The following is a 107309-nucleotide window of genomic DNA, read 5'->3' on the forward strand; positions in this document are numbered from 1 at the left end:
GCAGGAGAAAGAGGTTGGAAATGGAAAGATGGAGACAATTACTAAAGGCTTACCTTCCCAAGTCATTTCTGAGATACAGCTGTGAACCACAGTCAGGATTAGGACAAACTGATATGACAGCTACCATTAGGAATGAATTGGATTAGACAGGTTCTCTCAGCCCTGAGGGGAGGCTCTAATTTAGCACCAGAACCAGCCATCTCATTATTTTCACATTTTCTTCTACTAGATCATTTTTGGCATTGCTCAAAACCCTTCATGAGCTGGAATCAATTTGCATCCAGAAACAGACCCTACCATTTGTAGCATGTAACTGCAGCTGTCCCATACTGTCAGCAAGCACCAGCTCCCTGAGCAATTTACTACCTGGACAGAACATTTCAGAAGCTTATCTGTTCTCAACTGTCATCCAATATCCTAGTGGATTCCTCTCTATAAAACTTTAACTACCCAAACAAGTTCTTATTCCAAGTTTCTTATAGTGGCTAAGAGTGTCTTTGTTCCCATTTTTTGTGACTGCACCCACCTTCATTTGGGTCTCATGCCAAGGCTTCTAATGTCCTTTGGTCAAAGTCCAAGTGAAGGCAAAACTATGTTGAAAAAGAAGACATCATCAAAATGGCAGCTAGAAAGCTCCAAGCTTTCATCTCCCCACAGAAATATTTTCTAAAAGCAGAAACTAAACCAATCTTACTGGATCTCTGGAAACACTCAAAGGTTTACAGCCACCGACCAAACACCTAATAATAATAATAATAATAATAATAATAATAATAATAATAAAAAGTGATCTTCAAACAGTAGGGAAGTTTTGTGGCATTTTTACTCACCCTTAGTCTACCCCTCCCCAGCATGGCAGTGGTTTTGGCCTTGAAGTGGTGGTAGCCTAGTTCCCAGCACTATCACTCAAACTGGAAGGAGCAGGGAAGACCTTATTTGCAAATTAGTGTGTATATCTGTTCGAAATTGTCTGGTGGATACCTAAAGGACTGAGGTAAGGAGCTTGTCTCTGTTATGTCTAACTCGGAAATCATACAGGAAAAGCAGTGGACACTACTCATAAATTTGCAAGATGACTACAGACCCACAGACTTCTGGGGCAAGAGATTACAAGTGGAAACACAACAGACTATTTAAGGCACAGAGGAAAACCTGGGACGCAACTGGGAAATTAAGGGGAAATTAATATATGGGAGAATTTAGGAAGCCACATGCATATCCAAGCAAGATGCATGTTCAGAAAAAGTCTGAGAAGATCTTAAGCTTTCACCTTGAGCAGACTGCTAGCCTCAGAACAAGCCTACCTAAGTGCTGAAGGAATGCCCTAGCATAAAATCAATCTACAAACACTGGAAGAGCTCTGGGCATTTAAGGAAATCTCTATAAAAACAAGTGCCAAATGTCAGCTAAAGGCACAGAGACTTCAGTGATCATATGCAGAGGATTGGCCTCTGCAAAAATAGTTGGGAAAACACTAAAAAACTACAGACTACTACAGACTTCAACAACACACACACACACACACACACACACACAATCAAACCCTGGGGAAGGGGGAGAAATGTGATCTCCAGAGGTTACTATATTATAATAGCTAAATTCCAATTTTCAGCAACAAATCACTAGGTATAGATAAAAACAGAAAAATATATCTTATTCAAAGAAACAAAATAAATTCACAGAAACCATTCCTGAAAGACCCAGACATCAGACTTACTAGAGGAAACTTAAATATGCTCAGAGACCTAAAGGAAAACATGGATAAAGAACTAAAGAAAACCAGGGAAATGATGTACAAACAAAATAATAACAGCAACAAAGACATAAATTTTAAAAAAGAAGTGAACAGAAATTCTGGAGCTGAAAATTACAACATTTGAAATGAAAAATTCACTAGAGAGATCCAACAGCAAACTTGAACAAACAGAAGAAAGAATTAGGAAACCTGAGAACCAGACAATTGAAATTATGGAGTCTGAGGAGCAGAAACAAAAAGAATGAAGAAAAGTGAACAGAATCTAAGGGACCTGTGGGATACTATGAAACATGCCAACACCACATTATGTGAGTCCTAGAAGAGAAAAGAGAAAGGGGAAAAGACTATTCGAAGCAATAATGTAAAACATCCTAAATTTGATGAAGTACATGAATCTACAAGTCCAAGAATACATAAATTTTATGACTCCAAGAAGCCCAATGAATTCCAAGTAGGGTAAACTCAAAAAGATCCAGTTGAGACACATTATAAGCAAACTCTCCAAAGCTAAAGAAAGAATCTTGAAAGTGGCAAGAGGAAAGTGAACCATCACCAAGTATTAGGGATCCTCAATAAGAATATCAATCAATTTCTCACAAGAAACCTTGGAGGCCAGAGGAATGTAGAATGAAATGTTTAAAGTGATGAAGAATAAAAACTGTCAACCAAGAGTTCAATAGCCACCAAAACTTTCCTGGAAAAATAAAGGAGAAATTAAGACATTCCGAGGTAAACAGAAATTCAGGGTATTCACTATCATTCGGTAATGCCTTACAAGAAATTCTTCAAGTTAAGATGAAAGGATGCTAGACAGTAACTTGAAGCTCTATGAAGACATAAAGATCTCTGATAAAGGAATTAAGAGAAAAAATGCATAAAATAATTACAAATCTGTTATTGGGCACTGTTTGGGGTCAAATTATGTCCCCCTCAAAATTAATATGTTGAAGTCTTAACCTTCTGTACCTCAGAATATGACTTTGTTTTTGTATAAGGTCATTGCAGATAAAATTAGTTCAGATGAGGTCACAATGTAGTATGGTGGGCCCTAATCCAATATGACTGATGTAATTATAAAAAGGGGAAATTTAGAGACAGGCCCACAGAAAGAATGCCATATGACCATGAAGGCAGAGACTGGGATGATGTTTCTGTAAGTGAAAGAACACCAAAGATTGTTAGAAAACCACCAGAATGTAGGTAAGAGGCATGGAACAGATTGTCTCTCACAGCCTCAGAAGGAAGCAGTCCTGCTGACATGTTGATCTTGGACTTCTAGCTGCCAGAACTGTAAGATAACAAATTTCTACTGTTTAAACCACCCAATATGTGGTAACTTGTTAGAGTAGCACTAGGAAACTAATATAGGTACATAATATATAAAAATGTGACTTGTTACATCAGTAACATAAAGTTGGGTGGGGAGGGGGATACAGCTGTAGAGAAGTGGAGGTTTTGTATGCAATTGAAATTAAGTTATCAATTCAAATTAGGTTGCTATAACTTTAGGATATTTTATGCAATTATCATTGTAGTCACAAAAATATAACTATTGAATACAAACAAAAGGAAATAAGAGAATCACAATATGTCACTACAAAAAAATCAACAAAACACAAAAGAAAGCAGTAATGGAGTAAATGAAAAACAAAAAACTATAGGACATATAAAAACGAAATAGCAAAATGATAAATGTAAGTTCTTTATTATCAGTAATTATTTTATTTTTTTCTTCCAAGTTTTTTATTTAAATTCCAGTTAGTTAACATATAGTGTGATATTAGTTTCAGGTATAGGATTTAGTAATTCATCACTTATCAGTAATTACTTTAGACGTAAATGGATTAAACTCTCCAATCAAAAGGTGTAGACTAGCAGAACTGATTTAAAAATATGATCCAACTATATACTGTCTAACAGAGACTCACTTTAGATCCAAAGACACATAAAGGGACTGAAAATGGAAGGGTGGAAAAAGATATTCCATGCAAACAATAATCAAAAGAGCACTAGGATGACTATACTAATATCAGACAAAGTAGAAATAAAGTTAAAGTCTGTTACAAGAGAAAAATAAGTATTGAGGAGGGCACCTGTTGGGATGAGCACTGGGTGTTGTATGGGAACCAATTTGACAATAAATTTCATAATAAAAAAAAAAGGAGATAAATAAGGACATTATATATTGACAGAAGATTCAATTCATCAAAAAGATTAAGTATAAGCATGTATGCACTAATCAGCATATATACATATATATATATATATATATATATGCATTCATACATATATTCAAAACAATTCTGAATAAATTTTAAAAAATTGATATCATGCATCTTTAGGATTATTTATTTAATTTGAGAAAGAGAGAGTGCACAAGCAGGGGAGTGGCAGAGAGAGAGAATCTCAAGCAGGCTTCATGCTGTCATCACTGTCAGAGCAGAGCCCAATACAGGGCTCAAACTCACAAACCATGAGATCATGACCTGACCTGAAACCAAGAGTCAGATGCTTAACCAACTGAGCCACCCAGGTGCCCCCAATGCATCATCTTAGCAAAATAGAATGAAACTAGAAATCAAAAATAGAAGGGACGTTTAAAAAATCAAAAATATGTGGAAATTAAAGAACATAGTCTTAAACAATCAATGAGTTGGAGGAGAACTCACAAGTGAAATTAGATAATACATTGGTAAAAATTAAAATGAAAATAAAACATATCAAAATTTATGGAATGTAGCAAAAGTAGTTCTAATAGGGACATTTACAAGGGTAAAAACTTACATTAAAAAGAGGAAGGGAGAGGGAGAAGCAGAAAAGGAAGAAGAAGGAGGGAAGAGGAAGAAAAAAGAAGGAGGAAAAGAGGAAGAGGAGGAGGGGGAGGTAGAGGAGGGAGGAAGGGAGGGAAAAGAAAAAATATGGAAGGAAGGAAAGGTATCCACATGGGGGGGGGGGATAAAAAGGTAAAATTACCTGTGTTCACAGTCAACATGATCTTATATGTAGAAACCTTAAAGATTCTACACACACACACACACACACACACACACACACACACAACACACATACACACAAACACTGTTAAAACTAATAAAAAATTCAGAAAACTTACAGGATACAAAAATCAACAGTCAAAAAGAGTGCATATTTCTATATTGCTATTTCTATATAATAGCAATAAACAATCTAAAATGAAAATTCCATTTACAATAGCACCAAAAAGAATAAAGTGTTTAGAAACAAACTTAACCAAGGAGGCAAAATAAGTGTGCACTTACAACTATAAAATGTGGCTGAAAAAAATTAAAGACAGAAATAAATGGTAAGACATCCCACGTTTATGGATTGGAGACTTAATAATATTAAGATATCAATACTATCAAAAAGCAATCTACAGATTCAATGATAGTTCTATCAGAATCCCAATGACATTTTTTGCAGAAATAGAAAAATCCATTCTAAAATTCACACAGAATCTCAAGGGACCCCAAACAGCCAAAACTATATTAAAAAGAAAAATAAAGTTGAAGGACTCACACTTCTTGATTACAAAACTTACTATAAAGCCACAGTAATCAAAACAGCATGGTACTGGTATAAGTATAAACATATAGAATAGAGACCCAAGAAATAAAGTCTAATTTTGTGGTCAAATGATTTTCAAGAGGGGTGCCAAGACTATTTAATGGAGAAAGGGTAGTCTTTCAACAAATGGTGTTGGGAAAGTTGGATATCCATATGCAAAAGAATGAAACCGGACACTTAACTTAGCATCGTATGTAAAAATTAACTCAGACTGGATCAAAGACCTAAACATAAGAGCTGAAACTATAAAACTGTTAGAAGGCAATATAGAAAAAAACTCTTAACATTGGATTTTGGCAATGATTTCTTGGATATGACATTAAAAACAAATAGATGACAACAATAAAAAGTAGATAAATTGGACCAAATTAAAATTAAAACTTTTGTTACTCAAAGGACACTATCAAGAGAGTGAAACGATAACACACCAAAAGAGAGAAAATACTTGCTGATCATATATCTTATATCCAGAATATATAGAATTCCTACAACTCAACAACAACAAAAAACAAACCAATATAAAAAGAGGAAAAAGAGGGGCGCCTGGGTGGCGCAGTCGGTTAAGCGTCCGACTTCAGCCAGGTCACGATCTCGCGGTCCGTGAGTTCGAGCCCCGCGTCAGGCTCTGGACTGATGGCTCAGAGCCTGGAGCCTGTTTCCGATTCTGTGTCTCCCTCTCTCTCTGCCCCTCCCCCGTTCATGCTCTGTCTCTCTCTGTCCCAAAAATAAATAAACGTTGAAAAAAAAAAAATTTATAAAAAAATAAAAAAAAAAAGAGGAAAAAGACTTGAAAAGGCATTTATCCAAAAAAGATATACAATTGGTGAACAAGCAAATGTAAAGGTGCTCCACATCACTAGCCATTTGGGAGATGCAACTTGAAACCACAAGGAGATACTAGTTCATGCTCAAAAGCATAGAAAGGAAGGGAGGGAGGGAAGGAGGAAGGAAGGAAGGAAGGAAGGAAGGAAGGAAGGAAGGAAGGAAGGAAGGAAGGAAGGAAGAGGGAGGAAGGGAGGGAGTAAAAAGGAAGTGTTGGTGAAGATGTGAGAAACTGGAACCTTTTTCAGCCATTTGCCTCATCGCATCCAAGCAAACAAGATGGATCACCAGCAGCTCTACTGGAGCCATTCGAGGAAATGTGGCCAGCATTCTCATTTCTTGCTGCATCTGCTCAAACCAGCACGCTCTGAACTGGAAATACAGCCTCAATATGTGCTGCTGGTGTTTCTGTCAGGACACGAACGATATAGGCTTCATTAAGTTGGATAAACTGAACTTCCTTGAATGGGTCAACCAAGATACCTACCTTAACTGCAGATATCCAAGATACCTACCTAGTGTCAACTCATTGTACATAAAATAAAAATACTTCAATTATGAAAAAAAAAGAGTTGGAACTCTTGTTCACTGCTGGTGGGAATGTAAAATGCAGCCACTTTGGAAAACAGGTGTTGTGGTCCCTCACAAGGGTAAACATAAACTATACTACCATAGGATTCAGCACTTCCACTTCTAGGCTTATATTCAAAAGAATTTAAACCAGGGACTCAAACAGATACTTGTATACCAATATTCATAGCAAGACACTCCAAGTGTCCATCAACAGATAATGGACAAACAGAATGTAGTATACATATACAATGGAATGTTTTCTAGCCTTAAAAACAAATCAAATTCTGGTACATGCTACAACATGAACAAACCTTGAAAACAGTATGCTAAGTGAAATAAACCAGATAAAAAAAGGACAGATATTACATGATTCCACTTTATGAGTTACCAAGAATAGGCAAATTCACAGAAACAGAAAGTAGAATAGAGGTTTCTAAGGACTGTGGGAAGGGTAGAATGGGAGTTATCGTTTAATGTACACAGAGTTTCTGTTTGGGATAACGAAAGTGTTCTGGAAAGGATTAGTGGTAACGTTTGCACCACAATTCGAATGTACTTAATGTCCCTGAATTATACACTTAAAAATGGTTAAAATGGGGGGCTCCTGGGGGGCTCAGTTGGTTATGCGTTCGACTTCAGCTCAGGTCACAATCTCATGGCTTGTGGGTTCGAGCCCCATGTCGGGCTCTGTGCTGACAACTCTGAGCCTGGAGCCTGCTTTGGATTCTGTGTCCCCCTCTTTCTCTGTTCCTCCCCCACTTGCATTGTCTGTCTCTCTCCCAAAAACAAATAAATATTTTTTTTAAATGGTGAAAATGGTAAATTTTCTGTTATGTGTATTTTACCACAATAAAAAAACTTAACTATACTGGGGATGAAATGTGTTTTCATAGCCCTCCCAAACCACTCATTAAGTGTCATTTAATCTTTTTCCCTTTATTTAACCAAAATTTATTGAAAGCTAACCAATTGTCAGCTCTCTGGCAGGTTCTCAGCTTTCAAAGATACACAAAAAAATAGTCTTTGTCATAAAGGACTTTATAATGTGCTTGGAAAAACATAAAGTAAAATTAACAGATAAAACCATGTGATAAGTATCATGGTATTGGTTAAGTATACAGAAGTTATGAAGCACATAGGTAGGAGCATTTAGCTCAAGCAGGAAATATCTGGAAACATCCTTTCTAAAGGATATTAGTGACTAAGCTGAGTCTCAACATATATGAGTTAGCCAGAGGAAAGGGGAAAAGGGTTTCTCAGGCAAGAGACGTGATACATAAAAAGACACAGACAGTTGGGGCGCCTGGGTGGCGCAGTCGGTTAAGCATCCAACTTCAGCCAGGTCACGATCTCGCGGTCCGGGAGTTCGAGCCCCGCGTCAGGCTCTGGGCTGATGGCTCAGAGCCTGGAGCCTGTTTCCGATTCTGTGTCTCCCTCTCTCTCTGCCCCTCCCCTGTTCATGCTCTGTCTCTCTCTGTCTCAAAATAAATAAACGTTAAAAAAAGAAAAAAAAATTAAAAAAAAAAAAAAAAGACAGACAGTAAAGAGAATATAAACAGATTGGGAAAATATGCAGATTGGGAAATATAAGCAGAATATAAGCAGATTGGGAAAATATGATAACATGAAATTGGTGATGGTAAGGTGATGAGAGGAAGATAAATATTGGAGAGTAGACAAGGCTCAGAAAATAGATATCTTACATTATATGGGAGTTTGAACTGTATCCTAAGGGCAATGAGTAAAACATTGTACAAGCTTTTAGAAAGAGAAATCATGTGATCAGCTCTGTATCCCTGGCTACACTGTGGAGAATGGACAGAAGAGGGGCTCATCTCACCAGTCTTACACATGAGAACTGGTGAAGGGCCTGAACTAAGGTGCTGGTAATGGCCATGGAGACCGGCAGAAAGAATTAACAAATATTCATGATAACAACTCAGGAGACTAGTTACTGGTTGGGTATGGGTGATGGGAAGACTACGGTTTCTACCTTGGGAAATTTGGTGAATGGTAATACGATTCACTGAAATGAGAAACTCAAAGGAAGAAATAGGTCCAGGGCAAGACAAATCATTTTTCTCTGGAAATGTTGCATGTGAAATGACCGTGGGGCAGGAACAGATGGCTATTTGTTGTGGAGTTCAGGAAAAATGCTTGATGTACAGATATATATTGGTGAGCCCACTAAATAAAAAGGAGACTTTGCCTTAAATTCAAGGAATTGACATCTAAATATAAAATCCCATTGTAGAAGCAAATATACTCCTTCCAACACAGGGTAATTTAAGGAATGGAGCAGCTCCTCCACATGACATCAAAATCGAACCATAGGAGCAGTTGCCCTCTCAACTTTGAATGCAATAAACTTATGATAATAAACCAATTATTGGTAAACCTGGAAGCTTTCCAAATTGGTTCTCATTTTGAAGCAAGGAGGGACTTCTTCTATATACCTTGCCTATGGCAACTCAAATCCTAAATCTCCTTTTACATTTGAGATAAATCCTTTGGAAATTTTGTCAACAACCAGAAAAGAATAACTAACAAAGAAAAACAAAATGAAATAAAAATAAAACAAGTGTTAGTGTGCTGTATTTTTTTATGGATATTCATCAGTTTTTCCCATACCTGTTCTTCCTTCCTTGTACTGCCAACAGAAATTCTTCTTCCTAACAAGTGCATTTTATTTGTAGAAGAGTCCTAAAAGCAGAAGAAAGGGATGAAATAAATACAGACACATGCAACAACATGACTGAGCTGTGAAAACAGGCTAAGTGAAAGAAGTCAGGCACAAAAGAGTACATACTGTATTATTCCATTTATATTAAATGTCCACAACAGGCAAATCCATAGATAAAGAAAAATTTTTGCTTGCCAGGCTCTGTGGGTGGGGAGAACAAAAGGGTGACCGCTAGGGTGTACAGGGTGTCTTTTGGGGATGATGAAAAATGTTCTATATTGGTTGTTGTGAAGAACAATTCCATGGATACACTAAAACTATGGGAGTGTACACTTTAAAACAGGTGAATTGTATGGTATGTGAATTAGATCTTCAATAAAACTGTTACTAAAAAATAGTGGAAGAGGGAAACACAAGATTGGGCCAGAGTAACATGTGATGATGGGAAAAGGGTCAGAAAGTTGCTGACTTTGCAGATGGAAAAAGGAGACCAGGAGCCAAGGAATGCAGGTGGCCTCTGGAAGGTGGAAAAGACAAGATGGATTCTCCCCTTGAGCTTCCAGAAAGGGACAGCCCTGCCTACACCTTGCTTATAACCCAGCAGGACCTGTGTCAAGGCCCATAGAACTAGAAGGCAATACATTGTGTTGTGTTATGCCACTAAATGTGTGGTAATTATTGTTATGGTGGTCATCAGTTATGAGTGAGAGTAGGAAAAGAGGTATTGGGGGTTTGACAGAAGAGATGTTAGGAAATAGTCATCTAGGAAAATAAAAGAACTGACTAGCAAAATGTAGTACGAGTACAAGCCCGCATTAGGAAAACACTTAAGGGAATTGGGAACACCTTTCCCCCCATCCAGATGGCTACTATGGGAATTCTATTTTTGTAATACCTATCACTGGACAGCATTGCATTGATCTAAAGATGACCATCTGTCACAGCTTTGGTAAATCGCCATCTTACACTCCTTACCACAAATGCCTTCTAGATTGGGTTATTAACAAACTCACTGTCCCCCAAAATGAAAACAATAGGCAGCTAACTAAAGTCTTAAAGAAGTACTGACAAAACAAAAACAAAAACCCTCAATCCTTGCATAGGGTGCTGTGATTATTGCTTAACCCTTAAGACAAGCCACAGTCCAAATGTATATGCCAACAAAAAGTACACCCTAAAATAGTCGAGTCCTCCCTCTTCAGAGGAATCTCCCTAAGCTCTTTCTCAGGGATGGCCCTGTGAGATATAAACATGGGAAATTCTCCCAGAAGACAGAACCTGGGGCACACATACTGAAATTATTCCTTACTAAGGGGGTGAGTTAACAAATGAATGTCTATGAGATCTGCTGGTCCTATGATCTCCTTCACTCAACTCTTCAGCAAGATAGGAGATAAAATCTGTAGCTGTGACCAGTGTATGTCGCTTTCTCTTTTCTTCTTTCTAAAGGTTTTTAAGTTATAAATATCCTGTTTGTCTTTCATCACTTTACGTTTGTATTCTAGAACAACATACACACATTTAATTCATATGAATTCAAGTGGGCCTGAGAGAAAGAGGCATCAGATCATTTCACTCAGCAAGTGACTGTTCAGGGTAAGCATGAGAGAGAAGACATAAATGTGTCAATTCCTCAGCTGGTCTCAGCTTCCTACCTGGTGCAGTGTGGACACCTAGCAATCTGAGTGCACATCTAGAGTCCCTAAATAGAAACCAACAACTTCCTCTGGTGCTCAGTTGAAGAAAGAGCAATCTGTTCCAACACAGGAGGAAAAATCCACTGTGTTGGACTTTACTTAGAGGCAGCATGGCAGCCTCCAATATGGCTCGTAAACATTACACATTTTGCTTTACGGTGATTTAAGAGATTTTCAAAGGTAATTTTAACTATACGTGATTTTTAAATTTGTAATATGCATTTGTTGTATTAAGAATTTTCAGGGCGGGGCACCTGGGTGGCTCAGTTGGTTAAGCATCCGACTTTGGTTCAGGTTGTGATCTCATGGTTCATGAGTTCAAGCCCCACATTGGGCTCTGTGCTGACGGCTCAGAGCCTGGAGCCTGCTTCAGATTCTGTCTCTCTCTCTCTCTCAAAAATAAACATTTTTTTTAAACTAAAAAACAAAAAAGAATTTTGGGGGCACCTGGCTGGCTCAGTCAGAAGAGCATGCAGCTCTTGATCGCAGAATTGTGAATTCAAACTCCATGTTGGGTGTAGAGATCACTTTAAATAAATAAACAAATAAACAAACAAATAAATAAAACTTTTAAAAAAGACTTTTTAATTCTGTTATAGAAAATAAGAAAAATAAAAAATAAGGAGGCTAGATGAAACAGTACAGAAGCAAATGGCATGAGGGGTATATTGGAGAGATATAAAAATAAGTAGATCATACATGTTCTGAACTACAAAGTGAAAGAAGAACCAAGATGTACCAAATATTCACAATTCACTAAAGATGCATGAGGTACTTTAAGTGTTCAACATTTATGAGGTCTTAAATCAGCCATCCATAGATGATACTATTCTGGCCTCACTTGTCCTCTGCCCAAGAAATGTGGAATAAATCCACAGCTACTCACCAGGCTAATTTGTGAAATACAGCTATTGACTAGGTATACTTGCCTTTGCAATCTTTCTAATAGACAAGTGTGTCTGTTGGCTCCATGTAGCTTCAGTCTGTTGGACCCCTGCTCAAACTCAATTCTGATCCTCATTACCTCACCATAGGTGAGGAAAGCTGACACAGGAAGGGAAAAAAAGGATTAGGAACATTGTATGGCCTATATTTGGGTAGTATGGGTCTTTCAGCCCACTTCTACCTTATCCACAGTATGTTAATCTCCCTCACCTCTTTCCCCTTACTTCTCACTACCAGTACCCCAAGGTAATTTCTCACATGGCAGGAGCTGATTTTAGACCCTTTGCGAAGGTTGTGACTCTACTGTTTTGAGGATCATTAAATTTGTCATTTAGCCCATAGATTGCAAAATTGTGTACAACCATATCCAGACTTGATTCTGTTCATTCTGGGAATCAGATAAATGTAGCAGCTGGGATGTCTTTGAATAGTTTCTCAGTAAGAGGTGTCAAGCTATCTGTTGTTCTGTGTGATGAAATTACATTATAGCAGACAAGGGAGTTTATGAAACTGGATATATGGGAAGAAATATGTGTGTACTCTACTATGAGATTGTCTGCCTGGCATGCCCCATTCTCCTGGAAACTGTCCTCAGCATCCACATATCTGGCATGAAAGCCTCATGTTCTTATCATGCCCATTGTCTTGAATTAGGTGAGTGGTTCAGGGATGAGTACCTGACCTGAGCTAAACCAATAAGCCCCTTGGTTGGGATTTTTGAATTTAGGATTCAAAAAATTAAGGCCAGTTCCTCTCCAATGTAGACATTTGCGTAGTGTATTCCTACAAATTGCAGTACATTAGGATTTGAACCTGATGCCTTGGGTTCTAGAGCTAGATTGTTTAGATTTGAATCCTGACTCTGACATTTACTATCTACATGAGCTTGGGCAAATGGCTTAAATCTCTCTTTAGCTTCCTTAACTGTTGAAGTAGAGATAATTATAGTATCTACTTCATATGGTTGTAGTGAATATTAGAAGAACTTAGAATGGTACTTTGCACTCAAAAAATGTTACATATATTTGCTCTTTAAAAATAGAGACAAAGTATTTTATTTTTCCCAAATCTGACTTCAATTCAATGTTGTTCAATTCAGCATTTATTATTTGTGCACATACTATATTCCAAGCATTAAGTTAAGCTTAGGGAAAAAATATTGTGCCCAAAGAGACATGGTCCCTGCCTTCATGGAACTTAATAGTTCAGTGGCAGGGGCAAATATTAAAGAAATAGTCACATAAATACAACTACGAGAAGTGCTATGAAGGATAAGTAGAAGGTGATATGAGAGGTTATAATTGGAATACCAGTCTCAACTTCCTTACGAAAGCAATTTAAAAGTTAGTATGGAAAGAGGAAGTTGGAGACAGTTTTCCAGACAGAGGGGTCATGCACAAAGGCCCTGAAATGGGGAAGACCTTGAAGATTTAGGAAATTTAAAAAATGGTCAGTGTGGCTCAGATATAGTAAGAAAAGGAGCTAGAAAGAGGTATAAAATGGGGTGCCTGGTGGCTCAGTTGGTTAGGTGACCTACTTCGGCACAGGTCATGATCTCATAGTTTGTGAGTTCCAGCCCCGCGTCAGGCTATGTGCTGACAGTTCAGAGCCTGGAGCCTACTTCAGATTCTGTGTCTCCCCTCTCTCTACCCCTTCCCTGCTCATGCTCTGTGTCTCTCTGTCTCTTAATAATAAGTAAAAAAAACCTTAAAAAATTAAAAAAAAAAAAAGGAAAGAGGTATAAAATGAGGTTGGAGAAATAGGCAGGGAGCAGATCATTCAGGACCTTGTAAGAGGAGTAGGATAACAAAGATTCAAGATCTTGGAAGTTAGGTTAAGAATTTTTTATCAGGATGGTAGTAGTTGAAAATGAGAGTAGATGGGGTTAAGAGATATTTAGTAAAAAGGGAAAGAAGCAAGTATCTATCCTGCTGTCTTATATAAATTAAACCACTAAGTAATCCAATAATTGAAGAGGGGTAACTTCCCTCTGTAGAAACATTGCAGCTAATATGTGAAGAATGATAGAATTATATCCCCATTTAAAACTCCTAATGAATGAATTTCTCCAGGCATTACTCAACAGCAGTTACAAAGGAGATTACATTAGAAGAAAGATAAGCACACACTGTATGTCTTCTAATGGAAAAACACACCACCACCTATGAAAACACCTTGTTAAAAAATTAAACCTGAATCTAATAAAACATCTAGATCTTACTACCAATTTATAAAAAATACAGAGGACAAAGGAACATGTTAAGTATACCATGGGGATGCAACTGACAAAATTCAGATTGTGACCAAAACTACAGGGCAAACAACTTACTTCCTTAAATAAAAATAAAATATTACTAGGAAAACAGAGACAAAAATATAGAAGATTATTTTTTTAAAAATAGAGGATTGGGGTGCCTTGGTGGTGCAGTCGGTTAAGCATCCGACTTCAGTTCAGGTCATGATCTCAGGGTTCGTGAGTTTGAGCCCCATATCAGGCTCTGTGCTGACAGCTCAGAGCCTGGAACTTGCTTCGGATTCTGTTTCCTTTCTCTCTGCTCCTCCCCTGCTTGCACTCTCTCTCTCTCTCTGTCAATAATAAATAAATGTTAAAAAAAAAAATTCTGTTAAATACAGAAGATTTAAAAGATACAGCAACAGGGGTGCCTGGGTGGCTCATTTGGTTAAGAGTCCGACTTCCAGGGGCGCCTGGGTGGCTCAGTTGGTTAAGGTCCGACTTCGGCTGGGTCCTGATCTCACAACCCATGAGTTCGAGCCCCGTGTCCAGCTCTATGCTGACTACTTGGAGTCTGGAGCCTGCTTTGGATTCTGTGTCTCCCTCTCTCTCTCTGCCCCTCCCCTGCTCTCTCTCTCTCTCTCTCAAAAATAAACATAAAAAAATTTTTTTAAAAAAGTCCAACTTTGGCTCAGGTCATGATCTGGAGATTGTTGAGTGTAAGCCCCTGGGGCTCTGTGCTGACAGCTAGAAGCCTGGAGCCTGCTTCAGATTCTGTGTCTCCCTCTCTCTCTGCCCCTTCCCTACTCATACTGTCTCTTTCTTTCAAAAAATTAAAATAAATGGGGGAGCCTGGGTGGCTCAGTCGGTTAAGTGTCCAACTTCAGCTCAGGTCGTGATCTAATGGTTTGTGAGTTGGAGCCCTGCATCGGGCTTTGTGCTGACAGCTCAGAGCCTGGAGCTTGCTTTGGAGTCTGTCTCCCTCTTTCTCTCTGCCCCTCCCCTGATCACACTCTGCCTCTCTCTCAAAAATAAATAAACATAAAAAAAATTAGCAAAAAAAAGTTAAAAGAAAAACATATTAAAAAATTAAAAAAAGATACACCAACCAAAATCAGCCAGTTCCTCTCTGAAACAAATTATACATATATATAGTAATATTTATGAGTCTATTGGAAATGTAAATAATTTATATTATAAAATAATTGCTATTTTTAAATTATAATGGCATTGTGGCATTTTTTCTATCTTTTGTAGAGATATAGACTCAAATATTTACATACGGTATCTGCAATTTGCTTCAAAATAATATGGGAAGGGGAAAATAGCTGGGGGTATGGAGGAAGCAACATTGGCCACTGGTTGGATTTGGGGGCTTGGGTGATAGGTACACACTTATATATTTTTTATGTTTTTTTAACTCTTCTATATTTTATACGTGTAAAATTCTTCACTGCAAAGAAGTTATTTTTCTTTAATTTGGAAAGCAAAATTGACATAAGTGAATAAACAACTGGATATCCTGCAAGGATGTGTATGATGGAGGTGTCAGGGATGATTCTGGGTTTCTGAGTTTTATTTCTAGATGTGAAGTGGTACCCTTCAGTGACTTAGAAAACAATGAGCGAGAACTATGTTTACAGAAGGCCATTACTCTATTTTGGACTGGACATGTTGAGTCTGAGGTGTCTCTGAGACAACCAAGCAAAGTAGAACTAATAGGCAGTTAGATAGGCAGACAGGGAACTGGGTAGGCAGAACTGGGCTAGTGGTATACATTTAAGCATCAATAGTTGCCTGGGCATTGGTTTCCAGACTTGAGCATTGATCCGAAATACTTGGGAGAGTTCATACAAACACAGATGACTGGGCCCTAACCCCAGAACTTCTGATTCATAGGCCTAGGGATGATTTAAGAATTTACATTTCTCAATGAGAAAGAATGAATCATGCCATTTGCAGCAACATGGATGGAACTGGAAGGTATTATGCTGAGTGAAATAAGTCATTCAGAGAAGGACAAATATATGTTTTCACTCATATGTGGATCTTGAGACATTTAACAGAAGACCAGGGGGGAAGGGAAGGTGAAAAAAATAGTTACAGAGAGGGAGGGAGGCAAACCACAAGAGACTCTAAATACAGAAGGCAAATTGAGGGTGGAGAGGGCAAAGGGGTGATGGGCATTGAGGAGGGCACTTGTTGGGATGAGCACTGGGTGTTGTATATAAGCCAATTTGACAATAAATTGTATTTTTAAAAAATAATAAAAAAAGAATTTAAATTTCTAACAATTTGACAGATGACACTGATGCTGTATGTAGGCCTGAGTACCTCATTTTAAGAATCACTGGCCAAGGAATATAGTATGAACACTGGTTCTCAACCTTGGATACACAGTGGGAATATCAGTAAAGACAAGGAAGAGAGTGTTCAAGTTGGAAAGAATGGTCAACAAGACCAAATGCTGCTCCAAAGTCCAGTAAAATAACAGTGAAAAATGACCTTTGGATTAGCAACATCAAAATAACTGGTGATTTTAAGAAGATTTTAGTGGAGTGAAGGGAAAATAAAATTAGAGGGGTTGAGAAGTAATGAAGAAAGTTCAAAAATGAAGAACAGTGAGTATAGATAATTCTTTTGAGAAGTTTGGTTGAGAGTCATGTGAAAGAGAAAAATAGTATTGTGTCTGGTGGGGAGGTGGGACTAACAACAGACATAAGCATTAAGATTAAATCACTGCCCACTTCCTTGAATTAAAAAATTAAAATTAAACCATAAATTCCCTTTCTGAAGATGAGTTGTGTTCCAATAGTTGTATCCTAAAGACCAGAAGAATCTTCAAAAAATAAAAAGGATGAAATCTAATCTTGGGTATTCTGGCATCTTAGGGAGGAATGGGTACATTTATTGAAACACAAGCTTTTTCCCTGACATTGTAGGTCTTGGGAAGCTGCCATTCTACCAGGTGATAAAATTGGCTTCCACATTCATGTATTTCATCATCAACTTGTTCATCCATTAAACGTTTATCAAATACCTATTATGTGCTAGACACTGTGCTAGGTTCTGGGATTACAGTGTTCAATGACGAGTCATTAGAATTCCAGTGGTAATCACTGCTAATGAGTGTACGAGTTTCTTCTTGGGGTAAGGAGAATGTTCAAAAATTGATTGTGGTGATGGCTTCACAATTCTGTGAATACACTAAAATCCACTGAATTATACACTTTAAGTGGGTAAACTCCACGGCATGTGAATTACACCTCAATAAAGTTCATATATAAATGAGATCTGAATATTGAGAGGAATTAGCTAATGAATGAAAGTATTTCTACACAGAGGGAATAATGTGTGCATTGGCGGAAAAAGTGTGGCATTTTAGAAGATGTGGGGGAAAAATTCTCTGACTGGCATGTTCCTTGACAGAGTATAACAACAGATGAAGCTGAAGATACTGACATAGCCCAGATTGTACTGTCATAAACCCTAAAGGTTTGGGGACTTTATCCTAAGAACACTAGGAAGCCAATTGTTGTGCAATATGATCCTTATGCATTCTTATACTGCCAACCATGTAGAGAATGAAGGGAAGAAAGAGGGTATTTGAAAAACCAAATAAGTGATATTATAATTCTCCAGGCACAAACTATTGGTATTTTATTTTTTATTTTATTTTTTTGTTATTTTTGAGAGACAGAAATGAGCGGGAAAGGGGCAGAGAGGAGGGGGAGGGGCAGAGAGAGGAAGACACAGAATCTGAAGCAGGCTTCAGGCTCAGAGCCGTCAGCACAGAGCCCCAGGGGCTTGAACTCAAGAATCTCGAGATCATGACCTGAGCCAAAGTTGGACGCTTAACCAACTGAGCCACTCAGGTGCCCCCAAACTACTGGTATTTTAGATTAGGATGGTGGCAACAGGAATGGACAAATTCAAGACTTGTTAATGGATTGGAATCACGATGTAGTGGTGGTAGCTGACATGACTTGTTCTGTTACAGAACCTGGTCTGGATCACCTGGGGAAGGAACCAAGTGGCACTCGGAGATCTTGGAAGGCAGGAGGCTTATTTCACACCAGGGGCTCAGAGGAGATCACTCTCCAGGGGTCTGAGTCCTGAGCATAAGCAGAAGGAACAATTTATAGTCTGTTACTTCTGTATTAGTGACAATTTGGCGCACGCATGGCAAGTGGGGCAGGAAGAAGAACCCAGAAGAGCCTTCCCTCTGGGACTGGAATTTCCCTATCAGTCCTGTTGGCCATCTTATAACAGATTTCTCCCTATCAGTTCAATTAGGTGGATGATGAAATGAAAATACAAGAGGTGCAAAGTTTGGGGTGGGGAGCAAGTTATTTTTAATATAGTTGGGATGATCTAATAAGAGAACAAGGATGATTTGTGCAGTAATAAGCTCTCCTCCACTGGGATTATCCAAGTCAGACTAGAGATCTTTCTGTTGAGTTGAAAGCATTCTAGCTCTAAAATAAATTGGGGACTAAAAAACTAAATACCCATTCAGTTGCCATTTGTGCCAAAATTTGGTCCCCAAAACATCTCATGGCTGAAATGAGCTGTCTCCCTGGAACTTGATTTCCTCAGAATCATCTATACCAGGTTAATAATTAAAGTTCCTCATGGGGTTTTCATTTGTTTCACCTGTGAGCAGGATTCTGGTTTCATAAAATCCTGCAGCAGTATTATTTAACCTACTGTCAAAGAAAGGCCTACTTATTCCACCAACCCAAAGGCAAGTCTCTTCTCGCCCAGGAAGAAAAAGGTGGGAGGCTGCAGTAGCCACAGAAACTGACCCTGCCCAAAGCCAAAACATAGAGAGGGCTCCTACAAAGTTAATCTCGTATTTTTTCTCACACCCTCTCCAAGTATCTAGCACTGTGCCCTTAGGGCCCAACAGCCTTTTGTTGGTTAACTGATCCTCCACACCTGGGGTGAAGGTGGGGCGAGAGATGATCGAGTTTTTAAATATAGAATTCAAAAGCACAAAAGGAAGAGAAAAGGAGAGGTGAGAATAACCTCAGGAAAGATTTTTGTGTGTGTCAACACCACTCCTCTAGCCTTTGAAGGAGCTGCCACCTGGGTCCCTTAAGACACAGTCAAGGTTTACCTAATGAGTTTTACTGACTGACTTATCAAATGCCCTAGGTAGATAGATGGGATTTGTTTCACTCCTTTATTCCCACCCTGACTCTTCTCCGGTTTTTACCTTCTGCTCACACTCTAACACAAACCCCACCAGGGCCTCAAGCTCCTGCCCCTTCCAGATCCTTGCTGTTGCTGCCATCCCTCTCCTAAGGTTAAGCCTCTGCCTTCTCCTTCTGCAAATCTCAGCACAAAACTTGCTGGGCCTAATTCGCATCCTTCTGACTTTTCTCATCTGTGAAATGGGAATAATAAAAATGATGGTGGGCATAATTGTGAAACCTATCTAGTATAATTGCCATGAGGGATTAAACATTTTACATACTTGAGAATGTGTTGTAACTGCAAAAGACTATAAAATTAGACGTTATTTTCATTGCCTTTATTTCTCAAGTAGAGTACAATGGTTAGAATCAGGGCGCCAAGATGCTTGGCTTTTTCTCAAAGGGATTAGAGAAGGGGTTGATGTTAGATGCCGCCAAGTATTTCAGAGAAAAAATCCACTCCACGTCAAGCAGGACGTCAACTCACCTTGCACAAAAAGCCCTTTGGAGAGAAGTCTTTCGGCTCCAAAGCTGGAGGCGTGGGAAAACACAGTACTCAGAGCAAAAAGCCCGAGGCGCTCTGGGCCTCTAGGCCGGCAACCCAGTCAGCCTCCACGCACCTGGGGCGCGCTTCCGCCTGCAGTGAGCGCCCCTCCTACCGCCGGGTCTCAAGTCCCGCCCGGCCTGCGGAAGCGAGCACTTAGGGTCTTGGGTATTTTAACACTTTACAGGACTCTGCAGTAGACCAAGAACTTTAAAATCCCTCAGGCAGTATCGGTCACTTTGGGGTGCAGCGCACACTCCCCCCGCGGGAAGGCCCCGAGGAAGTGATGGTGTAATAAAATGAGACTCGAAGTTGTGTAAGGAATTGGCACATTTTTTGAACAGCTCTAGGTGCCCCCGTGTTTGGGGGGAATGAGACAGATTTGAGTGTTGATTTCTCCAGTCATTTCAGAACCGCACTTCCTGCCAGATCGCCCAGAGAAATGCTAGAACAATCTTAGAGCACCTCAAGAGAATGCCAGTGGGTGCAAAGGCGGTTCGGGATTGGGTAGACCGGCCGCGGGCTTGTTGTCTACAAAGTAAGGGACCGCGTCCCTCACCTGTTTGGTCTTACCTCTTTGCTGGCCTTGGTTCCCAGGGTGAAAAATGGGCGGACTACTTACTCACCCACCTCACCGAAAGAGGCTGGGCGTTCCGGTTTCAGCCCCGCTACAGAAACCACTCAAGAAACGAGGAGTTTCTTTCGTTTTCAGTTCAAAGAAAAAAAAAAAAATGCAAGAAGCGTGAACCATGCCTAGAAATGCTTCTCTCAGCGTTAAGTGGGGACGGCTAGAGGAAGGACAAATTGGGCAGTACTTATGCCGCATATTAATGTAAATCCGCACGTGTACGTATACATAAACACGCACAGACGGTGTCAAAACCCACGGGTGTGCAAGGACACCAAGGCACCCACAGCTCTAGTCCCGACGACCGGGAGCGGCCTCTTCTGCGCTTGCGCTTTAACCGCGTTTTCCCCGACCCCCACCCCGCTGGCGCCCCGCCTCCGAGCTCGTTCCGCCCCGCCCACTTTCCCTCCCCTTCCCCAGCCCGGCCGCCCGCGCAGAGCATTGTGGGACACAAACAAAGTGCCCCCAAACAGGCTGGAGTGAGCGGAGCGGCAACGGCCGCGGCGCCGGCCCGCACGCGCGCGGCGGCGGCTCCCTCCCAACCTCCCCCTCCCCTCCCCTCACTCCCCTTCCCCTTCCCCACCCCGCCGAGAAAAACGCGAGCCGTCGCCGCGCTCCCCAAACCGCCGCCTGCCCTCGGCCAACCGCCCCCAACGGCCGCCCGCGCGCGGCGCCCCGGGCCCCCTCGCTCCTCCCCTCAGGCCCCTCTGAGCGCCGCGGGTGCTTTCCTCCAGCCGCTTCGCACTCTCCCACCTCGCAGGCACGCTGCTGGTTGTACCGCCATGCCCCAGCCACAGGCTGTCCACGGGCCTAGGCGCGGCGGCCCGAGATAGGGTCCCCTCAGCCTCCCGGGGGAGGAGAGAGGCAGCGAGCCGCGCGCTCCGCCCCCTCCCCCCGGGCTGTCGCCGCCGCCGCCGCCACCTCGCCGCCTCAGCCTGGCGGGGAGGAGGAGGAGGAGCACCAGGCCTCCGGGCCCCGGCACCGCCGCCCGCAGGTAATGGGGAGGGGAGGGCGAGAGGGCCGCCCGGTCCCAGCGGGGGTCTGGGCCAGACACTTCTCGCCGCCTGTGTCTTCGGGGTGCGCCCGCCGAGGGGCTGACACCACGCGTCCCCCATCTGGGCGCTGGACGGAAAGGAAAGCCTGGTCTTGTTACCCCATCCGCTCCGGGAGACACCCCACAGGGTCCCCTCGGTGGCATTTAATCCTTCAGGGAGGAGACTAGCCTTGCCCACCCCCCACCCCCACCCCCCCCCAAGAGAAATCACCCCGATCTTTCAGGGTGTTCCCCATCATTTGCATGCCCGTTTGCCCCGACACCCTAACCCAAAGAAGGCAGAGGTGTTACCTCCTCTCACCTGGTCGAGCCTGAGACCTCACTGTTTTCCCCCTCTCCCCTGCTGCTTTTTCTCTGGTGCTGGAAAGAAAAGGATGGCACTTAAAAAATAATAACAGCGAGCACCTCTTTTTCTTCCCTACCTGAGGATCACTCTTCATCTAGTCATTTTCTGGTGGCCTAACCAGGAAAAGAGGTTACCTGCAAGTGAAATGACAAGTATATTAGAACTGATCAAAGGAAATTGCATCCTTGTGAGTTCTATGAATCTTAACCGGAATTTAAAAAAAGGACCAGTAATTGTATACTTTATTGGAACTTACAGAAATGAAGACAAAAACTTAAGTTTTTCAACACATAAGTAGATTATTGAGGTCAGGAAGAAATTCGCTTCCACTTATTTTCTTACAGTTTTATTCGGATATAGGCTAATACCATAAACAAACTGAACAGTTTGGTAGATGGAAAATAGTTTGGATACGTAAAAATTTTGTGATTTCCTTTTGCCTAGGCTTTCAGTTGGAATTATTGGATTAAAAAAAAGCATTATATAAATCTTCATTTCCCTCATTACTTCACATTGACTGCCAGTGGTTAATAATATTTAATTGTAGCTAATGTAGTTTCCTTATCACGCAATGTGAAAATCATGCTTTCCTGTAGTCTCGTATTTTAGGCTAACATTCATTAATTCTGGAAACCAGATTTATTTTGTGCAACACTGCTAGGCATTTTACATATGTGGTCTTATTTAATTCTCAGGACAACCTAATGACTTAGATACTATTCCTTGAATTTTATAGATGAGACATATTTAATGATAATTGCCTCATGCCCCACAACTAGAAGTGAAATTTGTACCCAGATATAATTCCAGTGTAGGAATATTTTCTACCTTGCTTTTCAGTACAGGTGCACTTTTAACTTTATCATGAAAAATTTGCCTTATGAAGTTGAGAAAAAAATAGTGAATACTCCACAACCTAGGGTCAGTAACATTTATTGTTTCCTGTCTTCTCCCTGTCTTTCTGTGCGTAACATTTGAAAGTAAGTTGTAAACATCAGGACCTTCAAATATTTCAGCATGTATTTCCTTAAAATAAGGACAGTCTTCTACTTAACCCCCATATCATTATCTAATCCATATGCAAATTTCCCCTTTATTCTAAAGCCTCCTTGAGAAATTTTTTCCCTTTGGTATTTGGTCAAGGTGAATACTTTGCATTTGATGATTATGCCTTTAGTCCCTTTTAAAAAGATTAGTACCCATCTCCTTTTTTTTCTGACACTTAGTTGGCCAAAGCAGTTGTCTTATAAATACTCCCACATTCGAGACTTACCTATTTCCTCATAGTGGCTTTTAATTTATTTCCCTATCCCCTTGAATTTTCTGTTACTGGAAGTTAAGTCTAAAGAAAAACTTGATTAGCTTGAAGTTAAACTTCTTTGGCAAGAATATTTTTAATAGGTAATACTATGTACTTCATATTGCTTCATAAATAGGGAGATAATGTCAGACTGCTACATTGTTAGTGATGCCAGATGACCACTAAAGTGGTGACTACCAAATCTGTTATAAGGGTGTGGTTTGCCTGTTTGTGATTTGTACACAGCCTTGGGGTAATACTTTGACACCAAGCAAATATCCTACCTTTTACTTAGTGATTTCAGCACTCCTTGGTGACTTTTGAGTAAATCACTTTTACTGGAGATTTTCTGTAAGAAAGATTTTCATCATTAACTAGGAGCAAACTAAAGTTCTTCCTAAAAAATGTGGACTAAATGCTTAATTTCTTCCCTTCAGGGATCAATATTCAGAGTAAAGGGTTAGAGAAATAATTACCCCAATGATGGCAAATGAGATTTTTTTCTTCCTTTTTTGCATGACACACTATGGACTCCTGGGTTTTAATGCATGCATTTTTTTGAATAAACCATTGCAGTCATTTTTCTTTTCGATGAAATTGCCCCACATTTGGACAGTAGGAACCCTTTCACCCTGGCTCCTGTGTCTTTTTTTTTTTTTTTTTTTTTTTTTTTAACTCCTGCTTGCCATTGAAGCACTCTTGGGGTGCTTTCTGGCACAAGGTACCCTACGCTTGCCTTGTTACTTTCTTTGCTCTGGATCTGGAATGGGTTGTTTAAGGAGTCTTGGTTCTTTTTGGTGAGAAATGGTATGTAGAAACCAAGATCAGGATGTTGGCATATTCATTGCTGCTGGAATATCATTGCTTCGAGGCCCTTTCAGAGGAGAGAACTGAAAAATGTTTTTTGCTTATTCAATCATACGTTCATAGTGATATATCCAATTCAGATTTAACATAGCAGACTTCTTTGATTTTATATTTGTCTCAAATGAAAATCTTGGTGCCTAATAGAATTAACATACTGAACTTTATCCTACTGTGTATACATGCAGTCATTTTAAAAATAACCGTAACAATATTCTACTATCATTAAACTTCCCCCAAATTTTAAGAGTTCTTTGCCCTTATTTTTGTCCTTAGAATATATTCTATGAAGGGTGTATAATGGGAATACTTAGGGTGTTCAGAAGTCCCTTGGAATATTTTTCTGTTTGTTTAGCTACCAATTTGATATGGTTCATTGGTTTTATTTATTATTTTAGAGTTGTATTTATTTTTGAATATGTAAAATACATGGTTCAAAAGACAAAATAATTTGTTGAAAGTATGGCTAAAGAAGTCTCACCCAAATTAATTTTTAAGATGAAGTATTCTTTATCTTTGCCATACCTTTTAATATCTAATATATATCTTAACTGCAGGAGGTTTATCAGTAGACAGAGTATGTTACTTGCTTGAAGTGATATAGGAGTAATTTTAAGTTTTGCAATTAGATTCTGATTCCTCTGGCAAAGAGAAAACATTAAGACTAATCTTCCAAGGTGAGCAGAAAAGTAGATTTCAAGCTTGTTTTTACAAGCTTCTACTTGAAAATCATGTCTTTAAAGAGGTATGTAGGTGGTGGAAGTTTTGTGTCTTTCATCCACTTGCATGCCACACAACAAAATTGACATACATGCTTTCTGCAGATATAAAAGGCATTTGGACATGTGATCAGTGACGACAGCACATTTTATTTGGATTGGGCAAAATTTTACAGAAATTATAATTATGTGTTCAAATGAGGGATTAGGAGGGAGCAGTGGTTATCTAAAGTGGGCAGAGCACAGTTAGGCAGTTTATCAATCACCTGTCACCCAGGTGCTAAAAAGCAAAAGATGAATGTTGAAAAAAAAAAAAATTAAAAAAAAAAAAAAGCAAAAGATGTGTCCAGTGTGTTTTCCTCGTGTATACCACAACTGCTTTTGGTAACAGAGTGAATATAGATTTCCTTAAAGGAGTGGAGTGGGAAAATGGAGAATGCATGTGCTTTGGACCTATTCCCCCTCATTCTCTCTTTGATCTCAGTAAAATAGATTTCCCAATATTATTAGAACACAAAGTAGGAGGGAAATGCCACAAATAATTGCATAGGTATGTATAACTACATAACAAGTAGAACCTATTGTGGGTAGACTGAATGGACGAATATGCTAATGATGATAATTGCTAACGTTTGTTGTGCCCTTTCAAAAAGCCAGCATTGTACTAAACATTGCATACAACATCTCGTTTAAATTTCACATTAACTCTTGATATCGCCTAATATCTTATTTAGCAAGTGAGGAAACTGATATCCAGGTTTCAAACTCAAGTCTGTCATCAGAATTAGCATTTTACTACTTTGGTACACCTCATAGCTAAATGTAACGGGTAATAAAATATATTTTCATTCACCATGAATTAAAGGAATTATATGGTTGATGTTTGTCCTGTAGCAACACCGAAGATTACATGCCAAGAGCCCCAAGTGCTTGTCAGGTTTATTATACATCCTTAGTATTACTATCAGACTTTGCTTCAGAAACTGCATAGTTTAGGAGATGCCTTGGTGGCTCAGTTGTTTGAAAGTCCAGTCCAACTCTTGATTTCAGCTCAGTTCCTGGTCTCTAGGTTTGTGGGATCGATCGCCGTATCGGGCTCTGTGCTGACAGTGTAGAACCTGCTTGGGATTCTCCCTCTCTGTCTCAAAAATAAATAAACTTTACATAGTACAACATCAGAAAGCAAGATGGATTGGCAGATGGATAGGTATGTGATAAATCAAGTATTATAATGTTAATGGTAGAATCTAGGTATGGTTATGCAAGCATTCATTTGTAAAGTTCTTTAAATTTCTGCTTTGTCTGAAATTTTTCATAATAAAATGTTGGAGGGAGTGATTAACAGTATATTGTAATTATAAGACAATTTTGATGGCTGTATAAAAACCAGTAACGAGCGATATCCTCTATGCCTAGAATGGTTCTCTTAAACTTTTAGTATGTGTTCCTAGCCTATAAAGGATAAAACACTTGTCACTGAAAGTGGTCAAGCATCAAAGGCTCTTTTAAAGGGGTTTTCTTCATTAGTTAGGGGATCCCTAATTAAATAGGCTCCTTCCGGCTATAGTTTTTTTAATATCTTTAAAAATATTACATATATCAAATGTATGTATATATTTTTCCCCTTGTAGTTTTCTGATATTTTGTAGACTGCTATTGAGCATACTTTTCATATAAACTTTATGGGGAGTTTTTACTTTAAAAAAAATTTTTTAACCTTTATTTTTGAGAGACAGCACAAGTAGGGGAGGGGCAGAGAGAGAGAGAGAGAGACACACAAAATCTGAAGCAGGCTTCAGACTCCCAGCTATCAACACAGAACCCCATGCAGGCTGGAACCCACAAACTGTAAGATCATGACCTGAGCTGAAGTCGGACACTCAACCGACTGAGCCCCCTTCCCCCCCTCCCCCCCTCCCCTCCCCCCCAGGGCCCCCCTAGGGTGTTTTTACTTTAAATGCCCCACATTGATGACCAGATAGTGGACACTTAACTGACTGAGCCCCCCAGGCACCCCTGGGGTGTTTTTACTTTAAATGTCCCACGTTGATGACCACAACAGATGATTCTCCAGATACCTAAGAATGATTGGGCAAAATTTATCCCCTGTTAAACTGAAAGCCACGTTGGTTTTTTTGTTCTTTATGTTAGAAATACATCACCCCATTTTAGGCAATGAGCTGGAAGTCTCTAGATTCTTAGTCACAGGATCTAAAATAGTGATTGTATACATTAGATTTATATTATACTCCTGCTTGAAGGTACATTGACTATTACATTAATTTCTTCACTAACATTATTAGTGCCAAAGGTGAACTTAGCACATTTTTACATAACTCATTGTGGAGTAAATCACGGACTTGTATCATCATGGTATGTCGTATTGATAATTCCTTCTTAGAATAGTGAAAACCAGTGGACGAAAATGTGTCACTCTTCTTGGAGAACATTGTCCTTGTTTCCACATTGAATGTTCTCCTATTTTAATAATTTTTAGTATAGCTTTTAAAACTTACAATTGGTTTATACCTACTCAATTTATAGCTTCTGTATTCTGTATTGCTATCCTACAGCTATTAAAATGTATGTATTTCTATGTGTTGAAGGAATTGGCTATTCATTTGGCTTTGATTGTTTTGGATGTATTCAGCACAACTACAGACGTGTTGGGGTAACATATAACCAAGACTGAATCTCTGGAATCAGAATTTTGTGGAACTGCCCCTCTGGCCTCTGAAGCAAATTTAGATTTAACTGATTTCCTCTTAATTTAGATCTTAACTTGCTAAGTGTCTGATCCTCACTATTAGCAGGAAAAGCAAGCATATTCAATACTAGTTTCTATTAAATATCTTATTTGTGCTCTTTGATAAAATTGGGACATCTTTGGTCTAAACAAAAATTAAATGTATGAGTTTTCAGGGACTCAGACATACCTACTTTGCTTCCATTTAGTATTTCTTTTACTGGTGGTATTTACTGGTGTGTGTGTGTTTATCTTTTTGTCCTTTTTATGTTTTGACTACCTGAATTTTACTTTTTTTTTTTTTTTTGGCTCTTTGTTTTTCTCCTTTCTTCTTTGGATCTGCCAACACTGCTCACTTTTTTTTGTGACTTTCTGTTACTGTATGAGCACAGTTGCTTTTATATTTGGTGCCTTTTGCGTGCCGTATAAAACTATACAAACCATACTTCTGTGAGAATTGTTTGTATTACAGGAGTCACTGCCTCTGTTTTTTTGGCCAACTTGGTATTATGTCTTCCTCATTTCTTTCTACTTTGCTCAGCTAGGTTTACTTTGAGAGCCAGTACAGAATAGTGTTAAGAGCAGACTGGGTTCAAATCTTGACTCTTTTACTTACTACTTGTGTGGTCTTGGGCCAGTTCCCTTAACTTTGTGCTTTGTTTTCCTTATTGGTAAAATGAAGATGCCACGGGATACCTATTCCAAGATTGTGTGAGAATTAATTTTTTTAATATGCAAAAAGTACTTAGAACAATGCCTGGTACATATTGACTACTATATAAGTGTTAATATTGACTTGTGATTATTGTTCTTTTTTAAAGAACAATTCAAAGTCATTGATTATTTTTTTTTACAGTTTATTGAGATAAAACTCAAAAACCATAGATTATTGCCACCACAAATTTGTGGTCTCCCAGTTTTATTTGGGTCTTTCAGTACCTCCTAGCCGTCCTTCTGGGTTTTTTATCTCCATACATTTCTCATGTTTCATTTTCCTCAAAATTGTACTTTATCTCCTCTCTTCTCAGCATTCTACCTCTACCTATAGTTTCAAAGAGAAATAACATAAAAGCCAAAGCTGTCAGACAAGAACTCTCACTACTTGTCACCACCCACCTATAAACTGTAACTGCACCCTTCCTTGAACTCTTTTTTCCTGTCACTGGGTCTCCTGTTTAAGGCTAATTTTTTCACTCAGGCATTGAATCCAGTTTCTCCCTGTCCAGGGACCTTGTGTTGTCTGTTATCACTGTTTCCTGTATCTTCAACTTTTCCTTTTTCTCTGAGTCTTTTCCAACAACTATCAAAACAATCTCTATATTTTACCACAATAAAAATAATAAATCTGGGGGAAAAGCATTCTCTAGTTTCTCCCATTCTATAAAAATACCAGCATCCTCCCTTGAGCCCTTATTTCCCTCCAGTGAACTCCCTTGCTCTATCTTTAGAAGCAGACTTCTTCAGATTGGATTGTCTATACTCACAGTTTTTACTTCCTCATTTCTGTACATTCTTTATCAATTGCAGTCTAACTCTCTACTATGTGCTATTATAAGGTCATCAGTATTTCCTTGTGATTATATTGAATAGACTGGTTTATATCTTATTTGACCTATCAGCAGCATTTGACACTGAAAACCACTCCTTGAGATATTCTGCACCCTTGGTTTTTGGAATATTCTACCATCCTGGTCATTCTGCATATCTTTTCCAGGTTTTCTTTTTGCTATCTCCCACCCACTTTTTCCTCCTCTGTTTTTCCTCATCATTCTAGCTGAAGGTTTATCAATTTTGCATTGTAGCTAAAGATTCTCTTTAAAGAACCATTTTGACTTTAATTTGTTCTGTGCTCTATTTCCTATTCAATGGTAGAAGCCTAGGCCATTGATTTTTTTTAATTTTGTTTTAATTTTTTAATTTATTTTTAATTTAGAGAGCACCTGTGTGAGTAGGGGAAAGAGCGGGGGCCGGGGGGGGGGGGGAGCGAGGGCGGGAATCTTAAGCAGGCTCCATACTCAGCACAGAGCCAAATGCAGGGCTTCATCCCAGGTCCCTGAGATCATGACCTGAGCCGAAATCAAGAGTCAAGATGCTCAACCAACTGAGCCACTCAGGCGCCCTGATTCATTTTAATTGCAGTGAAATATACATTTACATATTTATTTCCTTAACTATTTTTAAGTGTACAGTTCAGTAGCATAAAATACATTCACATTGTTATGCAACCATCACCACCATTCATCTCTAGAACTCTTCTCATCTTGCAAAACTGTAACTCTGTACCCATTAAATAATAACTTTCCATTCTTCCCCCTCCCTAAGCCCCTGGCAGTCATCCTTCTACTTTATCTCTATGTCTCTGACTACTCTGGAAACCTCATATCACCATCATACAATGTCCTTTGGTGACTGACGTATTTCATTTAGCATAATATCCTCAGGACTTATCCGTATTGTAGTGCCTATCAAAATCCCTTCATTTTTAAGACTAAATGATATCCCATTGTATGTATATATCACATCTTGTTTATCCATCATCTGTTGACGACACTTGTAGTATCTCTACCTTTTGGCCATTGTGAATAATACTCCTATGGATATTTGCATACAAATAGATGTTCATGTCTCTGCTTTCAATTCTTTTGGGTATATACCAGAAGTAAAATTGCTGGATCATATGATAATTCTATTTTTAAGTTTTTATGCACCCCAATACTGTTTTACACAGTGGCTACACTTACATTCCTACCATTGGTGCACAAGGATTTTTTTCCTCCACATCCTCACCAACACTTGTTATTTTCTGTGTGATTTGTGATTTTTTATTTAATCGGAGTCATCCTAATGGGAGGTGGCAGGGTGTATGGTCATAGGCCATTGATTTTTTTTTTTTAGACATTCTTTTCTAATATGTATATTGAAAGCTATAATTTTTACCCTAAGCACTGCTTTAGCAGCATCCCACAAATGTTAATAATGTATTTTAATTATTACTCAATAAAAAATACTTTTCTGTTTCCCTCATTGATTCCTTCAATAAACCTATGGATTATTTCAACATTTTATTTCCAAATATTTGAGGTTTTCTCGATAACTCATTGATTTCTAATTGTGTGTATATGTAGAGAGAACACTTTTGTGTGCATTCATTACTTTAAAATTTATTAAGATTTGTCTTATGGCCCAGCATATCTGTTTTGATAAGCATACTGTGTTACACTTGAAAAGAATGTGTATTCTGCACTATAAATATCAAGTCAAGGTGATTGGTGGTATTGGTCAGATCTTTTTATGTCTTCACTGACTTTTTTTTGGAAGGGGGTCCAATTCTACCAGTTATTGAAAGGGGTATTAAAATTTCCAAGTATTTTTACGGGTTGTCTTTCTCCTTAATTCTGTCAGTGTTTGCTGCTTGTATTTTAAAGCATTGTTATTATTAGGTGCACACACATTTCTTATTGTTACACACCTCTATATCTCTGGTAATATTTTTGTCTTGAAGTCTATCTGATATTAAAAATATCACTCCAGGGGCGCCTGGGTGGCTCAGTCGGTTAAGCGTCCGACTTCAGCTCAGGTCACGATCTCGCGGTTTGTGAGTTCGAGCCCCGCGTCGTCGGGCTCTGGGCTGATGGCTCAGAGCCTGGAGCCTGCTTCCGATTCTGTGTCTCCCTCTCTCTCTCTGCCCCTCCCCCGTTCATGCTCTGTCTCTCTCTGTCCCAAAAATAAATAAATGTTAAAAAAAAAAAAAATCACTCCAGCCAGTCTTTACTGTTTGCATGGTATATCTTCTAACATACCTGTGTCCTTTTATTTATTTATTTCTTATAAAGAGCATATAGTTGGGCTTGCATTTTTAATCCTATTCTGCCTTTTATTTTTTTTATTTTTATTTTTTTTTTTTGATGTTTATTTTTATTTTTGAGACAGAGACAGAGCATGAACAGGGGAGGGGCAGAGAGAGAGGGAGACACAGAATCGGAAGCAGGCTCCAGGCTCCGAGCCATCAGCCCAGAGCCCGACGTGGGGCTCGAACTCACGGACCGTGAGATCGTGACCTGAGCTGAAGTCGGACGCTCAACCGACTGAGCCACCCAGGCGCCCCCTATTCTGCCTTTTAATTGAAATATTGAGTTCGTTAAAATTTAGTGTAGTTAAATCAAGTCCACAATCAAATTGTTGGAAGGGTTGGTTCCTTCTGAGGGAAGGAATCTATGAGGGAACTATCTATTCTTCGGTAATTTTTTTTTTAATGTTTGTTTATTTTTGGAAGGGAGAGAGATACAGAGTGTGAGCGGGGAGGGGCAGAGAGAGAGAGATGGAGACACAGAATCTGAAGCAGGCTCCAGGCTCTGAGCTGTCAGCACCGAGCCATGGGATCATGTGAGCCGAAGTCGGATACTTGACCGACTGAGCCACTCACCCAGGCACGATCCCTTCTATGCCTTTCTTCTTGCCTCTGGCTTGTGGCAGTATACCTCCAGTCCTCACTTGTTCTTCCTGTGTGTCATATCCCCTTTATATAATGACATCCTAATTACATCATTTTAACTTGATTACCTTTGTAGAGAGCCTGTTTCCCAATAAGGTAACATTCTCAGTTGTGGGGCATAAGACTTCAACATATTGGACAGGGAGGAGACAAGATTGAATCCATAATAAGACACATTTATAGTTCAGCAGTAGGGACACCTGGGTGGCTCAGTCGGTTGAGCGTCTGGCTCTTGATTTCTGCTTGTGTGATGATATCACAGTTGGGTTTGTGAGTTTAAGTCCCACGTCAGGCTCTGCACTGGCATTTCAGAGCTGGCTTGGGATTCTCTCTCTCTTCCTCTCTCTCTGCCCCTCCCCTGCTTGTGCTTTCTCTCTCTCAAAATAAAAATAAAGTTGGCAGCAGTGCAAAGGCCTGTTGGGTAAAGCCACTGTACTTGTGTACATATCTTAAAACAAACACATTGGAACTCCAGTAGTTGATGTGAGCACTTAAAAACTCTTTAGGGAAAAAAAAAAGAACTCTTTAAATGCTAATTAACTAAAACTGACTTGAATTTAACTTGCTCCTGTAAGGATCTGTGAATAAGACCCGACTTCAAGCTTTCTTTCTAGTAATAATGAATTGATGTTAAAGCTGATACTCCTTGTGTATTATGATTGAATCCTTGTGAATGGCAACATGATGGGATAGGGGAAGGGACTGGGAATTTGAATTTTTTAGTCAGACCTCTGTTCAAATCCTGTTCTTATTTATTTATAGGACTGCAGGCAAGTTAACTTAACGTTTAGTTTCACGTTAATTTAACGTTCACTACTTTCTCTGAATTCTGAGCCAAGAAAGAGATAAAGACACTTGGTGAGTTAATCAATCTATATTAACTTCTCTTCTCTTGATACAGAAATTAACAATTAGCGTGACTCTGGCTACCAGCAATGAGAGGAAATTCTAATAGTTGAGTGTTACAAGTTTAACTGATTTATTGTTTTAGTCCAGGTAAATCTCAGTCTCTTAAATTCTGAACTAAGAAGGACTTCCTCATGTAGCAAAATGATTGAAATCTTTGTTTGATTATAAAATATGGCTAGTTATAAAAGTTAAATGATTTCTTTATAGCTCAGATACAGAAATCTCTTTGAAATTCTTCCTGAAAACATTAATAAACACTTAAGGAAGACTATTGGAAAATAAACCATCATCAAATTAAAGATCACATATACTTTATAAGTGTTCAGAGAAAGTAAAAGTGTTCTCAAATATGAGTACTCATGTGAATCCATTCTAAAAAGTGTACTTCCTTTCATAGAAAAATACATATATTTGGTTTTGCTTAGACTGACAACAGAATAACAAGTTTTCTTAGAACAAAATTTAAAATTGTGGTACTATAATATTTGTAAAGGAAAAAAAAATCTTGATTCTCAGGAAAATAATAGTGAAAAACATACTATTGTAACTTAATAAGTTTTTAGAGAGAGAAGTAATTGAGTAGCAATTTTCACTAGTTCCTTCATATTCTGTGTAATTTTAGCGTGAGGTTTTTACTTTGAGTTATGGCTCTTCTGTTCTTAAACCAGCTGTTTTAACAGGTTTTCTATAAAATATTTGCATGTTGTGTATGTTAAACTCTTTACTTCATGTATTTTGTTTCAAGTTTTATTTTGTTGTTGTTTGCAGTTACACTTTTATTAATAATGTAATTCAATGTAAAAGAATATGTTTATTCCAGAAATAAGCACCATAAACCACAAACGTTTCTTCCAACATTCTTTAATTGCCCTTTCTGTTAGGCATTTATAGAATGCACACAACCTCAGTCTCTTAAGTAGCATGTGGATCTAGAAGACAGCAAGATCTGTAAACAGTTGATCATCTATTATACGTAAGCTACTGAGGTAGAGCAATGATCCTTTTGTGGCCATAAAGGGATGCCCAGTGAGAATCACTGCACTATAATTAGTGTTACTAGAAAGAATATGTAAATGGTATAGAAAAAGAAATTATTAAGAACCTCCATATAATGTCCACATGAAGATTTTACACAAATGTTCATAACAGCTTTATTTGTAATAGTCTCAAACTGGAAATAACTCAAACGTCTGTCAACAGTTAAATGATAAACAGATTCTGGTATATCTATACAAATAGAACAGCACTCAGTAATAAAAAGCCAGATTCTTGAGCCCAACAACATGGATGAATCTCAATAATTATACCCAGTGAAAGAAGCCAGATAAATAAGAAAGTCTATATTATATAATTCTATTAATGTAAAATTCTAGAAATGTAGCTAATCTAAAATGAAAAGCAAATCGTTAGTTCCTGAGAAGAGTAGGAGGGAGAAATTGCAAAGAGGCACAAATGTCTAGGGGTCATGGAAATTTTCCGTGTCTTGATCGTAGTGATGATATATGTTAAAACTGATCAAATTATACACTGTATTATACAGTTTATTGTACAGAAGTTCTAGCTCAAGCACTTATGAAATGATTTTTAAAGAACACGGGTATGATTGATTTCATAAATATATTGGAATTGTCCTTGGAGAGGAGACAGAGTATAATCCCTGGTAAACCTAAATTGATATTATATCAACTGCCAAATTAGTGGTCAAGACAGAAAATACTGCAGGAGTTAGATGGAGGGAAAGGCAGCATAGCTTAATAATAAAGTAAGGACAGGATGTAATTAAAGTCAGAGTTTCTGATTTTAAGCCCCTGTTAGGCCACTTATTTTCTCTGATATTATTTTTCTTTAAAGAGTTTTCCTTTATCTACTTCAGAAGGTCTTTAAGATCCAAAGAAAATATATTTGAAAGCATATTGTAATCTAAAAAGTGACATACAGAGGTACCTTGGTGGCTCAGTCAGTTGAGTGTCTGGCTCTTGGTTTTGCCTCAGGTTATGATCTCACAGTTTTAGTGAGTTCAAGCCCCCAGTCGGGCCGACAGTGTGGAGCCTGCTTGGAATTCTCTCTCTGCCCCTGCTCACGGTTGGTCTCTCTAAATCAATCAATAAAAACTTTAAAATAGAAAATAAAAAGTGACATACTAATGAGAGGTATTGCTGATAATCTAGGGTAGAAGGAAGAGGAAATAAAGTAGTATTTGACCTGTTGAGAGCAATGAGGAGGGAATTCCAAAAAGGGATGAAACCTACAGAAGTGGAAATTATATATAATTTGAGAATGAGTCAAAATCAGTTTGGAGCAAATAGTTAATATTGGAGAGTAGAAAGGGAAAGATAACAGCCTAAAGCATCTAAAAATGTAGAGTGAAGAGATATGAAACAGTAAGAAAGATTAGCATCAGGATATGGTTTTCTGTTTATTAGCCCTATGATTTTGAATAAGTCAGTTCTTCTCAGCTTCAGTTTCCTCACCAATTTAATGGGAAGAGGATAATCTGCCTTATCTCAAGGGCTTTGTATATTGAAATCAATATCAAATGTATATGAAAGTGCTGAAAAGAACAAAGTGTACTGTTTAGTTTCGTGTGGTGGGACCCCAAGGTTGCTCAGTCAAACATTCAACTCTCAATTTCAGCTCAGGTCATTATCTTACAGTTGGTGGGATTGAGCCCCGTATCAAGCTCTGTGCCGACAGTACGGAGCTTGCTTGGGATCCTTTCTCCCCCCCCCCCCCCCCCCCCCCCCCCCCCCCGTTCCTCTTCCACTCACATTCTCTTGCATTCTCTCTCTTAAAATAAATAAACTTAAAAAAAAAAGTTCTGAAATGAGAATTTAAGAATAAAGAGTTGTTTTGTGTGATAAGGCATGAGGTAAGTGTGGACTCAGATGATTATATTTAGAAAAAAAATTTTTTTTTTTTTTTTAATTTTTTTTTTCAACGTTTATTTATTTTTGGGACAGAGAGAGACAGAGCATGAACGGGGGAGGGGCAGAGAGAGAGGGAGACACAGAATCGGAAACAGGCTCCAGGCTCTGAGCCATCAGCCCAGAGCCCGACGCGGGGCTCGAACTCACGGACCGCGAGATCGTGACCTGGCTGAAGTCGGACGCTTAACCGACTGCGCCACCCAGGCGCCCCTAGAAAAAAAATTTTTAATGTTTATTTTTGAGAGAGAGAGTGTGTAAGTGGAAGAGGTGCAGAGAGAGAGACACAGAAACCAAAGCATGCTCTGAGCTGTCAGCACAGAGCCCGATGCGGGGCTCGAACCCATGAACTGTACGGTTATGACCTGAGCCGAAGTCCAGTGCTTAACCTACTGAGCCACCCAGGTGCCCCATGATGATTATATTAGAGAATATTTGAATAATGGTGAAGGATTAATTCGAGGTTGGTGAGGCTAAAGGCAAGGAGACCAGTCAGAATGTTTGCAGGTGCCCCATGATGATTATATTAGAGAATATTTGAATAATGGTGAAGGATTAATTCGAGGTTGGTGAGGCTAAAGGCAAGGAGACCAGTCAGAATGTTTGAGTAGTCCAAAGCAATGACTAATGAAGAAAGGAAAGGATGGATTTGAGATCGGTTTCAGAGACCAAGTCTATGTTAGGAAGAAAAGGGAAAGATAAAAGTTGTATTTGTTTCCTGTGTCTGTTGTAATAAATATCACAAAGTGGAAGGCTTAAAGTAACAAAGGAGGGTCCCTACATGGCTCAGTTGGTTGAGTATCTGACTCCTGATTTCAGCTCAGGTCATGATCTCACGGTTCCTGGGTTCAGGCCCCTCATTGGATTCTGTACTGACAGTGTGAAGCCTGCTTGGGATTCTCTCTCCCTCTTTTTCTGCCCCCCCCTTCTCTGTCAAAATAAACATTTTTAAAAAATAATAAGGAGCCCCTGGGTGGCTCAGTCAGTTAGCATCATACTCTTGGTTTCAGCTCAGGTCATGATCTTGCAGTTTGTGGGATCGAGCCCTGCATTGGGCTCTGTGCTGGTGGCGTGGAGCCTGCTTGGGATTCTGTCTGTCACTCAAATAAAAAAACATTAAAAAAATTTTTTTAATAATAATAACAAAGTAACAAACGTACTCTCTCACAGTTTTGGAGCCCAGAAGTTCAAAATCACTATCACTGCCATGAAATCAAGGTATTGGCAGGTACCCACTCCTACTGAGTGGCTTCCATATGGCTCTAGGGGCAAATCTATTCCTTGCCTCTTCCAGCTTCTGGTGGCTGCAGGCACTCTATAGCTTGTGGCCACAATACTCTAATTTCTGCTCCATCTTCACATCACCTTCTCCGATGGGTGTCAGATTTCCTTTTATCTCTCTTATAAGAATGCTGTTGTTTGTATTTAGGGCCTACCTGGATATTCCAGGCAATTTCCTTAAGATACTTAACCATACCTGTAAAGTCTTTGCCATAATAGTAACTTTTGCAAACTCCAGGGATTAGGACACAGACGTATTGGGGAGAGTGACCTTTTTAAGTCATAGATGACTCCCAGGTCTTTTGCTTTTGTATTGGTGGTCTCATTGGCCAGAGAACTTCAAGAGGAAGTCTTCACATACGTGAGGAACGATGATGAATTCATTTGGGCCTGTTGAAGTACATCTGTATATGAATATTCATTTTGGGGTCAGAAAACCTGAATCAAGTGACTTAAACATTGAGGACATTTATTATTTCACACAAAAACAAAACAAGAAATCCTGGAGTAAGATAGCTTCAGAGTTGGTTATTCAGCAATTCAATGACCTCATTAAGAACCCAAGTTCTCAACTTTTTGCTTTGCTATCCTTAGGTTGTATCTCTCCTTATGGTTCCAAGATGGCCCCCATAATTCTAGGCTTTAAATTCAGGGATGAAAACACCTAGCTGGCTAGTTTTGTGTGCTTGTTTATTGTTGTTGCTGTTCAAATAAGCAGCTCTAACTCCTGGGACTCCAGCAGGTTCTATTCCTCTTAGCCAGGTAAACATTTTCCTTGACTATCTTTGACCTAAATAGAGCTATTACATCTACATTGCAAATTTGTTGAAGCAGATAGCATGTGTATACACATGTGCGTGCGCGCGCGCGCGCGCGCGCGCACACACACACACACTACTCCTCTATGATGGTCTTAAGTGACAGTGGATTTTAGTACTTTTTTTTTTTTAAGTTTTTATTTATTTTGAGTAGTTGGGAGGATCCGAGGAGGGCTCCATACTGACAGCAGATAGCCTGATGCGGGGCTTGAACTCAAAATCCTGACCTGAGCCGACATCAGACGCTTAACCAAATGAGTCACCCTGGGGCCCCAAGATTTTAGTACCTTCTGATGTGCAGATTTGAAGATAAGGAACCAACTTTTTCTGGGCTTGATCAGAATTTAAGCAGCCCATTCACCTTGCTTAGCCTTTAAGTTCTTGTCTGCAGATTTCTAACCATTTCTTGATTTAACATTAAACATTAAAGTAGTGGATAGTGTGGTGTGGGGACTCTCCTGGGAATCCTCAGAACCTTTCAGAGGGTTTACAACATCAAAACGGTTTTATAACAGTGTTAAGATATTAAGGTATAATTAAATTAATTATATAAAGATATAATTTTTTTAGTTTAGTTTTTTTTTCCCCCCAAGTAATCTCTACACACAATGTGGAGCTCAGACTTAACAGTTTCAGGATCAAGTGTCTCATGGTCTACCAACTGAGCCAACTAGGTGCCCCCCTCCCACCCCACCCCCACACACCTCCCCCATTACCTGTTTGTCAACACTTTCAACGTTCTTCTGGTTTTTGGTGTTTATTGACTTTGCTGGATTTAACAATATCCATAAACACTTCAAAATGAAGCATGGAGAGAGCAAACAGAGCAAAGACTTAAATGACCATGCAGGACCATTTTATATCATCTCTTGGAAGTAGGCATATTTAACAGTCTTGCTCCTGAGTATGACTTTGATTTATCAATAAAAGTTGATTAGTAGGGAAGTATCTATAATTTTTCTGAATTTGCCTGTGAAGGGATGGTAGCTGAGAGAAGATTTCCAGGTTTTAGCAGGAGGCAAGGGGGTGACTCAAAAATGAATACTAGATTTTAAGCTCTGGGTGACTGGGCAATTCAAAGTACCCATCGTTAACAAAATTAGAAATTCTCCATGAAATATCAGTTGAGAATTTAAGTTCAGTTTTGGATGGTGAATTTGAAACGTGGCAAACACATTCAGAAGTAATTGTCTAGTGCTTTAGCTGGTCATTAGAGACCCAGAATTGAAGTTCAGGAATTCAGCCAGAGTTGACAAGAGTCAAAGATCTATCAGTAAGGATAGTTCATCTATTACTCAGTTCTGTTCCATATTGTGTACATACTGTGTGCTAGGCATTGTGTGCTTTCCATATGCTCATTTAATCCTGATTAAGATCCAGATCTGTCTGAACTACAAAGCTTCTTAGTATACATGCTGTCTCCAGGCAACATTAGAATATTAATTGGTAACAAGTATAGTGAAATTAATAAAGCTAAACTATATCTGAGGTGGAGAAATTTGTTACCGGGTTTGGGCAATGTGAAAAACTATAATTCTTTTAATTAATACATAGTGCTGTGTCAAAAGATTGAACATACATCCTTATAACTATGTTTGTAGTTAAAAGAGACAGGGCATATCTAGAATTCAAAGCCTCAGCAGAAATTGAGTTATGATGTGAGGTATGTATATATATATATGGTTTATTAGGAAGATTTGAGCTGGTAAGTTCGTTAAAAAATTAAAGCTAATAGTGTTTTTAAAAGACTTTATTGTCGATTTTTATATTTATGGATTAAAAAGTTGTTTTTTAAATATTTATTTTGGGGAGAGCCCAAGCGGGGGAGGAGGAGGATCCGAAGCAGTCTCTGTGCCGACAGGCTGACAGCAGCAAACCCGATGCGGGGCTTGAATTCACAAACCTCAAGATCATGACCTGAGCCTAAGTCGGATGCTCAACCGACTAAGCCACCCAGGTGCCCCTATACATTGAAAAGTTGTAACTGTAGATAGATGTATTTCCCCTGGACATTCAGATGATCAGAATAGGCTAATGTTTGGTATTTTCACACTTTTTTTCTCTCCATAGTGTTTTACAACAAATATTACGACTAAGATTCAGCTTTCACAATTCTGGCTCAATAGCAGTTTTTTTTTTTTTTTTTTTTTTTTTTCAGACATTGTTTTATTATAGAATTTGACATTGTATCAGTTTGACGATTTAGAAAGATATTTACTGCAATGACTCTTAACTTTTTCCCACCTGAGTCTGGCTTTTTTAGTTGTATAAAAGCAGTTTGTCACTTTCAGGATAGTTCATTACTAATTTGAACAGATTGAATAGGAGTTCTAGAAGTAGTAAGATAAAAATTTTATTCTAATAAGAACAGTTGTTCCTGTGTGGAAACAATTATTCTTACACTATTACCAAAGCAATGGAAAGAGTTCTTGTCACAATTTAGTAATACTGGCTCCAAGTTCTGTTTTTAACTGATTTTGTACAAAACAGTAGATTCCCAAGAACCAAGTAATCTAGGTTCTACTCTCATTTTCCATTAAGTTATTGACTTGGTTAACCCTTCTGGGCTTTCTTAAACAATTTTTTAAATTTTTTTTTTATTTTGAGAGAGGGCCTCGGCATGCGAGCAGAGGGAGAGGGAGAATCCCAAGCAGGCTCCACGCTCAGCTCAGAGCCCGACACAGGGCTTAGTCCCACCAACTGTGAGATCATGACCAGAGCGAGAATCAAGAGTCAGACACTTACCCAACTGAGCTACCTCTTTAACTTCTAAGATAATGTTTAGGCCACGAATAATATCTATGGTATAGAAGAGTGAAAACTCTCAGTCCCAGAGTCAGACCTGTCTGGCATATGGTTCCTCTGAAGACAATATAGGAGTGACTGTATCAAAACACATTGTTTCTCCATAGTCTGTCTACAAAGACTGATAATCTCCAGAGTTGATACAGGTTCTGTTCTTGACCAACTTTAGTCAGGGTCCTCAGAGTAGCAGATCTTACCAGAGGTTTTGTGATAGATTTTTTATCCATTGTGAGTTAAAGCTGGAGCTTAAGAAATGGAGCTTCCGAGGCTTTATTGCCCCATCCTGTGTAAAGAACTTTTACTAAGGTGGTTGTGACAATTACGAATTATTCGTGTGTGATTATTATGGTTACTTCAGTTTCATTTTATCCATGAGTAAATTCTTTTAAATGTTTTATTTATTTTTGAGAGAGAGCACAAGTTGGGGAGAGTCAGAGACAGAGGGAGACACAGATCTGAAGCAAGCTTTAGGCTCTGAGCCGGGCTTGAGCCCACAAACCTCAAGATCATGACCTGAGCCAAAGTGGGATGCTTACCGACTGAGCCACCCAGGTGCCCCAATCCATGAATAAATTTTTAATGAGAATGATGAGTAAGAAAAGTGTATACATCCATATTGCCTATAAGCAAGAGGTGATGCAATGAAAAAATTTGCAGTAACATAATATACAGTGTAATTCTGTAAATTTTACCTACATAAGTGCTTGCCTTTTTTTTTTAACGTTTATTTTTGAGAGAGAGGGAGAGAGAGCGCGTGGGGGAGGGGCAAAGAGAGAGGAAGACACAGAATCCAAAGCAGGCTGCAGGCTCTGAGCTATCAGCAGAGCCTGACACAGGGCTCAAACTCACAAACTGTGAGATCTGACCTGAGCCGAAGTCCGAAGCTTAACCGACTGAACCACCCAGGGACACCTCCCCCCCCACTTTTTTTTTTAATGTTTACTTATTTTGAGAGAGGAGAGTGCACATGAGCCAGGGGTGGGGTGGGGGTGGAGGGGCAAAGAGAGAATCCCAAGCAGGCTCCACGCTGTTAGCATGGAACCCAACATGGGTCTTGATCCCATGGACTGTGAGATCGTGACCTGAGCTGAAATCAAGAGTCGGAAGCTTTACTGACTGAGCCTCCCAGGTGCCTCTGTGCTTGCCTTTTTAAATATTATCTGTGAAGAGAGTCAGAAAAAAAAAAAAATCGAGATTTCTTATTGTAAGAGCTTAATTTTTATAAGTGAGATCGAACATACTCCTCAATTTTCTTTATATAAAAATGAAGTTTTTGTGGGGCGCCTGGGTGGCGCAGTCGGTTAAGCGTCCGACTTCAGCCAGGTCACGATCTTGCGGTCCGTGAGTTCGAGCCCCGCGTCAGGCTCTGGGCTGATGGCTCAGAGCCTGGAGCCTGTTTCCGATTCTGTGTCTCCCTCTCTCTCTGCCCCTCCCCCGTTCATGCTCTGTCTCTCTCTGTCCCAAAAATGAATAAACGTTGAAAAAAAAAAAAGTTTAAAAAAAATGAAGTTTTTGATATATTTAAATAGATGAACTTATTTCTTACATAATTTGTAAAATCTGTTTGGGAATATCATCCCAAAATAAAGTCTGTGATGCTACTGGCCTTTGTTCCCTGCAGCCCTTTTGTATGTCATCAAAATCTGGCCTTGCCATTGGAAAAAGTTTTGGAAACAGGTAATTGTGCTCGTTGCACAGCAGTGTGAATGTACTTAATGACACTGAACTGTACATTTAAAAATGGTTGGAAGGGCTGGGCACCTTGGTGGCTCAGTCAGTTAAGTGTCCGGCTTTTAATTTTGGCACAGGTTATGATCTCGTGGTTTGTGAGATCAAGCCCTTTGTGAGACTCTGCACTGATAGCACACAACCTGTTTGGGATTCTCTCTCCCTCGCTCTCTGCCCCTTCCTGCTTGTGCTGTCTCTTTCTCTCTCAAATAAACATGGGAAAAATATGGTTAGAAGGGCAAATTTTGTTATATATACATTATACACAATATTTTTTAAAAATCTGGGCTTGCCCATGGAGGTGTATCACACATATGAACATCTGTCATGTGTGTCACAATTACATAAATTAATTAAAATACTGATGATAATTGCTAACTTGGAAAAGAGAAGTGTGAACAGTTTAAAGCAGTAGCCACCCTTACTCAAGATGATACAGTGAAATAACAGAACTTAATGATTGTGATAACATTAGAAGGCTGTGAAATTAGATGACCTCCAGGATTCCTCTCTGCTTGAATATTCTTTGAATTTGGAGTAAACATTGCTTTCATTAGTTAAGTAGGGATTTAAAACCCCTGGAAACAAATTAACTGTCCATCAACAAATGAATAAAGAAAATATGGTATATACATACAATGGAATATTATGCAGCATTTAAAAATTTTTTTAATGTTTTTATTTTTGAGAGAGGGAGAGAGTAAGAGCGAGTGAGCAAACAGGTGAGGAGCAGAGAGAAAGGGAGACACAGAATCCGAAGCAGGCTCCAGGCTCCGAGCTGTCAGCCCAGAGCCCGACGCGGGGCTCGAACCCACGGACCGCGAGATCGTGACCTGAGCCGAAGTCGGACACTTAACTGAGTCACTCACGCGCCCGTACAGCCTTTTAAAAAGAAGAAAATTGATACCCGCTACAGCATGGATGAACCTTGAAGACATTATGCTAAGCAAAATAAGCCAGTCACATAAGGACAGACATTGGATGATTCCATTTATATGAGGCACCTAAAGTAGTCAAATTCATGGAGACAGAAAGTAGAAGTATGGTTACCAGGGGCTGGGAGTAGGGGATGGAGAATAAGGAGTTACTGTTTAATGAGTGCGACTTACAGTACAGGATGATGAAAAAGTTCTAGAGATGGGTAGTGATAATAGTTGTACAACAACAGGAATGTACCTAATGCCACTGAGCTATATACTTAAAAATGGTTAAAATAGTAAATTTTATGTATATTTTGCCACAGTGAAAAAGAAACCTTAATTAACTGCTGTTAAAATAACGTAGATGATGTAGGCATTTTAGTTTATAATAGTTCTAGAAAACTTTCTAAATACAGTAATGTGGGCACATTACCAATATAATAAAACTGCTTTTTTATATACATATACTAGTTGAATTGTGGCATGCACATGAGTTTGTATTTAATTTTACTTAAATTAATTTTATTTAATCTTAATTAAGATAACCACATGTGGCTAGTAGCTACTTCATAGAAGTAGAGTTTTATATTTTCTCATCCTCTTACTTTCAGCTCACCTATATCATTATATTTGAAGTGAATTTCTTATGGATAGCACGTAGTTGGCTCATTTATTCATTTATTTTCTTGTTTTTGAGAGAGAGAGAGAGAGAGAATGTGCGCATGCATGCACCAGTAGGGGAGTGGCAGAGGGAGAGAGAGAGAATCTCAAGCAGACTCCATGCCTAGCAAAGAGCCCAGTGCAGGGCTCAATCTCACAACATGAGCCAAAATCAAGAGTCAGACGCTTAACTGACAAAGCCACCCAGGCGCCCCAGCTCATTTTTAATTGGTTTTGTTTGGACTATTCAGTGAAATTACTGATACATTCAGGCTTAAGTCTGTCCTCTTTATTTTTGTTCTCTCTGTTCTTTGTTTCCCTGTTTTCTTTTTCCTCCCTTCCTGTGTATTGCTTTTACCTTTTTGAGAATTCCATTTTGATTTATCCATAGTATTTTTAGTGTATGTCTTTGTATAGATTATTTTGAATTAGCCGTGGTATTGCAGTCTATATGAATAACATCTCACAGTGTACTGACGTCAACATTTGACTAGTTGGAATGAAGTATAGAAGGCTTACCTCCTTTTAAAGGCCCTTTACCCTCTCTAGTTTATAATTGTCTTAAGTATTTTCTCTACATACTAGGAGAACCACATCAAACAGTGTTATAAATTTTGCTTCAGTTATGTCAAACATAACGTAGAAAAGTTAGAGGAGAAGAAGGATTATCACCTGTATTTTTTTCTATCATTCTTCCCATTTCAAGATCTGTACCCATTCTTTTTGGGTAGATCCGCTGGCAGCAAATTCTCTACTTTTCATTCATCTGAAAATGTCTAGATTTCCCCTTCATTACTGAGGGATATTTTCACTGGATATAGAATTCTTGAGTGACAGATTCTTTGAATACTTGCAAAGTGTTGTGCCACTTCCATCTGGGCTCATGAGTTTTTATGAAAAATTTTCTGGTTATTTGAATTGTTTTCCCCTAATAAGAGTCATTCATTCCTGTCTTGCTGCTTTCAAGATTTTTCCTTTGTTTTTAGTTTCCAACAGTTTGATCGTGATAAATCTAAGCATGGATTTCTTTGGATATATCTTCTTTGGATTTTCAAATCTCTAGGTTTAGGGTTTTTGCCAAATTTGGGAAGTTTTCAACCTCTTTTGTGTGGGGAGAGGAATAGTTTTTCAGCCCCATCTTCTCTCCTCTTCTTTCAGGACTCTAAGGATATGAATGATCTTTTTTTATATAGTTCCTAGGCCCTGGTTTCCCTTCATTTTTTAAGTCTGTTTTTCTTTCTGTTCAAATTGAGTAATTTTTATTCTTTCCTCAAGTTTACTGATTCTTTCCCCCGTTTTCTTCATTCTCCTGTTCAACTTCTCTCTTGACAAATTTTTTATTTTCAGTTATATTTTATAATGGTTTTAAAATTAGCATACCACACATGCTATTCACCATTTAAAGTGTCAGAATTTAGTGACTTTTTAGCATATTCACTTATTTGTACATCCGTCACCACGATCAATTTTAGAATATTTTCATTACCCCCAAAAAACTTGAACCCTTTAGCCATCACCCTCAAATTTCCCCCACCCTCCAGACCTCAGCAACCATAATCTATTTTCTTGGTACTGTATCAAAATACAATTGACTTTTTCCTGTTGACCTTGTATCCTGTCATTTACTAATTCTAGGAGGCTTTTTTTTTTCTTTTAAGATTCCTTAGGTGTAGATAATCACATCAGCATAGAAACAGTTTTATTTTTTTCCTTCCATACACACACGCGCACATACACACTCCTCCTTCTGGTTCTTTTTCTTGCTTTTTTTTTTTTTATCTTTGGGGGAAAGTATCCAATCTTTATCTGGTAAGTATGCTGTTACCTGTAGGTTTTTTTGTAATGCTTTTTATCAAGTTAAAGAAGTTCCCTTACATTCCTAGTAGGTTAAGAGTTTATCATAAAGGGATTCTGAATTTTTTCAAATGCATTTTCTGTATCAGTTAAAATTATCATGTAGTATTTCTTCTTTAGACTGTGAATATGACTGATTAAATTGACTGATTTTTTTTTGTTTTTTAATACTGAACCAGCTTTGTAATCCTAAGATAAACCCCACTTGATTGTGGTATTTTATTTTTATTTTTGTATTGGTAGATTTGATTTGCTAATATATGTTTGAGGATTCACATCTAGGTTCACAAAGGGTATTGTTCTGTAGTTTTCTTTTTTGTACAGACTTTGGCTTTGGTATCTGAGTAAGGCTGGACTTAAAAAATTAGTGGTGTTCTCTTTCATTTTCTGGAAGAGAATGTATGATTGGTGTTAACTTCTTTAAATGTTTTATGGAATTCTATAGTAAAACCATTTGGGCCTGAAGATTTCTTCTTTAGGAGGGTCTTAATTCTCAGTTCAGTTTCTAACATTAATAAGACTTTAGGTTATCTCTTTCATCTTGGTTGAATTTTATGCGTAGTTATCTCAGGAATTGGTCTGTCTTTATTTTTGAATTTATCTGTGTACAGTTGTTCATAGTATTCTCTTTTTTATATCTGTAGTGTGTTAAAGAAAAAATCCAACAATCATAACTTGTGAAAAGATCTGGTTGGCTTTATTCAGTGTTTCATGAATTGGGCAGCATCTATTATAGAGACAGAGTGGAGCTCCAGAGTATTGTACTAAGTGGGAAGGTTTTATAGACTACATGAGTAGGAACAAGGAATTTATGGTAGGCATTTGTTGATTGGTTAAAGCGGGTTACTTTCCTTATATGGAGCAAAGGAAAGTCTTGGAGGCAGGTTGTACTGAGCAGGCAAGTGCTATTGGTTAGCCTAGGCTTTACTTTTCTGGAAGAGCCAAGCACAGAAACTTAGCTAAGTTCTAGTTTGCTAACGTGGGGCTTAGCATGGTCTGGACAATTGATTTGTATATGGTAGTATTTTTTTTTTATTAGTATATGGTAGTATTTCAGTATTGATTAGTATATTCTATTGATCGGTTTATGTTTCCTTTTACCCACTGTGAGACATAAGTCCACTGTTCCAATCAAGGAGGGAAATGGAGACTTGGAGCAGCGTGAAGTGAGGCTTTAATCAATGTTCTTGCAAGAGCAGGTGTCTGATGGACAGGCACACTCAGGTCAGTTACAGCAGGCAGTTTATCTCCTAGCATCAAGTCCCTCCCCTGATTCCTCATTGGCTGAGTACCACAAAGGTTACAGCCTTATCCAGAAGTCACCTATGCTCATTTAAGGCCAAAAAGTAGTCTGATTGGAACAAATGTACATTCCTTAAGGTGATGCAGAAACTTCAGTTCTTTGGCACAGGCTCATTGCAAAGCCCGCAAAAAATAAGCCCGTGAAATGGAAGACAGGGAAAAGTGAAGTGTCAGGAAGTGAAGTGTCTTAGGGTTTGGGACTCCATTGTGCAGAGAGGGTGGGGCGGGGGGGCTCATACATATTTCTAGACAGCACAGCTTTTATTTGGTATTTCAGAAAACGAATTATCTCACTTCTCATACCACCTAAAATATACTTGAAATGCATTTCTTGTAGAAACTTGTAGAAGTAGTATATTTGGATAATTTTCCATCTTTCTGTCTTTTTTCAATCCAATCTGATAGTCCTCTGTCTTTTAATTGGTATGTTTAGGCTGTTTACAATGAATGTAACAATGAGTGAAGTTTGATGTGTTGGGCCTCCTTTTTTTTCCACCCATGCCCCACTTATGGGACCCCAGTCATCCTTGTCTCAGCTCATGAAGTGATGGTTCCTTAACAGACAAGTAAAACTAGAAGACCACCAGTTATTATTCCCCCTTCACCAAGCACTCAACACCTAGAGCAGGGGTATTGCTGAGAGAGGAGCTTGCCGTTATCTCCATCCTCTGCTCCAGAGCTCGTCTCAGAGATTTTGCCTGGGAGGAGAAGCAGACCATGAAACAGTTCCTCATCTCTTCTCAAAACAACTGACTTCATTTGAAACACAGTGTGTAGAACTTCAAAATTACAGGTGCTCTCAAGAACAGTAGTTGTGTTGAAAGGCAATTGGGAAAAGACTGTATTTAGTCAACCTACAGCCTAGACTGCTGGATGGTCTGCAGGAGAGAACCAAAAGAATAAGACAACCTATGGTCACAACAAATATCAAATCCAGGATCTCAGAAGCTGTTCCCTCAAAGGAGCCATAATTGGTTTGGATTAATTTATAGAGCAATTTATGCCCCAGGTCACTGTTGAAAAACAACAGAGCAATTAGTGGAATTTAACATCTGAGTGTGGTAAGGGAAAAGAGAGCCCTACTGATATCACTGTAAGTCTGGTAACTGTGGACATATCCAAAGATGCACCTCCCTGAGGAGTGACCTCAGAGGATTAACACTGTGGGCATTGGGGTGGCAGAATAGAGGTCACTTTAAAAAATCTAGCTAGTCACTAAAAAATAAAGCAGATATCAATAATAAATATCAGGAAGTGGGGTGAGGGAGCAGTAACTGGAGTTGCTTACAACATATTGTTGGATTTGTCCTGTTTCCAACAAAAAAATTGTAAAACATGCAGAGAAATAAATTATGACCCAGACACTGGGGGGAAAGCAGGCAACACAAAAACTGCCTGTGCCTATAACAGACCAGATGTCAGATATAACAGAAAAAGACTCCAACGTAGCCATTTATAAGTGTGTTCACAGAACTAAAGGATAATGGTTGAAGACGTAAAGGAATGTATAGTGACAATTTTGCATTAAATAGAGAATACCAATATTAAATAGAAACTGTGAAAAAGAGCGAAATGGAAATTTTAGAATTGAAAAGTACGGTAACTAAAGTTTAAAAAAAAATTATTATTTTTTTTTTTTTGCTATTATCTGGCAGGAAAAAGATTTAGGAAACTTGAACATAGCTCAGTAGAGATTATACAAACCAAAGAACAGAGAGAAAAAAAGATAAAAGTGAATAGTCTCAGAAAAATCTGGGACACCATCTAGCACACCAACATATGTATAAATGGGAATACTAGAAGAACTAGAGAGAGGGGTGAGGAACAGGAAAAAAAAAAAAAAATTCAAAGAAATAATGGCAGAAAACATCCCAAATTTCTTGAAGAATGTAATCTACACATCCAGGAAACTCTGTGAACTCCCAAGTAAGAAAAATGCAAAAAGACCTATAAACTGACACATTATAGTAAAAATGCTGAAAGTCAAAGAAAAGGAGAAAATCTTGAAAGCAGCAAGAGAAAACAGCTCTATAATGGAACCCTCCCTCAGGTTAACAGATGACTTCCTAGGAAAAAGTGGAGGCCAGGAAACAGTTGGAAAATACACTCAATGTGTCCTTCAAAGAAGGAAACTGTCAACCAAGAATTCTATATTGTCTTTCTCAAATGAAAAGCAAAATATTTTACCAAATAGATAAAAACTGAATTTCTTACTGGCAGTCTTGCCTTACAAGGAATACTAAAAGAAAACCTAAGGCTGAAAGCAAATGACCCCAGATGGTAATTTGAACACATGCATGCATGCATGCAAAAAAAAAAAAAAAAAAGGCACTGATCTAGGTAGATATGTAATTATAAAAAACAGTAGAAATGAATATTTTTCTCCTCATAACTGATTTAAAAAGCAAGTTATAAAATATGTATATAGTATAATGTTGGGCCTATAACATGGAATATATTTGCCAGTAACAGCACAAAAATGGTAGGTGGGAACAAAGCTTTATTGGGATATACAAATGACTACAGATGGTAAAGTAATAATCATAACCATGTGTTTGTAACATTTATAGATATATATAAAGAATACTATAAAAGAGGGAAGTGAATAGAATTATATATGAGTAATGTTTTATGTGTCACTAGCATTATTCTAGTAAAAATCTGAAGCTGATTCTGATAAGTTTAAGGTTTCTATGGTAAATTTTTGAGCAACTACTGAAAATATAACAAAAAAAATAGTGGAAAATTGTGGAAGAGATTAAAGTTCTACATTAGAAAATGTTCACTTTGGGGCGCCTGGGTGGCGCAGTCGGTTAAGCGTCCGACTTCAGCCAGGTCACGATCTCGCGGTCCGTGAGTTCGAGCCCCGCGTCGGGCTCTGGGCTGATGGCTCAGAGCCTGGAGCCTGTTTCCGATTCTGTGTCTCCCTCTCTCTCTCTGCCCCTCCCCCATTCATGCTCTGTCTCTCTCTGTCCCAAAAATAAATAAACGTTGAAAAAAAAAAAAAAGAAAGAAAATGTTCACTTAATGCAGAAGAAAGCACTACAGGAAGAATAATGGAACAAAAAAGACAAAACATACAGAAACAAAGTAGAATGGCACACATAAACCCAGTATGCCAGTAATATTAAATATGAATGAATTAAACAGTCAAAAAGCAGATATCAAACTGGAATAAAAAACATGAGCTAGCTATATGCTGTCTACAGGACATACATTTTAGATTCAAAGATAGATATAAATTGAAAGTAAAAAGGGATAGCAAAAGATATATCATGCAAACAGCAACTACAAGAAAGCTGACCTGGTGGTACCAACAACAGACCAAATAGACTTCTACAAAAAGTTGCTAGAGACATTTTATGATAAAAGGGTCATTTTATCAGGAAAATAAAAATTGCAGTACCCAAATAAGTATAACAAAAATGGATAGAAATGAAGAGAGGAACAGATAATTCAACATTAGTAGTTGAAGACTTCAATATACTGCTTTCAGTAGTGTATAGCTAGACAGAATCACCAGGAAATAAGCACTATAAACCAGCTAGACCTAGAAGACATCTATAGAACAGTTACCCAGCAACAAGAGTAGAACACACATTCTCATATAGCATATGGAACATTCTCCAATTGTAGACCATAGGCTAGGTCATAAACCAGTAAATTTTAAAAGGTTGAGATAATGCAAAGTATGTTCTGAGAATCGAATGGCGTGAAATTAGAAATCAATAATAGCAGGAAAATGTTTCGGAAACTCAAACATATGTGAAAATAAAACAACACACTCCTAAATAACCAGTGGGTCGCAGAAGAAATCAAACAGGAAATCAGAAAACATTCTGAGGTAAATGAAAATAAAGATACAACATGTGGAAATTTATATGCAGTAGTAGCAGAGCTTAGATGCACACGTATAACTGTAAATGCCTATATTAAGAGAGAAGGAAGATCTCAAGTTAAAAACCAACCTTCCACCTGAAGACACTGGAAAAAGAGCAAACTAAACCTAGAAAATAATAAAAATTATAAAGTAATACTATGAACAATGAACCCTCAAAAATGAAATTAAGAATACCGTTCCATTCACAGTAGCATCAAAAAGAATACTTGGAATAAATTTAACAAAGGAAATGTAAAACTTTTTTTAAAAATGTTTATTCATTTTTGAAAGAGACCGCATGACCTGGGGAGGGGCAGAGAGGGAGACACAGAAACTGAAGCAGGCTTCAGATTCTGAGCTGTCAGCGCAGAGCTTGACACAGGGCTCAAACTCACAAACCATGAGATCATGATCTGAGCCGAAGTCAGATGCTTAACCAGCTGAGCCACTCAGGCACCCCAAAATATTTTTGAAAGAAATTAAAGATAGTCTAAATATATAGAAAAATACCCCATGTTCATGGAAAGACTCAATGTTGTAAAGATGACATTACTCCCCAAACTGATCTACAAATTGAGCACAGTCCCACCTCTTTGTAGAAATTGACAACCTGATTCTAAAATTCATATTTTGTAGTTGCAAGGAATCCAGAATAGGCAAAGCAATACTGCAAAAGGACAAATTCAGAGGACTCACCCTTCCTGATTTCAGAGGGACTACAAAGCAACAGTGACCAAAGCATTTTACTGGTATAAAGATAGACATATAGAACAATGGAAAATAGGGGCACCTGGGTGGCTCAGGCGGTTGAGCGTCGGACTTCAGCTCAGGTCATGATCTCACAGCTCATGAGTTCGAGCCCCGCGCCAGGCTCTGTGCTGATAGCTCAGAGCCTGGAGCATGCTTTTCAGATTCTGTGTCTGCCTCTCACCCTGCCCCTAACCTACTCTCATTCTGTCTCTGTCTCTCTCAAAAATAAATAAACATTTTAAAAAATTCAAAACAAAACAATGGAATAGAATGGAGAATCCAGGTATAAACCCATACATCTGTGCTTAACTGATTTTCAGCAAGGGTGCCAAGACCATTCAGTGGGGGAAAATAGTCTTTTTAAGAAATTGTGCTGTGACAGCTGGAGAGCCACATACAAAGAATGAGGTTGAACTTCATACCACATATTAAAAAAAAATCACTCAAAAATCAAAGACCTAACTGTAAGAAGTAAAACTATAAGAAGACATAAGGGTAAATACTCATGATGTTGGATTTGACAAAGGATTCTCAAATATGACACCAAAAGCGCAAGCAACAAAAGGAAAAAATAGATGTTCTGCTTCATCAAAATTTAAAACTTTTGTGCTTCAAAGGACACTGTCAAGAAAGTGAAATGACAACCCACGGAATGAGAGAAAATGTATGTAAACCCTATGTCTGATAAGCAACTTGTATGTAGAGTATATAAGAACTTTTACATTATAGTTCAGTAAGATGACAACGAATAACCCAGGTTAAAAATGGACAAAGCATCTGAATAGACATTCCTCCAGAGGTTATACAAATAGCCAATAAGCACATGAAAAGACGCCTGACATCATTAGTTATCTGGGAAATGCAAATCAAAACCACAATGAAATACCACTTCACACCCACTAGGATGGCTAGACTCAAAATGTCAGCATACTAAAAAAATCTTTGAATTTAAACACTTTTAAAAGGGTGAATTGTATGAGATGTGAATTATGTCTGAAGCTGTTTTACAAAATATATAGTCATGTTACATATTAATAATTTCTTGATATCAGATAGTAAAAGCAAATTTCCAATTATCTCATAAATTTATTATTCATTTGTTTCAAATAAGGTACTTCTGCACAGTGTGATTGATTCATAAAATCTTTTAAGTCTCTTTTAATCTACAAGTTCCCTATTTTAGTTCCCTCTTTATGTCTTTTTTTCGCCTTGCTATTTATTAGTTTTAAAAAACAAGTTTTTTGTCCTATGGAGTTTCTCATAATCTAGATCTTGCTGTTTGCATTGCAGTGGTATAGTTTAACATGTTCCTGTCACCGCTGTATTTCTTGTGAATTGATAGTTGGGTTTAAAGTTTTGTTCAGTCTTTTTTACTGCTTTGTCAAGTTGTAAACCATTGATCAATACCTCTTCATTTGGGGGTGGGGGTTGCAAAATGGTTATCTTATACTTCTGATATTCCTTCATTTATTAGCTGGAACATTTCTAAAGAGAAGCCTCCTTTCATATTGTTTGATTATCCAAAAATACCATTTGTATTGAAAAGCCAGGATAAATGCCTTATTCTTTCCTGTCTTTTAAAACCAGTTTTCAAAATAATTATTTGTTTCAATAGCATCTTTTAAAGGTGACAAATTAGCTTTGCTTTTGTTTCTAGTGTTAGATGAGCTCATGAATCTAAACCTGTTTCATGTGTTTATTAAAGAAGCTATCTTTAAAAGCCTCTTTGCTGTCTGTTAAGATGTTCCAGGTAGACATTTACTGGCCCAGAAATGCAATCAGCCATTTCTCTAAAGAGCCATGATTCTTTTTAGTGGGAAATGGAATTTGGAAGCCAGTCTAGGTGCTAGAGGTATTCATTATGAGTTCATACTGATACTTTTAATTCAAATTTAAGATTTTATAAATTCTAATTGCAACTTTTTATTTACCTTCAACCCTTGATAATAAATACATATAGATACAGTACTTTATATAGCCAGACCAGATAGAAATAAAATCTATCCATTCACATATTTCAAAGACTCTTCTGTGTATGTTATGCTAGATACTAGACAGCATCAAAAAATAAATTAGATACCATAAAGTGTTTTCACTAAATCCTTTTGTTCTGCCTGCCCCAAGCTTCTCACAGCTTGCCTTCACATTCTTTCCTACATGTTCTTTAGATGTCTTTAGTTCTAACAAAATCAATAGAATGAGATTCATCAGTGACTTACATAGGTCCAGCCCTAACCTCTTCCCTGAACTCCAGATCAGAATGGGCAATTTCATATATAAATTTATACAAATATTCCTCTCAAAAGTTTTTCAAATTTAGTATGTCTAAAACCAAAATATTCTTTCTGTTCATCATTAATCCCTACCAAAACCATTCTTTTTTCATTCTCTATCTTGTTTGGTGAAAACACCATCCGCTCAGTCACCCCCATGTCGGAGACCTAGAGTCAGATTCTTCTCTCCTAGCTACTCCCCTACCTGATCCCTGATAGGAAATCATGCCTAGGTCGTTTTGCCTCCCAAATATTTCTTAGATGTATTTTCTCTATCCTCGGTGCTTTATTTTATCATATACTCATACTGTTAATGATAGCTACCCTCAAATCTACCCTCTGAATTGCCATCAGAATAACCAAAAAAAATGTAGATATAACTATACTACTCCCCAATGGCTACTCATACCTATTGAATAAGATCTCATTGGGTCCTTAGCAGTGGCATAAACAAACATAAGTGCCTTGAGCAAAGCAATATCCCAAGTCTCATTTTCCTCTGTAAAATCGGATTATCATTTTACATCATATGTGATAACATGTTTAAAGCTCCTACTGTTAACATCTGCTACAGAGTAGATAGTCACCTGGTATAGACAACTTCATATATTTCCAGCTGGATATTCCTTTTCTTAGAGGCATCTTAAAATCAGTGTCCCTTTCCGTAACCTTCTTTCTTTGATTGGTTTTAATTAGGATATAGGATTGAAATGAAATTATCTCAGTTCAGTTTTCACATAATGAAAACCTTGTTAGTATCATTGGGAGAGGTAGTGTCCAGTTTTAAATGTGTCAATATTTAAACATGCAAATTCTTATTAAATATTAAGTTTTCCCATCTTCCCAAATTAGTTTCAAGATTAGCAGTCTTCATCACTTTTTCTTTTATCATTTTAGGCAGCCCTCTCACTTTATATGCTAAGAGCTACTCCATTTTAATCTCACATCCTCTGATAATTTTTATCAGCCAATCTCTAAATCAAAATAAACATAATTCAAGATATGATCTGTGTCATAAATAGAGTAGACATGAAATTTGATCTCCATTTCACTTCTATTCTGACTTTTTCTGGAGGTAATAATAGTAACTAACATGTATTGGATGCTTACTTAATACCAGAAATTGTGCTAATTTAATCCTCTTGACTGTCTTGGAAGTGTGATTTCCATTATTCCTTTTACATAGGAGCAAACAAGAATAGAGAGATGAAGTAACTTGACTGAGATTTAATTCATTTCTTATAATTGGAAGAGTCAGCATTCAAAACCTAAGATTTGTCTAACTTGAACTTTTTTTTTTTTCTACAACTAGGCTATATACCTTATTTGTCAAAAACATTGCAACCCAACTGCAAAATGACCACATAGGATTTAGCAGCTACTGCTTACTGCTTTCATAAGCATGTATGCTATTCATCAGGGATTTGGAATAAAAGGGAGGGGTGGGCAGGAAGGAAACTATTTCTGAATTACTAGTTCAAATTGCAAACTATTACACAAATAGATTTTATTACTTTTAAGTGCTGCATGAATTCTACATTAGTATAAATTGGAATTAAGTAATATTTTTTTATTCAAGAATTTTGAATGAGCTCTTAATCTATAACTACATACATATTCATATACATATACACACGGGAAAATGAGAAGTTTCTTTAAAAGAATTACGTAATTGATAAAAATTTCAGGTTATACTCTCTGGCTTCCAAAGTATCCATATTATGGATGACTTTTTCAAATAGTGTAGTTTCATCATAAGTTTTGTCACAATATATGATATTGCAGTATCTCCAAAATATGTTAGTCCATGTCATTTTTTTATTACAGAATTTATCATGAGACTCAGTTTCCACAGACCTGTATTGGGAGATGCATATCATAAATGCATGGTATACAAGGCATTTCCCAGTCTAATCTTCATCTTCCTCTCTTCCCATACAGCTAGCTATATCAGGCTTTGTAGTTTATATGTGTAACCATTACATTGAACAAGCATAACTTGTGGAAGCTACTCATAATCCATTTTATTTTTGTCTTCCATTGTCCATTTAAGTGTATTCTGTGGTGTTAAGTTCTTCCTTCGGCTCCTTGAAGGGCAAGTCTTTTCTGGTTACTTTCAGGAATTGACTATTTTCAAGAACTAATAAACTTAACTCAGAGTTAAAGGATTCCCTCCTTTCCCACCTCAGTTGTACCATAGGCCTATAGTGAAAAGTGAGGTTTGTTTGGCTTCCTTTTTCTTTCGGTTTTTCTCCTCTTTGTCCTTTTATTCCTCTTCATTTGCTAACTGTGGTTTCTGGCCTCTTCAGGTTGAGAGAGGCAAGGGTTGAGTAAGAATAAAAGATCTTCAATAGTAATAAAAGCAGCAGCAGCAACTAGTATTTAATACAACATTTATTTTCTGCTAGGTACTGTACATATATTAGACCAGTTAATCCTCAGAAATCTCTGAGGTGTATTCTGTTATCCCTTTTTTTACTGTTGAAGAAGTTAAAAGCACAGGTTAGTGACTTGCCTAAGGTCACCAGCCTACTGAACATAAAGGCAGTGCCAGGATGCAAACCCAGCACTCTGGCTCCATAGTCCCTTCTCAACCACTCTACTGTATTGTTTTTATATACTGTTGGGAGATGATAAGCATACTTCCTAGTCTTGGCCAGACTTTAAATCAGACTTCTACCGTTTAGATTTTTTTCAAGTGTGACATACATTTTCCATAGACCGAAGACAAAGAGCAAACATGTCTCAACCCATTTGCCTTGCAGAAGAGTAGGAGGGAGTAGGATGGGGTTTGGAACTCAAAGCACACTGATGACTGTCTGCAAAAATCCTTTTGTAACATTTAACTCTTTGAACATTGTAGGTGAATATAACTCAAAGTTGAAAGACTGTTTTCTACTACCTTATTGCATAGGTGGACTTGCATCTCACTTTGGCCAGCAGTATCTGAGGCCTCTACCCAAACCAAGATTGAAATGGTTTCATTTTAAGATCCCCGTGCACATGCTCTCCAAATGCCATTTAATTCCCTGCCTTCGACATCTTTGTTCATGCAGATAGTCCCTGGATTAAGACTATGTCACTTGCTCTGAAGGCATGTGCTTTCCTCCCTGAACCACATGATCCCAATCAAACCAAGCACTCTTTATAAGCCAGGCTTTTAAAGAAACCAGTTTACTATAGTTCAGCAAATCAAAGAAAAACTTTATATATAGTCCCCCCATTTTCTTTCTCTCCATTTCATTCCTATGAGAGAAATCAGCAAGTTTGTTAAACGGTGGTTTGCTTAGACCAGTTTTAGCTGCTTAGTTGTGTCGTGGTTATTTGACTTTGGGAATGGTGTATAAAGTAGATTTGTATTTGAACTCATCTTTGATAATGGTCAGATAATTACTTCAGTGGCCTTGCCTGGCTATCTTGACAAAGGGCTTTATGACTTTTATCCTTTCTGTTATCAGACAAGAAAGAGTCTCAGATTGAACCTTTTGTCTTCCCATGTTAGAATATTCAGTGGCCTTATATTTATTCAACTGGAAAGCTTTAGGTTTTTTCTTTTCTTTTTTCTCCTTCACATACACATTTATCTGCATAGAACATTCAAAGGGATGTTTATGGGATTGTTTGATGTTTGAACTGACATTGCCTTCTGCATGCTCACATTTTTTTAAAACTTTTTATTTTAACTCCAGTATAGTTGACATACAGTGTTGTATTAGTGTCAGGTGCATGCTCACATTTAGAATGTCATACGGTGCCCATTAACAGTTTGCCAATACAATGCATAGATTGCACAGGGAGGCACATCATGATGGTGAGCAGTCATTGAGATCACTGTGTGATCCCATGATAGCCTGGGACTCCTTTCAAATGCTTTATCACCTGGAAGAATTCTACTTTCATTAGGCCCTATCCTCAGTGATGCCTCTTCTACCTTGTACATTCAGAATTATTTCATTTGTTGCTTTCACTCGTGTATGCTGCACACCTTTTGTACCTTGGTTAGGAACATGTCTTTTTCATGAGGCCTGTAAGCTTACTGAGGTCAAAGACAGTGTTTTATTTGTACTTGTGTACCTCCCTTCACATAATAGTGTCTCACATCTCTTGAATCCACTATTAAGGTTTCAATAATGTGAATAAAATTGGTTATAATTTGACTATTAGAATCCTGATTCAGTCTTACTAATACTTGTGCCCAAAACAAGGGAGGTAAAAATAGTAAAGTTATGCTCAGTTATAATCCTACCATACCTGCCATATTGTGTACATTTCTGAAAACCACTTTTTTTTTTTTTTTTCCTGAGAGCGAGAGCGAGAGAGAGAGAGAGCTGGGGAGGGACAGAGGGAGAGAAAATCTTAAGCGGGCTTCATGCCCAGCACAGAGCCCAACGCAGGGCTTGATCCCATGAACCTGGGGTTATGACTTGAGCTGAAATCAAGAGTTGGAGGCTCAACCGACTGAGCCACCCAGGCACCCCCCTGGGAACCAGTCTTAAAGGAACATTAAAAAGTGAAGATTGTTGACAGCAAGGAGAGCAAGCAAATTTTAAGGAGCATTTAAAGCGACTAGGGATCTTTGAAGAAGAGAAATTATAGGAAAGAATGGAATGTGATTGCCATCTTCATTTTTGAAGGCTTTTTCAAGGGGAAGGAGAAAGTAGACCTACTCTGTATGACTTCGTAGTTTTAACCAAGAGTACCTGAAACCCTGGTTTTGTAGCAGTATGCTGGAGTTTTGTTTTTTTGGTTTTTTTTTTTAAGAAAAATTTTTTTAATGTGCAAAAAAAAAAAAAACCAGAGGGAATAAATATCCATACTCCTACCAATGATTCCTTTGAAGATGATGAACATTCCATTTGAATATGATACATTATTCTGTATACAGTTTCAGAAGGATCTATATACAGTTCCTTTAGGGAACTCATGAATCTCAGGTTAAGACCTCATGTTCTCTTGCATTGTGTGTGTGGCATAGATACAAATACTCTTTCATCACGTTTTTCACTAAATATATAATAATAACTACTATTGAGTGTTCACTCTATATCAGTAATTGTGCATTCATTTAATACTCAGAAGCAAACATTTTTCCATGTCCATTAAAGATTCATCATCTGTAGCATCTTTTAAAATTGATGGTTGTATTTTTGAAGCATTTGAAATCTTCTTTTACCTAGAGACAACTTACAATAAGTATTTCTCCAAATTGGCTTTGTTTTGCATTTATTTCAGTACTAACAGTAAAAAAAAAAAAAAAAGTTATTTATCACAGATAAAATGACTGATGTACATTGTTGATATTTTTTTACACTGGGAAAGTACTGTGATCTAAGAGTCAGAGGATCCAGATCGTCACTTTGGTTGTCATTCATTGGTCACATAACTTTTCTGAGCATTAGCTTTCTTATCTTTACTAAGGGGATAATATAAACCTTCCTGACTTCACATAGAGGGTGTAAAAAGAGGTTAGGGAGGAAGTGCTGTAAAAACTGAAGCATTATTAGATGTGCTAATTTAAAACTATTTGAGAGTATCAGTTTTTTGTATTTTTAGTAAATAAATGTGAAATCTTGTCAAGGCAAAACTAACTTCTTTTTTTAAGGGAAAATCCAATCAACTGATTGATTTCTAACCATTTTTTAAAATAAATTTACTTCCAGAAAGTTTGTTTCATTGTATTGGTAATATAAATAAATTATTAATGTATTAGTAATATAAATAATACAACAATAATAACTGGTTTCATTTGTTGAGCATTCACAAAGTGCCAAATGCTGTGCTAACCACAGTATATATTGTTTCATTTAATCCTGTAATAACCATGGAGGAATTGTTGAGGAAAGAATCCAGACCTATCACATTCTAAAACTTGAAGTCTTAACCACCTATATTTATTCACTTTATAGCCTAAGAGAGACAGTATATATATAGCATCGATGTTAAGAGGGTAAGCTGTGGAACCAGCCTGTCTGGATTTGAATCCTGGCTCTGCCACTTAATAACTTTCTGACTTTAGCAAGATAACCTTTTTCTGTTAAACAGGGGTAATGATGTACTTCTTGACAGAGAGATGACCATCAACTAAATTATCAAATGTGAAGCATTTAGAACAGTGTCTGACATATAGAAAGCACTCTTTAATTGTCTTACATACAAACTATTATTATTTAAAACTATCCAGCTCCTTTAAACATTAGCTCACAGACTCCACTGATAGGAGAGTTTGGGGGAATGTTAGAGAAAATAATATATTCTCTACCTTGAACTTTCTCACTACCATCCTTCAGCTTTTTTATTTAACACAGTGGCTACATGAAAATAAAGTAAGCCACCTTCTATTTCAACCACTAAACTATCAATTAATGCTTATTTTATATATTTTTTAGGACATTTCTGATTCATTTGCATCCTTGAAGAGCATCTGTAGAAGAGGAAGGAAAAGATGGGTGTGAAAACATTTACTCATAGCTCCTCTTCCCACAGCCAGGAAATGCTTGGAAAGCTAAATATGCTGCGAAATGATGGACATTTTTGTGATATCACTATTCGTGTCCAGGACAAAATCTTCCGGGCACATAAGGTGGTACTAGCAGCTTGCAGTGATTTCTTTCGCACCAAACTTGTAGGCCAAGCAGAGGATGAGAACAAGAATGTGTTGGATTTGCATCATGTTACAGTAACTGGCTTTATACCCCTTTTAGAATATGCGTACACAGCCACTCTGTCAATTAACACAGAAAATATCATTGATGTTCTAGCTGCAGCCAGCTATATGCAAATGTTCAGTGTTGCTAGCACCTGCTCAGAGTTCATGAAATCAAGCATTTTATGGAATACACCCAACAGCCAATCAGAAAAGGGTCTAGATGCTGGACAAGAAAATAACTCAAACTGCAATTTTACTTCCCGAGATGGAAGTATTTCTCCTGTGTCTTCAGAGTGCAGTGTGGTAGAAAGAACCATTCCTGTCTGCCGAGAATCCCGGAGAAAGCGCAAAAGCTATATTGTTATGTCTCCTGAAAGTCCTGTGAAGTGTAGCACGCAAACAAGTTCTCCCCAGGTATTGAATTCTTCAGCTTCCTACTCAGAAAATAGAAATCAACCAGTTGACTCTTCTTTAGCTTTTCCCTGGACTTTTCCTTTTGGAATTGATCGAAGGATTCAGCCTGATAAGTCTAAACAGGTAGAAAATACCCGGACTTTAGAATTACCCGGCCCATCTGAGACAGGTAGAAGAATGGCTGATTATGTGACTTGTGAGAGCACAAAAACTGCCTTGCCACTGGGTACCGAAGAAGATGTCCGGGTCAAAGTAGAAAGGTTAAGTGATGAGGAAGTCCATGAGGAAGTGTCTCAGCCTGTCAGTGCATCTCAGAGTTCACTGAGTGATCAGCAGACAGTGCCGGGAAGCGAACAAGTCCAAGAAGACCTTCTGATTAGTCCACAGTCTTCCTCTATAGGTATAATGTCTTCTGTGTGTTTCATGATGTTTTTCTGTGTTTTTCAAGTCAATATGAGCATTTTTAAGTATCTTTTGTATCAAAGTTTTGTGCTGGATCCTATAGGAAACATTAAAAAGAATAAAACATGATAACTGGATTTTTTTAGATGCTATTAGTACTTTTTTTTTTTTTTTTTTTACAAGTTGTGGATTGGGAACGAGAGAGAATAGTTAAACGATTTCTGATGAGATAAAGGCAGATTACGTTACATATGAATTGTGAATTATTTTCAATGCAAAATATACCAGTTTTTAAAAATCCAGTTAGTGTTTTATTCTTTCTCAAAATATTTACTGAAAACTTACCATGTGCCAAACGTTGGGGATACATTATAAAAAAGACAGTCTCTGCAACTGAGGATTTAATAGTCTAATTGAGAAAGCAGATGTGTAAATCTAGCACTAGGCTGGAGATATGAACAAAGTGTTAAGGCTTCACCACAAAAAGAGCAAGTTAACACTAATATATTCGAGATGTATTTTAGTAAGTACAAGTTTGCCCAGGAAAGGGAATGACATTTCTTTGAAAATGAATAAAAGCACAGAGGTGTGGAAGACCTTTGCATGTTTGGTGAGTGGCAAATTCAGTGCAAAATAATGTGAATAAAGTATGGAAGCCTTCAAGTATTGGAAATAATGAGAGAAGACAAAATGAGCAGTTGAGCATATTGTGAAGAGTCTAAACACAAGTTTCAGTTAGGATTGCATTCAACTGCAGATAACAGATCCCCTCAAAGTGGCTTAGACCAAACAGGATTTTATTTTTATCCCATAAAGTGTTCAGAAGTAGGAAGTCCAGGACTGGTATGGTGGCTTTACAGTGTAATCATTGGCCTAGGTTCCTTGTATATTTGTATCCCTTGTATATTTATAATCCACCATCCTTAGTTGGTCAGTTTCATCGATAAATTTATTGCTTCATGGTTACATGATGTTTGCTTCATCTTTAGCCTCATATTCTAGTAAGGGGCAGTGCTTGTGTCAGAAAAGCACAGATGTTCCCAGAAATCCCTAAAAAGCTTCTGCCAGATTATGTCATGTGGTCTTCCCTAGCTATAAGGGAATTTGAGAAGATGTATATTCAGTGGGTATATAACTGCCTCAAACAAAATTGGAGAATGCATATTGTGTGCAACTAGCAGTGTCTGTCACAGCTAGGCCATTTAAGTTTGAATTTTATCCTAGTGGTAATAAGGAGTCTACCTTAAAGGGAATAAAAATTTACACATTTACAGATAGTTAGGAAAATTAATTTAGTATTGGTATGCAGTGGAGGTTGACTAGACAGAGACAGTCTCAGAAACCAGTTACACTAGTTGTATTTGTATGAATGAAGATGCTTAGAGTAAAACTATAAAGATAATGGATATTAAGAGATTGAGAGACTTCATAAAGGGAGAATCATTACTACCTGATGATGTTGAATATAGGGATTGAGGCAATGGGAAAGGTTAGAGACCTCTAGGTGACTAGAAAAATAGTGATAACATTTTATGTTCATTGATTTTTGTCATAATTTTTCATATTATCTAAATAGAAATGTCTTATTATAATTAATCTTTTACAGTTACTTTTTCTTAGTGAATGGTACAAAAAATATTGGTAATTATGTAATGGGTAAGAGTCTATGAAATTCAGTTACTATAACTTGAAAATCATTGGAAGAAGGTGGGAACCTAGTTTTAAGAATAAGTCAACAAGGTCAATTTGGTTTATGCTTGGGTGATGGTCCAAGTAATGTTATGCTACAAAGCAGTTGAAAAAGGAAGATTGGTGAAATCAAGACTGAAGATTTCCAGTTTCGGTTTTTTGTTTCTGTTTTCTTTTTTAACTTTTTGTTTTTAATGTTTATTTTCGAGAGAGAGAGACATACAGAGTATGAGCAGGGGAGGGGCAGGGAGAGAGGGAGACACAGAATCCGAAGCAGGCTCCAGGCTCCGAACTGTCAGCACAGAGCTGGATGTAGGGCTCAAACCCATGAATCACGAGATCATGACCCTAGCTGAAGTCACACTTAACTAACCGGGCCACCCAAGCGCCCCTGAGTCTTTTTCTTTTAGCAGTGACCGAATGAATCTCAAGGAAAAAATATATATAAGAGCTAAAACCAAAGGACTGATCCTTAAGAAATAGCTATCTTCAGGGAGAAAAGAAAAGCCAATAAAAAATAACAAAGAGGATTTCTCCAAAAGATTGGAGAACCAGGAATGCTGTATTAACTTTGTTGATTTCTTGAATTTTGACCCACTCTATGAATTTCCCAGTGTTGCCACAACAAAGTGTACCACAACTGGATTATTTTAAACAATAGAAGTTTATTCTTTCGTAGTTCAGAAGGCCAGAAGTCTGAAATCAAGGTGTCAGCAAGGCCGTGCTCCTTTGAAGGCTGTAGAGGATTCTTTCTTGCCTCTTTCCAACTTCTGGCAGTTACTAGTACTTGCTTTTCTTCAACTTGTAGTTGCATCCCCCTGATTTATACCTGTCTTCATGTGTCTTCCTTGTGTTTTTGGCACCAAATCTCCCTTACCTTACAAAGACACCATTTCTTGTATCAGGGTCCCCCTACTCAGGATGACCTTGTCTAACTTGATTACATCTGCAAAGACCCTATTTCCAAATAGGGTCACATTCCTAGGTATCGGGGGTTAGGACTTGAATATATCTTTTTTAGGGAGACACAGTTCTACCCACAGCACCAATTAAAGATCATATTCCTGAATTTGGATCAAGTCATATTTTTCTTTTCTTTTTTTTTTTTTTTTATTTTAAATCCAGTATAATTATCATATAGTGTTATATTGTTTCAGGGGTACAATATAGTGATTCACCAATCCGTACATTACATGGTGCTCATCATGATACGTGTACCCTATTTTTGAGAGAGAGAGCACAAGCAGGGAAGGGGCAGAGGGAGAGAGGAAGACGCAGAATCTGAGACAGACTCCAGGCTCTGAGATGTCAGCACAGAGCCCAACGGGGGGCTCAAACTCAAGAATGATGAGGTCATGACCTGAGCTGAAGTCGGACACCCAACCGACTGAGCCACCCTGGCGCCTCGGGTGATACATGTACTCTTAATTCCCTTTACCTATTTCACTCAAACTACCCCTCCACCTTCCCCGTGGTAACATCAGTTCTCTATATTTAAGAGTGTTTTCGGTTTTTTTTTTTTCTTTGTTTTGTTTCTTAAATTCCACATATGAGTGAAATCATATGGTATTTCTCTTTCTCTGACTTATTTCACTTAGCATTTTACCCTCTAGGTCCATCCATGTTATTCCAGATGGTGGGATTTCATTCTTTTTTAATGGCTGAGCAGTATTGATTGCTTTGTGTATGTATATGTGTACACACATATACACACACTACATCTTTATCCATTCATCTGTTGATGGACATGAGTCAAGATAGTTTTGAAGGGTTCAAGTGAACACACATTCAGTAATGTATTTGATGGCAGGAGATGTTAGCTATATGTTCATATGAGTTTTTGTTAAATTACTAGTCTTTAATCCTCAACATTTTCTGAATAATTAACTATTTAATGAATGTTACTGTTTTTAAGTATATTTATTTACTTAGCAGGGGAGGGGCAGAGGGGGATAGTAGAGAGAATCCCAAGCAGGTTCCATGCTGTCAGTGCAGAGCCTGACACGGGGATTGATCCCATGAATCAGGAGATCATGGCCTGGGCCAAAATCAAGAGTTAGACATTCAACCAACTGAACCACCCAGGTGTACCTGAATATTACTGTTTTAATTGTTTATCTGAGAACTTAGAAACCAAATATTAATCTTAATATCTTGCTAACTAGGCATGTGAAATAGTCTGATTTTATCACTCTCAGGTATATCTAATCAGTTCAGATTTTGCCTTTCTATCTTACTAACATGATTAAGAGAAGTTAGGAACTTCAGTAGAATATACCTATCAGTTATATAATTTACTTCCAATATATACTCTCAAAGATGTAGACTCTATTTTAAAGCTGACATGTGAGTAACTATGATCTGAATATCATGTAGTCAAATAATCTAAAAGCTGTTTTCCTTGCCTTCACAATAAATGTAGTAATCACTCTCAATTAACCTATCTTAACTTCAAATCTATACAATAAAACAAAGCCTTACAGTAAAGTTAAATTGCTATAGTAGGCAGTCAAAATATGTGGGCAGAAATGTCCATCGATGGATGAATGGATAAAGAAGATGTGGTGTGTGTGTATATATATATATATATATATATATATATATATATATATATACTCGGCAGTCAAAAAGAATGAAATCTTGCATCTACGTGGATGGAACTGGAGGGTATTATGCTAAGTGAAATTAGAGAAAGACAAATATCATATGACTTCACTCATATGAGGAATTTAAGATACTAAACAGATGAACATAAGGGAAGCAAAAATAATATAAAAACAGGGAGGGGGACAAAACAGAAGAGACTCTTAAATATGGAGAACAGAGGGTTGTTGGAGGGGTTGTGGGAGGTGGGGTGCGCTAAATGGCTAAGGGGCATTAAGGAATCTACTCCTGAAATCATTGTTATACTGTATGCTAACTAACTTGGATATAAATCAAATAATAAATAAGTTAAAAAATTTAAAAAAAAGTAAAGTATGTAGGCAGGAGTAAGGAAAAATGTTTATAGTACTTTTTTTTTCCATATTCCGTAAGAATACTTCATAAGAGTATTTACTTTTACTTACTAATTTATTTAAAGAAGATATCTAAAAGTAGTTTGTCTTTCCTAGGGACTTGAGAATATAATATTTAATACATCCATTATTACAAAATTCTGAAGTAATAATTTGATTATCCATGAAATTAATCCATATAGGATTTTACTTGTTCTTTTAAGTTCCTTTTATTGCCAGTTGCACAGCATAGGGTTGTAAAATTGGACATCCCCAGTTTAGAGAATCAATAAATACAGCAATAAAAGAGAAAAAAGACTACTAAATTTAGGTTGGGTCCTGGTACTCAAAAAGGTGGTCATCAATATCTGGTATAGTTTAAGAAAAAATATAAGTGAGAAAGAATTCATAATATGGCTTTTTAATTATTTGTCTTGAAGTATCATCTTTATGTATCAAAGACAAAATAAATAGTACTAGAAAGTCCACAGTTTGCTATGCTAAAGGAATTCAGTTTTTCCTAAATTTTAAAATCTGCCATTAAAAGTTAAGTGATTGTTACAGGGGTCAGAATATTGAGAGGTAATGTGACATTTTTCTCAGCAGTAGTGAATAAATAATTAGTTTGAAGTGGGCAGCTAGAATTACAGGTAGAATTACAACACTGAACATATAGAGAAGTCGTATAACTATGATTAAAAATTAGAATTTGGAGTCAGACAGATCTAGATTCTGTTACTGGTTTCTGCCACTTAGTAGATGTGTGACTTTGAGCAAGTCATTTAACCTCACTGAGTTTCCATAACTATAAGGTAAGGATAGTAATACCTGTCTATTAAGTATGTCAGTGCCTTCCAACAAAAGACCACCAGGAACATACCATAGTTGAACAGTTTGATGTGGTAGTTTTAAAATCTGAAAATCCCTAACAGTTACCCCAAATACACAAGGTAAATTAGTGTGCAGCAGGCACCTGTAAACCCTATGTTCACATAAGAAGTAGTATCCTAGTGGTGGGAGTTTGGGGAACATAAATATCATTCATTACAACAGAAGTGAGTCAGTTTTATGTCCCTTAAAATGGACAAATTCCTTGGGGCTCCTGGGTGGCTCAGTCAGTTAAGCGTCCAACGTCAGCTCAGGTCATGATCTCACAGCTCATGAGTTCGAGCCCCACATCGGGCTCTGTGCTGACAGCTCAGAGCGTGGATGGAGCCTGCTTTGGATTCTGTGTCTCACTCTCTCTGCCCCTCCCTGGTGGGGAGTTTGGGCTAATATAAGTATCATTCATTATGACAGAAGTGAGTCAGTTTTATGTTCCTTAAAATGGACAAATTCCTTGGCTAAAGTTAAAACAGTTTCTGCAAACTAGGCTGAAGTGTCTCCGAAGAGAACAAGCTCTATCAGAAACAGGATAGCCCCAGTATTAGTGTCTTTCTGATTGAATAGGCCTTGATGATGGGATTGTAATGACATCAGCAGAAGCATTTTGATTATGACAGATCAAGGAACATTTTTTTCACAAGGCTCAGAGCTGATATATAATATGATACAATGGGCCATTAAAAGAGAAGCTACCTTCTGGCATATTTAAAGGAATATTAAATTTTTTCAGATCAGACAGAGGATAATGGATTCAGTGATCTGTTAAATTTAAAATAGTAGCTAAAGGGGCACCTGGGTGGCTCAGTTGGTTAAGCGTCCGACTTTGGCTCAGGTCATGATCTCATGGTTTGTGAATTCAAGCCCCGCACTGGGCTCTGTGCTTGCTGTCAGTGCAGAGCCTGCTTCAGATCCTCTCCCCCCCCCCCCCCCCACACCCAACTCTCTGGACCTCCCTCACCCGTGATCTTTTTCTCTCCCAAAAAAATAAATAAATAAACTTAAAAAAAAGAGTAGCTCTGGTCCGGAAAAACCTATGAGTTTTGTTTTTCCTTAAGTGACAAAATGAGATCTTAGGGAGTCAAAAACAATAGGATAAAGATGAGAAATCACATTAGTTGTAATAGACAGGACTGGTGGTGATTAGTAATAAAGGGATAGATACAGAAGACTACTGAAGAATCAGAAAATTAATCTTGGAAAAAGCTGTTCATTTTTGAAGTCTGTATCTTCTGGAGAATCCCTCAGAAGGAACAGATGTATAGTAGTTTGAAGGATGTGATGTATGTCGTTCTAAGTTAGGAAATGTGAATCTACTGAACAACACCTTGAAATTTTACTGCTAAATCAGTTGTTAATACCTTATCAATTCCTTTCTACATGATACTCAGTGACAAATTTTCTCTGGTGGCATCTTTTCCAGAAGAACAAAACTCCACAGATTTTAAATCTTCAGAAGCTTCTTTGGTGAATGTTTTCAAAATGCAGCTCGTACTTGTTTGTGATAAAGTTGCAAATCTCTTAAAGTATTCATTCATATCAGCTGGGCAAAGGTTAGAACCTAAGATTTAAACTGAAATTCCCACTTGTAAAAGGTAGTCTGTTATTAACTCCTAAGGAGATAACTTGTGGGTCCAAAAGAGGATTTATCTTACTGCTATCAAGGCTCTTCTGCTATCAAGTATTACCATACTTAGGGCTGTGGAAGTTTGAGGGTTTTTAAGTGCTTTGATGATTATAGTTTTAGAATCCATTTACTCCCTTGTTTTGTTTTGTTTTGTTTTGTTTTGTTTTGAAGTAAGAAAACAGTAAACATGGTATTCAATTTTTTTAGCATTCCACTTGTGGGGTTCTTTGCCCCGTTTTTTTGGTCTGTTAAAACTTTTAAGGGGCGCCTGGGTGGCGCAGTCGGTTAAGCGTCCGACTTCAGCCAGGTCACGATCTCACGGTCCGTGAGTTCGAGCCCCGTGTCAGGCTCTGGGCTGATGGCTCGGAGCCTGGAGCCTGTTTCCGATTCTGTGTCTCCCTCTCTCTCTGCCCCTCCCCCGTTCATGCTCTGTCTCTGTCTGTCCCATAAATAAATAAAAACGTTGAAAAAAAAAATTAAAAAAAAAAAAACTTTTAATTTAGACCAGGGATATTTTCTTTTATTATTAATAATTCAGGTATAATTGACGTACAGCATTATATAATCGTGATATTTGCATGTATTGCAAAGTGGTCACTGCAGTATGTTTAGTTAACATCTGTTACCACACATAGTTACATAATTTTTTCTCTTGTGATGAGAACTTTTAAGACCTCTCTTAAGCAATTTTCAGATGCACAATGTAGTATTAACTATACTCACCATGCTGTACGTTACCTCCCCATGACTTAATTATTTTATACTGGAAATGTATACCTTTTGACCACCTTTACCTATTTCTCCCACCCTGCCAACCCTCTGCTTCTGGCAAGCATCATCTTTTCTCTTCTCTGTTAATTATGAGCTCAGTTTGTTTAAATTCCACATATAAGTGAGCCTGGTGGCTCAGTCGGTTAACTGTCCAACTCTTGATTACAGCTCAGGTCATGATCTGATAGCGCAGAGCCTGCTTGGGATTCTCTCTCTCCCTGTCTACTCTTTACTTACTCATTCTCTCTATCTTTCTCTCTCAATAAAAACATTTTAAAAAAATATAAGTGAGATCATACAGTATTTGTCTTCCTCTGATTTCACATAGCATAATGCTGTGTCAGTCCATGTTGTCACAAATGACAAGATTTCTTTTTTTTTGACTGCTTAATATTTGTTCTCCTCATTTTTCTTGAAGTTTGTGGATGATAAGGACAGTGGAGAGTATGAGTAAGATATAAAATTTATGGAATTCTTCAATAATAATACCAGTGAATGTGTGGTCCCGTTACTAGAGAATAAATTGGGATTTCCCCACTGAGGAATACAAAATCTAGTAATTTTTCCCCACCGTTGCAGCGTAGCTCTTTAGCATTGTAAGCCTCAGTCTGCCCTAAAAATAAACAATAACCAGAACAAATTGATTGCTCATTTGGAGGTATTTAAAAGTGTACTTCATTGTTTGGTCTGTAGCCATGCTTTTTTTTTTTTTTTTTTTTTTTTTAAGAAACAGGACATCTGTATTTTTTTTTTTTTAATGTTTGTTTTGAGAGAGTGAGTGAGCAAGCAGAGGAGGTGCAGAGAGAAAGAAAGACAGAGGATCCCCAGCAGTCTCCGTGCTGTCAGCACAGCCTGATTCAGGGCTCGAACTCACAGACCGTGCGATCATAACCTGAGCTGAAACCAAGAGTTGGACACTTAACCAACTGAGCCACCCAGGTGCCCTGGTCTATATCCAGGTTTTACCAGGGTTGTGTCAGTGACAGCAAAGGCACACATTGGAAATATCCACGGCAGTGCCTTTTAAAATCCCCACTCCAGTGTTGCATAGTGTTGATGCATCTCAAGTGAACAGTCTTGTTTATGTCAGAAGCTCCCCCCAAAATGGCCACTTGCAGCTCCAAATTGTCATTGGTAGAATTGTGTCAGCTGAAAGATAAGTGTACTAGTTGGTGTTACAGAGAAGAAACATAAAGGAAGCAGATGTTTGACCTAGAAGAGATGGCAGTTTTGGATTGAGACAACCCGTTGAGAATTATGATGGTCCATAAGAATAATGCTTGTGTAACTTTTTACTTCAGGGTTTGGCTAAAGGACAGTTGTCATTGATCAGGAACCAGACAATACCTGATTCTGGGCATATGAAAGTAAGCAGAGCAGTGTTCAGGGAAACAAAGACAAAATTGAAAAAATATTTATATGGTTTTCCCTTTTTAAAACCTCTTCATTGAAAAAAGTTTTCACTGAAATACAAACTTACAAAGGGGCACCTGGGTGACACAGTAGCTAAGTGTCCAACTCTTGATCTCAGCTCAGGTCTCTATCTCAGGGTCGTGAGTTCAAGCCCTGCATTAGGCTCCATGCTAGGTGTGAAGCCTACTTAAAACAAAAGAAGAGAAAAAGAAATACAACTTACATATAAAATTCACCCATGAAAGTGTATACTTCAGTGGCTGTTAGTATATTCACAAAGTTGTGCAACCACCCCCCACATTCTAAGTTTATAACCTTTTATTTTATTTTACTTTATTTTATCATTTTATTTTATTTTTGAGAGAGAGAGAGCACAAGCAGAAGGGGGACAGAGAGAGAGAGAACACGAGAGAATCTGAAGCAGGCTCCAGGCTCCAAGCTGTCAGCTCAGAACCAGAAGCAGGGCTCAAACCCATAAACCATGAGATCATGACCTGAGCTGAAGTCAGATGCTTAATGACTGAGTCACCCAGGTTCCCCCCCGCCCAAGTTTATAACATTTTCATCACCCTAAAAAGAAACCCTGTTAAGCCATATAACTCTTAGCCGTGACTCCCTCCTAGTCTCACCCTAGCCCTAGGCAAATGCAAATACACTTTCTGTAGATTTGCCTATTCTAGGTATTTCATATAAATGGGATCATGCAATATGTGGTCTTTTCTGACTGGCTTCTGTCACTTTCTGTAATATTTTTGGGGTTTTTGGGGGTTTTTTTTGTCTTTTTTTATGTTTATTTTTGAAAGTGAGTGCATGAGTGAGAGAGGGGACAGAGTATCCTAAGCAGGCTCCTTGCTGACAGCAGAGAGCCCGATGTGGGCCTCAAACTCATGAACCATTAGATCATGCATGACCTGAGCCAAAGTCAGACTGAGCCATCCAGGCAGGTACCCCTATATTTTCAGGGTTCATCTATGTCATACCTCTTAGAGGTATCTTACTGATACCTGTTTTAAGAGGAAACATCTACTAGATGTATCTTATACTGCATTTTAGTTCTTTTTGACCAGCATTTTAAGCAAACTCTTGACAATGCTAGAATCAGTCCAGAGCAGAGTGGGTTTTATTTCCACCTCACCAAGACTGCACTACCTCCTAGAAGTAGTGTAATCTGATTGTGAGGAGCAAATGTCAGATCAGTCATCCTGACTTGCCCTAGTCACAACCTCCAGTCTTTTTTTGCAGGTCTTTGCCTGTAACCTTTAATATTGCCAGCACTCTGAATTGCAGAATACTACTATAAAGTAGATTTTTCTGTGTGTGTCCATGGTGATCAGGTCCAAATACTGGGAATTTTCCAGTTTTTATCCTAGGACAGATTGAGATGTTAATGTTTAGTTCCCTTTTCTTTAAGGAAAAAGTGAGAATGGGGAAATATTGACAAGTGAATGTTTCTTAAACAGAATCAACAATATCAGGTCTCCTAAGCTGTATTAAAAACAAATCAAAAAGGGATACCTGGATGGTCGACTTCCACTCAGGTCATGATCTCTGGGTTCATGAGTTTTGAGCCCCACATCAGGCTTGCTGCTGTCAGTGCTGTTGCTCTGTATCCCCTGTCTCCCTCTCTCTCTGCCCCTCCCCCACTTATACATGCATGCTCTCTCAAAAATAAATCTTAAAAAAAAAATCAGAAGGATTTGGAATAAGTTGGATAAGTAGGCATAAGGAAAAGCATAAACGTCTTTGATAGTAAGGGAAAGAGAAAAAGACAAGGCAGGCACTGGGGCGCCTGGGTGGTTCAGTCATTTGAGCCTCTGACTCTTGATTTCAGCTCAGGCGATTATCTCAGGGTTGTGGAATTGAGCCGTCGGGGCTGAGCATGAAACCTGCTTGAGACTCTCTTATCTGCCCCTTTACCACTCACACACCTGTGTGTGTGCGCTCTCGCTCTCGCTCTCTCTCTCAAAAAAAAAAAAAAAAGAAAGAAAGAAAGAAAAAGGCATGCGCAGAAATGCTAAACACACCAGTAAGGGTAAGGTTGAGGGGTGAGGAGGAGGTGTGCAGGAAGAATATGGATACAGTTAGGGATGAATGTAAATGCACATAGTCCTGTCTCCTTTCAAAAATTTTATCAGTGTATTAGAACATAGTATAATAATTGGTGTTCTTGATGATTGCTATGAGTCATCAAGAAACAAATTATATTAGTATTCTTTTTTTAAGAAGTCAAGGCAAATTGTCAAAAATTTTCTAGCACAGATCCCTTACTAAAGTAAGTTTGGATGCCTCAAAAGGGATTAGGTTATATTTTTTTTTTTGGAAAATTTTATTTAAGTGGAAAATGTATTCATTTCCTAGTAATGTCAACTAATTCAAGTGTTCCAAAGGGGAAAATTGAAGTACTGGATTCTAAGTTTTCATCAGAAGGAAATTTCATTCTGTCTATTAACAGATATTTATTAAATATCCACATGTATATTGTATTATGCAAACTGTTAAAATTAGTTCAGTTTAGCTTTCACTAAAATATTGCAAGCAAAAGCATGCTTGCTCTTAAAACTTCAGCAAGCTCAGGTTTTTCATTTGGTGAAACAGCATGCAATAAATACATTGACAAATTCAGTCTCTGATTTGAACAGGCTAGGTTGATTGATCTCCCCTCCCACTAAAAACAGCAATGTGGGTTTTTTTTTTTTTTTTTTCTTAAGTTACCTTGAAAGTATTTGAAAGGATAATTAGGGACCTACCAGGTTAAATTTGGGATGGAGGGAGCACAACCCAGAGAGGTAAGTGGATGTCAGAGCACTAAAACTGGTTGTTTACTAAGACATTTGTCAGAACACAAATTGGCTTTGGTTCATTAACTAAAAGAGCAAGGCAAACAGAAGTTAAGGCCCAGAGCATGTTAAAGTTGTGAAGTCTTAGAGAAGTTTCTGTACACTAAGTAGGGACCCCAAAGGACTTTCCCACTACAACTAAACCTGTTCCCCTTCCTCCAGTCTCCAGGGGACTGACTGTAGAAACAGCTGCCTTGGCAGTGAGCAAACTAGAAGATGGAAAGGAAAAGGGGTAAAAAACATATCCCTGAGAAGTTGTGGCCAGTGACCAGCCTTCTTGCAGATTTAGATCCCGATTATTCCTTGCACCAGGAGGCCAGGGAATTTCATTGAATTTGTTTAAGTAGTGCCCTCCAGGAACCTAGCAGAAGAAGCAAACAAAGCTTCCCTGGAATAGGGTATATGCATCTTCACCTAAGCAAATCATTCCTCTACAAGTCCTTTTCAAGGGCCGTAACCACTGTGAAAAACAACCAGGGCACACAAGGAAACACGGCAGAAAGATGACCAACAGGAAAACAAAAACAGGCAGCAGAAATAAATTGGCGTAGTTTTCACGCACAGATATAAAATAAATATGCTTACTAGGTTTAATGAAATAAGCTTGAACAATAATTACAGACAACAGTATACTATAAAAAAAACTTGTAGCACATTTGAGGGGATAAAATAGAACTTCTAGAAAAGAAAAAAGTAACCAAAATAATTCTGTCAACCTTTTAGCAGCATATTGGATTTTGCAGAAGAGAGAATTGATGAATCAGAAGATAAATTTAAACAAATCACCTGAATGCTACCCAGAGAGAGACTGTATTGTATTTTAGGGTCCTCCAGAGAAACAGAACCAATAGGTATATATAGGTATATAGAAGGAGATATCTTAGGAGGGACTCAGTCACGTATTTATGGTGGCTAAGTCCCACAGTCCACCATCTGCCAGCTAGACCTGGAAAGCTGGTGGTGTCATTCCGATACAAATCTTGAAAGTCTGAGAACTGGAGGGTTGATGGTATAAGTCCCAAGTCCAAAGGCCCATGAACTGGAAGTGCTGGTGTCCAAGAACAGGAGAAAATGGATACCCCAGCTCAAGGAGAGAGAGCAAATTTACTCTTCTAACTTTTTGTTCTATTCTGGCCTCAACAGATTGGATGATACCCCACTGTGGTGGAGTATCTTCTTTACTTAGTCTACCAATTCAAATGCTAGTCTTTCCAGAAATGTTCTTAACAGACACACCCAGGAATAATGGTTTACCAGCTATCTAGGCATCCCGTAGCCCAGTAAAGTTGATACACAAAATTAACCTTCACAGTGACAATGGTAGAAACTACAGTGGAGAAGAGGATAAGGGTTATGCAAATGCAAACAGAGGTTTGATGACATCCTAAGAAGAGAAGAGAGAATGAGAATTTTCTAAAATTGATGAAAGACATCAATCCATAGATTCGAGGCCAGCAAATCTCAAATAGGAACAATAAAAATACAAACCTAGACATATTACAGACAAAATTTAGAAAATAATAAGACAAAACAAGACATTATCTTCAGAAGTATGACGCTTTAATAGCATCAGAAACCAGTGAGATAATATCCTCAGTGTGCTAAAAGAAAATAACGGCCAGTCTAGATGTCTACACACAGTAAAAATAGCTCTTGACAATGAAACTGAAATAATAGATATTTTCAAAGAAACAGAAACAGGATTCATCAGCAAAACCTCACAAAAGAAAATTCTTAAGGACAGACTTCAGGCAGACACAAAGTGAACACAGATGGAAGGTCTAATATAAGAAGGAATGAAGAGTGAAGGAAGAAGTGAAGTGAATGGACAAATGTAGGTAAATGCTGCTTGCATAAAAGAGTAACAATAATTTATTGAATCTTATTGAATCTCAATAATTCATAAGTTGCAGAATAAGATTGTGTGGAAATTGGATTTAAACTGTCCTAAGATCCTTAATGTTCAAAAGTTTTGTTTAACTGAGACTTTGATAATTATGTGTCTAATTTCTAAAGTAACCAGTAAAAAAGGGGGAAGGATTATGTAATTTCCAAACTAATAGAGAGGGGGGAATAGAACGATTATTAACCATTTATGTTTAGCAAGCTCATTTTAAAATGTATAGAGAAATGCAAAGGGCCAAGAATAGCCCAGTTATTCAGGAAGCAAATGAACAAGATGAGAAGACTTGCTGGTCTACCTGATACCAAGATTTAAAAAGCTCTAGTAACTAAAGATTAGCATTAATATAAGTTGAGACAAACAGATGGGACTAATAGAGAACCTGGAAACAGACCCATGCATGAGAGCACTTAGAGCACTGCAGAGCAGAGAAGAAAAGACAGACTTCAATAAATGTGGTTGATTATGAAATCAGCTCCAAGTGGATTAAAGAAAAGATCTAGGGGCACCTGGGTGACTCAGTCAGTTGTGTCCAACTCTTGATTTCGGCTCAGGTTACGATCTTACAGTTTGTGAGATCGAGTCTGTGAGATCTACATGGACAGTGCCGAAACTGCTTTGGATTCTCTTGCTCTCTGCCCCCACCCCCCCCCCACCCTCCCCCCCACACTCACACTTGCTTTCTCTCAAAATAAATAAACTTAAAAAAATAAATAAAAAGACCTAAATGTCAAAGGCAAAACAAAAATTTTTCATAAGATAATTTGAAATAAGGAAGAATTTTTATTTTTATTCTTTTAAGGTTTTATTTTTAAGTAATCTCTATACCCAACATGGGACTCAAACTCACAACCCTGAGATGAAGAGTTTCTCACTCCACCAACTGAGCCAGCCAGGGGCCCCAGGACTTTTAAAAATAAGACCAAAAAGCCACAGCCATAAAGGAAAATACTATTTTTAGGGGCACCTGGGTGACTCAGTCAGTTAAGCGTCCAACTTTGGCTCAGGTCATGAGCTCATGGTTCACGAATTCAAGCCACACATCAGGCTCTGTGCTGACAGCTCAGAGCCTGGAACCTGCTTTGGATTCTGTGTCTCCCTTTCTCTCTGCCCCTCCCCTGCTCATGCTCTCTCTCTCAAAAATAAAACATTAAAAAAAATTTTAATGTTAAAACTCTTGACATACATAGTAATCCTATTTTTAAAAAATAATAAAATTTAAATGTTTGGTCATCAGAAGAGTAAAAAGATAAGCCATGGAAGAGGCAAAAATATTTGTAACCTGTATTACTGAAATACGAAGGAAAAAAAAAACTCATAGTAAAAAGCAAACAACTGAATAACAAGCCTCAAACAGGCATTTCACCCACCACGGGGTTCAGTATATATATGAAAAAGTGCTCAACCTCATTGGTAGTAAGGGAAATAAAACACAAACCACAAATGAAATATTGCTACACACCCACCAAATTAGCAAAATTTTAAAAATCTGACAGTACCATGTGTTGATGAGGTATAGAATGACCTAACTCTCATACACTGGAAATAGTGATGTAAATTTAGTACTATCACTTTGGAAAAGAGTTTAGCACTTTCTAATGAAGTCAGATAAACGTAGCCTATGATCTAGCAATTTCATTCCTAAGTATAGGTATCCTAGAAAACGCATGCATGTATGTATTGTGTATTAAGTTACTTGTACAAGAATACCCACAGCAGCATTGTTCATAATAGCCTGGCACTGCCCATCATTAAGAGTGAAATGGATAGGGGCGCCTGGGTGGCGCAGTCAGTTAAGCGTCCGACTTCAGCCAGGTCACGATCTCGCGGTCCGTGAGTTCGAGCCCCGCGTCGGGCTCTGGGCTGATGGCTCAGAGCCTGGAGCCTGTTTCCCATTCTGTGTCTCCCTCTCTCTCTGCCCCTCCCCCGTTCATGCTCTGTCTCTCTCTGTCCCAAAAAAATAAGTAAACGTTAAAAAAAAATTAAAAAAAAAAAAGTGAAATGGATAGATTATGAATATTACAAACTGTTTAAACTTCATAATACTGAAGGAAAGAGGAGATAAGAATACATATAGTGTAACTCAATTTATATAAAGCTTGCAGGCAGTAACACTAAACTGTATGTTGATGGTGAGGGTTGCCAATTACCCTTAAAGGGCATGGTAGTAAATATTTTAGACTTAGCTGCCACATGGCCTCTGTCATAACTGCAGTTATTCCACTCTGCCACTGTGGTGTAAAAGCAGCCCTAGATGGTTCGTGGCTGTGTTCCAGCAAGAACCAACCTCTAGTTTATAGGTACATGTGTTGGAGATAAAATTACTTTTAAAAGGAAGAGGGTCAAGAAAAAAGGGACTGAAATAATGATAAAAAAAAAAAAAAGACAGCAGAGTGGTTACCTCTTGGAAGGAAGGGTTTGTGATTAGGGAGGGAGGGGTAAATGGGGACTTCTAGGATGCTGGCATTGTATTAGTGGAACTTGTGTGGAGGTTGCGCAAGGAGGCATTCACTTTATAGCTGTCTTTTTAATTCTACATAAAAATTCTATGTATAGTAAGTCCTATGTCACAATAAAGTTTTCAAAAATAGAGTACTTCCTTAAATGATTGTTATAACATTATTTAATTTTATGTGAATTTTTGTTTACATTTGAATTTGTCTGCTTGTTTCTGAAATTTCTATCAAAGAAACACTCCTAAAAGAATTTAAATAGTAATATAAGACTGTTGTCTTACATACAGTTTATTTTTAAAGATTTCTTTATATTCTTTGTTTTATGGGCTTGGAGATACAGATTGCAGTTAATAGCTTGGCTTATATATACCAAAGTATTGACTGCTATCCTCTTTTTTTTCCTTTTATTCACAGGTTCGGTAGATGAAGGTGTCACTGAAGGGTTACCTACGCTTCAAAACACTTCTAGCACTAATGCTCATGCAGATGATGATGATCGGTTAGTACCAACATAGTCTGTCATTTTCTATAAAGGGGTGTACTTGTGAGGCACCTGGTTGGCTCAGTTGGTTAAGTGTCATATAAGCTGAGGTCATGACCTCACAGTCATGGGATCAAGCTCCAAGTCTGCCTCCATGTTGAGCATGGAACCTGCTTGGGATTCTCTCCCTCCCTCTCCACCTTCCCCCACCCCCTTGCACATGCTCTTTCTTGGTCTCTCTCTTTCTCTCTCTGTCTCTCAATAATAAAATAAACTTTAAAAGGGGGAGGATGTACTTGCAACTGTAAATTCAAACATTTTAACTTGGAATTACATAAGTAGTTTATTGGGTACCTCATTTTCTCTCTGAAAGTAAAGAGGTAGCATTATTACATCATAAAGTAGACCACCTATACAAGGTTTATTCGGCATTTTAAAACTGCTCAGGCCTATCATTTTTAAATAGTATCTATATCTAGTATCTATCTAAATAATGATCACTTTTAAGTAGTTTTTTAAATTTTTTTTTACATTTATTTTTTTTTTTTTTTGAGAGACAGAGCACAAGTGGGGGAGGGGCAGACAGAGCATCAGACACAGAATCCAAAGCAAGCTCCAGGCTCTTGGGTTGTCAGTACAGAGCCTGACACGGGGCTCAAACCCACAAACCATGAGATCATGACCTGAGCCGAAGTTGGACACCCAACCGACTGAGTCACCCAGGCGCCCCAAGTAGTATTTTATTTTATTTTATTTTTATTTTTTTTTTTTAAATTTTTTTTTTCAACGTTTATTTATTTTTGGGACAGAGAGAGACAGAGCATGAACGGGGGAGGGGCAGAGAGAGAGGGAGACACAGAATCGGAAACAGGCTCCAGGCTCTGAGCCATCAGCCCAGAGCCCGACGCGGGGCTCGAACTCACGGACCGCGAGATCGTGACCTGAGCTGAAGTCGGACGCTCAACCGACTGCGCCACCCAGGCGCCCCCCCAAGTAGTATTTTAAATAGTATCTAAAGGTTGGTGAACTGTGGGCCAATTCCAGTTTACCACCTTTATTTGTAAATCAGGTGTTCCAATATAGCTGTGCTCATTTGTTTACGTATTGTCTGGATAGCAGAGTTGAGTAGTTGAAACAGAGATCATGTGGTGTGCAAAGTGAAAAATATTTACTGTTTGCCCTACTACAGAAAAAGTTTGCCAAATCCTCATCTCTTTGCCCATAAATCCCAGGTCATTATCTTAGAGTTGTCCCTCCCTGCTTCGTATCTATCTCCACATAGATATATAAGGGCATTTCAGACTTAACATGGCCAAGACCTCTAACTCCCCTTCTAAACCTCGCTTATCCAGTCATACCCATCTCTAAAGAGCATCATCATCAGTTAAATGAACAAAAGGACAACATTGAGAGAGAACTATTAGGAAGGAACTGCTTGGTATTTGGTATGTTTGGGGAATATGAGAAGAAATGAGGCTGGAAAAGTACACAACCCAGAACATGAGGAGGTTTGTATGCCTTGCAAAGGTGTTCAGACTTTATTCTGAAGGTAACAGCCATTGCAGGATTTTAAAATGGGTGTTGATTTAATCAGATCACTGTGACACAGAAGGATGTATTGGAGGGGTTGGGGGCTAAAGAGAGGGAGTTACTAATTCAACCTTGTGTTGATAAGGGCCTAAATTAAAGCAGTAGTAGGAAGGAAAGGATTAAAGAGATTAAGAATTTCTAAGGTAAAACCATTTATGATACATTCTGTGATAGTATGTCCTTAGGATGTTGGACATTCTGGACAATTCAGCATTGTTTTTCATATTGCTATAAATGGAACTTTTAACAGTTAAACTCTCAAAAAGTCATTTTTTTCTTTTGTTCATTAAAGTTGTGCAGAAATGTTTATTCAGCTTAAAAATCAGAATCTTCCTCCCTCCTTTGGTCTTTTTTTAGATTGGAAAATGTTCAGTATCCCTACCAACTCTACATAGCTCCTTCTACCAGCAGTACGGAACGACCAAGTCCAAACGGTCCAGATAGACCTTTTCAGTGTCCAACTTGCGGGGTACGATTCACCCGTATTCAGAACCTAAAACAGCACATGCTCATCCACTCAGGTAATGTTGTCTTCCCTACTGTTGCATAAATGAGTACTTGAAACATTACATTTGGAATCTCAGTTAAAAATAGAAAACAGATGTTTCTGAGTTTAAAAAATATGTCTCTGAGAATCAGATAAGCCTAAGTCTGTTGGTAAAATGGTACAGTGTCAGAAAGCTATTTGTTTAATACATTTGCCACAGGCATAAGTATTCGGATTAAAACTTGGTGGGGTGTATGTGTAGACATAAATGAAAGGCACTGGGTATATTAGGCGTGTGTATATATGTGTGATAGAGAAGCACAGGTACAGATGGTAGAGCAAATGGAACTAAAAGGGTATTTATTGCTGTTCTTTGTACTATTCTTGTAACTACTCTTTATGAATGGAATTATTTCCAAATAAGAAGTGTTTTTAGAAATTTACATTTAATTATTTAAAATTTAATTATTTAAAATTTAATTTTAATTCTGCCATCCTAAAATTTCTCTGTGCCCTGATTAATCAGCTTTGCAGCATTTTTTAGGATAAAAGATTTTAAATAAATTACATGTAAAACATTTGAAATTTAAGTTTAGTGATCACAAAAAGGCAACAAAATTCTTGTGGGTACACCTCTGATGAGTATAGGAAATCTTTGCTCCTGTTTTCAGCTGTGTTGTCATCTTGCTTTCCTCTTCTGTAGATAGGTCTAATAGTCCCTGAGCTAATAATATCAGTTCCCTATGACTTAAATCAACAGATTGTATTTTGAAGGTTTTTAATTTTTTTTTTGCTAAAACTATGATAATTGAAGAGATAACTAATATACTTCATAATTCACATATTAGTTTCTACATATTTTTTCTATCACTTTACATAATATGCCCATAAATCCAATTCACCAAATGATAGTTCTAACATGATTATTATGTTCAGAGATGTTTCTTCTCATTTCTCAGGTAATGAAGAGTGGGTACATTTTCACATCTTTTCAATATAAACTTTACTACTTTAATGAAATGATGTTTTATGGGGATTTGATTCTGTTTAAATACTGTGGTTATGTTTTGAAGTCTGTAAAATAGATGATTTAGAAGAATATTCAGAAATCAACTTGAGTATATATTAACTAGTTCACCTCTCCTTCTAATGCCCTTTTTTTTTTTTTTAAAGCCCTAGTGACTTTTCAAATGTTCTGTACCTTTTCTGAGATGTTGAATTGGAATCCATTTTTGCTGGTGATTTTTGCCTTTTTAAATTGCCTGTTGCTACAAAATTGTAGCTCAGAAATTTGTGAGGTTTGTCACCTTTCACTTTATTTTGTTTTTAGATAATACTTTGTTCTGCCTTATTTTGTAGGAATTAAACCATTTCAGTGTGACCGCTGTGGGAAAAAGTTCACCAGGGCTTACTCGCTAAAGATGCATCGCCTAAAGCATGAAGGTAAACGCTGTTTCCGGTGCCAGATATGTAGTGCCACTTTCACTTCCTTCGGGGAATATAAACACCACATGAGGGTTTCCCGGCACATTATCCGCAAGCCTCGGATTTACGAGTGCAAAACATGTGGCGCCATGTTCACCAACTCTGGAAATTTAATCGTGCACCTGAGGAGTCTGAACCATGAAGCGTCAGAGCTAGCAAACTACTTCCAGAGCAGGTGAGGCGCACAACAAAAACGAGCCAGGAAAACCGCTTACTAAACTCTCTTTCCCTGCTGTCAGGGCGGCCTGCTATGCTTATCAGGTTGCTGGCTGCTCAGTCACGTTCCTTTTAAATTTCCACTGTCCATACTCTCATCTCCTGATCTGATACAATTTTGCTGGATCTTCTAGGTATATACAATTATAAATATTTTTCTAGTTGGTATTGGAAATTTTTCCCTACAGAAGTAGACTACTTACCTCTTGCTTTGTCTTTTTTGTTTCTTGGGTTTTAGTTTTTTGTATTTTCAATAATTAAGCTTAAAGTAATATAGACCTTATTGGAAATTTTACCGTGTTAGATGATTCTTAGTGGTACTGGATTAATTCAGACTCTTTGGATGTCAAAACTTTTCACCACTTCTCTTTTTTTTTAATTCTATATAAAGGGATATATATTTACCAATAAAGAAAAGAACTTCAACAGTAACTATAATGGATATGATTATTTTCAATTAAATTTCCTTTTTCTTTCAATTTAAAGCTCATGCTTTTCATTAATAATTTATGATAGAATTCCTTTCTGATTTATAGAGTATCTAAGGAAGTCAGGTTTTAGTTCTGACTCTGCCACTAACTAGTATTATGACTGAACATGTCTCTTTACAAATGAAGAAGCCTGAAGCATAAAGACCGATAAAATGTAAGCTTTAAAGGTCATTTTCAGAGGTCTCTAAATATAAAACTCTGTTGTCTTTTTTTTTTTTTAATTTTTTTTTTTTTAACATTTATTTTATTTTTGGGACAGAGAGAGACAGAGCATGAACGGGGGAGGGGCAGAGAGAGAGGGAGACACAGAATGGGAAACAGGCTCCAGGCTCTGAGCCATCAGCCCAGAGCCCGACGCGGGGCTCGAACTCACGGACCGCGAGATCGTGACCTGGCTGAAGTCGGACGCTTAACCGACTGCGCCACCCAGGCGCCCCACTGTTGTCTTTTTTTAATACTTTATCAAATATGTACATCTGTAGGAATCCTTAATTTTTTATAAAATGAAATCTTCCTAAACTTAAATTTTAAACCATCTTTAGTTCTTAAATCTTACTTTTCAATAAATTCCAAACTATTCCTGCAGATTTTTTTTCCTCTTCAGACCTGACATTCATGTTGTTTACTCATGTCTGAGTGTCTGGTTGTCATCTCACGAAACCTAAATTATACATATCATATCAAACATCGTTTGTCCAGAACTAAGATAGTGTCATAGTTAACCACTTCTATTGCCTGTATCTTCCCTGTACATACCCTTCTGTCCTCTGTTCTTCCTGTCTAACACCTGAAGACTTCTTAAAAAATAAAACATAGGACATTTTAAATTGTTTTGCAAATGAACATATTTTAATTTTTTTATTAATACTGGACAGACAATGAAACCACCTTCTTAAATGTATCAGTTATTAACATTCCTAGTAGAACGAACTTTTTAAGTCCAGCAATAAAGATTTAATTAAAGCATCTAAGAGATATTTTATGTTTGCTTTAACTACAAAAAATGTTATAGTAGAAAACTTAGTAAATGTAGGAAAGTATAAAATATAAGAAATTAAAATACTTTCTGATCTCACCACTCAGGATTAATATCCACTGTTGTTAAAATTTTGGTATATTTTACTCTCCATATTTAATAATTAAATATTTAATCCTATCAATACAATATTAAATATTTTCAGTATTAATAAATACTTTCTTAGGACTAATATATAACTGATCTCATGGCATTCATTTTCAAATCCTACTTCAAATGGAATTTATTGTTTTCATATACTAAATCTAATAGCAGGATACACATAACTTATTCTTTATATTTCTCTATATAGTACATTATGTATACTGTCATTTATGCATAAGGACTTAGTTTCTTAACTAACTTATATCCAGGAAGTAATAAAAAGTTAGGTTTATATACCTCTTAATTAGCATATAATCCAAGAAAAGTTAAGCATAAGTTATTCAAATGATATTTGCTTAAGTGAGCATGCTAATTGTATACAGAAACTCTTCTACATAGAACAAGAAAGGCTGCTTAGGGGTCTAAAGTGACAATGAAGGTGATAATTAATCCTATTGATATTAGAGTTCATATACTTTGGTTCTGATGGATGGCTTGGGTTCATATTTAGGAAAGCTTAGAAATTTGAATATCCTGAGTTATAATTAGTCAAGAACTAGAGAAATGAAAAATCCCAATCTTGTTTTACAAATCAGGTCTTTTTATTGTGGCTAATTTATTACTGGTTTGAAAATTAACTCCCTCTTTCATCCTTTGCCTCTTATCTAGTGATTTCCTAGTACCGGACTACTTAAACCAGGAGCAAGAAGAGACCCTTGTTCAGTATGATCTTGGAGAACACAGTTTTGAAAGCAACTCCTCTGTTCAAATGCCTGTAATTTCACAGGTCTCCTCGACCCAGAATTGTGAAAGCACTTTCCCCTTGGGGTCTCTTGGTGGGCTGGCAGAAAAAGAGGAAGAAATGCCAGAGCAGCCAAAGACCAGTGCTTGTGCCGAGGCAACCAGAGATGACCCCCCCAAATCAGAGCTGTCTTCTATAACCATTGAGTAATTTCATGGTTTGGCTTCATTTTTGGTTTTTAGAAAGTGCCTGTGCTTGGTCTTGTACATTTAAATTTAATTTAATTTTTTAAACAAAAAAGGGTTTGGGAAAGAATTTCCCTTTTTACTTTGTAAGCCCCACAACTGATGTTTTATTTTTCATGACTGAGAGATTGCTTCTGTAAGTGCACAACAACATGATGTTGAAACATAATTGAAACTATGAGACTTCAGGAGAACCAGTTGACTTCAAGCCTGTATCAGTTTCTTCCACTGTTAAAAGCAGGCTAATGAGATCATTAGGTAAAGAAGAATTCAGATCATTGTTGACCTTCTGAGATGAAAGGGTACACCGGAAACAAATTACTGAACAGAATTTGACAGCCTGAATAGATGTTTACTCCTATACACAGGACATTGTACAATATTTTGTAAAGCCTGTTGGTTTAGGAAATATTTACGGTAAGCTTTCTTAAAAATTACTAGGGTAAATACTTCTGAAATCCAATGTATTCTTTTTTTTTTTTTTTTTTTTTTTTAAGCTTTGTCATTTCTATTATTTTTCATGGTGAAATTTGGTGTAGGGATAGCCATTCCCTGAACTTCTTTAGTACCACTCCAAATAATCTTTCTTCTGTGAAAGAAGGCAGAGAACCATGATTGAGAATAGCCGGGCTGTGCATGAAATGACCAGGAGTGGAAAATGAAGTACATAAATCCCAACTTCATAGGAACTCTTAATACTGCTTTTCTGACTAAAATTGTTGTTTACCTGGTCTTTGAATGTTAATGCCTGGCTAATTAGGTCATTGCCTAAATCATTTTCCCCTCTTGCCCCATGAACAGTACTCCCTCTTGCATATACTGGCATGATATTATATAAAGGAAAAATATTGGAGATATTCTATATTTTATATATAGGTTTATGTATTGTTGAGGATGTTTTTATTGTGCTGATTTGGACAAAATAAAAGAATTCTCTGTTAAGGCTATGTTCTTAACCCAACTAAGATTGTTTACAAAGTTCCCTGTGTCACTGATACATTGTTTTTGTTTGAAAATATTTTTAGACTTTGACAAGTTTATTAAAAGGATTAGTGTAGTTTTTACACAATGTAAGCAATAATGTAACAGATGAGAAAAGGCTTTAAATTGATCAACTAGGACTCATAAATCTAGGGGAAAAAACTAAGTCTAAAGGAAAACTTAAAAACCTTAAATTAATATCACCTCTTTTGCTGCTAAAAAAAATGAAACTTCCTGATTTATAGTCGAAATTTATATCATACTCTGGACTGGAGTATACTTTGCATCTGGTGCCATTAAAGCATCACTGACCTTGATCCTAAATATTCATGAGTCCATGAACAATGAACTTTTGAATAACCTTTTTTCTATGTATATACCCACAGGTTAATAATTATGAAAACACCTGATTAAATTAGAAAAAGAAACTAAATAGTTTCTTATTCAAAACACAAGATCTGAATTTTGTTTGGGTGCTAGACCTTAATAATAAAATTAATTTTTTAAGTTATAGTGATTTTATTGTTTCTTTTTTTTTTAATTGGCTATTTCTGTGATTGATTTTCCTCCCACAAATGTAAAGGAAGGGAAAGTAAACTCATTGAAGATTTTTTTCAGGTAACATTCTTTTTCCAAATTCTGCTGTCAAGTTTTAACTTGTTTCCAACTGCTTATCTCAGTCTTGAACCTGTTTCCCCACCCTTTGCTCCCAAACATAGGTATATTACCTACAGGAAGATCAACATACACAGGTTATACTGGGCTTCCATCATTTATGCTTCTTTACTAACAGGATTGAATTTACTTTTTGCAACAGACTGTAATAATTACTAGTAGCAGTACTGCTGTGTCTCAGCTGGAAAAATTAGGAATTTTTATTTTTAACGTCATACATACCCTTGAAAAATGTTATGCCGGCCAATGGATAAACCTCGGAGTTAATTTTAGAATCTTTATATGGGCAAAACAAAGAATAGGTAAAATTAATGACCAGGAATCATTGTTGCCTTCAGTTCTAAGAGTTATTTTTTATAACTAAGTAAAGGAAAAAAAAAAAATAAGGGTTAAAGAAAATAAACATGTAAGAATTGTTTGGGGATTTGTATGATTGAAAGTGTTTTAGCATATCCCCTACCTATCCTGAGAACTCTGTGTTAAGAAAGCCCACAATTTTGGCAGCTCGGAAGTATTCTGTGTTCTCAGAATGTAGGATTACCACCACTGACTATTCTTTCCCAAATGGAAACTAGATTTTCATTGGTAATTACAAATTGCACAGATTTCCAGGTTTTATGAAAAACTTGAATATACTATCAAAATGTATACTTGGTTTATTGTCTGTACCCCAAATCTTAACAATACAGGTAACTAATTAATTAGTATTTAACATAAAATGATATAAACAAAGGCCTTTTTTCTCTTTCATTGAGGCTCTCCATTTTGCTTGATACACAATTTAAGGATTTTTAGCTTAAACTAAGCTGCAAGGGGTAATTGTATATAGTGTTATTTAGGTTTATTTAAAATTCATCTGAGAGAGGGATAATTGAATGGATAATTTTACCAGAATATATGGAAAACATTGCAAAGAGATGAAAGCCAGTTCCATTATCCCATCCATTAGAAATTACCAGTATAACTAAACAAAAATTCCAGTTTAGAATACTTAAGTATAGCTGTCTTTCATAAGGCCCAAGAGGGTAACTTTGTGATATTTTAAAGGGCTTAAATTTTAGGATGCAGGATAAATTGCCTTTTTAAAACCAAGAATTTTATACAAGAAAAGCATTTATTTTCCATTTTTATGCTACCAAATAGGTATGATACACTTTGGAAATGAGCAAAGATGCTTTCTATGAAACTGGGTGTTCAATCTCCTGCAGTCATTCTTCCCATTTTCAGGGGTGCATTCTAACAATGGAAACATCTAGCACGAGAATGCTTGTAATAATTCTCGAAAGAGATTAATATTGGGTTTTTTAAAGGTTTTTATAAACAGAAACAGATGGAGATTATCATCCATAAATATATTTAAATGAATTTTTCTTAATTTGAATTTCAAGTAATCTTAATTTCTATTTCACATAATTAGTTGCATATTTAATTATATTGCCAGGTTTTTTTTTTTTTTAAGTTCTTGATTTCAGTGAGACAAAGTGTACTAAAATGTTTAAATAACCTCATTCAGTTTTACGTATTAACATTTCAGCATATAAACCATTCCGGCTTAAGTAATTTGGTTCCGTGTTATGACACATGCTCTTTGGTTTCAAAAGCAAACAGAAAAACTTGCATTTTGTTAAAATAGTTTATCAAACGGAATGGACTAGTCAGCATGTCTAATGTAGTATCATTGTTACGTTCTAACTACTGAGCCAGACTTTCCTAGTGTATAAATGATTCCCCTGGGAGCCTTCGGAAGCTGTATTAACTCTTTCTTTTGTTTGCTCTCTCATTTTATTCTTGTACTCCATCTAAATAGAAGCCAGTTATCTTATTTAGTGGCTTTTAGTTTGAAGATTCTCAGATCAGTTTTAGTCTCTCAACTTTGTAGTCCGTGAAAAATACATTATTGTGTAAGGTAATGTCAATTCTGTACTTTACCACATGGAGGGAATCATTGTTATTACTTGAGGAATGAATAGTCCTAAATTGTAATATCGTAACAGAAAGGAGTTTGAGATTTGGTGAATTGATGAAGAAGAGAACAAGAAACTTTCATGTGGCACGTACTCTATTGTCACTCATCTGCAAAATGTGAAGTTATAACTCTGAAATATACATCCAAATGAGGGAGAATAGTTGTCTAGATATAATATTAACTGGGGGGTGTGGGCGGGTGCTAGTAAAGTTTGTGTTTGGAAGCGACCCAAAGTTGTTAAAAGGTAATAAATGTGATTTTCACTATAAGTTATTGACATAAGATACTTTATTTATAATATATTCAGATTTTAAAAGTAACAGAAGAATGTATTAGAAACTAGATTTTGTTTTCTGAAGCAGTGGAACAAAATTAAGGAGAGTTCTATTATAGTATATACACATCTATGAGGAATGTTTATAGCTAAGCATACTCCTTTAGCTTTAAGCTAAAATGGTCAAAATTTAAATTTATTTTTTATTTTGCTTATGCCCACTTTTATCTTTTAGTGTCATTTTGCTTGACAGAATGTGGTGATATAGGGTATTTTTTATCTAGGAAGTCCTCAGCAAGATGAGCTTGCCAAAAGCAATAATGGTTCAGATTAAACAGTAAAGTGGAATTGAACCAATTTCCAGGTTCAACTAAGGAACAGACACTCTGTGGATATTTCGTTTTTAGATTATAAATATGTTGAAATTTATTAATGGGAGGAAGTAAGCTTATATCATTATGGGATGTAGACTCTTAGTGACATCACAGTTGTACTTTTTTTTTTTTTTTTTTTTTTTACTTCATACTAAACTAATACAGTTAGATATTTCCACTACATTGTAGTGATTCTATTTTTGTGATGGGAAAAAACAATTCTGTGTCTTTACAAATAGTCTCTGCAGAAATGTCAGGCAATGTTATTGGAGTCTCAGTTTGGCAGTATCCAAAATACAGAATCACCTCAAAGTGCTTGTGCTACTTGAAGAGAGCCTCCTCTGTGCAGGGCCCGGGCAAGCTACAGCTAATACCAGGGTACCTGTGCACATAATAGTTTACAAAGAATTTAAAAGTGGAGACCATTGATTGAAAACAATTTTTTTTTAAAAAATTGTTTTAACTTTAAAATTTTTAATTTCAGTTTGAAGTGCCTGGTTTATAAAATCTAATTCTTTGATTATTGCCTTTCTCTTTAAATTGACTAAGTTTGCTGATTAAACTTAAAGCCTTGGGCTCAATTGTGATGATTTATTGATAAAATTGCTGCTTGATGGTTTGAGGGGCTAGTGTCATGACTTTTATGAAATTATCCTTGTTTTCCCAAATGCTGGTCTAACTATATCCAGATTTCATAATCCAGTTAAGCTAAAAAATCATCCTGTAATTGAATGTTCAGGTTACCAAAGTACATCACCTTCTAAGGAAGGATAAATCTTCCCTACTTGAAGAGGAGCTGGCCATCTCCCCTTAACATACATTGATTCTGTTGGCATTAGTGGAAGCTGTGTTCATTTAAAAGGTAAAACCTTTTGTGCAGTTCCTAGAAACCTCTGCTTTCTAGAGAGAACCTTTTCTATGATTACCTTGTAAGTGTGTTTTCTCTAAGAGCTTTGTTTTCCTTCAGTTATCAATTTAATTTTCAAGTTGATAGATGCTATGTAAAGTCTCTCATACTGAGAGTAGTCCATTAAATTATTGAAAGTTGCACTGCTTTTCATCTTTCAGGTGCCTAAAATGAATGCCACCAGGTATTTGGAAGGTGTAAGATCATAATCTTTGTTCATTTTCTTCCTTATACAAAGTGATGGCTTCTAATGCATATATTTCAAAATCAAAAAAAAAAAACAGCCCTCAATAGAGTAAAATTTGGTTTTGATCCACGTCCCAATAATATGTTTGATATTTCTGTTGTTCCTGGTGCCTCCTGTTGCATCAGATAGAGATTGCCTGCCTCTTTGTATGGCACCCTTGTGGCACCTTATGTCCAATTGGAAGATAGTTTGTGGCTTCTTTGTGCCTCTACTATCTTTTCAAAAGCCATTTTATAAAAATCCTAGGTAGCCTATTTTAATATTTAAATATATATATTTGTGAGATACTTTTAGAACAGACTTTTTTTTTTTTTTACTTTGAAATTCCTGTATTCTCATTTTTAAGAGTAAATTAAAATTTTCCAAGATTAGGACTTGTCTTTTTCCACAGCAGCATAATGAGAAAGTCAGATTGAAATTGAAATTGACCATACTTCAGTGATAGAAGAAATTGATGTCTGTTTACAGGAGACAGATAAAGAAGGAAAAATTGTTTTGATGTCACAGAAATGAATTTTTAAATAAAATTGTGGTTTTGTTTCTGTAATTTCATACTTGCTGCTACAGTTGCTCAGTATTTTACAGAGCTAACATATAAATCTGGCTCTGTTTAAAAACTGGAGTACTTTCTAGTACAACCAGCCTGGGAGGAAGCTGCACCACAGTTTTCCAGTTGGGTGACTGACTGCTTTGTTTAGCCGATGCATGCTTAATATTTTCCTATAGGCCAACATCAAAGAAGCCTGGGGAAACTTTTTTACCTTGCAGCATTGATTCCTTTTGGGCACTGGCATTTTGTGAAACCCTTGGGGGAGGGTAATGCTGGGGCAGAAATGTGAATTATGTAGATGGGTGTTTTTATGTCTTCAGCCCTCTCCTAGAACCAGTACAACTCTCTTAACTGTGCCAGTCCCCAGTTCACCAGCTTTGTATCCACTTGTCATCTCATTTAAATATGGCTGTACTTGGTGACAGTGGCCATAGCTAATAACTTCTTGGCATGTTTGACTTTCAACAATAACAAAAATGGTTTTGGATTTTGTTTTATTTCCTAAAAATGTATACAATGTCAGAACTTCACATTTTATATACTAGTATCTGGCTATTAGTATTTTACAGGAACCATAGTTCTTGGTGACTTCATATATACATATATATATATATATATATTTTTGTGACTTTTTTGTAAACTAAGTGCCGTTTCAACGTTACAATCATTTTTAGAGTTATTGTAATCAATGTGAATATCATGTTTTTTCAAATCTGTTCTGAGCCTATAGTGTTTGCTTTGTGAACATATGTGTATTGTATATATTCTGTATAGTTACATTGTACTGAAATATTAGCTTGTTTGATATAAGGAAAGTATGTATTGAGTACCTTTTTGCTAGCCTGGTTGTTTAATCTTTTTTAAAAAGGTTTAAACTTTTTAAAAAAAAAAATCTTTAAACTGGCCTTTATTACATGGTCACAAATAAAGTTGCAGTTTAGAAGGGATGGGCAGGGAAAAATTAGTTTTGAGTGTCTTTGAATAGAAACATAAGACTAAGATTTTTTTCTCATTAAAATATCTTATTAATGCTTTATGGAGTAAAACTTCCTGCTGTTGTTATTTATTGTTGGCTGGAAGGAAGAGTTGGTGGTGTTGGTTGAGCAACATTAGATGAGAAAAGTCATCCGCTGAGTATGCATGGACCAGAGAATCTTACATTAGAAGGCACACACCAGCTTCCCGGGTGAGGAAGAAGAGTTGAAGCGGCACAGATTCCACAAATACCATCCCTTAAGATTGAAAAAGATCTAAAGGAGGCTAGAGAAAGTCATCAATTCCTGGAGCTATTGAACTAGGTTCAGGTTCTTGTGCAAAGCTACTTCCTGAGGGGTGGGTTGCATCTTTACAAGTTTCCCTGAATCTTTCTGAATTTGTACTTTTGATGAGATACCTGTTGGCAACATTTGAGTAATGTCTTACAACCAAAAAGTAGAAAACAGGTACTTGGAGGAGGGGGAGGGGAACAGCCCTTGCATAGGCAACACGCCTATGAGAGCCTAAAGGAAGCGGTTTCTAAGTTTAGATTCATCTTGATGTGACTTTTAGTAATAATTGGACTATAGAACAAGAGTAACAGGCAAAGAAAATTATTTCATCGATGCCAAGCTACCAGGATCACTTTAGAATTAAATTCAGAGGGGCAGAGGTTAATTTTAAGAAGCACTGTCTTTTCATTCAGTGAGTGTGTTATGTTTTTAATAATTGTTTACCAAACCATTCAAAGTGAGCAAACTGTTTGGGTCCTTAGTAGCCTCAGCCACAGGAGATATACATAAATGCAAAATGTAGAAATTAAAATAATTACAAAGTGACCTTTGAGCAATGCAGGGCTTAGAGGTGCTGACCACCACACTGTGGAAGATTCACACGTAACTTTTGAATTCCCAAAAACTGAACTAACTACTAGTAGCCTACTGTTGACTGGAAGTCTTATAGTCACTTAGCACATTTTTTATGTTCTATGCATTATACACTGTAGTCTTACAATAAAGTAAGCTAGAGAGCAGAAAACTTAACTGAGGATCAGAAAAAATACATTTACATTACTGTATCAAAAAAAATTCACGTAAGTGGACCTGCGCAGTTTAACCCCATATTGTTGCAGGGTTATCTGTACATCCTACAGTTTGATTTGCATATGAATTACATACCAGAAAAAAATCCTATCAGAGAATGATACTAAATGTAATAACCAAAGATGTTTGTCTCCTCACCTGAGAGTTGTAATTAATAGTTTGGGCGTTCTCTTTTGAGCAGGAATGTTTGTTCTAAGTACTCAACTAAGTTAACAAAATCTACAGGCATGAAGAGTTTAAATTGGGGAAAACTTGCTTGTAAACATCAAATCCTAAAGTTTAGTGTAATTCATTTTTTATATGGGTAAACTTCTATACAGATGATGAAACTGATAACAATAGGCATATTCAATCTAGAAAGAAATTGCTCATCGACAAACTGATTTGAATTGAGGTTTGAACACCCTTGGGGACAAAGGGAAAGCCAGTTGTTTTCTTAAACTGATTAATTGAATTTTCCTACAAAAAAATACTGAAATTTCTATATCTAACTCACTTTATAGATAAGTCAGCGGCTCTAGGCAGAGCTGGCGTTAGAATTATTTTGTAGGGCTTCTACACGTAATCCCACACCCTTCTTAATATCCCTGCCTAATTTTTTCCGCAGCTAACATTTCTGACTGCCGTTAGCTGAATGAGTCAGTCTCACTGACCAGAGATCCTGAATAGTTAGGCTTAGCAACACATCAGCACACACTCCAGTAAAAGGACAGCCTCAGGTGAATTTCCTCAGTGATTTTTGCTTTCTAGAGATACTCTGTTGGGAAAGTGGCTTTAGAACATCATAAGATAACAACCAAATAAAATTTCTGTAGACCATTTTACTTTTTTTCTCAAGTTTTTATTTAAATTCCAGTTAATATACAGTCTAATACTGGTTTCAGGAGTAGAATTTAGTGATTCATGACTTACAAACAGCACCCCCAGTGCTCATCACAAGTCCCCTCCTTAGTACTTACCACCCATTTAACCTATCCCCCTACCCGCCTTTCCTCCAGCAACCCTCAGTTTGTTTTTTAACTAATTTATTGAAAGTTTATATACCATAAATGTGTCCATTTCCAGTGTACAGTTTAATGAGTTCAGTCCACTTATACAGTTGTACAAACACCCCTATACTCCATTTTAGAACATATCCATCACCCCCAAAGTCTCCTGGTGCCCAATTAAAGTCAGTCTCCACTGCCACTTCTAGTCCCATCAACTGCTGATTGACTTTGTTTCTACAGATTTTCCCTCATTGGGGATCATACACTATTTACTCTTTTATGCCCGGCTTCTTTAATTTAGCCTTTTTTGAGATTTCACCCATATTGTTTCAGGTAACAGGAGTTTGTTCCTTTTTATTGCTGAATAAGACTTGGGAGACACTCGAGGGAGGGTAATGCTGCTGGGAAATAGGAAATTATGCAGATGGGTGTTTTGTGTATTTTATGCCAAGACCTAGTTCTCTCAAAGAGAGGTGAACTCTTTCTTATGTGAAAAAAATGCATGTGACCTTGTTGTAAAGATGTGGACTGGTCCATTTTTTCTTTTATGTACTCTTACCTAGTTAATAACCTCCACTGGGTTACATTTCCCACCTCTGCTGGTAACATTTTTCTTCCCATCCCTACTGCTACTAGCTTAGTTCAAGCCTTTGTTGTTTCTGGTCTAGTAACACAAACAGCCTCCTAACTGTTCTTCCCTCTCTCCAGGCTGGCTACATCCAGTCCGGCCCTCAAATCCCTACGATGGTCTTTCTAATCAGGCCACTGCCCTACTTCAAGCCTGCCTCCCTCTCCCTCAGACCCCCCTCCCAGCCTGCTCTGCCTGGCTGATTACCATTGGACTTTTAAGACATGGGTCAGGCTTCACCTCTTCTAGGAACTCACCCCTCAGTCCAAACATCAAATCCCACCCAGCTTCAGTTTGGGGTTAGAGACCTGTCTGGCTATTTCCATGGAAGATTTTGCTTAGCTCTACTAAACCATTTCTCAGTCACACTGTCCTATAAATCTTCTCATGACATAGTGGTGAGAATTAGATGAGTTATATGTAAAATGCTTAGAATGGCACTTTGCATGTAGCAACCACTTTGCAAGTCTCATCTGTTATTACAAGTGTATCTCTCGCACCTGACTGTATTCTTGACTTCAGGGACTGTCTTTGTTGTGTATTCCCTGTAGTTCCTGACACATAATAGAACTCAAAAACTCAACTCACTTCACCGTGTATATCAGAATCTTACTCATTTTTTAAAATATTTATTTTTGGGGCGCCTGGGTGGCTCAGTGGTTGGGCGTCCGACTTCAGCTCAGGTCACGATCTCGTGGTCCGTGAGTTCAAGCCCCGCATCGGGCTCCGGGCTGATGGCTCAAAGCCTGGAGCCTGTTTCCGATTCTGTGTCTCCCTCTCTCTCTCTGCCCCTTCCCCGTTCATGCTCTGTCTCTCTCTGTCCCAAAAATAAATAAGCGTTAAAAAAAAATTTTTTTTTTTAATATTTATTTTTGAGAGAGAATATGCGTGCAGAGAGGGGCAGAGAAAGTGGGAAAGAGAAAATCCCAAGCAGGCTCCATGCTGTCAGCACAGAGCCCCATGCAGGGCTTAAACTCATGAACTGAGATCGTGACCTGAGCTAAAATCAAGAGTTGGACACTTAACTGACTGAGCCACCCAAGCAGGCGCCTGCCTCACTTTATTTTTAAGTAATCTCTACACCCAACATGGGGCTCAACTCATGACCCAAAGGTCAAGAGTCACATGTTCCATCAACTGAGCCAGCCAGGTGTCCCATCTTACTCCTTTTTTTTTTTTTTTAACGTTTCCTTATTTTGAGAGTGGGGGAGGGGCAGAGAGAAGGGAGAGAATCCCAAGCAGGCTCTGCGCTCTCAGCACAGAGTCTGACACAGGGCTCGAACTCACAAACTCAGATCATGACCTGAGCCAAAATCAAGAGTCGTGAGTTCGAGCCCTGCATTGGGCTCTGTACTGATGCCATGGAGCCTACTTGGGATTTTCTCTCTCCCTCTCTCTCTCTGCCCCTCCCCAATCATGCTCTCCCTCTCCCTCTCAAAATATATAAATAAACATTTTTTAAAAAATTAGGATTTGGATGCTTAACTGACTGAACCACCCAGGCGCCCCTATCTTACTCATTTTTAAATGGAGGTGTGAAATATAAGGCTGTGTATGGTTATGAATGAATATTAACTTTCATTCTGAGAACAATTGCCATCAGTCTGGCCAAAATTTCCCCAAATCGTTCTCTAAAATACTGGTCCTGCCACCATTTTCCTCCCTTCATCTGGTTTACTGATCCGCCAAGTCCATCCCTATGTATCACTTCTTAAAGAAGCTTTTCCAGGGCGTTCTGCACTAGATTGGGACTTCCTATTCTGTTCACATAACATGCTTTTTATTATAATGATAATTGATTAAAATCAGTTGGACTAAACTCCACGAGATTAAGTTCTGTTAGGACAGGTACCATATCTAGGTCTCTTTTAACAAGGTATCCCTAGCCCAGGGTTGGTTAAATGAAGTCTGACTTTAGGAGATAATGGCTTGTGAAGTAAAGAATTGTAGAAATAAAACAAAAAAATAACTGATTGCCACGAGAGAAACACCAAATAGTGTGCTTTGGAAATTTGAAGGAGAAAGAGATGGTCTAGGGTTGGTTCAGGGAGAAATGAGAGAGCAGGAGGCTGCTCCAGGAAACATTTGAGCCTGTGGTAGAACATCCAGGGAATGAAAGTAGCTTAATTTGCCAAGCATTATAAGATCCCTGAGGGGGAAGAGTGGACGAAAATGTCATAGACTAGAACCAGATCAGAGAAGGCCTTAAGAATTTGAATTAATTTGGTGGGAAACAGAGAACTATTGCACATTTTCAGACAGAGAAACAAGGCTTGCTCTAAAAAGATTAAGAACGACCAAGGTAGAAGGAAGTCATACAGACTTCGCTGAGATAACTTAGGGATTACTTCAGTAGTTTAGGGAAGAGCCCGGAAGAAGGTAACGGAAGTAGGGTTAGACGAGGGGTATGTATAAGGGTTTGGTGAGAGGTGGGCCTGTGATCTTAAACCAGGGCCTCATTTGAACAGTGGACGGTGTCTGCTCTATTCCAAGGCCTGTCATATTATGTATTTGACCTCATCAAATTCTTTTTTTTTTTTTTTAATGTTTGTTTATTTTTGAGAGAGACAGAGACAGAATGCGAGTGGGTTAGGGGCAGAGAGAGAGGGAGACACAGAATCCAAAGCAGGCTCCAGGCTCCAAGCTGTCAGCACAGAGCCTGGCGTGGGGCTCAAACTCACGAGCTGTGAGATCATGACCTAAGCCGAAATTGGCGCTTAACCGACTGAGCCACCCAGGAGCCCCAGACCCCATCAAATTCTTAGGCAACCTCTCTTTGTTTTTGAGGGGGAACTCTCTGTCTTAGGGAAAATAGGGTGAGTTAGGAGAAGTTCTCAGCCAGGTTCCAGAGTTGAGCTCAGATTGAGGCTGAGGAAAGACTTTTCTCCCCTAGGAGTAATCATGCAAGTAGTTACTTAGCTGGGTGACCCATTGTAGCAGCACTCTGCTTCTGCCAAGTCTAGAGACATTTCTCCTATCCTGATTCCACTTCTTAAAATTGCTCCTTGTGGGGCACCTGGGTGGCTCAGTCAGTTAAGCATCTGACTTCAGCTCAGGTCACGATCTCGCGGTCCATGAGTTCGAGCCCCGCATCGGGCTCTGGGCTGATGGCTCAGAGCCTGGAGCCTGCTTCCGATTCTGTGTCTCCCTCTCTCTCTGCCCCTCCCCTGTTCATGCTCTGTCTCTCTCTCTCTGTCTCAAAAATAAATAAACGTTAAAAAAATTAAAAAAAAATTGCTCCTTGTGCTTCCCTTTGATAAATGTCAAATGTTCTGCTACACCAGACACTGTTCCAGGCACTGCAGGAACAGACTCCAACAGAACAACAGCAGTCTTGCCTTCGTGGAGTTTCTATTCTTGCTGGGGAGAGGACTAGGGAAGGGGGTGTGACCAACAGTAAAAGAGGTAAGTAGAGGGTGCTGGTGGGCAGGCGAGCAATGGGAGGTAGAATGGATGGCTGGAGAAGGAAAGGTCTAAAGGAGGTGAGGGGACAGCAAATTTTGCAAGGGTGCCAAGCAGGTGTGTCCATGCCTGGCATGTTGACAGCAGGGGGGCCAGGGTCCCCACCCACATGTATTTTGTTTTGAGGCAATGCCAGAGAGATTAAAAAGTGGAACAGAAACCTGAAGGAGGTTTGTTTCCAGGCATAATCTGTCTTCCTGAACAAACGCCAAGACCTGTGTCAACTACACAGACACATCCTTTCCTACAGGGGCACTGGCTACATGGGCTCCACAAGTCATGCCCTGTCGACACGAAGTGGCTGTTCATCAAGAGCTGCCTGACAGGTGAGGGGATGCACATCACTGCCCTGGAAAACTGTATAAAGTGCCTTTTAAAGAGATGCACCAGGGAAGGCTTGTGAAAAGGATGAGGTTTAAAGAGGGAAATGTGCACATGACTAGAAAATCTAAGCACTGCTTCATCCACCAGTGCCCGGATGCGCCAGGGATACTTGCGCATAATGTCTACCCAGAACTGGGTTCCACGGCATGTGCTAGGCCTCCCACGTCCATAGCAGGGATTCCCTGCAGTCCCAGAAGACAGAGACTGGCCCAGGTTAGCTTTGAAGAAGAGTTCGTCCTAACTTTGCCTTGCACGTTGTAAGTGCCCCCAGACGTACATCTGTATAACCTCACTCACTGCAAGTCGAGATGTTTAGCAAGGAGGACGTATGCTCCAGGCAGAGGGAACCTCCATAGCCCCACCTTGTGTCACCGGAGTGCTCCTCTAACCATTACTCCTACCTGCTCAAGTGCTCCCCACCCCTCCCCAGGACCGCTACCAGACCCGGCCTGGAGGGGCCATGGGGCCCTGAGCCTCACCCCTGTAGCACTTGGGACCAAAAGCCCTTTCATGTTTGGTAAAAATGAGTGTGCTCCTAATTCAGCCCTACATCCCCCTTTTCACACGCCACCTTTTGCTGCCAGTAACAACCAGCATCCCAGAGCCAAAGTTTACCCCTCCTTTGCCTCTGTTTCCAGGCACCAGGTATAGGTTTTTCCTCAACTGGTTGATTCCCGTCCCACCTGGGCCCTGTCACTCACAGTCACAGGTTTATCCCAGCGCTTAATTTGTGTCAGTGGATTTTCCAGCTCCTCTCCCACCATAAAGTGCATGTTGGGCGCAGGGGCGGAGGAGATGAGCAGAGCCAGGAGCAAAGGAAAACCCAGCGGCTCAGCTCTTTCCAGCAACCCCAACCTCCAGTGGGAACCAGATGCCTCATCTGGCCCCAGCCAGCAGCAAAACACTCAACGATGTAGTTCCTACTAAACCCTGGAACACTGGCCGCCTCCCTCGTTCTCCCCACGCACCATGCCAACAGGCCATCTTTTAAGTGTGCTAAGTTGTATAACCTGTTCTCAGTGTAGACATGAAAGTGTGGTCCTTGCTTCCCATGAATTAAAGACACAACAGAAGAGGATTACTGATCCCAAGGAGAATGAAAAGTATCTGGGGGGGGGGGGAACAGGGGGGGTCAAGGCTGAATCCAATTCAGACTCCGTCCCAGATAATGTTAGTCTCGGGTCACAGGAACATGTGTGAACAAATATGCTTGCGTTTCCAGAGCCAAACACTCATCTTTGAGTAGCTGGGCTTTGACAAACTTTTCATGGAACATTCAGTTCTGCCTCTACCTTCTCAAGGTTTCTTTCTTCCCTCCTGTGGTAGACAACCAGACAGGACAGTGCCGTGTGCAGAGTCCGGAGATTCGGAGCACAGCATATGGGCAAGTGACACAACTTTCCCTCAGCCTCACTTTCCTCCTGAGGTATTTGGAATCATCACTTGTACGGCAAGTGCCTAGAACAGGCCTGGCCCATAGCAAGAAGTCAGTATCCTCAGAATGAATAAATGAGGTATAAATGTACATACCATGAAAATGGGTCCAAAAGAATAGCATTCTTTATAGTTATAGTTAATTGTAAAAAAAAACCAAGTATAATATGAACCTCAGCACACTTCCTACCTCTGTCATTTTCACTCTCAGGAATGAAGGAACTCCTCATCGTGAGCTGTTCACGGACACGTCAAGCTCTTCATCAGCTTCCCCAGCACCTGATGTGAACATGACCGAAAAGCTAGCATGTAGTAAAGAAAGCCAGAAGGGGTTAAAAATATTTAACCTTGGAGAAGAAAAGCTTCAAAGATGTGAAATGTTCCCAGATACATTAAATGGGATGAAATCCGTGCTCTGGAAAGGTGATCTGGGGAGCTTCTTAGGGCCCCGAGAAGAGAGAAAAGAAAATGCTCAGTTCCCCTTAGCAGTGACCATGATCCCAAATCTCTCTGGTTTCCCATAAACCTGCTCCAGCCTAGGAATCTGCCAAAGACTCCCGCCTGTTTCCAACCCTTAACACACTCCAAGATCATATAAATGAGGCTTGCTCCACATGCAGAGATAGGCCATCCAGTTCAGGAGCTCAGGAAATACTTGTGGGTCTTGAAAGTGCCTGCCAGCCTCTGTAAAGTGTGGTGCGTTCTCCCAGGGTGTGCAGAAAACAGCTGGCAAACAGCCATTGCCTATGGGTCACACCTTAAGGTGACGGGTCGGGAAGAGAAAAGGAAAGGGCCTTCACAGTGATACCCAAACCTAGCGTTTCCACACAGAAGGACGCAGGAGTTCTACATCCATGCTTCGCCAAGGCTCACCATTAACTGGACGGGAGGAACGTCATGGAGAAAGGTGAACCACCCAAAACTTCCTTCTGGACCTCTACGCCTGACCTTTCAGCAACTGATCTAATGAAAAGCGGTGTGTGAGCGCCCCCTACTGCTCTTACCTAGAATAAGACCCAGAGCAAGGATTCAAAACAATCTAACCCTAACCTAAACTTAACAAAATACTTTTAAACCAAATTAAAAGACTTTTGTCTAAAATACCCAGTGAAACAGTCCAAACTGCTAGCCACTCATTTATTTTTCAAAAGCCTTTGAACTAGAACAAAACACAATTATCTTTACAGCTCTGGTTGCTATATTCCTCCGGATCTCAGCGAAAATCTGCCATCAGTGATCCAGAAATATTTCCACCCTGCCAGAAGCTCAATTTGTGGATCTTTTTTTGAGATGGAAAAATCTGAGCAAGGGGTATTTCCCTGGGCTCAGCAGGGCCCAGTACATGTTCCACAGCCCAACAGAATTTCTATCCATCTTCCTTTCCACTCACTGCTCCAAGCTAAGGTACCCACATCACTGTGGGCTTCTGCTGCCCTTTGCTTAAGCTTCCGCCAAATGCAACCAGCATTTAGCAGAAATGCATGGCTTAGGGAAGCAAGATGGGGGGCAAAGGTGGATCTTTCTGAATCTCAGGTCAAAACTCATAGTTCTGCCCATGGCCAACGACTCAAGGAAACATGTTCTCCCTCCAGTCCACATTGGCCTCAGGCACAGGAATAAGAGAAAGCAGATGGTTTGGCCCCTGAGAAAGGGAAATGCCCAGGGGCTATTGGGGGTAGCCAAAGAAATAGGAATGGGAAGGATTTTGAAATGCTGAAGGAGCCATTCCAGAGTCCAGCTAGTGAAAGTTCATTTTAGCCTTTTCCACGGTGGTGCCTAAGCCAGTGAGTTTATTACCTGGCAAGAGAGGTACTGGACCCAGCATCTCAAAGCTTCAGGTGGAGAGTACCTTGGTTCCAGAAGGCAGTACGGGATTAAGTGCACAGGCTTAAGGCCAGCAACTGGGGTTGCACCCTTCATCTTCACTGAGGAAACCTGAGCAAGATACAGTGCACCTCCAGGCTCAGTTTCCTCTCCTGCAAGTGGGAGTGATAGAATACACATCACAGGACTGCGATGAGCGTGCAGTTAGGTGACATAGATAAGACATTGGGCACATGCTGCTGGTTGTCACTGACACTTCTATGTCACTGGAGCAGATCCACCAGATCCTACACAGAGCCAACATCCAGCAGGGGAAAGACAGCAAGATAACTTCAAACACCCTTTGGCGAGGCAGGTGTACAAAGACAGGTGGAGGAACAGCGACTTCCTCGTCACCAGAAGCCTGTCTCTGGGCTACAGCAGGTTGGCCCAGATGACCTTTAAGGTTCTTTCCAACTGTGAGGCTGAAGGGTGGGATTCTTCCAGGATGCCCTGCAGGCCATCGTTAGCCCAGGAAGTAGTTCCCACTGAGCAACTGAGGGATCATGGAAAAGTCCTGGCTCAAACTGGAAAGGCCCCAGGCACAGGCTCCTTTCCCCTGCCCGGGCAGGTAGCCAGACCCTGTGACCTCACACCTACTAGGAATGTGAACCGCCCCAGGCCCTGGACTTGCCTCAGGACCCTCAAGACTGGCTTCCTACATGTCCCCCTCCTACATCAATCAACTGCCCTCTCCTTGGTCACAAATGGCAGAGTGGCCCCCAGAGAAAGCTTGTTGAATTAATGACTTCCTTCTTCATCCTTTCCTCTGGCTTACATAAATAAGCTTGTTACCATTTTTGGTGCAAGTCACAGGCTTCAAAGATCTCATTTTTTTCTAGTCTGTTTCTGTACATTTCTCCAGTCCTAATAGGCATTTGGACAGAATTCATATCATGAAATTCAAAGAGGTATCCAATGCCATTTATTTTGGGAGCTGTTCTCTGAATATACTTCTTTGTGGAGAGAGAGCTTCTCTACCGTTCTCTGCTGGACCTCGCTCGTCCTCCCCTGCCCCCAGCCTCCCTCTCCCAGTACCCCCCACCCCCCACCACACACACACCACCGTGTTCTCGCAGCTCTCTGGAAAAAGAGCACAGGCTACGGATGGAAGAATTTCTTTTTTGAGTTAAGCAAGTCCATATGAAGTTCCAGAGGAGAGGTCTGGCACAGACACTGAGTTATTCTTGATCATAAGGGTGTGGGGCAGGGAAAGAGTGATGACCTCCAAGGTGAAGGACGTGTGTGGCGGAAGGGAAGCAAGAGAGCCAAGGGGAAGGGAAAGTTAGGTTTACATCCCTGGAAATTACACACATGCCTCCTCCTTTTGGAAGATTCTGAGACAATGGAACAGACAGACCATGGAATGGATTCCGCTGAAGCCTGGAAACAATGCTGGATAGTACTTTTCAGGAAACAATCGGAGGTGAGGGATAGAATAAATAGTCTGAAGCTGCAGACAGAGAGGATGATCGAACGTGGGACTATACCACCCCTCTCGAGAAGAAAAGGAGGGAAGCAGGCCCTCTCTGACCACCAAAGCAGTTAACGTGACAGATAAGTGGCAGGGAACAGCCAGGACATAAAATCTAGACAGAGGCCCCCCCTTTACGTGCAGCTGGTGCCCAGGGCTCAATCCTGCCTTTCCCGATGCGCCCATGGCGGCTCCCTCTCATCTTCTGTCTCTGCCACCAGCTCAGAAGGGCTCTTCCCCAGGGGAGCCAGGCCACCAGCTGGGTGGCGAGAACCTGTGCCACCCCACAAGCCCAAAACAATGGCCAATTGCTCCCTGTTGTCAGTGCCAGTGTCTGTCACCTTGTGGAAGATGAGTTTGAACCATCTTCTAGGTAAAATGCCAAGATGTAAAAGCAGGTGACAAATATTCCCATTCCTGCTTTGGGGTTTGGGCTCTTCATTCACAGCGGTATTTGGTGGCTTTCCAAGCATCCTTCCTGATGATCGCCCTGAGGGTTCCCAGCCCAGTGACCAGGGACCTGCCCTGAGACAGTGGTTATCCCCCACCTTCTTCCAACAAACACTCTCCTCCCTTCCCTCTTTCAACCAACTGCCCTCACTGGGCAAATTGAGATAGGCTTGTGGCTAGGTGGAGCACAGGGACCTGATCGGCAGAGACGTTCCACCCAGGCTGGCAAAGCAGATGGGGCTGCATTACCAGCCCAGAGCAAACCCCCTGCCTGGAAATAGGCCGTGTGGCAGGAAGGGCTCATGACCAGGTTTGTCAGAATTCCCAAAAGAAATGGGACTCATGCAGCCTACCTTCATTCTGCGTGTTAAAATGTCCTTTCCTTATGAAATGATGGTGTGTGAATAATACAGTTCGTGGTGGGCCAGGGCCTAACAGTGCCGACTCTGGAGCCGGATCGCCAGCACTCAAATCCTAGATGCAACAGGTAGGTCCTAAATATGGGACCTGGGCCAGTGATTCAAACTATTGGTGCCCTGGTTTTCTGTCTGTACAATGGGAATGACCATAGGGTTGTGAAGTTTACATTAAATAAGACAAAGCACAAAGAACACTTAGAAGACGCTTTTCATTAAATGTGAGATGTGTTGGGCCCGTGCACTCTTACAAATTCACAGTTCCAAGAAATTCAAATGTCTGAGAACCACTGACTTAATTTCCTTTACATGTGGCCGCAGGTGCACAAAACACCCACCCACACCCACCCCCACCTCCACCCCAACCTGTGACTCCAAGCCTGGAAAGGCAAAAAGCATCATTTCATCCCTAAAGGGTTGAGGCCCCCTAAATTCATGCCTGTAGGCACCTCAGAGCCCCTGGGGAGGGAGAGTGTCCTGGGGTAACAACCAGGTAACATTCCTGTGACATACTCTACTTGGGACTTTCTTCCCTAAAACACACACCTTGCTCCTCCCCCCTAAATGTGTGTGTGTGTGTGTGTGCGTGTGTGTGTGTAAGAACACACTTTCCTATATGTCGCAGCTATCTACCAGCTGTGTTTAATTGGATGATATTTCACACTTGCTTGCTACCCTCAGTAATAACCCACCTCCTACCCATAGGTCACCTCTGTTCTCGAAAGCTGTCTTTTGACTCTTCCCTGGGAATGTATGTCCTCCTGGGCCCAACGTCTGAGAGCCAGGGTCCTGACTGCAGATTAGGGGGATGGGGGTACCAAAGGGGCAGAAGGACTAACCAGGAAAGGCTTGGTGCTGGGGCCTCTTGATACTCACCCTAAAAAAGGACACCAATTATATTGCACTAAACACCAACTGAAAAGCAGGAAGACCGCCTTCTGAGAACATTGGACCTGGGGTCCTTTCCTATCCCACCTCAGGCAACCCCAGAAGGCAGCACACAGGCCCCTTGTGACTGTAACATGCCCCGCCCCCTCTGGGTGGTCTGCAGCCCAGAAGGGAAATCCTGTGCTGCCCCCTGATGGCTGCACAACTTCCCTCCTGGCCCTGTGGGTTCTGCGGCTCTGAGTCTCCCCCAACTTCCTAACTGGGCCCTTTCCGTGTCTATAATAAAGTCCATCCTAAGTAATCCAAATGTACTGTTATTTCTGCAGAATCTACATCTGGATCAGACTCCCGGCCCATGCAGTTGAATTAAACCATTCACTAAGCTTTAGTTCAAATGTTTTTGATTGGTGGCTAAAACAATAGAGAGTCAGGGTAGTTGGCAGGAAACCAAAGAGATGGATCTGTGGACTAAGGAGCCTCAGAGTGATGAGTCTGACTTCCCGTTACTTAAGGATTCTTAGGCCATTCTTATCTCCAGTCAGGAGTAAATGGATTTGCTTCCACGGTCTTTTGAAAAGAACTGACAACTTCATCGAGCTTCCAGGCATCAAATGTTTGAGGTTACTAAGACCCCAGCAGGAGTGGAGGACATACTTGTACACCACTGCCCTGGGCATTGGGCAGGGGGCACTCGGTGAGGCTGATGCTGTTACCCGTGGACACCCTGCTAAAATGGTGGCCCTCAAACTTCAGGGTCATAGAATCATCTGGAACACTTGCTAATACACAGACTCCAGGGCCCTGCCCCAAAGTTTCAGATGCAGGAGGTCTGGGTGCAGCATGAGCCTTCCCGGGTGGTGTGGCTGCTCCCGGCAAAGGGGTCACACTGTGGGAACACACTCATAGATGATGTGCCCAGTACCACCCTCCCGCCCCTGAGACTCCTGGAGAGGAGTCCTACCAGTATTTTTAACCCACTCCCCAGGTGGAAAACAGTGGGGCTGAGGAACCACAGTAAACTGGAACAGGGGGTTACAGAGAGACACTGGGCCCTTAGGGGACAAAGGCACTTGCAGAGTGAAGTCTTCTGATGACCCTGCCTGCATTTCTGACCCTGGGAAGGAGTGTGCAAGACCATGTTAGGCCATGGTGGGAGAATGAGGATGCTGTGGTCTGGCACAGGCCAGGCTGGCCTCCCCGAACCCTACTGTGCAGGGAACCACTTCTATAGCTGAGCCAAGGCTGCGGCCTGAGGGGCATGCGTACTTGGGAAGCAGAGCACAGGTGAGGCCTCTCCCTGAATGTCAGCTATTTACAACCTGGCACCACCTGCACAGCGGTCTTCCAAGAACATCTTCTTTCCTCTACCTGTCGCACGTTGGTAAAAATGGATGCTCTTTCCCTTCCCTAGAAGGAAAACCCAACAGGCATGCCTGCACAGGTGTCAAGACAAAACCTCTCCTCCTTCCAAAGGGTAAAACACTCAGGCTAAAATCCAAGGGGCAGCTCGTCTCCTCCATGAAGTCTGTCCAGATCGCTCCAGACTGTATCTTCCTCCCTTTGGTTCCCAAAACTCATGGAGGGCAAAGACAAATAGGTATTAACAATATTAACAAATAGGTATTAGCATCTTCTAGGAGCCAGGCCTAAGCCAGGCATACGGTGATGAGCAAACACTGCCCTGTCTTTGTTCACGACACTGACCATCTGATTTCTCTTCCTAGGACCCTCCTTTCCCCCAGCCCCAGCTTGTATAGTGCCTTGGCATACAGAAGGTCCTCCAGTGTCCCTTCGGGAACTCCCTAAGCCCTCCCTAGATCACTGATGCTGTCCCTCTGTGTCACTCCAAGCAAGGAGAGAGAGAATATTTTAAATTAATAAGTATGTAAAAGTCAAAGAAGGTGCACTGGAGATGTGAGAACCCTTAAGCAAGGCATCATCCCTTCTGCTAGGCTCAGGGACCACCCGCTCAGACCACACTGGACAGCCTCGAGTTCATGCACACTCTCATGTCTGCATGTACAAGCACGCACACACACACGTGCATACACACACCTCATCTGACCACCTCCCCACCTAAGGGA

At 38.8% G+C, this 107309-nt stretch overlaps 1 protein-coding gene, 1 long non-coding RNA gene and 1 pseudogene across 3 annotated transcripts; 2 read left to right on the forward strand and 1 right to left on the reverse strand.

Moving 5' to 3' along the window:
* Window positions 1–6442: 6442 nt before the first annotated feature.
* LOC112865791 (small ribosomal subunit protein uS14 pseudogene) lies at window positions 6443–6723 on the forward strand (annotated as a pseudogene).
* An 11214-nt stretch (window positions 6724–17937) lies between these two features.
* LOC147576855 (uncharacterized) lies at window positions 17938–21003 on the reverse strand. Its single transcript, XR_015241207.1, has 2 exons — window positions 19983–21003; window positions 17938–18409 (listed from the first exon to the last, which is right to left on the reverse strand). It is a non-coding gene; the product is annotated as an uncharacterized LOC147576855 (long non-coding RNA).
* Window positions 21004–21523: 520 nt separating this feature from the next.
* On the forward strand, window positions 21524–92195 carry ZBTB44 (zinc finger and BTB domain containing 44). 2 transcript variants are annotated; one of them, XM_086678659.1, is made up of 6 exons: window positions 21524–21661; window positions 60679–61752; window positions 78743–78827; window positions 80757–80920; window positions 82246–82546; window positions 84868–92195. In XM_086678659.1, the coding sequence occupies exons 2-6, from the start codon at window positions 60735–60737 to the stop codon at window positions 85148–85150; spliced, it is 1851 nt and encodes a 616-aa protein (XP_086534785.1). In that variant the 5' UTR covers window positions 21524–21661; window positions 60679–60734; the 3' UTR covers window positions 85151–92195. The 2 variants fall into 2 exon arrangements, with proteins under 2 accessions (XP_086534785.1, XP_086534786.1); XM_086678660.1 differs by lacking the exon at window positions 60679–61752 and having other exon boundaries at window positions 21537–21661.
* The last annotated feature ends 15114 nt before the right edge of the window (window positions 92196–107309 follow it).

The sequence above is a fragment of the Puma concolor genome, chromosome D1 (genome assembly GCF_028749965.1).
Source record: "Puma concolor isolate L17-30 chromosome D1, mPumCon1.1.hap2, whole genome shotgun sequence".
Taxonomy (NCBI): domain Eukaryota; kingdom Metazoa; phylum Chordata; class Mammalia; order Carnivora; family Felidae; genus Puma; species Puma concolor.

Excerpts from the sequence above, each read along its gene's own strand:
- ZBTB44 (XM_086678659.1), top strand. The coding sequence starts at position 60,735 with ATGGGTGTGAAAACATTTACTCATAGCTCCTCTTCCCACAGCCAGGAA. Across the intron at positions 78,828-80,756 it reads CATGCAGATGATGATGATCG|ATTGGAAAATGTTCAGTATC; the intron begins GTTAGTACCAAC and ends GTCTTTTTTTAG. Across the intron at positions 80,921-82,245 it reads GCACATGCTCATCCACTCAG|GAATTAAACCATTTCAGTGT; the intron begins GTAATGTTGTCT and ends CTTATTTTGTAG.